The following is a 132,752-nucleotide window of genomic DNA, read 5'->3' as shown; positions in this document are numbered from 1 at the left end:
AAGAAATAGGAATAGGATTTTCCATATTAAATATGATCGAAGTCGAGTTAGAGGTGGAGGATTTTTCTGATGGACTCTAACTCTGATATCATTAACTATATAATTATTTTATATAGTAATCATATTTGTATAGATATAGCATATACTTATATTGAAGTCTATAACTTTGTTTTTTTAGAGAAGAAGATAGTACTCCAATTTTATTAATTGCCCTTACTTATAGCTGATAAATACCGCAGTAACAAGCAGAACACTTGAGATTTACAAATAATCAGGAAAAAAAAAACAAAAACAAAAACAAAAACCCATCTCAGGCATCAAAAAAACAATCTATAATAAATCTACCTATACATTGAACTAAGCAAATAAACCGTGGAAACAAAACTAAACAAATACCACATAAACGGCGAAATAAAAATCATAAGCAGCAAATCAATAAACACATAAATGACCAACAAAACAACTACTTAGCTCAAATTGTAGGAAGCCCCAACTTATCCAATCTGACGAGGCCTCTCAATAATCTTGGTAAAGTATCATCCATTCCATAATTGCAAACATAGCTAGCTTCACCTCATCTTGCAAGAAAGTCCACTGCCTGGTTGCCTTCCCGGAATTGATGAACTACTTGACAAGTCAAACCTTCAAGCTCTTGAATAAGGTCATCCCAAAAATTCCATAAATACCATAAATAAATTACAACACCAAAGACTGAGCCAGTCCACTATCACATTTGAATCACATTCCAAAATAACTTTTCGACCACCCATTCTCTTGCAAAGCTTCACCCCTATAATAAAGCACGTAGCTTTGCCTCAGTATTGGTGTCGGTGCCAAACTGCTCTAAAAATGCACCAAAGAGCAAGCCTTTATGGTCACGCACCACTCCACCACCACAATTACGCAAGTTCTCCCTACAGTTGTCGTCAACATTGAGTTTCCACCAACTAATAGGTGGCTTCGTCCATGCAATTAATCGAACCCGCTTGACAGGATGACGATGAAACAAATATCCATAGCACTCAGAATATGTTCGTCAATAGGGGCCAGAGAATTTTTTTTCTTCAATGTCATTGACTATTGCACCAAGCCAAGTTCGGATAACTCTCCAAACTCCGACCGCAGTCTCGTGAATCCCTTCCATCCGAGCTTTGCATCTTATTCTCTAGAGACACCAAGTTAGAACACTTGGTAGCAAACCAATGAGCAACCCCTTCTTTGTGGATTTCTTAGCACACATCAACCAAGTTATCACTCTGTGCCACCATGACCCAACATGCATACACGAGACACTCAGGGCCACAACTACCATTCTCCACACCTGTTGTGCCACCTCGCCAATCACAAGAACATGATCCAGAGACTCTGTACTCGACAAACTGCAACAATCACACTTAAAGGCCATCAAGACTCCACGGGATTGTATGTGATCATCAACAGATAAATAGCAGAACTGCGCTCTCCACATGCACACCGAAATTTTACTTGGCAGATGAGTGTCCCAAATCTAGTCCATTCATGGAAAACGCTCACCCTTAACACGTATCAATTCCCACGCACTAGTAGAACTGAAACATCCTTCTGGTGCCGGCTTCTAGAGCAGGATATCGTTGCTTGTTCTACCAGCGCAAATGTTCCTGCAAACCTCAGTAGCAAGCTCCTCTCCCAACAATTGCACAAGCATATCAAGATTCCATTGATCACCTATCCAGACCTCACTGAGCTATGCCACTGTATGAACCATATCACACAAAGGTCCATCCATAAACCATCTATCAAACCAAAAGATGTCCAACCCTCCCTCACATTTACTTTTGAAAACTCACAAACTTCTGGGACAATAGCGACCAACGATCTCCAGAGCCGAGAGCTAGACCTCCGAGAAACCATCAAAGATAAGTGACATCCTCTCCCATATTTGGACAACAAAAATCGTGACCACAAAGATTCCTTGGACAAAAGATGCCATGCCAATTTCATATGCACTACGCGTTGAATTTCCACGAAATTCCTCAAACCCAATGCTCCTTCATTAGTTGGCTTACTAATCCTAGACCATGCACACCATTTAGTCTTAGCTTTACCACCATGCTCCCCCCAGAAAAATGTTGACAAAATGACATTAAGTTTCTTGATAACCACCTTAGCACATCCATAATAGCAAGCAAGTGTGAGGCCATGCTAGTGAGAACATGCTTTAACAAAATAAGTATCCCCCCTTGCGACAATAGTTTAGCCTTCAAACTTGCTACTCTAGCTCTAACTTTAGCAACGAACGACTCCAAACGACAAACTTTCAACCTCCCAAAAACCAACGAAACCCCCAAATAAGTCACTAGGAAATGACCTTCCATAAAACCAGTAATTCTAACTAAACCACGACGGCGTACTGCACTAATATAGGAAGATGTAAAAATCACTGATTCAGCTTTACTAATCCGTTACCGAGACCACTTTTCATAAATAAAAAGAGTGTTTACAAGTCTTTGCATGGATCTCTTCGTACCATTCAAAAAAATCAAAATATCATCCGCGTATAACAAATGCAAAACTAGTGGAGTCCCCATAGGATGATAAAATTTTCCAATATGACCAGTTTCAAATTGGTGACGAAGGAGTTGAGATAAAACTTCTTGCATCAAAATAAACAAATATGGAGAGAAATGATGACCTTGTTGAAGTCCTCTACTAGGCTGGAAAAAACCTTTATAAAAGTTGTTTATCATCACCGAATACCAAGGAGAGGTCACACACATGTTAATCAGCTTGCAAAATTTGTTTGAAAAACCATTCCCATCAAGAACTTGGAATAAAATTTCCCAATTTATTTTGTCGTACGCTTTAGCCATGTCAAGTTTTATCATAGCATTTCCTCTTTGGATTTTCTTTTTTAGGCCATGCACCATCTCTTGGGCGAGAGAGATATTCTAAAAAATATTGCACCCTGGAATGAATGCCCCTTTTTCTGGTGAAATCAACCTCGACAAAAGACTAGTCAAATGAGATACAATGATCTTCGAAAACATCTTGTATGCAACCAAACAAAGGCTGATAGGCCAAAATTTCTCAAATTTTTTTGGATTTGAAACCTTAGGAATAAGAACAATATAAGATGAAGCATAAAAAATTGGTAATTCGGCTCCACCAAAAAACTCCCTTGCCGCCTCCACAACATCGTCTTTTAAAATAATCCAACAAGAAATATAAAAAGACGAACCAAAACCATCTGATCCTAAACCACTTTGCTGTGGAATAGAAAACATCACTGCCTTTACTTCCTCTTCTGTTGGCGATCGACAAAACTCAGAATTATCATCCATCGACACCTTCGCACTTGAGTTGTCAAGTCCACGTGCTCAATATCCGGCTCTTCAGTTAGGAAATTCGGAAAGAAATCCATAGCTCCCGAGTGGATCAACTCTGGCGAATTCAACAAAGTCACATCCTCAAGTCTCATTTGAGTAATAACCGAGCTATTCCTTCTCTGATTAACTACCGCATGAAAAAATTTCAAGTTCTTATCCCCCTCATTTAACCACTTTTTCTTGGCTATTTGTGCAAGTCTGGTCTCTTCTCTCTTTTTTCAAATATCAAGCTCCAACTTAGTAACAAGATAATCGATTTCAATATCTTCAGAATATTCACTTGAAGATGAGACTCTAAGAGTTCAAGCCTATCTTCCAACTCTTTGATATTCTGATCATCCCATCCGAACACAGATTTGTTCTAGGCTCTGAGTTCAATCTTAGTAAACTTCAATTTCGCTGCCAACTTAATTAAACCCAAGCCATACACAAGTCTTTCCCAAACCTCCTTAACAAAACTTTGAAAAGAGTCATGCATACACCACATCTTTTGGAACCCGAAAGGAAAGGGACCATATCTGGGAGCAAGTTGAGAAAAATTCACCACCAAGAGGCTATGATCTGAGGTCTTGCGCTTAAGACACTCCAACTTTGCAAACGGGAAACTTGCCAAGAAAGCCATGTTAATGAGAGCCTTATCCAACCGAGCTCATTTCTTGGCAATGCCCTCTTGACCATTACACCATGACAAGTGATTACCATGATAATTCAATTCAACAAGGTCACAAGCATCTATACACATCTTAAAATCATCCATTGCTTGACCAGCTCAAGGACACCCTCCAACCCCTTCCCTATCCTCCCTGATGATATTAAAATCTCCCAGGAGAGGCCATGGATGATCCACTAGACGAATATCTACCAATTTCTCTCATAAATCTCAACGCTCGGCCTGAGTACATTTAGTGTAAACAAAAGTCACCAACATCTTTTTGGCCTCCAACACAAACCATCCCGTCACCATCTGATTGAAAACACAGACCACTTCAAACTCATTTGGTTGTTTCCATAAAATCCAAAATTTTCCCCCAAATCCTCATTACAGTAATACCCATCAAAACCCAAATAACGAGTAAGCTACTGCAATTTATCTTGTCTGACAAAAGGTATAAAGTGAAACAATGGAACCATTATAATTCCAAATTAAATGTTGTAAAGTACGTCTAGAACTACCTAACCCCCTGATATTCTATGCAATGATGGATTCCGTCATAAATTTAATTTCACAGTGTGGGTAGACACCAGCTGTGAGTAACGCACTAGCAAATTTTTTAATTTTGAATTACTGACAAAACCTTGCAATGTAACAGATTCATACCCCTTTTGCTTAGCCAACCCTATAACATGTTCTTCATCCTCTGCATCTGAGCCATAAAAAGCAAAAGCACTAGGCTCAGCCACAGGGCAAGATTGAAATACAGCACGACTTTCCATTTTGAGCACTTCCGTCACCACTGTTGTAATGCCATAGTTCCCACCAGGAGATGGACGCAGTTCCTCGACAATAAGATCTTTCGCGGGGTCCACCTAAACAACCCGTAGCTCTTGTAACGAATCATCTCCTTGTGCATTGATGTCCCCTTTTTGGATTGAAGACAGCTCTTTAATATTTTCCTTACAGTCTGGCTCTTCTACTATCGACAAAGTCACACCCTCCTGCTCACCACAAACAACACACATCATCAATTGGCACCAACTCCACAACATTTTCATCCCCAGTCACAACATTTGCAACCTGAAGATTCTATTGTTCTTTCAACCTGCTAGATCATGCATGATCACCTTGAACATTATTAGGCTTTCGTTTTTCTTGCCAGACTTTCTTGGCCCTCCCTTGACCTCATCCTTTTTTTTTTTTCAAAAAACCTTCCCCTACCCTGCAAACAACTGTCGTATAGCCTTGCCTACAATATTTCACACAATAAAAACCCTCTCTTTCATACCTTGCCTCTTACCAAAACTTTTTGTTGGCCACAATAATAGGGAAACCCTGCACCGGCTCATCTGTGAGATCAATCTCCATGCACATACGTGCACCCGAAGCCCGGGTTCTATGAAGAGTTGCGTTATCCGTTCCCAGAAAAGACCTGGTAAAAAAATCCACTACGAGGCCAACATGGATTCCTTACGTGAATCGAACTCCTTGGTCTATCAGAACAATCTAAAGACGCATCCAAAAATCTATCGCCCTTCACGAGCCCATCCATGTACGAAATCCCTCTCAGACTGCATTTTAACCAAAACATGATGATCATCCATAACACTAACAATAGGAACATCCAGTAGACCCCATGACTTGACAATGGCTTTGCGAATATCATCAATGGTTGGCCTGATATGTATGAACTTCAAAACAAGCGCAAAATGAAAATCTTTAGCTGCGTTCGACGTTTCTAGTACCGTGAAGATGAAATCAGGTTCACCATCCACACCAACTGGGCAGCACATCTGCATCTTGCAGTAGCCCCCTTCGAAGAACGGGGGAGCAAGGGGTGCTGCCATGGGCTAACCGTAGGCTCAGAAACTCACAAAAATTTAAAAAAAAAAAAGGTTTCAAGATATGCAGACCGTAGCTAAGTGAAAACAAAACCACTATATTGAAGTCTATAACTTATATTCAATACCATACTAGTAGAAATGTTAATAATTATGTCATTATATATGTATAGTATGACACATGCATGTATATATTCTCTATTAAATACTAGTTAGTTTATGTATTAATACATATCTAGGGGTAGCAACTGCTAAATATGAGTCGTACTATTACTAATATATACCACTATGTGTACTACTAGGTTAATATTAAATGTATGCTATATAATTTATATTAATGTATTATATTATATTATACATATATATAGTACTGTTAGGGAAACCACCACTTTTTCCTACCCCCACAACTGAAAAAACATTTTTAAAACCCAAATCATTTCTGATAGCTTCTAACTTATTCTTATGCATCATGGTTCCGATGAGAAACAATATGCTTGGCTTATGGGCCTTAACCAAAAGACTAAGGTCCCTAACTGTCCGAGGGTTGCCAAGCCCTTAGCAATTCCAACTTAGAAGCCTCATTTCTCCAGGCGAGACTAATTAATAGCCTTCGCCGATTCATTCACTACAGTTGCCATTGTTGGTTTTTTGCCCCTAGCATCCTGATTGTTTTCCAAGGCAAACAAAGTGTTCTCATCTTCTGTTTTTCTTTTCCCTGTAGCATAAGTAGTCGTAAGCCCCATCTCACTATTAATTTATCCCCTTGCCCTCCTCTTCCATTTATGAACATTTACCTAACCAACTTATTTAAATTACTAGCTAAAAAGTTGTATTCCTCTAAATGATGATCAGGCTCTTTGTTCCATCTATCAAATAGAAGAGGAAATAACTTCACATCTTTTTCTAATTGTCCTTATACTCCAATCTTGTGGAGACAATCACTCTGGCCATTATTATTATTTTTTTTTTTTTTAAAAAAAAGAGGACGTTACCTCAATTTTATTAAAAGCCCTCACTTGTGACGGGGGAAAACCGTGGTTACAAACCAGAAGCCTGAGAGTTACAAATATTCAAAAAAGACCAAAATCCAGGCATAAAAAATCCCTAGACATCAAACTAAATTTCAAGCTGAAAAGAAAAAACATAAGACTCAGGACAACCAACCTAAAAAACCACCCGCAAGAAAAAGTCAACTCAAACAAATAATAGAATAGTAAGGAAAAAAACAGCTGCAAGAAGAAAATACCTCACTACGATATACGCAAGTAGGAAAGGCCAATTTTATCCATGCACAGAAGACCTCTTAACTTTCCATGCAAAGTACCTCGATCCTCAAACCAATCCATATTCAAACCCTCAACTCCAATTTTAGCAAGGAAATCAGCAACAGCATTACCTTCACGAAATACATGACTCACTCTATAATCCAGGCAATCAAGACAAACTTGAAGCTCTTCCCAATAATCCTTAAGATACCAAAGGTTACAATTTCCCTTTTTAATCCAGTTAACCAGAATTTGAGAATCTATCTCTATATCCACCCGAAAGAAGCCAAGTTGACAACACCACCTGACACCTTCCAGCAAACTTCTAAGTTCAGCAAAATTATTAGAGCCCTAACCTAAGGAAACGGAAAAACCTACACACATCTTACCACTGGCATCACGAATGATACCCCCAGCCCCAGCTAGACCACAAGTAAGCGTATGAAAGCTTACTTGCGTGACGAAGGCAACCGATGACGGCGACGATGCACGATGGGGAGAAGGGGATTGAGCGATCTGCGAGAGAAAATCCTTGAGGGAGTTGAAAAATCAAAGTGGCACTGGGAGATAATAACTTTGGGAGAAACTTAAAAGGAAACCGTTGTTGCTGCTTGAGGGAGTCGTTTCTGCTAGCTTCCCTCTCAGTGGCCCCAACCCCACAGCGAGGAGCTCCTTCTTGCCATGGAGTAGTCCAATTTTGATGAAAATGTACATTTCAACTAACCCCTTTTTACTTAGATTCCATCTAAAGCTTGATTTCCAACAAAAGTTTTAATCTTTCAATCTCTTTGTGAGGTTGTAGTTAAAATCCAATGAGTTTTATTTTTGTTTTTTAGTAGAATTGATGTGGACTTGTATTTAACATCATTATCATTTGTTCAGGTGTTGTGTTTGGTTTTGGGAAAGTCATTGTTGTCTCTTATTTAGCTTGTTTGCAATTAGCCAAGTAATTTTCTCCTATCTGCTGTAGGATCATGAATATTATGTTCTTAAAAAAGATGCCTCCCCATGCATTTTTGGTTCTATTGAGAAACAGGGATGGTCCTATGCATTTTAGGACTTCTCAAGTTATATTACATCTTTTAACATGATTCGATTTTACTATCACAATCCATGTAACATGCAATTGTTTATAATCTTTTAAGTTATTATATTCGACAATGTAACAGTTGACACATCTATAAAACTAGGTGGGAAAACACTGTAGAAAGTAGTTTTTAAATGAAAACAACCTAACAAAGGATTCTCTATTACCCTCTCGCTGAGCACATAACGATATTTGTGAAGAAAAAGCAACAAGAAATTAGATTCTTTTTGGGTATGAACCTTGCTTACATTTCTTATTTTTAGTGAATGTTACTGCCAAACTTTAGGGCCTTTTCAATTGATTTTGTAGTTGGCTTCAGTGTTTGTGCTTCTTTGTTGGTGTAAGTTTAGTAATTTGTTGTTCTAAATATGTGGTGTATGTTGCTGTATGAATGAAACGTTGGGAAATTTTATTTTCAGAACAATTTCAAAAGTATTATTTACATGAACTAAACCAACATTTAGTAGAAGGCCAGAGCATGTGAAAACCATATTATTCAATCAGGTAAATTGAGGAAAAATAAAAAAGTTCACATGTATAGAAGAGATTCAAAAGTATACTAAGTTTAAGTACTACAATAATCCAATGAAAATTTCATCCTTCTTCTCATATATACCTAACGAAAATTTATATGAGCACACATTCATCTATTTCAGACTAGGAATAATCTCTATAGATGCATACCAAATTATTCACTCATAGCACATTGTTTTATAGGTATTCACTCATGGCAAATTTTAGAATCTTCTGTCAAAGATATGGCTGCAACTAAATTCTCCAGGAAAATTAATAGTTAAAAAATATGGCTTGGAAGCTATTTACCTGAAAATCTTGAACAGCTCATCTATCTCAAAGTCCCCAGGAAATAATGCCCGTTGATTAACCATCTCAACAAATATACAACCAACTGACCGCACATCAACAGGAGTAGAGTAATTGCAGGATCCAAGCAATATTTCTAGAGCTCTGTGGACTGTACCAGAGAGTCATCACCTAAAATGAGCAACCAGAAATCATCAACCAGGTACTGAATTCTAAGAATGTATGATACACTACCAGATTCCCTGTATTATTTTGACTCTAAATTGATAAAATCCAACAACAGATTAAATTTAAGATCGTTTCTGCACCATATATTTTCCAAAGATTCTACTGTCCATCAAGCCGCTAACCATTTGAAAAATCAAGAATAATTACTCATAAAGAAAATTAAAGACAAATTATGAATAAAAGATTTTTATTGATTAGTTTCAACAGATGCCTCAGATAGTTTTCATGAAACAGTCCATTCATTTTCAAGCCCCTTTGAAAATTGAAGCCTAGCATGGTGGTTGATTTGCTACAAACCAGTTTAATTTGTACACCTTACAAACCAGCAAACCATTTAACTGCAAAGGGTCAAGCGGTGCATATATACCAAAGTTTCAAACCGTTTATTTGCAAAGAGTGAAGAGGTGTAACTATTCTGGATATTTTTTATTTGAGTGGAATATTGTCAAACGCATTTTACTTCTTATTATTTATTCTATAATTGTTTTACTTATAAAATTGGTGGGTTGCAAGAACTCATATTTAATTATATTTGTTGACATATACTGAACAATATATGCAATAAATTGTACATTACTGTCTTATACTTAATAACAGTACTTTCCAATCTCTTTCCGTTCTATTTAATCCATTTTTTCCCTTTTGATATTTTCTACTTATTGGCTGTTGATATGCATTAGCTTTTGTTGATTAGGAAAATGCGAGTTTGAGAGTCTGGTGAGTAAATTATACTCTATGGCATATAATATAATTTGTTTTTTAGTAGAATTGATGTGGACTTATATTTAACATCATTTATCATTTCTTAAGATGTTCAATCATTTATCATTTGTTGAACGGTAGATTGCTATATTATACTTAATTTACTTGAAATATAATGATTAAAATGTTTTATATATAGACATTTATTAACGATATTAACTTTATTTCAGGAAACTACTATAGACATCAATCTCGACATCAACTCAAATACAAAAGAAGATGATCATAGGCTACATCATCCAAGAGGAGAAAAATTCAGAAAAATATTAATTGAACAATCGTGTCTCATACTAATTGTATCTATTTTACATTGTTTTAAATTGAACAACCATATATATATAATAATAATGATGATAAAAACAGTATGGTTTGATGAATAAAAATCCTATAATAAAAATATGATTGAAATTGATTATAATTTTTAGGAAAAAATCTCATTACTTAAGTCTTGTTGTTAATTCTTTACTTGATCTTACTTAATTTGATATTTTCTATGTTTAATGAATGTTTCTTATGATCATTAATCATTTTGAGTACCTAGAGAAATTTTATTTGAATTTTGTGAATTTTTATGGTTTCAACTTACTCTAAAACTTGTTTGATTACACTTGGAGCGAAATCCTAGACATAATATTATTGGAGAAATGATTAAGGCATTCTTTGGACCAAATGAGTCTTTCAAGCTTACCCATTTATTATCTTTATCCCTAACCACCCCTTTGAACTTTATTGAATTATATTTTGACCTTATATTTTTTTTTTTCTTATAAACCTCATATTCCCTGCCTTATTTGAGCTTAAACACTGATTTCCTTACCTTTCAAGAGAACTAAGTTTACACAGTCACAGACTCACAAGAGCATGAAAGGCAAGAAAGGTACACAATCTACAAGTAAAGTTAATTATAACAATATTATCAAAGTCATAAGTTTGGGGGTGTGAAAAGTCAACTCGTCTACTGTGTGGCTAACAAGAAAAGACCGACGAGAGTCATACACAAAGGCAGTCGAAAATGTATGAAATATTTTCATAATTAAAAAAAAAATATCCAACCTGCGGAATAGAGGGATAAAAAGATAGATACTTGAAAGAACAATAAAGAGATGTATGTTGAAAGATTTACAAGGATTGAGAATAGATGTTTGTGTTAGGAGTGAGAATGCTCTATTTATTTTGTTGGTGTTAAAACTTAAGTTCTCTTACTTTATTTGAGTTCTACATTTTCATTGTAGCCCTCACCCTAGCCTTACATTACAAGTTTAATAAAGACATATTGATCTCTGGTGATAGTTTCTGTTCTACATTAGTAGAGAGTAATTTGAAAAGCAAGCCTATAGAATGTTTAGAGATCTATTATTTATTTACTTGTTTGCATAAAACTATCCGGGGAGCTAATGATGAAGTGAAAATGATGGGTATGCATGAATGTGGGATGGATAATGCGGTAAAACTGAGTTTTGAATTAACATTTTGGACTTAATTGATCTTGAATGATTCATTTGAATTATAGACTTTAGATCATCTTTGAGGCAATAAATTTTATGAATCAAACCAATACTTGTTTTAATTGTCTTTCTTTTCTTCTTTACTCGAGGGCGAGCAAGGTTTAAGTTTAGGGTTATTTAATAAGTATTACTTTTAATTCTATTGATTTTGTTTTATTTCTATATATTTTTCTTTATTTTCTTATATTTAAAGGAATGAGAAGATTTAGTGCAAAATGAGAACATTTTGGTACAAAAGAATATACTATGGAGCCAGATTGACGAAAGGCGACGAGATCTGAAGAGGCAAGAAGACTTACCCCTCAATAAACGAATAGTATTTCCTCTCGGTAGGCGAGAAGACCCAGGCGCAACTAGAAGGCGACCAGAATTTTCGACAAGAGTTAGGCGATAAGCGAGATATTTTATCTTCTGGGCGACAAGATTTGGCACAAGGCTTCGAGCAATTAGATTGGACGGCTAGTCTAAACGGACCAACCTAAACGACATTGTGGGTGACAACTAGCAAATGCGAGCAGTTTTACCGTTCGATAGGTTGGGGAGAAGGTTCTATCATCCCAATCGGGAGTCTTTCCTCTCGGTAGGCGAGGAGACTAGTTATATTCAGCACACATGGCATCCCGGTCGGGAGTCTTTACCACAATCAATTTGCTGACCACCAAATCCTCCCGAACTCCGTAAATCAAGCCGCATATCACTAAATCTTCCATTTTAGATAATCTCGTTATTCTTGGGATAATTCCTTTCATGTTAACATTTATTTTTAAAAACTATTTACCAGATTTTCAGGCTAGATTGTAGTCGTATTTATCTTGTTTTCAGATTTGAGTTTTGACATCTATTTAATCTCGTCTTGTGGAATGAATAGGAAGTCTTTGAGTTTTTAGAGTTTGAGTTTTAAAGTAAAAATATTCTAGAGTTTATTATTTTACGTTTCTTTCAAGGAGGCAGATCTCGGGGAACAGAGGCGAGAGCTGCATGCTTCATCAACTGATTCCAACAAAGAACACCAGTTTTATTGTTTTTCTTTTTAATTTCATTTGGGGAAAAATAACTAATACCCCATATCAATTTAAATTTACACCATTCTCACCGGGTTGGAGAGAATTCATCCTTGAATTTTAACTTTCTTACCTCGATCTTTTGGATGTCCAATTAAACCAATCTTTCTTTTCTTTTGTTATATCGTCCAGATGATCATGAAAAAACTAAAATTGATTTGATCTAGTCGAAATAAAATAATATTGAACATCTTATACTCCAAAATTAAGTTTATTTCCCACATCTCAAATAAAAATATATATATATTTTTTGCATAGGATTTTTAAAAAATCCTCAACTCCAAGAAAATCAACATAGTTAATTGTCTTAAAAGTTTTTCATGATCTTCAAACTTCAAAACTTCACCACCATTTTCTTTTTCTAAATTTTCTATGTTTTCAATAAAAGTAATTACCTCATCCACTTGGTTATCTTCACCAAGATAGGTATCGTAGATTGGTATAGGGTTCTATCCTATGGAAAAATGTCCATTCTTAAACTCTTCTTTCTCAGAATAGTAAATCCACTCAACCTCATGCAATAAATCAACGAAACATTCAGCCTGAAGAGTACCTGGAAGTTCTGGTAAACCCACTATGAAACCGAGGTCCTCATTACACTCATCTCTAGTTCTCTCAGAATAAAGCACGATTGTGGTACGGGTTCTCAAAATTGGAATCGAAATCATGATCTTCTATCTCATAATCACCGATATCTTGTGCCGCTAGACATCGGGTTAACTATGCAACCTGTCTCTGCAAATCCTAAAGCATCACATCCTGAACGCTACGATCACGGTGCGGGACTTCCTCGTTCGGAACTTGCCCACGACCACCAGCCATGGAAGCTGATACGATATCACCCCAGGAAAGATGCTTAATCTCTGATGCCAACTGATGCCAAACAGAATTTAGATTAATTGTGACGGCTAATTTCAACAGATGATTAACACAAAGAAGGCAAGAGATTCATTCAAAAACATAGAGAAAACTCTGAAAGTTATTGATTAATAGTAAAATTCAAAATTATTTTATGAAGCCCACGAGCTCATGGACTTAAATAGCTGCAAAATTCGAAATTATGATAATTTTTGGAAAAATCTAAATTATTGTAAGAAAATTAAATACATAAATAAACAAGAATCGTACAAGAAATTTGGCCAAAATCAAAATCACTTTCAAAACTTGAAACCAAATATTTACTAATAAGGTAAGAATAAACGTAAATATATGATTTGGAGGAAAAATCATTGATATTTTTCTAAAGTGAATTGAGGGTAAATAACTGATACCCCATATCAATTTGGATTTGCACCATCTAGGGAGAATGAAACTCTGTTAAAGTGGCCTTGTGATGTCGATTTCTATCTTAATTTTGATAGATTTCTATCTTAATTCTGATAAATTTCCTGCACTCTATTCCAAACCGCATGTCTTCTTCAACTTCCAATAGGTTGCCCATTGTTTTACCAACATTTATAGCATTTTCATAGGTCATGTGATCCAGAGGGAGATCAGACTTGCATGTATTTGCATATATATATATATATATATATATATAAAATAAAAATAAAAAAGCTGAGTGATTCAATTGTATTTCTTGCAGTGTTGATCCTGGAGGCCAGGCCACAGCTTGAGGATGAGCAGTGTCCTTTGAAATTCCATGGAGCTTGATTAAGGACTCATATTTGTCATGTGGAGTCTGGAAAGTAAATAGGAACAGGTTGGCTTCCAAATCTTCTATGAGAGATTTTTTTATGAAATTTCATGCTGCTTTGATACTTGCATTATTGCAAATTTATTCAAAGGACGAGCAGTAATAAGATGTCCCACTAGTGCAAGCTTTGGTGTTTTTTTTGCTGCTTCCACTACAGGTTCTAAATTGAGATCTTGCCATGAAAGAGCTTTTGTTTGTGAGATCAGGGAATCGATCGACGAAGGCTAGGCTGGGATGGAATTTTGTTTAGGAAGATATGTGAGAGTGAATGAAGAGTACTAGAAATTCATTGAGGAGTGAGGGGAGACTCTAGAGAGAGAGGACCCGCAAAAGTTAATATTTAATATCACAATCTACCATATAAATTAATACAACATCTTCACATACAAGAGAAAAGGCCGGAACATTAATTGGGAAAGTATAGAGAATTGAGTTAATTAAAGACGCCTATAGGTAGGCATGGTTAAAACTGATACATGATCTTGAGCATTCTTGAGGCCTGCAGGATTAAGACGCCCATAGCTGTACGCATGAGTACCACTGGTATCCTTGTTTTCACAATAAATCGGACGCCGAGCTGGACTGCAAAGTATAAATGTACCATAAACCTTGGAAATTAGGTTTTCAGCAGGACTAAAAATCTGATCATCCCGCCTGCTGTACTTCATCTCCGCCAACACTTTATAGAATAATTCAACTTCACATGGAAGCAATATAGGACCTTCACTATTATACCCATATTCCAATTCAGCCTCATCCAGCAGCATCTTGAACAATGGATGATTAACAAGCTCCGTCTTGACAACAAATCGTTGCTTTTGGGCTCCAACGTAAACCGCGAAGCAACCTTCCGGATCAGCTTTGGACTTTTTTTTTCTGCTTTCGTACTGATCCTTGGAGTTAGGCTTCAAGATGCAGTCCCGTGATATGCTCCTTGTCAATGATGAGACGTCGTTTCTGTGGCTTGGCGAGGAGGACTGCTTGATCTTGTTGAGAGCTCCAAATGATTGGCAGCGTTCCCATGTCTTAACAATCAGATTTTTCTTCCCCCTCTTTTTCACAACATCCATTACTACGTAGCTAACTAGCTAGCTAGGATCAGGATTCAGTACTAGTACTTATTAATTACAAGAGATTTGATGTTAAATACAGCTAGCTAGCATGCATGCAGTACATACAAAAGGCCGTCTACGCCAAGTTGAGCACGGCCGATCTCATTCTTGGCCTCTTTTGTAACTAATTAACCAACCCTGAAAAGAAAATTAGCAAGGGGGGATCATCGGAGAGATACGTGCAACAAAAGTGTATTGTCATTCAAAGAAGTTAGCTATATAGCTAGCTTAAGAGAACCTGAAGTACCATGCTCTATATATAATCGAAACAGGAGGAGTTAGAAGACAACCTCACAAGTTACATATGCATGCATGCGTGTCAGAGAGAGAGAGAGAGACAGAGAGATTATAATTTATCCCTAGCTATATATCTTTGCTAGAAATTAAAATACTTCTATATAATAAATATATATACAGAGAAGCGTGAAAATTAAGCGATGCAGAAGAGCACTCCACGAGGTACGTACATATGAGATAGGAGTTAGCGTCCACAACTGGATAGTTTCGGATTAGGAGTGGCTGCAGTACATACCCATATATATATATATATATATTTATATAACATGGCATGGCATGGCATTTCGTCAACGCACTATGGCTGGATCGATCGAGCTGCAAGACTTTGAAATTTTTGTCCAAAATAGTCATCTAGTGCAACAGAGAGCCAGTAATTCTGTGTGTGATCTTGATCTACTCCTGGTGTGCGCACCTTGGACAGAAAGATGAGACTTTATTATGTATTATAAACGATTATCGTCAATAATTAATGAAACATGTACTCTTAGCATCATTTATATATGACAAATATCACTGTATGAGTTAAGTTGAAGGCCGTAGGCCAGAAAAAACAAAAAACTTGGCAATCATGAAGACCATATAGGGCACAGAAGATAAGTATAGGCTTAATTGGTATTAGCATGGAGACTATGATATTGCAAGTGGCCGGAGTAGCTCGATCGTAGGTGCATGCACATGACAAACTATCTTCTTGTTTAATTTCTAATTCCTTTCTTTTTCTTTTCTCTCTCTTTAATTTGATTCTTAGTTTTAAACCAAAACTCCAAATTAGCCACCGCTGAAGGAAAACCAAAATTTTACTCCACCACATATATATATATATATATATATATATATATATATATATACATTAATGGCTGTTATGCGTGCGTACGTGCGTATGTGCATGCATCTTGGCCTTATAAACTATTTTATTTATGTAATAATTTTTAATATGCGTTGTACGTCGATGTTTTGATCATCACGATCTCGGATGAGATTAGTTAGGCGTTATTAATGGACATTATAAGATCAGATTCCGCCCTCCCCTCCTTGCAAGATGAACCTTGAATATTATATATAGATGACGCGGATGGGCTTCAATTTCATATATACCGTAAGTTTAATTTCCTTCGGGAACTAAGCTGATGAAAATTCATTCATATAAATAGAGGATATATGGACATCCCTTAATTTCATCTTTCATTTCTAAATAAAACTGTTATGATATGACAATTATTTCAATTCAGGCCCCATATTTTTCCCAATCTTAGATAGGAGCACTCCATACATACCCAAGCAATTAATTAATCACCACACTCTATCTTATTTTTTTCCTAAGCAGGTCAATAATATTTATAAGAGGAATAAAAAGTCTTTTACCAAAGTCAGAAACAAAGCAATTAAGAAACCATTAGTATATATGGAAGTTGAGGAGGGATGAAGGTAGTTTGTTTAGGGGTAAGATACCAAATTGGAGTTTAGAAGTGTTACAGCCACACAAAAATCACACAAAAGTAAACTTACAAAAGGTCATAACTCCATATGATAGATTAGATCTATTTTACAACAAAAGTAGTTTTATAATATTCTAACATGCCACATCAATTTATGAATTTATTTTTTAAGATCTCTTTGCATGTAGCTAAAACATTTCTCATTGAAATTTGGTGGCTGCTTAGTGTGCCACAGAGTGCACCATATATAGGGTTGCTACCCGCACCATACAATGCGGGGTAGCCCCCTCCCCGCCCCCCGCCCTGCATGGGTTGGAGGTGGGGTTTTCACCCATGCCCACTTCAATGATGGACTACAGTCCATTACTAGATCCAAAAAATTATTCCTAAGTTCAAAAGTGATCAAAAATATATTTTTTGACCAAAATTATAAATTTAAATTTGTAAATATGACTATAATTTAAAAATTATGTAGTTTTTAAATTTGTTAGTACATATTTTGCGTAAATTGTAGTGTATTAGGGTGACCTTTTTATATATTACTTTTACAATATAAATCTCACACTTAAGCGTTAATGTGGGACTCTTGTATTGCATTGGCAATCTATAAAAAAATCATCATACTACACAACAACTTACACAAAATATTAAGTAAAAGTTCTAATTAACACATATTACTATATTTATATAGTACAAATGATAAATATTTTATAAATTTGTATAGTATAAATATATATAATAAAATATATTATGCGGGACAGGATTGGGCCCTCCACAGCCACCGCCTCCACTAGGGGGCCAGATGTGGGGTGGGGCAAACAAGAGCGGCCCTGCTGCCCACCCCTAGTGCACCAATAGATTCTGGACCTAATTTATTCTGATCGAGCAAAAAAGAAAGAAATTCAATTAGATGTACTCGTGCGCCTAATTATGTATTACCATTTATACTAATTTTTCTCCACTTCGATTATGTACGTATTACCATATATACTGCTAGAAGAAGTACTGGTGGAGCGAGAACCAAACCGCGAAAATGATCAGGATTTAAGGGGTGCATGGTCGGTGATGATAATGGGAAATTTGTAGTGCTGCATGTCGAGGTCGGCTGCTTCAGAAACACGTACAGGCCACATACAGTATTTATAATAATGATATTGGTACGTACTTGGTAACGAAAGTGATAATATATATGGTAACGAAACTGATCAGGCGGCCTCGACTCGATCGAGATATAGATATATATGGTAATTTTGATGGTCGATGTAACTCTTAAGAGTTACTGCATGCTGCAGGCAGAGATCAAATATTATAAGATCAGCAGATATACAATTAAAAGGAAAAGAAAAATTATCTTAATATGCATGTATATATGTAGCATATGCAGCTAATTATCTTAATTACTTCGAGTTGCAAGCTCTTAAGTTTGATCGATATATATTTATAATTAATTAATAGGGACTTCGATATTCTAAGTAATTAGTGATATGATATAGTAGAAGGTTTTTCAAACTAGTAATTGATGATTGATGAAATATTATATATGTAAAATTAAAGTACGTACATTGCAAAATTAAAGAAATTTATGGACCTAACTCATCTCATAAAATCGGTTTTACAAGAGAGGATTATCAGTTCTTATAAACATATCCAAGGCCTTGTCCACGGGCAATATAGGATTATTCCGCAACACCCTCCCTCACGTGTAAGTCAATATTTTTCTTGGTCCTTGTCACAGGGTAAGTAGTGTGACCCCTCATTCGTCCTGTGGCAGACTCTGATACTATGAAGAAATTCATGAGCCTAACTCATCTCATAAAACCGATTCTACAAGAAATAATTGTTCATTCCTTATAAACATGTCTAAAACCTTATCCACAAACAATATAGAATTATTCCTCAACAAAAATAAACATTCTTCATTTATATTGATTTAATCATCATGGAGATCATAGGAGTGATTAAAAAAATATGGGGACAATAATATAGCTAGCTATCTAGCTCTTGATAGCTTCTGCATGCATATATAGCAATTAGCTATATAAGTTTGTACTCAATCAACTTGTTCCATGTGTATGTACGTTCTTCTAGCTAGTTAGTCTAGCTTCATGATCATGATCATGAACATGAATTTGTTTGAGTTGCCGTTCATGCATGTGCTTGATCTCATCCGCTAGATTCAAATTTCCTTAATTAAAATATATTTCTTATATCCAGATGATCTATGATCTTATAAAATCTAAAATATAATGATCAACGACATGATACCTTATATTTTGGATTAATTAAATAAAGACTTCATGTCATATTTGTCTTTCATGCGTCCTGATAGAATATATATAATTGAAGGAATCTCTAAGGGTTGACTCAAATTGTAAAAATCTTGATTTTGATGGTATACTCCTTCTAATGTCTAAGGTTCGAATCATTTTGAGTGCAAATAATTTTTAGAGGCTATCAGACAAAGGAATTTTCCTTTTAAATTATTTGAGCTGCACTTACATGAGACCCGTGAGTTTAATCAGGACGTTATTCTCGAACATCCAATATCAATAAATAAAAGTATATATATAATTGAAGGTAAAAAGAAAATAATTTAAGGAAATTTGAACAGTAGCAAGAGAGGGGTACTGCTAACTAGTAACTAACAATGCACGGAAAGGTTCAAGTATGGATTCTTTATTAGCTACTTTAATTTATCTGTAAATAATGTCGTTGCATTATTAATTTTGCACGTGAATAGCTTTGAGCACGAGGAATTTACAGGTTAATTGCAATATATATATTCAGACATATAATATATATATATATATATATATATATAATTGGAGCAACCAATATCATGGTATAATATTATTGATCTCACATTATATATTCCTAATTATTGGCTGGTGAAGACAAGCAAACAATGCGACGGGCCGGGAAGATAAATAAAAAATTGATATAATTTAGGGATTTAATATAAACGATATATACATATACATGTACATATATCTCGTTTCAATTAGCACACATTTTATGTGTACTCTTCCTGCAAGAATTTATGCTTGCTAGCATATATATATACCAAATATATATAACGATATATAGATTTTCATACCTCTTTGAAGAATATTTCACGCTAAAATAATTAAACTTGGAAATTAATATTAATAGATCAGCATAATTAATAACGACATATAGATCACTTTCATATATACCTCTTTGAAGAATTATATTTCACGGCTTTCATGTATGGATGCTCTCTCAATCATTCCGCATTTTCCGGCCCATCTTAGTCAGTATCATTAATTAATTAATGCACGTACGTAGTGGCTATTAATTAGTACTAATCAACTCATGTATATCCAAGGCGCGCATGATATATATATATATATATATATATATATGCTTATGCTAATAAAAGTTGTCATTTTTGCTTGTAAATCATGACTTCTTAGCATTAATCAAATTAGATTTTCTTAAAGTCCTTCGAAAGTGACAATTAATTTTGGCTTTCATGCATACTGCTACGTACAATATTAATTCCTAGCTAGGAACGATATATACTAAGTTTGATTTATGGTTGATAATCATAGATTTGAGTACTAATATTGACTGTGACATCTAGACTATTAATATCGAGTACTAGTACTCATGTTGCTTATTACATATCATCATCATGTAAATGCTAATGCTACTGATCGGAGGATGATCAACAGGCCAGCCGGCCGACTGCCTGGACGGATTAAGGAACCACATAATTAACCTTTAAAGCTGCAGCTAGCCATGGTTAGTAATATCCTCGCTGCTCTCCATTGATCTCCGCCACCACTTGGTTGAATGTATCAACTTCACAAGGGAGCAAGATAGGGCCTTCGCTATTGTACCCGTATTCCAATTCAGCCTCCTCTAGTAGCATCACGAACAATGGATGATTAGCAAACTTCGTCTTCACCACGAATCTTTGTCTTTGAGGTCCAACGTAGACTGAGAAACAACCTTCCGGAGCTACTTGACATGTCTTTTTGCTGATCTTCTTGTTGTCCTCCTCGAAACGGCCGTACTTCCATGATTTGCTTGTCAATGAGTTGAAATTTGTCGTCTTGCTGCCAGTTCCTAGTGATTGGCATCGCTCCCATGCCTTGCGAATTATCGGATTTTTCTTCCACTTACTCTTTACGACATCCATTCTAATTACTTCTGAACAATTAAGAGGTAAAGAGATCAAAGAAGCGATACGGAAGGCAAAGAGAGAATCTGAGCGGGTATCCCAAATTGCTCGTGACTCTTTCTTCTTGACCTATTTGGATTGCCAAAAGCTCATCTTTAGAAATCTAATTTGAAAATCTAATTGGTACGTACAGTGTAAGAAGAGCGCCTACAAAATGCAGTACTGCGTACGTCAAGTGAGAGATCGAGGTTGATCTTCTCGTGTACTAAAGAAGTTTAGCTAGCTCAAGAATCAAAAGCCTGATGAAAATTACAAGGATAGTGGAAGAGAAATAAATAGAGACAGAAAAACTCACGTGGTATGCATGTTTAGAAGATGCTTACTCGTATTGATAACTGCTGATCAAACCTTTTAAAATTAAGGAGATATATATAGCTAGGTCCATATACATACCGGCCGGTCTAATTGCTCACTACTCGTAATTCTGGCATTTTGTGAAGTCAACGCGCGAAAAAAAGCTGCAGGATTTTGAATATAAATTGCCCAAATATTAAGTTCTGTATAGCAACAAAGAGAGGAGAGGACCACGACTTGTATTTATTCGACTTTCAACGCCTGGTGGGTGGTGCGCATGCATGGACAAAGAAGATAAGATAGATTATATAAATATATATATATATATATATATATATACACATGTTATTGATAAATCGATCTCACTATACATGCATGTGCTCCAAAAATAAAATTGTTAAAAGACAAAAGAATACAGAGATAAGAAACATATATATATATGAGTAATGCTATAGACCACACTCTCATCCTATTTTGATCATATTAAATAATATGTGACACATTCATCATCATTAGATGATAAAGAAGTATGTAATAAATGATCATTTAATGATGATATATAAATGTGTCATATTATATTTAATGGGATGAAAGTAAGATAGAAGTATAATATATAGAATTTTCCTATATATATATATAGTTCAAAACAATGATTTGGTACGACCAAGAATAACACTACAAGGTATTAATTAAGACTTATTAATTAGCTAGTGGCATAGAAAATTGGAACCAAGTGGGAGTTGAGTGCTAGAAGGTTGAGTGAACTTGTGGAAGTTTTTTGATCTCCACCAATCTCGTTTTTACTAAATTGAAGTTGACCAGAAATGATGATCAGTTAATATAATTTTTGGTTGGACAGAGTTATATGCATGGAGGCCGATCGAATGGCTGAAGAAGTAGTTTTAATTTCTAATTATATCCTAGCTAGGAATAGGATGACGAAATCCGACATGCTTGAATCTAAGCCATTCACGTTGCCGACTGCATTTTTTAGTAATTATCAACGGACTGACGCTAGCTGTTAGCCATTCACGTAGCTAGCTTATTACCATCTGGCCTGTACGTGCAGGCACACATATTATATATATATATATATATATTGATTACTTGCATGTTCATCAATTGACCGTCGACTTTGCAAAGACATGCAGAGCATGTTGTAAATGTGGTCATAATCTAGCTGGCTAGCTAGTTTCCTTTGGCTAACGCCTCGCTATATATAATATATAAATTGTTATGATCAGAATTAATTCTCTGCTCCATCCTTGTAAAATCAATCACACATGCAGCTGCATGTTATGTTGGGACCGATTCTCAAGGAAATTAAAGCGACGACCTTAAGAGACTAGTGCTACTACTGTGGTAATTTCTATGCAAAAAAAATGCAAAGATATATATGTATCGAGCGAGCCGAGATATATGACCAATGTAATATATATTGCTTTGGTCAGATATCTCGGCATGTTAAATACACGTTCGCCACGCAGCAGCAAGCCACACGAAGTCAAACTAATTAGACTTATTCTCCCAATCAACTCACTGAAATAAAGAAAATTCCATTAGCACAGCACCAATTCAATAACATCAGAGGTAAGGTCAAATAGATCCACCACTCCACTGGGAAGTTTTCTGTTAAGTCTACATATGTGACCCTAACAAATCATTCCATTAATACACCATCCTCAACAACTTGGAAGAAAATTTGGTCCGTGAAAATTCAATATAGGCTAAAACTTTTCCTATGGAAAATCCTCAGCAATATCCTTCCCTCTGCATCTCTGCTCAAGGCCAGCATCAACCTCAATGAGGATCAAATTCTTTGTCCTCTCTGCAACTCTGATGAAGAAACAATTTCCCACCTATTCCTTAACTGCCCATGTTCTAGAATCGGAGACAGTCACCATGGCCTTTAGACATTTCTATTGCAGGCGACAATGATATCTCAAGCTGAATATTGTCAATTCTAGACCCTATAAACAGCTTGAATATCACACTGGAAGATTCACATAACTTCCAACTGTTTGCAATCATTGCAATGGATACTTTGTGGTATTGTAGAAACAGGATCATCCACGAGTCCAAAATACTCCCATTGATCAATTTGTGAGCCAAGTATTCAAGACTTATAAAGATCATAGCAAGACATGGGAATGGAAAATATTGCCCAATCTACCTGAAAGATCTCTTCCATCACAAGATCACTTCTCAATTGCATTTGATGTAGCAATAAGGTCAGGTGGCAGCACCTCAACAGCAGTTGGTAGAGCATACAACGACTCAGTTCAGTTTGTAGTAACAGCATTCTCAACTAGTTGTAATCCACATCAAGGAGAAGCTAAAGTAGCACTTATAGGAGTTTAGGAAGCACATTCACGGCAGCTAAAAAAGATCATCATAGAAGGTGACTCATAAAAAGTCATAGCAGCCCTACAACAGGCAAACCAGAACACTGATTGGATAATTGAGGGCATCATCAGTGACAAACATTTCCTTCTACAAAGCTTTGAGGACTGGGTAACAGTAAAATTACATCTATCTCAAAATCAATGCGCGCAGTCCATTGTGCAATGGGCAGGAACCAATAACATGTTAGATAGCATACCCCTGAATAAGATCCCCCAATATCTGTTAAAATTCCATAGTGGGAAGGATCCACCCTTGTGCTTCTATTATTTGTACTTGTTTTTATTTCTATTTCTAGAACAATTGTCCTTAATATTTCTAATGAAGACTGCCTGTTGAGAGAGAAAAAAAAAAAAATTAGACTTAACTTGCTTCAAGATTGTGCTCTCTCCTTAGAATCTCTGTATAAAACAGTCCATGCATGATTTATAGTTTTATATATACACAATTAGGTATAATTATATCTTCTATAATAAAAAGAGTTTATTATACGTACATAAACAGTGATTTTTCTCCAAATTTTGTTTTTTTTTTTCCTTCTTTGATCTTGCTTTTTCTCCAAAATAATTTCCCATTTTGTCCCTCTTTATTCTTACTTTTTCCTTTTATCCTTGTCATTGTATTTCCTCTATTTAAGAAAATTACATTTTTATCCTTTTATTGTATTACCTTCTAACGAGTTTATCTTTTTTACATTCACTCATTCCCTTCAAATCGTTTAAAATTTTATTTTATAATTTTCTTAATAGAAATTATGAAACAACTTATTTGAATTAATGATCTATTATTTTTACAATCGACCCCAATAAATGTAAATAATTTGAAATCATTTTTATTACGATCTTCTATTATTTTATTCAAATTTTATTTACTTATCTCATTCTCTTTGGGGACAAAAGGAACATCCTAGCTAATTTTTTTTATTATTATGACAATACGTTTTGGTTTGTAGGAAATGGAATAAGTATTTCAAATTGTATAATCTTTTTTTGAATGAATCATTCTTCCTATTTTTTATACTTATCTTATTTTATTTCTATATTGATGATTCAAATGCTCTAAATTCATTCCATACAAGAGTATCTGCCTTATTTGCAACACATGGCAGATCAAACTTGTAAAAAAGAATGGATCATTCAACTCACTGCAGATATAAATCAATTGAAGCAACAAAGTCACAAAAAATTTATCTTCGTTTCCATTCTTGCCGTAGAAGAAACAGCAACATAGCTCTTGAATGAATGCATCCTCCAAACTAAACAACAGCCACTTTGATAGTCCTATAAAACATTTACATCTTATGCACAACTTAAGATAAAAACTATAATTTCACTTCCTATATGTTGCTTATTTTGCTAAACTTATGTTCATTTATAATCTATTTTGAATTATTAGTCTTGTGCTTAGTACTCCATAAATAGAATGTAATTAATATTATGCATCTTCATACAATAATCACTTATTACTTAAACATAATATTCTCATAATATTTTTTTCTCAACTGAAAAAACGTGCGTTGCACCATAACTAGTATATATATATATATATATATATATATATACACGTATGTATATGTACATATATATATATATACACACACATATATGCATGTATATATCCTAGCTAGCCAAGAGTACTATAACTTTTTAATTTCTTAATTTGTTCTTCTTTTGTTTGTGTCGTCTACTGATGATGCGCTCTCAAGTACTATATATATACAGAGACATGACTGTCCATGCATCACTGTCTTATATATATATATATATATATATATATATATGCAAAACAGCATATATATAATCCAGTAATTAAATGAGAAAATAGATCAAAGCATAAGCAAACTGATCAGCAAAGCAATGAAAATGGGTCTATATTAATATCATTTTATCCAATTTGACTTGCATGCAAGTCCCCCCCTCCCCCGAAAAAAAAAGTAGAAAAAAAAGGTGGACAACACATGTTAAATCATGTGGTGGCGTAATTAATTAACAAGAGGATATCGACTTTGCTTCGTCTTTGTGTTTGAAGTTCTATATATCAACAATAAATTATATGCCTTGTTATAAATTATATGTCATATATTCATATATATATTCAGTTTAATTCCTGTACGTAAAAGAAGTAAGTCACTAAAACTAAACAAAAGATTATAAAATATGAGAAATGATTTGAATAAACTTCAAATAGATAAGCATTATGCAAGTCCTTACAAAAAAGTGAATTCCACTTTAAAAACGTATAATAAAAATATTATTTTTTATTAATAAAACTTATTTTTTTATAAAAAATTTATATACAACTTATCTATTTAGAGTTTGCATCTAAGGTTAATATTTGAATAGATCGTTTATAAGCAAATTCAATAGATATTTTAATTAGTTTTAATGTATATAGTGCACGGGTGTACAACTCTTATACTCTAGCTAGCTACAATTACTAGCTAGCTATCATTGGTTTTTTAAAAAATAAAAGTTATATATATAGCAATGCATGGGCCCGGGGCGGCTGCAACTGGTTGATATATATATCAACTCATATGAGACACGTACCAATTTTTTATAATTATATATTATGTACATCAATATACATGGATGTATGTTCCCAGCATGCAGAGGTCGAGGCAATCGAGGGTGCATGGAAGAACACACCAAAATTTTGCTTAATTACAACAACGATCGATCGAGAAGGTGCATGGATTTGATGCATGCCATGCCACCGTATATAAAATTCTATTTGCAGCTTTTAAATGAAGATCGTATGTATATGTCATTTATTAAATGAGAAAAAATATCATTTTAAGAGAGATAATTTTATAATTTTAAAAAATTTTAAAGATAAAATTGTTTAGACTTACATTGTAGTCTCCAAATGGAGAATGTACCTAGTATTGCTCATTATAAATAGAGTAATATTACATATAATCATAGAGTGTGTAAGTGTCGTACAGTCACTTCTAAAAATAGTAGAGTTCATTATTAAAAAAATCAATTTTTTTTCATATAGATTCTGTATTTATTTATTTTTATTAAAGTGACTATACGGTACTTGTACACTCACGACTGCAATTATCATTTCTCTTATATATATGCACATATTATTGTCTCGTAATTCACAAGTACATATATAACAATGATCACATTGTATATATCTATGGTCTTGTGGAGGGCGTTACCATACAGTTGAATTACTCAAACCATGACAAATTTTTACCATTTTCCTTCAATTTTCATTGATATCTCATTTGATCATGATAGGATAATATTGTGGGCCACTACCACTAGAGGCCCACAAGGTCGCTCCAGCCAACCAACCACCCACCCACCCACATGGGGTCACCCGGCCTAGCTAGCTAATTGGGCCCTCCATATATATAAAGGTCGTCACAGAGGAAACACATGCATAATGGTTGAATATAAGTTGGTAAAGGAAAGGCATGTACATGTAATTGTATACTGTTTCATGAGCTACAATTTCATAGTTTAGGATACCAGATTGTTGATTTTAGGGTTACTACATGTAATTGTATATTGTTTCATGAGCTACAAACGGAGTGCTCGTTTCCGACCTCCGACTCCGACAAGAGTCGGAGCCAAATTGGAGCTCCGACTCCGACTCCGACTCCGAATTGGAGTCGGAGTCCGACCTCGATCGGAGGTCGGAGCTCCGACCTCCTATAGGAGCTCCGACATAAGATCAGAGCTCGACGTGGCGCTCGAGCGGAACTCTTTCAGAGAGGTTCGCTCGACTTCCGCTCGACATGTCGATCGAGCCAATGTTCAATACAACGTGTGCTCGACTTGCGCTCGATACCTCGCTCGAGCGCAAGTGTACAGCAAAAAAAATTTCGGAGTCGGAATCGGAGCTTCTTGGAGCTCCGACTCCGACTCCGACTCCGACTCCGAATAGATATTCGGAACTACTCCGAATTCTGATGACTCCGACGAAGTCGGAGTCTGAGTCGGAGCGAAAGTAGGATGGAGTCGGAATTTTCAAAATTTTGCACATCCCTAATACTTAGTACCATGAAAGTATAAAATGAAGTTTCTTTTTAATTTATCGTCTTACTTTTCAATACATCAAAACAATAATCCCAATACAACATAATATTCTTAAATCCAAGATTTTTATTCAAAGTTTTTATTTCGCTTTGTGTTTTTTTTTTTTTCCAATTTTATGTAATTTTTCTTAATTAAGAGTAAATTAATATAACGAATTGTAGTTTAATCTCATCATGTTTAGACATGCAAGGATAGAATAACTTAAAGATGCTAAAATATGATTTATATCCCTGCTAGTTTAATTAAAAATATATTAGCATGGGCACGTTTTTCTTTTTATCAAGACTTCTACGTTTGGGTACCAAGAGTACCTCAAGTACTCTCACTATTATTCCTTAATTTATTATTACTTTTCACCTACTTTTTTACTATTCATTACTTTTTACCTACTATTCATTATTCTATTATCACTTTTTCACTACTTTTTTACTACTATTCACAAACATTCTCAACACTTCTCAGGTATTCTCACTACCCAAACGTAGCTTTGTTAAAGCACTAAAGTTTTTTTTACCAATATTTGAGTAATATAATATAAATAATTAAATATATTTCTTCTTATCAACTTGAGCTTATGAGATAAATGATAATTTTCACGTGGTATCGGAGTAAAGATACTAAGTTTGAATTATTACTCTACACTTGACCCAATTAATCAAATATTCTACATATTAGATCTACTTATTGGAGAATAATCTGACCCATATATGAAAGCGAATGTTAAAAATATAATACAAATAATTAAATTTACTTCTTGTTCATTGTGATTTGAAACTTTTAAGTTTTAAGATACTTTTTAAAAAGTGATGCTTTGAGGCTCTATTTCTTTTTTTAAAGAAAAATCTATCTTAAAAGTCCTTCGGTAATTTTTTGAATAGAAAATAACTCAAAATAGTTTTTGAAGATTGTGTTTGGGTAGCCACTATTATTTAATATTTTATCATTATTTTTTTACTATTTTTTTATTATTATTCATAAAATATCTGAGATCACCCCATTATCCAAACATAACTAAGCCTTCAATCTTAAGAAAAAAATGGCTAACATCTCACAATTCACCAACTCAATCAACAAATTGATTAGTCGTTCGTTATGTAATAATTTGATAAATAATCAAATACATAAAATAATAGAAATGCGTAATACCAATTTTGGTTACGAATGGAAACCCTTTGAAGAACTCTTCAAATGTAAAACTTTACAGGGTAGCCAAACTCAGGAAATTCAATTTTATTATTTGAAAATCAATTACAAGTAATTCTCAATTATAAAACCTTTGTAAATTGACTCTCTTACTTGACTAGATAAACGACTCATTTATCTTCTACTTCAATAGTAGCTAGAACCTCTAGCAATCTTCAAACTATTGATTTTTTTCTTGGAACTTCAGTAGTTGAACTCGATCACTTCAACTCCGACACGGAGTAAGTACACACTCAAATAGAGAATTGAAAAATTCTAGAAGTTTCTCACGCTCATGCAATTGAATCACTCTCCAATATTTTCAAATTATGAAAAATAATGATCAAGAGATTAATCACCCAGCCAAGATCTCCGTCTTAAATATTTTGATCAGTATTTGATCTGTAATAGGACTCTGCTAATGGATTGAGTCTGTTAGGAATTTAAGGTATAGTATGAATTTGTTGACAGAGGGACTCTACTAAGAACGAGTCTAGTGACGCGTCTGTTGCCACTTGACGCTAAGTTTTCTTAGCAGATATAGTTTCTATTCAACTGGATAATTCTGGACTCTTTGAACTTCGGATACACACACTCTTGACTTATCTAAAACATTATCTAATAATTTCTAGGTACACTTCAAATGTTTATAGATAAAATCAAAATGATTTACATTCATCAAACTTACAAAGCATCAAATAATCTTATCCATCTAGTCACCTAGTCCTAACCAAAATATTGTATTTTCAATCTTCCCCTTTGGTGTATTGTTGACAAAAATCAATTTGATGAATGTAGTATCTACCCAAAACAAAAGCAACCAGTAGACCAAGATCTTGCAAAGAAAATTTCAATCAAGTCATGAGACAAAATGACATAGAACATTAATTGAAATTAATCTCAACAAAATCAAAGGTTAGACGTAATCTAATCCTAACTCCCCTTCACTTTTTACTCACCCTTAAGAAGAAACATTCAACTCTCCCTCAACAACACACTTAAATATCTCACTTTTTGTCACAAATCTGTCAAGACTTAAAGCTTTTTTTTATCAAAATCAAAAGAATAAATACCAAGCCTAAGTGTGCCAAGATGAGGACACAAATCTATTTCATTTCATCTCATCTATCTCATCATTACAACTTTCTCAAATTTTTATACAAAAATATAATAAATAATTCAATATTTTCAAATCTCAAATTAAAAATAATACTAAAAAATTATATTTAATAATATTTTATTTAACTTTTAACAAAATATCTCATCTCATCTGAACTCTCTATCCAAACTCACTCAAAAGATCTTGATTTGACACTACAAAAACTCCATTTGATCTTAACTCAACCATATATTTTGATGAACCTAATGTATGCGTATAAATGCATGTTAAACAATGAGCAAATGACTAAGACAACTTGATTAAAACAAAAATCCAAATACTTGGCGGGCATTATTTAAAAATCAAGGTGAACAATGTCGTCACCCATACAAAAACTAATAGATGAAAATCAGGATATACCCATTACTAGATTAAAAAGTTAAATTTTAGGGGTCTTTGGAAAAAAACACTAACGAAAGGATGATAATTAAAAATTTAAACGGATAAAAATAAAGAATTCTTAAAATTTTTGTAAAAACTTTATGACTTAAAAAGTGAAACAAACAAATGAAAAAATTTATTTATTATCTTTTTTTCTCATTATCTTATAATGTGGTATTAGATGATAGGTTTACAAGTAAAATATAATAAATAATTTCTAATCATCTAATACCACATTATGATGTTTAAATTTTTATTAAATATTTAATATTATTTAAAAAGTTTAGAAATTTTGTTTCAAGGCGTTCAAAAATTGTTTTATATTAGTCTATTTTATTATTTAAACTCTTTTCATTACAAATAGAAAAAGAAAATACTAATTAGTCCTCTCAAGTGTACTGTTTAAAATTATCGTTAAGGCTTCGTTTAGTTACTCAACTCACTTCAACTCATCTCAACTCATCATTACAACTTTTTCAAATTCCAATATAAAATATAATAAACAATTCAACTTTTTCAAATCTCAAAATAATAATAATATTAAAAAATAATATTCTAATAATATTTTATCATTTCAATTCAACTTAACTCAATTCAGTTTAATATCTAAACGTAATCTCAATATATTTTATTTTTTTAATATTTAAATAAATTATCACCAGTTTGGCAGTTTTTTATACGTATTTTTTTAAAATTTTAAAAAATAAAAACAAATCCCGAAATGGGGTAAGTGAAAAGGTTCCGGTTCTGTTCAAAAGAAAAGGTACCGGTTTATTTGCGATTTGAATTTGGCTTGTGAAGGTTGCTGAATCTCTCTGACTCTCTGTCTCTGCCTGTAAATTTAGGTATCTTGTTCAAGAATTATTATTTTATTTCTTTGCACAGAACAACTCTATACGAAAAGTGCCGGTTTATGTGCGATTTGAATTTGGCGTATAAAGGTAGCTGGATCTCCATCCTGTCTGGCTTTCTGTTTTGTTTTTCGTACTTCTTTCTTTCTCCGAAAAGCTATGGATACTCGTGTAAAGCAAGAGTTACTGGAGACTTCTAGTGCGGGGCAGAGGAGCGCAAGAGAAGGCGACGTTCCGAGGAAACCTTTCACGGTGATCGAACTCAGTAGCAGTAGCGATGGCTCGGACTCCGACGACGACGACGCCGTTTCGAGGAAGAGAGCAAGGGCTGAGGAGAAGGAGAAGGAGATGAAGACGAAGAAGCTGGACGAGTTGGGGGTGGTTTTGCCGCCCAGATTTCTCCAATCGCTTCCGCCTGCGGATGCGGGGTTGGCGCTGACGCTTCCAGAAACGAACGAATTCGTCGGAGTTAGCGCCTGGAGCGGGCAGAGCTCCTGCAAGCAGTTCTGGAAAGCTGGAGACTATGAGGGCGCTCCGTCTAGTGAGTGGGGTTTGTCTTCGGGTAATCTCTCCCTTCCTCTCTATATGTATGTATCATGTATCATGTATGTATGTATATATATATATATATATATATATATATATATATATATATATATATATAGTAATATTCTATGTTTTTATTATAGTTCCCTTAAGTTGCTGAGAAATTTAACGAAAAGGAAGAATGCGGTTTTATTATACCGAAGTAGGCTTAATTCGGTAACTCTTGTTGGTTTATATCACTGCATTGATTTCTTTTCTTTTATTGACAGAGAGATTATAAATGGAAAAATAATGTGCATTTATCTAGTGCTTTTGAGTTTCACCTATGGATTACGCTATTTGATTTTGAGCTCTCTTCCTAGTTTGCTACATCCTGTTCTTTTGATAAGTAATATGCTACATTCTGTTAAACTCAAATGGAGGAAATTGTTTGAGAAGTGAGAGGTCTACACATGGATCTTACAAATATAAGTTTACAAACTGCTGTGGCTTCTTGTAATATGTCAAATCATTTTATGCTAAAAGTACCATGTCCAGCCACATTAGTTTGTAAACTTCATTTCTCAAACCATTTACCGGCATTGTTGTGTGGAATTAAATTTTATTTAAAGGGGAGTTCTGGGGGGGGGGGGGGGGGGGGGGAGATCTAAGATGGTTTTCTACGTACAAATCCATTGGGATCTAAGTTAAATTCTATTTTTTCAAAGACATAGGGTATAAAAATGTGAGAAGGCAATTGATATCCCGGTTGAGGCTTAAAGCAACAACGTGTGGAAAACATGGTTTATTATAATTTCGTTTGCTGTTTCACCTTACTGTGATTATTAAAAGCATAGAGTGAATGGATTGCAAGTAGCACAATAATGCCTTTGTTTAAGAGGACACCAGCAAATTTTTGACATCAAATATGGCCTGGACAATAACATACCTGCTGTTGAATCTGTGATGGGGCCTTTAAAACGTTATATGGTTAATCTTTTAAAGACCTGAAATTACATTTAATCACTTACTTTCTGGCCATGGATGACAAAATCTTGAGTTTCCAGTTGGAACTTATTATAGGTCAACATTGATTGCCTTTCTTTTTTGTTTTCTGTTGGTCTTTGGTCACGAATGATTGAGGCTACTTTGACTTCTCATAAGTTCGTTTGAATTATTTAATTATATTACTCACCAATGTGTGAATCCTCTTTATCAAATCCCTTGGTCCCTTCCCCCATCCCCCACTACCACTACACAAATAAAAAAATAACAATAAAATAGAGAAGTTTTGTAAGAGAAACAATTGTTCTTGAGCTCATTAATCCTGTCTGCTGATCACTCTGTACTATGAATGAATAGCTGCAAATCTTAGTTGTTAGTTTTTGTGTCATAATTGGCAATGTAACCACTATCTAATATTTCTTTCAAAATATTCAGTTGGCATTGATCATGTCAGGGTGCATCCGAGATTTCTACATTCCAATGCGACCAGTCATAAGTGGGCTCTTGGAGGTAAAGTTATTCAAACAGTTTTGCAAGTAGGATGTTTCTCCACAGTAATTGATGATAATGTGAGTCTATTTTTTGGCTAGGAGTTTCTACTTCTTTAAGTTGCTTATTGAAATTCTGTCTGCAGCTTTTGCAGAGCTTCTGGACAATTCGTTGGATGAGGTATCTTGCATCCGATATATTCTAAATTATGCAACATCAACATTTGCATGCATTTCTCACTTCTGCTCACTTCATCATTTTGATGTCAGGTCTGCAATGGTGCTACATATGTTAATGTAGATATGGTTTTAAATAAGAAAGATGGGAGCAGGATGTTGCTGATTGAAGGTCTGTTGTTTTCATCTTTTTTTTTTCAGTGTTATTTTTCTGTGGGATTAAGGATTTTCTCTCTGGATCTTGTATGGAAAGATCTGGAATCTGTATCGTGTTCAATTTAGTCATGTTTTTTGGATTTTGAGTAAAGTTTAAACCATCTTAATTGATTATTGTGATTGGTGATAATTTGTTAGTGAAATAGAGGAATCCTCAGAGAAAAGAGATTAGTAATCTCCTTAACCTAAATGAAAAGGCAGAAGAAAATACAATAGCTGGTACAGTACAATTTTATTACTGTACCTGAAACTTGTGCAAATTCTGTCCTAAGAAGGAAATGAATAGAACTTATGTGTACTGAATCAAACATGAATGCTTGGGTTGTATGGAATCTTTAGGGTGTGGCTATATAGAAAACCATTATAGGTGAAGAGAACTGAGCAGCAATCAAGAAGGTCCAGTGTGTGTGCAACATTTTACAAAATGGTAAGAGTTTGCATCACGAGCAAGATTGATAATCTCGTTAGCCTAACAGAAAAATGTGTCTATATAAATTTATGTTTAATTTTTCTCCTTGCTTTAAAAGTTCAAAAATGTTTTTTAGAGCAAGATAGTAATGTTACTAAGACTAAAGATAGAAAAGGAAGGGCTAGGGACCCTGTAATAGTTGTTAGAACACAAATACAAAGAAAAATAAATTGCTCAAAGCACTCCAGTTTTCTGCTGCTGTAAGGAAACACATCAAAAGGGTGCACACTGTTACGGGCTGTTTTGGGACGGTAATTGAAGAACTCCACTTTCTCATCCTTGAACTGAGGAGCATGCCAACTCTTAACAAAAGGGGAAATGGATAAGAGTGCCACCTCTAAAAAAAGATGAAAGAAGCCTATCTACTGCAATATGGTTCACTTGCTGGCTCTCGGTTTGAGAGAGTGAACTATTTTTTCATTTCCATACAATTTGTCAGTAGAAAAGCTCAGAGATGATTGATCTTCAGCATGAGGCTTTGTTTGCAATTGGTTTAATATAGTCTGAATCTCCTCCTTTCGTAAATGCTAGATGTGTCTTTTTATGTTTCTTTTTACTTGTAATCTCAATTTATTTAAATTCTCTTGCAGATAATGGTGGTGGGATGGATCCAGATAAAATGCGACAATGCATGTCGTTGGGATATTCTGCTAAAAGCAAAGTTCCAAATTCCATCGGACAATGTAAACTGCTAGTTCTGGAAGTAAACAAATATTTATATTGGCTGCATATCACTCCGCTTTAGAAAGCATATTAAATTTCTTTATGTTTGATCTATTAGATGGAAATGGTTTTAAGACGAGTACTATGAGGCTTGGAGCAGACGTGATTGTCTTCTCGCGTTGCAGTGGGAAAGATGGAAAACGGTTAATTCTTGTTCTATTGCTTATTGTGCTTTCTTGTTGCTTTTCCAAGTATGGATGCAGTTATTGGGCCTTTTTTGCTTATTTAGAAAATGAGGATGACTGACTTAGTCTGTTGCTTGTAAGTGGCTTGGAAGGTTGATGAAATTGTGGTTGTCTTTGTTATTTTATCCTTTGGTCCAGTGCATAATTATTCAATAGTTTTATATTTGATTCACTTGTAGTCTTTTTGTAGTGTTATAACTAATTTAGTAATCTTGGTCTTGCTTTTAGGCCTACGCAGAGCATTGGGTTACTGTCCTACACGTTCTTGAGGAGCACAGGGAAGGAAGATATTGTAGTTCCCATGGTAATTGCTTTCATTTTGTCTGCTTATTTAATGAATTTATATATTTATTGTCATATAAATATGGTTTACATTATATCAACATGGAATAATGAGGCAAAGTGATGTGCCATCTAATTCAATTTTTGCAAATACCATGTATATCATGATTGTAGGGGTGACAATATATGACATGACCCGTGAACCTAACATGAACATGATACGAAATTAGCGGGTTTAGGTTTGATATAAATAGGTTAGTGTAAAAACGGGTTGACGACACAATTAATAAACGGGTCAACCCACTTAACCTGGAATCAATTCGCAGTGACCTGTTTAAATTTTATTTCAAAATAATTTTATTATTGTTGGGTTGTAATATTGGTATTTCTTAATATACTTATGTTTTTATTGTTGAGATTGTAATTTTGGACTTATACTCCTATTTATTATTGTTTGGAATATTGGTTTTATTATAGGTTAAAATCTGAAAACTATTAATATTTTTTGTTAGTAGGTAGTTTTATTGTTATTTTTTGGAGATATTGTGGATATTGATAAATATAAATTTTAACCTTTACGTGAATTATGTTAATTAGGTCAAATTAGTTATGTGGGTTTGTTTAACCCATTTATATGAAAAAGATTGAAATGAGTCGTATCGTGTTGACCCATTTTTAATTAATTATTAAACAGGTCATAATGGGTGATATGATACGACCCGTTATTTAAGTGGGTCATGTTAGGGTTTGAATGTTTGACCTATTTAGCTTAATGGGTCGTGTTTGGGTTGATCCATATAGTTGAATTTCCATGACTTGAGATGAAACACGATCCGCGAACACGAATTGCCACCCAATTAATGAGTTGCCAAAAACAATTGTTCTTTAAATGAATTTATCTTGTGCTAGAGAGGGATCACTGGGACACCACAGATCGAGGCCGTGTGGAAGATGGCTCCCATATGTATTTTTTGGTGTATCTGGTGTGAAAGAAACGAGAGGCTTTTTGAGGATCACGAGCGCTCCTTGGAAGAGTTTAGAAGTTTTTTCTGGAAGACTTTGTTTTTGTGGGCCATTGCTTTAGATTTGAATAATCTCAGCTTTCATGATTTCCTTGTAACTGTTTCTAGTTCTTAAATAGGTGTATTCACTTGTATACTTCCAGTGTACCTGGGCTATGCCTATCTTCTTATCAGTGAAATAATTTATTACTCATAAAAAAAAAAAAAAAAAAAAATTATCTTGTGCTGACTGTATATGGTTCATAGGTTTTTTCATTACTGCTGACTATTTGCACTTCTGATCACAATTGTTTTGTGGATTGGAATATGAAGCTTGACTATGAAAGAGGAGAACAAAACTGCAACAAGATTATACGATCTTCTCATGCGGATTGGAGTAAAAATGTAGAAACAATAGTTCAATGGTCCCCGTTTTCTAGTGAAGCAGACCTTCAATGTCAGGTGACTCTTATACTTGTGCAGGAATGGAAAGGCCCGGCATGTTATCCATTATTCTGCATTTTTTCTCCTGCACACGTTCCATTTTTTCCCTCATGAATGTGAAATAGTTCATAAGCCAACAGCAAGAGAATTCACTGTCATGTTTCTACGAAGCATTAAAAGTCTAAGCAATATATATTTACACAGGAGTTATCATTGACAGATTATTCTTAGGTTCCTATTTCAAAATATGCTGCATTCATGGCTCATCCCGCATCTAAAGAAATTACCAAAGTTTAGTTGCGGAATTTTCTTGTACATAAAGAGAAATCATAAGTTACCAGCAGGTTGCAGATAAATTATACATTTATTTTGAAGGTGCGAGGCTTTTGTTTTTTTTTTATTTGGGGGGGGGGGGGGGGTCTTCAATTTTATTGTTTGCAGTAATTTGCTAGTTTGTATTCTTTCCATTTACCATGGCTTAGGCCATTGGTAGCAATGTTTTGGTTGTATCATAGTATACCATTGATTTGAATTCAGTTGATGCAGACCACTGTTTAATATTTCCCTTTTATTTTAATATGCTCTGTCAAGCTTTTATTAAGGATTCTTATACTGCAATTAGCTATGCTTTTATCTGTGATTGACTGATTTCTCTTAATAGTTTGACCTGATGAGTGATTGTGGCACACGGATAATTATCTACAATCTCTGGGAAGATGACCAAGGACTGTTGGAGCTCGATTTTGATGCTGATCCTCATGTATGTATCTTTTTATCTCCTGCATCTATTTGTGGATTTTTTTTTTTATTTGGATTGTGTTGTTTGAGCATGATTCTTTTCTAGGGTTTATGACATTTGTTGGCATATCAATTGTTTGCAGGACATTCAAATCAGAGGCGTCAACCGAGATGAGAAGAAAATACAAATGGCTCGAGAGTATCCAAATTCTAGGCATTTCCTGACTTATCGACATTCATTAAAGGTAATGCTAGACTTTCTAATGATATCATCATTTCTTTATATGACTTTAAAATTTTTTATGACTTTTTAACCTTGATGAAGATCTCACAATAGCAATTCACAATGATTTCACTGTTCGTTAATTGCATTTGTAAGGCCTGTCTACTTTTAGCTTATGCCGACAAAATTGTTCATGTGTAGTATTAAAGGTTCAATTCACAATGATTTCACTGTTCATACTGACCAAGTTTCTACTGGAAGGTTCAATTTTCTAGTGTTAAAGAAATGTGTTTATTCTATATTTGAATTAGAATAATATGCTAACATCGTATATTTTACTTTTACCTTGATTATTGGAATATAGATTATTGTTGGGTCATTCATAGGAAAAGGGAAAAAATATTTTTGATGAAGAGGAATCCCGGAGACTGTGCAAACACGTATTTTACCCAGTTAAACCCCAGACCCATGTAAGGGAGAAGGGAAAAAAATTAAAATTCCTCCATGCCAAAGTACCAAGAAAATTTGAGTAGTACAAAAGATGGATTAGTCCAGATGTAGGGAAATCCAGAGGGAGAATGAGATTGATTAGTTCTGTGTAATATTATGGGACTTGTTTCTTGTTATAAGGAAAAGTAGGACTTGTTATATGCGCCAAGGTGTGCTTTGGGTATTGGCTTTGGCGTTGCTAACCTGAGAGGGAAGCCTTGTGTAAAGGCGTAGTGGCTTCTAAATTTGGTTCTGCTTGGGTTGGGTGTGTTCAAATGTGTTACAGGGACCATGAGTTACGATTGAAGAAAAATATTAACGAGAGAATGGAAGGTTTTTTCTAGTCATACTGACATGAGGTGAGTGATGGTTACGTGACTAAATTTTGGCATGACTTATGGTGTGGTGACAAGATCCTCAAAGAAGCTTTCCTATTGCTATATAGTATTGCGTGTGTGCATAAGGCTTCTTTGGCTAATCTATTGCAGTTATCTGGTGGCTCCACTTAGTGTAATGTTAGTTTCTTCAGAGTGGCTTGTTACTTGGAGGTTGATTTCTGCACTAAGTTTTTCAATCTCTTGTACTCCACTAGATTATGCTCAGAAGAGTAGATAAGACACCTTGGGTCCCTTGCATGAAATGGAAGTTCATTGTTCAATCTTTCTACAGGTTCAGTGTGAGTTCTTTTTTTTTTTTTTGTTTCGGCGGACAGCCTCCGTTGAGATAATCCTCACTATGGATAATGTAAGTAAATGACATTCATTGCGACCGATAAAAAAAATGGCATTCATTGTGACAGATTGATGCTGTATGTACAGAAGAGCGGGGAATTGGTAGCTCACCTTTTACCTTTTGTGAGACTACCTGTACTGTGGAATGACATTTTCGGTTGAGCTGGGTAGTCGTAGGTCATGCTCAAAGGATGGACCTCCTCCTGTCAATCGGGGAGGATTATATGGCAGCCCACAAATTGAAGCACTGGGGAAAATGGCCCCTATCTTTGGAGGGAAATGAATGATAGAAACTTTGAGGATTGTGAGCAAACAATGGAGGAGCTTAAAAGTGTATTTTTTAATGCTCTATTCCTTTGCCTAGATTTTATCATCTTTTTGTCTCTTTTTCTATTTCTAGTTAGGCATTACTCTTGTATACTTTCTATGTACTTGGGCTATGCATTTCGTGTTTCTTTAATAAATCTTTGATTGCTTATTGAGAAAATAACAAAAGAAAATTTGAAAACGACAATAAGAAAGGCAAAAAAGGATTGTAGGGAGATATCATGGCAAGCTTGAAGGGGGTAGCATTTATCCTTATTTCTCTCTTGCTCTCTTCTTTCTTCTTTTTCCATATCTGTTTTTAACTATTTTATCCCACTTAAATTTCCAGAGTTATGCTTCGATTCTCTACTTGAGGCTTCCTCCAGGCTTTCGAGTTATTCTTCGTGGGAAAGATGTGGAGCACCACAGTATAGTGAATGATATGATGCTGTCTCAGGAGGTTATATACAGGCCGAATCCTGGTGCTGATGTGGTCTCAAAGAATTTGAATGTAATACTTAATTCTTCTATTACATATTCTTGTCTGCTGTTGAACATTTATTCATATTGTGTGCAACAATTGCCATCAGATGGTTGCTGTTGTGACTATTGGATTTGTTAAGGATGCAAAACATCATATTGATGTTCAAGGATTCAATGTCTACCACAAGAATCGACTTATAAAGGTATGATTTGCTCTGAATTGCAGTGCGGAATTTTAATTTCATAATCCTGCTATCACATTGTTCTCTGGCTCCACCCCCTCTTCCCGTCTCAATTTTATAATGCTATTCCGGTGCAGCAAGGAAAAGATTTTGGAAAACAAAATTAAAGATGAGAATATTTTAAAAATGTGGTCTAGTTATGATGTGGCGCCTAATTGAAACTAAGTGTGAGATTGAAGAGGTGGAGCCTGGAATTGTAGGGGGCCCTGCTACCAATTTGATGCAGGATCTTTTCCTTACGCTTAAGGGAAGAAGTGTTCTTGTTGGATGTATGACTCGGGAAATTCAGCCCTAGATAAGATCTCTTGATAAGTTATTGAAGGATTCTCCAGTGGAGTTGATATTTGAAGGCTTGGGGATGGTTAGCTTAGAAAAAGACTATTAAAAATTGTAAGGATTTTGATGGCCGTTTCGTAATATGCATCAATTTGACCCAGGACAAAAGTTGTAGGGGGCCCTGCTTCCAATTTGATGCAGGATCTTTTTCCTTAAGCTTTAGGGAAGAAGTGTTCTTGTTGGATTCAGGACTCGGGAAATTCAGCTCTGGATTAGATCTCTTGATAAGTTATTGACGGTTTCTCGAGTGGCATTGATATTTGAAGTTTGGGAATGGTTAGCGTAGAAAAAAAGACCATCGACTATGGAAAGGTTTCGATGCTCGTTTGGTAGTAAAATGAATTGAAGGAGAAAAGGAAAAATAAACCATAGGGAATCACACTTAGGAAAGAGACGGCAATCACATCTTCAAACCTTTAAGAAAGTTTCACAAAAGTTAATTAGATATAATATTTCTCTGAATTTTCGCTGAATGCATAAAAGATTTTGTATAGGGCCATAGGCTTCTCAACCAATTTTTTGTTTTTACATAAGATTACCAAGTAAAACAGAAAATTAATTAAAAGGATGCAAAACCTAGCCTGAAACTTAAAACATTAAGAAGAAAGGTGTAACACCCAAATGGAAGGCCCAAACCACATGATTTATACTCCAAAAGAACTAGTCAATGATACAATTGGAGCCCCATTGGAACATTATAAAGAACTTCTCATTTCCAAGCAATGTGGGATCCCATTCACTACCTACTCTTATTTTTATTATATGGGGTATCACCATCTCCCCCCCCCCCCCCTTCTAAATTCCCAACGTTCGTCCTTCGTAGGTGGCACGGCTCAAGTCCCACATTTCTAGTTGGGACTGGCTCTAATATCATTTGTAAAGCCCCAATGGAAGATCCAAACCACATGAGCTATACTCCAAAAGAACTAATCAATGATACAATTGGAATTATAAAGAGCAAAAACTTCTCCTTCCCAAACAGCAATGTGGAATCTCATACACCACCTACCCTTATTTTTATCATATAGGGTATCACAAGAGGGTGACTGCAAAAGACTGCAAAAGATAAAGTAAGGCTTATAACACTCTGGTACATCCCATTCAGCAAATCTGAAAATCGCTAGATTGCCCGACATAAAAAGCCAAAGAACACCATTAAATCTGACTTGCAACATTCAAAGCTGAATATTGAATACTAGGACTCAATGGAAAAGCAGATCTTATTTTTGAAGATTCTCATACTCGTTCTTATTGTTCCAAGATATTTTTGCTGGCTGCCGAACAAATGGAATGCTATTGCTGTTTTTATTTTTTATTTTTGGGTTGTGTCCTTCTACTACTTCGTTGTTTGAAATAACCATACGATATAGTGTAATGACTGAAATATCTGCCAATTGGTTAATATGTGCACAGCACAAATAGGAATTCTTTTACATGATTAATATATGAGCCTCATGGTCGTTTTTGTTCGGAAAAAGAAAACAGTCCTGCTAACCACCTCTTTTCTTATTACTACTGATTTGAATATATCAGGTTTCATCAAGTTTTCTTCTTGTTTTTCCTTTTGTCTTTTGAATTCTGGGAGTTGATGTCATAACATCATCCATGAGTCTGACAGATGATCTTCTTTGAATTCATTCTTTAACAAGTGTTTGTTGTTTTTGTCAGCCATTCTGGAGGCTTTGGAATGCTGCAGGAAGTGGTGGTCGTGGAGTTATAGGTATTGTCTTATTGTTGCAGTTCCAGAATTTTCTCATACCAAGTTCACTTGAGCTCATTTCAGATCAACTTCATTTCTGTTTGCAGGCGTATTGGAAGCTAATTTTGTTGAACCGGCTCATGATAAGCAGGGATTTGAGCGCACAACAGTTCTTGCAAGACTTGAGGCACGATTAATACAGATGCAAAAGAGTTACTGGTTTGTCATTCTTACCTTTTGGTTATGCATTACTAAATTTTACTTGGATAGATGATTTCCTCTAGTCGATACTGATTGCTTATTCTAATTCATTTAGGTCCGCTAACTCTCACAAAATTGGTTACATTCCATGGAAAAATAACAAACCTGGAAATAAAGCTGAACAGAGAGGTATTTATGGGATTCTTGTTCTATTAGTCATCTTTTTTTTAATTGATTTATGCATCAAATGTGCTGCTTGCTTTACTCTTTTTTATTGAATTTTTGGTAAGTAAGAATTATTAATAAGACACTCGGTAAAGTCCAAGTGCACAAGTCATATACAATACTAAGAGAAGAAAACTAGTTAAGTAGAATGGGAGGAAATAGACCCAGGGATTTAATTATTTTGGACAGCCTTGTCATCTCTCCCAAATTTGGCTGGTTTTGTAGAAACTTCTCACCCAAATAAGTCTGCTGCTGCTGCTGCCTCAGGCAGCAAGACCCCGCTTTCAGTATCAGAGAAATATTCTTCAAGGTCAACTCAGAAGCATGGAGGAAAAGACTCGGAAAGATTTCAGGGATATGGTAATGGGCATTGGTCAGGTGAAGAGAAAAGTAGAACGACGACACACCCAAAATCTAAAAAAAGACGGTTTTCTTCGGAGCCATTGTCATCACCTTCTGCAGAAAATGTAAGTGATGAGGACATTCATATAGACCTACCCGAGAAACAAGAAACTGGCAGTGGTCATAAGACATCAATTGCTACGAAATCTTTCAGCAAAGATGGCTTGCATATGACTAGGTCATCTTCATGCATGGACGAGATGGAATCCCAGCAAGACTGTGCATCAGGTGGAAGAAAGCTTCGTACCTCCACACAATCCCCATCAAGTGTAATTTTCTAGCCATTTTTTGTTCTACTAATTGTTTTCTGTTTTCATGCTAATTATTCTAGTGATGGGTTGGTTAAAGAAAGTGCACTAGTGCTTGAAAAATTGGGAATGTTTTTGGATTTCTTCAGCTTTCTTAAAGGTAGAAGATACCTTTGTATCCATTGCTGCTTCCCTTCTATAATTTTCACTTTTTGTTAAGATTTGATCAGTATTTGGTATCCAGACCGGGAAAAGAGTCCTCAAGTTCTTCAACACACTAACCAACTGCTTTAAAAGGAGAGCCTGTAAACTAGGGTTTGCTTTGAGTTGCTCCTTGCTTCATGTTGAAGTTTGAAGTTTTTTCCCACACTGTTGCATCTGAGCATAATTGGTGGGGCATCGTTGTCTCTATTTGATAGAATTAGAGATTTAGGTTTTAGTCATTTAATTGGTCATATTTAGTATAGGTTTGTTAATAAGTTCTGCAACTGTCAAAGATCTATCATATACTATTAGTAAAACTAAACGATTAGACAGTCTCTGGTTGTATAACTTCAGTATTGGTCCTACAGTTGGTGAGGCCCCATATTTGCTCAATTTCTCAATGTTTTAAATTGTTCTTATTTATATTCAGCATTGCTGCTCAAATGATTCTAAGGTTTGTCTAGTTGAGCATTACTAATGGCTTTGTTGAACTGGCAGGGTGGTGATATTAAATGTTGTCCACATTCGCTTTCAGACTCTGATTTACGCACTCTGGAGCTGTTGAAAGAAGAGAATCGTGAGTTGAGGAAAAGGTATTTGTTCTGTCTCTGTGAAAACAAGGTAGTAATAAAATTTTCTGCCCTACCTGCTGCCTTACAAATTAACTTCATTATTTTCCCCTTTCTTCTTACTCTGTAGATTAGAGAAAAAGAATGGAGAGGTTTTGGGGGAATTGCTGGATGACTTGCAACGGGAAAGAGACAAGTGTAAATCTCTTGAAACTCAGGTGTGCAACTTAGCCATCTATCTCTGATTCTCTGGTATCGATGCTGAAAGATAGAAAACATCTTTTTAAAATGATGATGTTTAATGCTTTCTTCAGATGCCGAATATTTTTTTTTTATGCACATTTATTTAATAAGGCTCACTGCTTTATATGTGCCCGTTACAAATGAATGGGAGGGGAAACTAGAAGTGAATTTTTAAGTCATGGAAAATAGTTGTGGAAGATTTTGTAGGTACCATGCGGGATCCATACCCAACACCATTTAATTGGTTAAAGCTGTTATTAGTGAACTTATTACTTCTCATTTAAGTAACTCCCTGAACTATGATCAGCTCCAAGCGGCGCAGCAAAAGATTGAGGAATTGAACAATGAACAAGAAAGTCTAATAGACATATTTGCAGAGGAGAGAGATCGGAGGGATAACGAGGAGAAAAATATGAAAAAGAAGTTACAGGTTCAAGCTCCCCGCACCCCCTTTCCTTTCTTCACGGCTACTTAGTTTGATAGCATTCCCTTTCCTGCATGTATGTGCTTCTTTCTCAGTGTTTGGAACTTTGTCTTCTTTAATTGTTTTTTTTTTTTGGTAGGATGCAAATAATACCGTCCAAGAGTTGTTTGATAGGATAACGCAGCTTGAAAAAATGTAGTCTTCTGAGAGCAAACCGGAAGGTTGAGAGCACTAACGCCACCATGTTTGCACAGGAAGGTTACATGAGTGTATTGAACGTGATGATCCCACTTCATTTTAGGGTTATAACAGCATTTAAAGTTTTTGTTAGATTTAGTCATTATTTTGTAAAGTTGGCTGACGCTGGCTGGCCTTTTGTAGTGTGGACAGATATGTAAAGAAAAGGGAGGAAATGAGTTTCTGGGGTTTTTTTTCATTTTGGAGATGCAGCCATCAATGTTGGTTGAGTCTGAAGCAGAATGGGCATGACATGTGCATGTAATTATGTGAGTTCCAGATGAAATGAGTATTATATATATATATGCTTAAGAAGTAATTGGTGTAAAGCTTTCGTCACTGCTCCGACAGCATATGCATTCCTTGCAACATTCGTCTCCAGTCCTGTGACATTCTCTTCAAAGCCTACCCTCTAGCACCAACATCCTTTAATCCCTCTGATCATGAACATATATAATTTTTTTGGTCCTAGAAAACAAGGCCGGAAAAAATGAACAAAACACCTCGGAACATCCCATCAATGTCGTAAAAAATATTAAAAAATATTTAAATTTAAATTTCGAATTTTGTAAAAATTGCCTAATTAATGTAGATATAGAAAATATTTAACATCTTATGGAGATAATATGACAAGAAAGCGTGAGGCTCCTTCCCACACGCCCGGAAATGGGAAGACAGGTAATCATTACCCAATTAAACCCATTATTCCCACGTGTGCTCATTGTGCTCAGCCAAATAAAATTGTTCCTTGTCATTTCAATTATCTTATAATATGATATTAGATAATTAGAGATAATTTATTATATTTTATTTATAAATTTATTATCTAATATCACATCATGAGATAATGAGAGGATGATATAAATTAAGATGATGAATAGATTTTTTCTTTTTATGAAGTAGTATTACTTTTATATGATATTTTATAATAATATCTCTCATTTTAAAATATGATTATGAAAAATATTGTATGGTAATCATTTTTCAATAAAAAGGCCCCGCTATTCATGATGAATGATAACATTTTTCTTTTTTTGAGTGAATGATTTCTTTCTTTCTTTTTTTCTTTTTCAATTTCCAAAAATTTCTTTTACAATACATTATGGGAGATGCCACGTAGGATTCTCACCGAGACGTGCAATTCTCTCTCTCTTTTCATATATTTTTTTAATTTGCTTAAATATTTTTTTAAAAAAAATTTATATAATTATTAAAAAAATATTTTCTTAATCATTAAATAAAAAGAAAATAATCGAGACCCACTCTTGAAACCCGTTATCAATTTATCGGTAAGAATAGCTTTTTTCATACATGAATGAGTTCGTACAAACCAGCCATCTTACTATGGGAGTTTAAAGACTATGCTAATCAGCCCACTATTTGATCACTAATTTTTATTCGCCAACAACTTGAGGGATTTTAGGGATTTGGAAGAAGGGATTTTTCAGACTGTACAATTTGTAAGAAGGGATTCAGGGAATGATTTTTATTTTTTTTAAAAAAATAAAAATATAAAAAAGGAAAGAATTTAATGCATTATATCAAATAGGGTAACATATTCTTAATATCATAATGGGTATAGTAATAAAATTTATCCATGAACATATTTAACTTACTGTGTATATTAATTAGTATATTGATTTATCGGCAAAATCTCTCACCTTTCCCTCTTCTCTATCTTTATTTTTATTTATTTTCTACACCAACCATCATTTTTCTTAGGGGTGTAAATTTTAACTGAAAAATCGGTCTGGTTTTGGACCGGAACCGTTTTCTAAAATGTCAAACCAGCCGGAATCGGTCCTATTCCAATTCTATGATTTTTAGGATCGGATCGGACAAATTCATTATAATATATATTTAAATTAATTTTTAAAATATTATATATAATATTGTTTACATTATATATAATTTTTATATATTTGTTGGACTTTTGAACTTGTAATTTAGACTTTTAAACTTATTTTATTTCATAGCATAAATTTCTTTTTATTTTAGACTTTGATAGTCCCTGTGTTTTGGGAAATGGTTTTTGTGAAACAATAAGTTTAATGTTTTAAATATTCCGTTTAAAAATTATCGCTCTTGTAATATATACTTTAAAAATATATGTATATAGTTGTAACTTGGTTCTTGTAAGTCGTTGTATTATAGTTATAAATATTGTGCATATTGTGTATATGATATGTGTTGTAAGAAAGAAAAAAATTGTAAAAATATAGACAATATTATGTCCGTTTATAGTTAAAAATTTGAAACATAACAAAATTGGTCAACAGGGCAAACGTGCAGTTACTAGTATATATATATAGGTGGGTAAACCAGTTTTTCATAATAAGTTGAATGTTTCAAATATTCTGTTTAAAACTTATCGTTCTTATAATATATATTTTAAAAATATCTGTATATAGTTGTTACTTGATTATTGTAAGTCGTTGTATTATAATTATAAGTATTATACAAATCGTGTGTATAATATGTGTTGTAAACAAAAAAAAAATCTAAAAAATATAGATAGAATTCTATTTGTTTATAGTTTAGAATTTGAAACATAACAGAATTAGTCAACAGGACAAACGTGCAGTTATTAGTGTATATATATAGGTGGGTAAACTTTTTTTTCAAAGTAAGTTGAATGGTTCAAATATTCCATTTAAAACTTATCGCTTCTGTAATATATATTTAAAAATATCTGTACATAATTATCACTTGGTTCTTATAAATGGTTATATTATAATTATAAATATTATGTAAATTGTGTGTATAATATGTTGTAAACAAGAAAAAAAATTCTAAAAATATAGATAGAATTTTATCCATTTATAGTTAAAAATTTAAAACATGATAGAATTGGGCAACGGGCAAACGTGCAGTTACTAGTACATATACATAGAGGTGGGTATACCATTTTTCCTCCACCGCTCCAGCCTCCCACATCCCTAATCCCAAAGGTAATTCTCTCCTCTCAAAAGTATTAAAAAATAAATTATAAAAGATAAGCAAATGGAGATAGGTTATGGTGGTGGTACTGCTGTTTTGTCATTTCTGGCTTTTAGGCCGATCCCCCGCCAACCCTCTCTGCCTCTTTTTTTTATTTTTTGTCCCTTTGGAGTGGGAGAGCTAAGCTTCTGCCTGCGGCTCCCTGCTACCTGTCCCCTGTTCCCCTTTTGTTTTTCGTTTTTTTAGCTTTTGCATGCACAACTACTACTACATCCGCTGCTGTTACTACAGCAGCAGCAGCAGCAGCGCCTCCTTCTCTGCTGCGCTCTCTGCTCTTTGTTCGCTGTCTCCCCCGCTCGCCCCCTTCCGCTTGCTTAAACTTTACCATTTCCAAAAGTACGTATTTTGTATCAGCTCGCTTTTCCGTGTATGTATATCTGTCTGTCTGTCTGTCTGTCTGTGTGTCCACGTGTCTTCTTCTTCCCCAACTTTATCGAGTCTGCTTTTTACGTGATTCGGGTTCAAATCACCGTCGTTTCCATTTTTTTATTTTTTTGATTGAGATTTTTTGGTTCTAGGGTGAGTGTACATGTCTAGTTTTATAGCCCGTGAGTGTTAGCTTCGAGGTACTAATCCCGACCGCTCCTTCTTTTTCATCGACGGCTTGACTTTTCTCTTTTTGATTGATTAATTTCTTTGATTTGATACAGTGCACACATATATATACATATATATTAATTAGTTTCTGGGACCAGGTTTCAGTATCCGAGCTCCTCTACAATCATGGCGGTTTATTAGAGGCTAATTTTGGATCTTCGTCTTGTCCGTCTTAACTGCTCCACCACCAAGTCTCCTCCCATTTCCTTTTTCTGCTTTTATCGAGGCATCTTTCAAGGATGACACACTCCTCCTTCTCCAGGCTCCAAATAATCACGGTGGCTTTAGCAGCGTCGACGATATTGTTCTTCTTTGGTGTCGTTTCGATGCCTGTGCTTCTCTCAGGTTCTCAAGATATATATATTATATATTATATATATATATATATATATGATTCATTCCTGGTCACGTATAGATATTTTTTTGAACTGAATTATTTTGTATCGGGAAAATATACATGATATTCCTCCGCCATTATACTAAAGCAGTAAGCTGATCTTTCTTTCACATAATTCTTTGTTGGTGCGAATATTTTATTGGTTCAATTATTGCTGTGCTCCTTTAATTACTCTTCTCTTTGGCTTCGCTTTCAGCAACACGAGGGACATCTATATTCGCTAACATATACATATATGTGTATATTCCATATTCCATTGCGTCTTCTAACTGTCTTTCTGTTTCTTAGAGTTAAATAAAACAAAACGAATTGATTTAGTTAGTTTACTGATTTTCATCTCATTTCTGTTTTTCGCAGGCATGAGGATCAGGAGCTCCGACGGTAACAACGCCACGCTCACTGTACCGCATCGCAAGCTTCTTCTTCATCGTGGTAAGATTCATTCACACATCTTATTAAATTGAATTGGTGAACCTGGGGGGGTCCGTCTTGAAGGAAGATCAAACTGTTTAGAGGATCTCCTTGATAAGATCTGAAATATCCCATCACGTTTATTTATTTATACCCATTCATGATGCCGTTTTTTAGGCACCTATGTTGTGTAGCAGCATGTAGGTCTTTGTTCGTGGGCAAATGAGCCACCCTCGTTTCCACTGGCTGTCGATTTTGTGGCATTGTTAATATTTGCTTTTAAAGCTTTTTGTTTTTAATTGCAATTTATTCGATTTTGTCAAGTTTTCAATGAACAGCGACACGAGGCTTTTGTTCATTGAAAAATTAAAAGCAAGCGAGCACGGTGACCCTACACCCTTACTTAAAACTAGCCTTTTGGGCTCCTTTTGTCTGTACCCTCAGTTGTATTTCAGGCTCTATTCCCTGTGAATCATTTCCAAAAAGTGTATTTTGTCTGTAGAAGATATACCCCATTGGCTGGTTTTTTAGGTGTTGGCCTTTTTAATGTTTTTGACTTTTATGTTATATAATGCAAAGTAAAATTATATATGGCCTGATTTTGAAGACCCTTTTTACTTCCTTCCACACCTTGCTTTTGCACAGGAATGGTGAAACCGAACCGAATAAGGGGAGAAAAGTGTAGCAGGTCGGACATTGTGGTGAATCAAGGCCCCACACCCCCACTCCCAAGTGGTATTCCCACCTATACTGTTGAGATCATGAACGTCTGCGTCAGTGGTTGTGACATCTCCAGCATTCATTTGAGCTGTGGCTGGTTTAGCTCTGCCCACCTTATCAACCCCAAGATCTTCAGGAGGCTTCGCTACAACGAATGCCTCGTCAATGACGGCAAGCCCTTGGCTAATGGTCGAACCCTTTCTTTCCAGTATGCCAATACATTCCCCTATCCTCTCTCTGTCTCCTCCGTCGTCTGCGTTTGAGTGACAATACGCATGGTTTTTCCTTACCAACTCACTACTACGTACGTACGTATAGCAGCGCACTCATAAACACTCGTGCAATGCCCACCCCCCAAAGCAGGACTTAAAATCGGTGATTAATACAAAAAATACTAGGATAAGATACCCATTTTCGTTTCTGCCGTTCTGCTTTGGCTTTAGAAGTTTCCCTTTTTTTGTTGTTGGTTTGAGTCTATTTTCCGGGGACTTTGAACGATTGAGGGTATTGTGTTCACTGTAAAGGGTGTCTTCTGAATTGGGGTTGGAGGGAGAAAGAGAGGAAGGAAAATTGGTTGGATATGACTGATATTTTTTCGGGTTGGATAGTTGTCTTGTCTGTATATATAATAAAAGTGATATACAATATGGTAGTTACATTCGTGAATATTGGAATTATGATTTGAGGAATGTGTTATTTTCTTGGGAACAATTGATTTAACTGCCTTCACCATATCATCGTTAATTATAAGGTTGCTTGCAAAAGTCGAGCCATGACCAAAATCAATCGTCTATGAACCCAAATTAATCTCCCTCCTTTTTCTTCATTCATCGATCAACGAACAACTCCAGCGCGCGGGTCACAATGCAATAGGTCGATTCCCAGCAATGAACCTTTGAGAAGTGTAAGAGAAATAACATTGGACTGTTATGTCATAGACCAGCTCATGTTTGGGCTGGTTTTGGGTTCGGTCGACCGCAAAATATGTTATGGCAAATTAAACAAATCCAATCCAATCAACGCTTGGGTCAACAGCTCTCCAACTCCGAGGCCTTCTGCTGAAACCTACTCAAAGATCGACCCCAACTCTGTCCAAGCCTTTAATCTTTTGAAGGAAGAAAAAAGAATTCGACAAGTTACTTTTTTTAATTTTGGGAGCCCAAGGAATAAACCAATTATAGTGAATCATAAATTCGTATTTTGTTGTCGAGGTTGTTTTTATTATGTATGCTTACGATTGCTACGTATGTTGTCTAGGATGTGTGGTCGGAGTAGCCCTAGCTCATATTTTTTCTTAATAAAAATAATGATGGACTATTCCTTTTAATGCACCATCAATATTTAATTTGAGCTTACTAATGAGATGAAGGATGCTACTTTGACCAAGAAAAAATGGTGTAACAAATTTAAGCATGTATTATTATTATTATTTTTTTATAACCATGAGTGTTCGGGCCAGCTTACGTGCACCTTGACTAATCCCATAGGGTCTTAAAGTTAATGACCAGGTAAACCTCCAGTTGTCCTAAGGGGCCTCGAACTAGTGACTATTGGAGAGCAAACCCAATGCCGGACCAGCTGAGCTACTCCTTAGGGTTAAATTTAGGCATGTATTATCTTGATGAGCATTCTCATTGGATTATGCAAATGCAAATCCAATGAGTAGTTTGACTAATAGACCCCAAAAATAGTCTATATTAAATTATGCAACTTTAAAATGATACGAGTTTTAGCTTCATTAATATGAGATTGGTGGTTATATTTGGTGGTCACTGTAACTAGACCAAATTGATTAAAGAATATTTTTAGGTATTTGTTATTTCCTTTGCTTTTCTTATGCACCATTTCTCAATTTCTTATTTCGTTCTTTTGCTTTTCTTCTGTATCATTTATTTTGTTTCAAAGTTTTTTTTTTTTTGCCTGCTACTGCTGGGTTCAATTTTTCAGATTTAGGGTTTTTTTTTGGGAGAGGGGGGGGGGGGGGTGCTTTGTTTTAGTGCTCCCAGAGTTGGGATTTGAGTTGGAAACAAAAAGAAAATTAATGGGTGTTTTATTTAGGTAAAAATGTAATAGACATATTTTTTTTTTCAGTGGTGCTGTATTAAATATTTAGAATATATTTGCTGCACTCCAGAAATATTGTTTTGCACTTGTATTAATGTATTTCCATATAGCTCTTAATTTAGAAAAAAAATTAATAAAAAAAACTTGAAAAAGAATATTATTAAATTTATAATATTTTATTATTATTTTGACTAATAGATGGATAATTCAACGTGAGAATAAGTTTTGAATAGAATAACCAAATATAAAATTAGGTCATATTATAAAAATTTTGCATTTACATTTGTATAATTCAATACTAATGCTCATTAAGGGAAATGTTAGACACACAATGCTATTTACAATCATTTATAGAGTTATGTTTTAAATAAGAGGCTTTTTTAAAAAATAATTTATAAAATAATATTACTTTACATAAATATCTTCATTTTAAAATAATATAATTATATTTTAAAATATAAAATATAAAATATAATTATATAAAATATCTTCGTTTGACTGCCAGTGCAATTCACCAGCGGCTGTATACAAATTTAATGCTCCTGAAAATAAGCATTTTGCCTTTATTTGATAAAATTTCAAAGCTAAAAATATTATGTTATTCTCTAGTCTCTACCTAACGCTACAAAATGCAAGGAAAGTATTTTTTGTTGGGTTGAGCGGAGCCACCAAAAGCGACCATTACATATCGGGTTACACCTGGTTGATGCTATTATTTTACGTCTATGTAACACGACGTCGTCTAGGTCCCTTCCTTTATACTCCCGAGTAGTCTCGCTTCTCTCTTCTCTGTACCTCCTCTTATCTTGTAGACCCCCATCAGAGAGCACCAGAGCGAGAGCCAGAGCGAGCGACAATGGCTGGTGCTATTACCGGATCAAGAGTCAGCCTGGGGCTGTCGTGCTCTACGACTAGGCTTTCTCGGAGGCCGATAGACTCTTCTTCCCGATCGACTCGTCGCTATTGCGTGAAAATGGCCGTCTCGCTCGACGAGAAGAAGAAGAATTTCACTCTTCAAAAATCCGAAGAAGCTTTCAATGCCGCCAAGGTACAATTCCTTTCCTTACCCTCTAATTTGAGATTGGGCTGGACTCAGAATTCTTGGAATGTTTTTGTACATGTGTTTTGTTGGTATTCCAGCCTGCTAATTTTGTGTTCGTTTCTTAATGTCTTTGTTGGTTAAACGAATATATTGGATGGTGGTTACTGAATATGGGTTTCCCAATTTCCAGTTTTTGCTTTCAAAATCTCACGTTTAGGTCGCAGTGTTATTTTCTCAACTGAGTTTCTGTGCGACCTAAGAGTGAAATTTGAGAATTGTACTCTAGAAAGAGCTCTCTTGAAATGAGTTTACTAGGTTGGTTTTGAGATTATATTTACAAGCTGGTGTAAGGACACATTTTTCACACTATTGACATGACATTATTTGATTTGTAAAAGAAAATTAAAATTTTGATTGTCAGGTAAGTGGTGTGGAGGTGTGTTCACAACACGGGCTTGCATGTAGAAGTACTCGCTAACTTGCCAATGATTTTTCATGTATAGTAAAAGAACTTCAAGATTGTGTTTTTGATGTTGCATAGCGAATTTTATTTCCAATTTCTTGATTACTGACTCATGTTAAGGGTTTTGGTAGAATTTGATGCCTGGAGGTGTAAATTCCCCTGTCCGTGCATTTAAATCGGTTGGTGGACAACCTATTCTGATAGACTCCGTCAAGGGCTCTCATATGTGGGACATAGATGGCAACGAGTACATTGACTATGTGGGTTCTTGGGGACCTGCTATAATTGGCCATGCAGATGACGAGGTTCTATTCCTTTTCCCTGTCCTGTAATCCTTATCTAATCCTAAGAACTCAATATCATTCTACCTGTTAACAAGCTTCAATGTTGATTCTCAGAGCAAAGCTCAAAGGATGTTGTGTGGTGGAAGCAAAATTTGTTTATATAACACTTGTCAAGCCTCTAAATCATTTTGCGATAACAATATTCGCAGTCTTTGTAGTATTGATTGAAAATCGGAAAATAAAAACAGATATTTGGTAATGTGATACTCTAGTTAGATGAAAAAAGTTATAGTACTTTATTGAGAAGTGATCCCTCTGTTAAACGTAGATTTTCCACATCGCAGTCCTCTCGATGATGGAAAGTCAAGAGAGCCGGAGAATTATGATTGTTATGCTTTGACTTGCCATTACACTAAGCTGGACCCTTCTAATCCTCTCTATGTTTTTGAGTTGTCATGGTAGTCTTTCTGATATTGCTGTGGATTATGTCCCAAGCTATTGTTCACCTGCAGGTACTTGCTGCCCTGGCTGAAACAATGAAGAAAGGAACCAGTTTTGGTGCTCCTTGCCTGCTAGAAAATATTTTGGCTGAGATGGTCATCTCAGCTGTTCCAAGCATCGAAATGGTCCGATTTGTTAATTCAGGCACGGAAGCATGCATGGGTGTGCTCCGCCTGGCCCGTGCTTTCACCGGAAAAGAGAAGATTATAAAGTTTGAAGGCTGTTACCATGGCCATGCTGATCCATTCCTTGTCAAGGCAGGAAGTGGGGTTGCCACCTTAGGGCTTCCTGACTTGCCTGGTGTCCCAAAAGCAGCCACATTTGAAACTCTAACCGCCCCTTTCAATGACATATCAGCTGTGGAAAAACTCTTTCAGACCAACAAAGAAGAGATTTGTGCAATCATCCTTGAACCTGTTGTTGGGAACTCTGGTTTCATTGCTCCTAAACCTGCTTTCCTTGATGCTATACGCAAAATCACGAAAGAAAATGGTGCTCTTCTCATCTTTGACGAAGTTATGACTGGGTTCCGTCTGTCTTATGGTGGAGCTCAGGAATATTTTGGTATTACTCCTGATTTGACAACTCTCGGGAAGATCATTGGTGGTGGTCTGCCGGTTGGTGCATATGGAGGAAGAAGGGAGATTATGGAGATGGTAGCACCTGCAGGACCGATGTACCAGGCTGGGACCCTGAGCGGAAACCCATTGGCAATGACAGCTGGCATACACACTCTTAAGCGGTTACAGCAGCCAGGAAGTTACAAACACTTGGATAAGATCACTGGCGAATTGGTTCAAGGTATACTTGATGCTGGAAAAAAAACTGGCCATGCTATATGTGGTGGGTATATAAGTGGGATGTTTGGGTTTTTCTTCACAGAAGGGCCTGTTTACAACTATGAGGATGCGAAGAAGAGTGATACGGCCAAGTTTGCAAGGTTTTTTAGGGGAATGCTGGAGGAAGGAGTATACTTTGCTCCTTCACAGTTTGAGGCTGGGTTTACAAGCCTGGCACATACTTCCGAAGATATCCAAAAAACAATAGCAGCTGCTGAGAAGGTTTTACGGCAGATTTAATTTGTGTGATCCTGGATCTATAGTCTTTGAGTTCTTCTCTCCTTGGTTTTTTTGTTTTTGTAGTGGTCGTCTCTGTAGCATAGTTGGTGTTTTATTGGTGGATGGATAGAGGATCGTTTTCAGACGATTACCTCTGTGAGAAGTTGAGAACTTGCACGTCTTACTTCCTGTAAACCTTTTGTACTTTGTAACTGTTTTGAGTGTATTGCAGGTAAAAGCTTGTTTCCCAATATCGTATCTTTTGTTGGGTTACAGTAATTCTATGAATTGGCATTTTACGGCATGATCAAAAGCCGAATGAATTTTTATCATGGTTTCACAAGTTAGTATATACTGGTCTACCGTGCGATTCGTTAGAATGAAACACATTTGTTCCCACCATTTCATACCTCTCCCATAAAGATAAGAATTCCTTGAATGTCTTAAAATCTTAAATTATTCTCGGAACAAAACCGACCATAAAAAGAATCGATGCTTGAACAGACGTGCGTTTCTGTCTGAAATTTCATTTCAGACGTTGTCGTTACGTAGACAGATATATCAAGCTTTGCGGTACCATGACAATCTTTCAGACAGACTTAAGAAAGGATTTGAAATAACACGGGAAAAGGCCAGAGGAAATATTAAAAAGAAAACAAAAGAAAGTGCTTAATCCATAGTAGTAGAAACCAGAGGCGGCCACTTCATGATGCCAACCCTTTAAAGCCTTGTGCTGGAAAAAGACAACTTTAGGATCATCAACAACACAGATTTTTTATAAACGCATCATCAACAACATAAACTCGTAATCGATGAAGGCTGCAACAGACACAGTATGCTTCTGCAGCTAAAGTTTGGAAACCAGGGTAAACTGTTCACCAATTCTATGACAGTTTCCTTTCACAATATGGAACACGAGCAGACAATCTTATGTGATGCATTGTCGATCTTCTTTCCCGGCCTACTATGATGATTTAGGCCTCATGTCGGTGCGTACATCTATAACGATGTGTAGAAAATAAATGCAAGGAAAGTAAAGAGATTGAGGCACAAAGATTTATGTAGTTCAGCATAATGCGTACGTCCATGAGTGTTTGGTGAGGAGAAATCTACTATAATATACTTTATTTACAATCTCTCATAACCTTTCATTTCTCACTGTACAATGGAGATCTTGAATATGTTTGCTGGAGAAGACCCCTCGTTGGAGCTCCCCTTCGAGAGGTTGAAGAAGAAGTTGAAGTTGAACCCCCTTTCGTCGTCTGGCCGCTTGTTTTTTATCTGATTCTCTTCTCGCGTGCACCTCGATAGCAGTGAGGGAAATCTGCTTTGCATGTCTGACCACCTCTTCCTTTCCCATTTTCTCCTGACATTGCCCACCTGCCTCCTGACACTGTCCCCCTTGCCTCCTAACACACTCTTCTCCCTTACATTCCTACTTTTCCTCTTGTTTTCTAGTGGTGGCCTAGCCTAGTGGGCTGGTCCTCGTCTTGAGCCTAGATATTTTAACCTTTTCAGTTGCCCACGATTCTTAAGAGCAATTTGTCCTAATAAAGATCTTGAGAATTGGTGTGCTGTCGCAAGCAACCAAAAATAAAACCTATACTCCTAAAAATACATGTAGTGGTGCAAGTAAGAATCGTTCCCACGGAGAGTATTTAGCCTAGTTTTATGCTATGTGAACAAGGTTGGGGGGTTTGAGTATAACGAACACAATTTTAAGAAGAACAATTAAAGAACAATTCAAATTAAAGTATTAAAATCAATTAAAAGAACAAACCTTGGTCTAAGTCAACATCCACCATCGAAATTTTACAATTGATCATCAATGCAAGTATATATTAATTTATACTTTGAATATTCATCGTTGAAATTATTTTCGTATCTCTCCTTAGTTGGAGTTAATTAGAAAACAAGCAATTTAATCAATCTTAACAACTAAACAACCCAAGACAAGCACTAAAGGTCTAATCTAGTAGCAACCCTAAGAATTAGAGAGATCAATGAAGCTAATCAACACAAGCACAAGCACAAGCGTTTGCATTTAATTTCGTCGAGCGTTCTCCCTAAGATCTAATAATTTCTGACACAGCAAATAATCAAATCTTAGTTGCTTCACAAATAAAAGGATTAAACAATTACGAATTTGATATCTAATCTAGCAACAGATTGCAACGAATAATAAACTAGTAGGCCTCCTAGTAATTAAACGAGACAATCATGAAAATAGGTATAAAAGAACATCCGATACTTAAAGCATAAATTGAACACTAAAAATAAATTAGATCTCACAGTTTTATTGATTCTGAGGTTTTCATTTCCTTCGATTAATTATGAAAATTTAGCCACACAAGGCTATCATGAAAATTGGAAGAAAAAAATTAGAGAATAGGGGAGAAAGACGCCCTAGCATGATGATTTCCCCCCTCTTTTACAAGTCCATACCCCTTATTAGTTCTTTTCCTATCTCTCCTTAATCGCAGTTAATTAGAAAACAAGATCTAATTAACATTAACTACTAAAAAACCCAAGACAAGCACTAAAGGTTTAATCTAGTAGCAGTTTTAAGAATTAGAGAGATCGATGAAGCTAAACAACACAAGCACAAGCGGTTGCATTTAATTTCGTCGAGCGTTCTTCTTAAGATCTAATAATTTCTGACGCAGCAAATCATCAAATCTTAGTTGCTTCACAAATTAGAGGGATCAAGCAACTATGGATTTGATATCTAATCTAGCAATAGATATTAGATTACAACAAATAATAAACTAGTAGGCCTCCTAGTAATTAAACAAGACAGTCATGAAAATAGGCACAGAAGAACATCCGATACTCAAAGCATAAATTGAACACTAAAAACAAATTAGATCTCACAGTTTTATTGATTCCGAGATTTTTGTTTCCTTCGACCAATTATGAAAGTTTAGCCACACAAGGCCATCATGAAAACTGGAAGGAAAAATTAGAGAAGAAGGGAGAGAGATGCCCTAGTATGATGATTTCCCCCCTCTTTTACACGTCTATGCCCCTTATTAGAATCTTACACAATCTCTTAAAATATTCGAATATTATTCTCAAATAACCATATCCAAATTTGACTTAATTAAGGAAAATATTAAAAATAAAATAGAGTCCTAATATAACTAGGAAAGTGGTATTTTCCAGCTGTAACTTTCGTGCACCAAATCTCCAAAATGTCTACAATTAAATCGCATATTTGAATTGCACGATAAGGAACATTCTGGAACGTCAACAGTGCAGGTGCGTCAACTTCAAACCCGATTTTGACCTTTATGAAGCTAGTATATTTCAAAACTCAAACATGAAAGTTATAGAGCTTTGTCTTGGTGTTCCATATCATTTTCAATCATCTCAATCGGATCTCGAATGAGAGAGTTATGCCCAGATTATGAAGTGATGTCGAAATTATCCAAAATTGCCCAATTAGCTTCGTTTTACATTAAACGACTCCATTTGCATCCTAAATAAAAATATAAGAATAATTAGTACATTTAGGCACCAAATAACTATAAAAGACTAAACATTAAGAGAAAAAAATATGGCACTTTGCATTCTCATCAAGAATCTTTAAGATAAAATATGCAAATTAGATTGCCCATAGAAGTTGGTCCCTGGTTGGTCGCTTCACTTGTGTTAAGCTATAAAGAACCTTAGGTGGGGAGTTAGGCGGAATGTGTACTTGATTATACAAGATGCGAGTGTGGAGCTCGGATGTGATGGGAGGTGTATTTGACTGCGTATGATGAGGGCGTGGAGCTCTATGTGGTGGGAGGTGTACTCGACCGCATAAGATGCTAGCGCAGAGCTCTATGTGGCGGGAGGTGTACTTGACTGCGTAAGTTGCGTAGTCCGGCGGTGCGTCTGTATGTATGTTTGTCGTTATTGAAAAGTGTATGCGATATTTTTGTTTTCGATTTACTGTTAGTGTCAAAGTTTGTGTGAAGTAACCCACGCAAAGTGTCAGAAGGCTTGTCGTCCCTTTAGGTCCACCTTACGTAGTTGCTGAGCTTTTCGACTCGTTCCCAAAGGCAACCCACCCAAGACGGTTGTGGAGCTCGGAGGCTTGTTAACTCTGAAGGCTCGTTCTCAAAGGTAACCTGCTGACAACTGTTATGGTTTGAGTGTGACACTTGGCAAGAATCTAGGGACTCGTATCATCACGAAGGTCGGTAAGTCAAATTTTGTCTGAATGGCCGTCTGGGCAAGTCTTAGGCTAGTGCCCAACCTAAACTTCGTAGCAAATCAAGGGACTCGGCTTGTAGCACAAATGTCGGCAAGTCAAGGGATTTGTATCCGAGGGGCCGTCTGGGCAAGTCCTAGGATTGGTGCCCAGCTCGACTTTGTGGCGAACCAAGGGACTTAGTTTGTAGCACAAAGGTTGGCAAGTCAAGGGACTTGTGTCCAAGGGGCCATTTGGGCAAGTCTTGGGACTAGTGCCTGACCTAAACTTCGTGGTGAGTCTAGGGACTTGGTTTGGCGGCAGGAAGGTCAGAAAGTCAAAGGACTTGTGTCCGACTGGTCGTGTGGGCTAGCCTTGGGGTTCTAACTCGACCAATGCATTGTGACAAGTCAAGGGATTCGACTTGGTGACAAGAAGGTCGGCAAGTCAAAAGATTTGTGTTCAATTGGTCTATGGGTGAGCCTTAGAGCTCTAGCCCGACCAATGCATCATGGCGAGGTGGCATGAAAGTCAGCAAGTCAAGAGACTTGTGTCTGACTGGTAGTGTGGGCAAGCCCTGTGGCTCTAGCCCGACTAATGCATTGTGGCAAGTTATGGGACTCAGCTTGGCTAATGTGAGGGTTGATAAGTCAAGAGACTTATATCCGACCGTTGCATCGTAGCTGGTCAAGGGACTCGGCTTGGCCGAAGGAGATGCTTGTTCGTGCTGAATTGCTCTGCCGGATCACAACGAAGGTTAGAGATGTACCGATGAGGCCTATGGGTTGCCATGTTTCAGTGATGAAGAAGATTCAGGTGCTTGTGATGCCAAGCAATTTATTCGAAGAGTTTTGGTTGCGATAGTCGATTTTTGCTTGATTGAAATCAGTCGAGCAGATTTGGGTGAGCAAGTTAGTGGATCACGTTGAGTGAGCAAGTTGGTAGAGCACGTTGCATGGGCCATGCAAAGTGCGTTGGAGGCAGGGTTATTCCTTGTTTTCCATCATGTGTATCGTGCATGGCTTATGCATAGTGCACGTTCTGCATATGTAGCACACACTTAAATACTGGTTGTTAGTTATCGAGAAGTTGCCAGCCAAGTGAGGTGACCGTGTCCGCATGCACATTAGTGCCAAACAATTTGTCCCGACGGATTTATATTGGGACGTCTTGGTCATGCCCGAGCGGAGCTACGTGGCTGGTGTTACACACCACAAAAAACAGTTTTGTCATTATAAATAAATTCACACAAATATTGAGAGAGACAAACTAGGAAGTTTTAGTTGTTGTAATCAATTTTTGCTTGACTGAAAATTGCCTGCAGCTGGTTGCAATTTTTTTGCCTTCCTCTCTCTATTCTTCTTTTTTTTAGAGCAGTGATACACTAACAACTCATCTACAATTGATCTACTACTTCCTTATAAAATATAATTTTTTCAAATTTTAGGTACATCAAATCAAAACCAAAAAGCAAAATCAAATTTCAAAAAAATATTATTTTATTCAATAGTAGTTGAAGAGTAGTAAATTAGTCGGTATTTTATCACTTCTCTTTTTTTTAATCACCGAGTGAATTTTGCTATGATGAACACGGTCGACTAACTTTTTTTTTGGGCGGGGGCTTTGCGGCTTGTGGTCTATTGCTTGAGCAGTTGGGGCGAGGGGCCTCATGCCCGAGCAAACTTTGGCGAGTAGACTTGGGCGAGCTCATTGCACGAGTATGTTGGCGAGCAGACTTTGGACGAGCAACTTTGGGCGAACAACTTCTGTCCGAGGAGGGGCTGGTGAAGCACTTGGCATGGGCCATGCAAAGTGCTAGGTTGAGTAGGGGTCGGGATGTTCTAGTGCATCCATGAGGCTTGTGGCCGAGGTGCTTCTAGGCAATTCAGCTATGCGTGTGGGCGAGCAGTTGCTCAGGCCTAGCGTTTACCTTTAATTGAAAAATTTTATAAGCTAAAAATATTTTGTTAGTCTTTACCTAACACAGCAAAATGCAAGGAAAGCTTTTTGTTTAGGTTGAGCGGAGCCACCAAAAGTGACCATTACAAACACTTGGAGAAGATCACTGGCGATGACAGTGAAACCTTGGCAATGACAGCAGGCATACACACTCTTAAGAGGTTACAGCAGCCAGGAAGTTACAAACACTTGGAGAAGATCACTGGCGAATTGGTTCAAGGTATCCTTGATGCTGGAATAAAAAAACTGGCCATGCTATATGTGGTGGGTATATAAGTAGGATGTTTGGGTTTTTCTTTACAGAAGGGCCTGTTTACAACTATGAGGATGCGAAGAATAGTGATACCGCAAGGTTTGCAAGGTTTTATAGGGGAATGCTGGAGGAAGGAGTATATTTTGCTCCTTCACAGTTTGAGGCTGGGTTAACAAGCCTGGCACATACTTCCGACGATATCCAAAAAACAATTGCAGCTGCCGAGAAGGTTTTACGGCAGATTTAATGTGTGAAATCCTGGATCTATTGTCTTTGAGTTCTTTTCTCCTTGTATTTTTGTTTTTGTAGTTGTCGTCTCTGTAGCCATAGTTGGTGTTTTATTGGTGGATGGATAGAGGATCGTTTTCAGACGATTAGCTCAGTGAGAGCCTGCATGTCTTACCTCCTGTAAACCTTTTGTACCTTGTACCTGTTTTGGGTGCATTACTCGTAAAACCTTGTTTCCCAATCTCGTATCTTTTCTTGGGTGTCAGTGATTCTATGAAGTGCCATTTTATGGCATGATCAAAAGCCGAATGAATTTTTATCATGGTTTCACAAGTTAGTTAATGACTGGTCTAAGGTGCGATTCGTTAGAATGAAACGCATTTGTTCCTGCTATTGCATACCCCATAAGGAAAAAGAAATCCTTGATCTTGATCATCAATCTTAAATCATTCTTGGAACAAAACCGACCATAAAAAGAATCGAAGCTTAAACAGAAGGACGTTTCTCATTTAAATTTCATTTCAGACGTCGTCGTTACATAGACAGATGTATACTGCTTTGCGGTACTATGACAATCTTTCAGACAGATTCAAGAAAGGATTTGAAATGACACGGGGAAAGGCCGGAGGAAATATTAAAAAGAAAACAAAAGAAAGTGCTTACTCCATAGTAGTAGAAATCAGAGGCCGCCAGTGGATGCTGCCAACCCTTTCAAACCTTCAGCTGGAAAGACAACTTTAGGGTCATCAACAACACAGCTTTTTTATGAACACATCATCAACAACATAAACTTGTAATCGATGAAGGCCGCAACAGACACAGTATGCTTCTTCTGCAGCTAAAGTTTGGATACAAGGGTAAACTGTTCACCAACCCCTCACAGTTTGCTTTCACAGTATGGAACACGAGCAGACAATCTTCCGAGATGAATCTTCAATCTTCTTTTCTGTTCAGACAAAGCATTATGATTGTTATACTATGCAGCTTTCAACAACCACAAGCTTGAATGAAATTGATACGGCAAGAAACTCATGGGTGCCATTAAAATTGACTTGATCAATATCCACACGATCGTAACCTAGTCAGTCCTAGTTGATGAATTTGGGACCTAATCCTTTTTGCATAAACAAACCTCTCCAGGTGAGTCTTGTGTTTTGATAGACTGACCAAAACTAAGGGATAGAGTTATCTAAAATATTGGAGAGATGCATAAAAATAGAAGAGCAATTTGTTAATTAAATGTAAAAAAGGAAGCATCTTGGGGTTGGTTATTTGACCTCAGTTTCTGTTCCAATTCATATCTTCCGTATTTAAGAATAGACTACTCTAACAAGGTTCGTAATATTCTTCCCCACGATTAAAGGAAGTAAGCATACCTGGATAACCAAATCATTCTGCAAGCATAAAACCTCGGCGTATCGCAGTTGCCTCAAATGTGAGTTCAATTCAATACTTAAGTATAAATCCAATCTAATTCAATTACGCCTTTATGCACTTTTTATCAAAATTCTTGTTACTTACAAAAAAAGAAGTCAGTACTTAAGAAATTATTCACTCCCAGAATCAAGTTCAAACTTCACACACTGGTATCAAGCTAAATTCAAAGCCAATGGAATGGGGAAAAAAGAGTCTTTATTTGGAACTAAAACATTCATAAATTTAATTCCTGATGGAAATCACCTGTTTTAGTCTTTGCCAAAGAAGGCTGTACGACAACGTGCATTATAACAACAACCCCGCCATTATCAGCAAAAGGCATTCTACACTGACCGACGGTCTTGTTGTTTTCCAAGATTTTACCGGAAGTAATCAGTTTCACCTCATTCGCTGCCTTTGGCATGATTGTTTTACCTACGAATAATAAGAGAAGTCAAAACATGATCCTGGATGAAAGAAATTCTGCGGAGTCCCCTGATTCAATCTAGCTTTTATCATACCTCTGAAACATTGAATTTCAGACAAAAAACAAAGAATTAACGGAAGGAACATTGGTCCAGAAAGAGTGATCAAAATTTCAAATGCTTCGGAAAATCCAAGGAAATGAAAATGTTAAATTATGTAAATTCCCCGATCCCTGTTAACCTGTTTAAGGTTCAGTTGCACAAAACGCATACCAATAAAAATCAAACGTAGCCAAACGACACAACATAACTAAAAATATGATGCCCAATATGCAGCTTCAAACGCTTGTAATGAATTTCCGCCATTTTTTAGCAAAATTGGGTTCCTCTTCGACGTTCAAAATGCTCATCGACAAAAATTTGCTAAATCGATGAGAAAAAATCCAATGAAAAGGAAAAAAACCTGGAAAATTTCTATGCTTGCTGAATTTATAAGAGGGGAAAAAGGTAAATACAATCAAAGGTTAAGAGAAACCTAATTCTGAGCAATATCTTATACAGGTGGGTCTCGGTGAGCAGAGCTGACCAACCTTTGGGCCAATCGGAGACAACCCTTTGCTTAAGCATATCGACGGTGGATGCAGAAGAGTACCGAAACGGGCCCATATCGGTGCCATCGTACAGCCTGAACTTTATGTCCACCAAGTCCTCCTCCGGCATCTATGGTAGGTGGGGGACAAGTTTGACTTATCCCTAAAGCTCCTCCGACCGATCGCTTCCACACGTCTCCCAGCCCCGGTGCCGGAAACGGGCTTATCAAATCAAACCTCCTAAATTCGTTAGGAAAAATCCAATCAAACTTAGTTCGACCGAGAAAAAAATAAAAAAGCAAAACAGACAAAGGAGCAATATACATAGGTAAAGTTCGATACGAAATTAAATAATAAATAAATCAAATGAAAAACCTTTTATATGTCTGAAGATCAGGCAGCCGATTCGGAGTTTTCTTAATTCTTCTGAAAGATGCCTTTTTCCCCAATCAGGATGGCTGTTGGGTGGGCAGAAAGAAGACAATTTTCAAGTGTGTCGAGCCAAACCGAACCGAACAAAAATTAAAACGACGCTGTTTTCATTTTCTCTCGTGGAAGCAAGCGTGTGAAAACAACAACGTCAGCTTTACTACAACGACGTTTATTTACGAAAAGAAACGACACCGTTGGCACAGCATGTTTAGATAATATATAGGTCGAGAAAGCAATCCGAGTCTCGAGAGAGAGGGTAAATGAAGAAGAGGAAGACGAGGGAAGGAGAGGAGGAGGGCATGGAGATCGTGTGGCAAACACCAGCCAATCCACCTGAGCCACACGATTACATCTTTCGCAACGGTACCCATACCAATTTCTTCCATTTTTCTTCTCTTTCTAAAAAGAAAAAAGAACGAACTTCTTCAGTTTGCTGAGCAATTTTCTGGCGGGGGATTTATTGCGCAGGGAGGCGCCATGTCCTACCGTACTACTTCGAGTTCATCTCTCATGTCAGCTGCTTTCAGTGACTCTCTTGAATTTCTTCATGTTTGGGTCCAATCCTAATTTTTCGAAGAATTAATATGTTTGTGTGGCGGCGCAGGTTAAGAATCGTTGGGCGGGCAAAACCATCGTCGATTTGTTCTCCGAGGAGTTCAAAGGCCGACCTTATGATTACTATGTATCTATATTTTCCTGTTTCTTTTATTAGTACGTGTTTGATAATCTTAATTGCATAAACCAAGTTTAGCAAGTGCTCTTGGAAATATGTGTGATTTTTGCCCCTGTATAGTAGAATGTTAGTGTCCTCGTTTTGTGTTATGGGACGTATTGAGCTTTTGAATCATGTGCTCAAGTTGTTGTAGGTTAGTGCGGTCAAATGCGGACGGATACAGGTTGATGGAGAGATAGTGCCGGTTTCGTACATAGTAAAACGGTCGCAAAAGATAAGCCACTTTGTGCACAGGTTTTGTTATTGTGCTTTATGCTGTTCTTGTAGCGTATTCATTTTTATATCTATGAGAACAAGTTTCACTCTTATAGTTAATTTCCTCGTCGTTCCATCCTGTATTGAATTGATATTTTCTATTATGGTTCAGAATGGTATTTTAAAGTTATAGAAACTGGTAATTGATATCACAAAGATTGCAGACATGAACCACCGGTGATGGCTTGGGATGTGTCTATTCTTCAGAAAGAACCAGATGTGCTGACTGTTTGTAAGCCAGCATCAGTACCGGTAAGACAGCAGTGATTCTTGCTGCGTGCCTCTTATTATGTCCTCTGTTTATGTGACAGTAGGAAAGTATATGGGTCTTTTAGGTAGTCTCTATTAATCTAGAGAAATTAAGCTTGGGTACGGCTATTCATAGTAGACTGTCCTGTTTCCGGTGCGGACTTTGGGCATGACGGGATATCGGACAGGATGTGGTAGACCCCTATATGCGAATGACCCCCACACATGCTATCCTAAACTCAACAGTGGCTCCACACCCAAGGACCTTCGGGATCAGTATGAGAGGCACGTTGGAGTGGATCTTCGGCCACCACGGGGGCGTCTTGTCTTGCAGATGAAGCCGGCTGGGAATGAAAAAAGATTTTTTTCTTTTTTGTCTATTCTCGATGTATGCCTCCCAATCCAAGGAAAGACGAAGTAAGCTCAACCAGCACTAGAAGGAATCCTTCTCCTCATCGAACAAGGAGAAGGCGGGTCACTTATCTATCTTACCAATAGAAGGCCGGATTCTTGGACCAGATGAGGAGGGTTACGAGACAGCTAGGGCAGGCCAGCTGCAGCGGATCAATTCCAACAAGCCTTTCAAACTAGTACTTTTTGTAATCGACTCTATAGCTCCTTCAATAAACGCTGGTTCTTCGATCAAGTTTTTTGAATGACTTTCTAGTCAGATTGTTCCTGCATTTTGGATATGAAGTCAAGTTTTTTCAAGATCCAGCATTTGTGCCGTATTCATAATTTTGGGAAGAGATGGGAACTTATGAATTGGGGTTCAAATCCCACTCTCCACAATTCTTTATTTACATTTTTACTTATAGAAAAAATTACTTGATACTGGTTTTGAGTTCATATCTTTTGACTTTATGGTGTTATATGTGTATGTAGGTACATCCCTGCGGCCAATATCGTAAAAACACCGTTGTTGGCATCCTTCAAGCAGAGCATGGCTTGGCACCTCTGTTTCGTATCCAAAATTAAATAGGAACCAAATATTGTATCTATGAATGAATGGTTCTAAATCTGAATCGTTTCTATTTTCTAAGTCATTAAATTAGCTGATTCAAGTCATTAAATTAGCTGATTCTTCTGGTTGAATTATTTCCTCTTCATTTCTGGTCTAGATTTGTTTTCCTTGACGTGATTGCGGTCAGCGATTCATCGATTAGATCGTCTTGTTTCAGGACTCCTTATTTTGGCCAGAAATGCTTCAAAGGCTGATCTTTTTAGGCAAGAAGTAAGCCTCATCATGCTATTTTGGCTATATATTACTTCTAGTGAGCTACAAACTAAACATCTTCTGCCTGGAAGCATAAGATTCTATGACTTAACTGATCTTGATTAGTATCACATGATTGTCATAGAAGTTTCCATCAAGTATTCTTACATTACATGTGAGTCTTATTGTTGCATGTTCTCTTTGGCTGCTTCTTAATATCCTGAAATAGAATGTGATTATCGCAGATTGAAGCTGGGTTGGTCCGGAAACAATATATTGCGAAAGTCATTGGGGAATTTCCAGTAGATGAGGTATGCTTTAGTTTAAGCCATTAATAGGTATTAGGTAGTGCACCTTAGATTGAGTGCAAAAGAGACACACGGTAAAGGATATTGCCATGTATGCTTGGTTTTCTTTTTCCAGGGATGTCATCACAACCCCTCCTCCCCTCCTCCCCATCTCTCTCTCTCTCTTTCTTGTCACTATAGAATTTTGATTTTTCTTGAAAAATGTTCTTTACTGTTATGATATTTGAGTAGTTTTGGGCCTTTGGCATTGTGTTGTAGAACTGTCCAAGTGGTTGTGGATTTTTGGGAGGGATTTATGTATGCCACTTGCCAGAGTACTATGTGCACCATATTCTGAAGGATGTTCTACTTAATCTTGGTTGACTTTATGGTCCTTTGTTTTGATAAGTAACTTGATGGTCATTTGTATGCCTGACAGATGGGAAAAAAGAGAAACTTTATAATAGGTGAGATTATTTTTTGTTAGTTTATCAAAGATTATTTAAAAGCTCAAAAGACGTAGCCAAGTACATAGGTAGAATACAAGAGAAATTTATAAGCGAGACATAGCATTATATGAAGCATGAGGCGAAGTTGAACACAATAATTGCTGTTTGATTATAGAAATTGATACATTCAATTTCTTTCTGCTTTAGTTTTGAAAGATGGGGTTCAGTGAAGCCACCAACATTTGCTTTCAATTATACGATTATGATTCAGTGATGTTTCATTTGCAAATCTAATGATATTAGTGATGGATGTTATAATTGTTGTTCTGTGATAATCTTAAATGCTATTTTGCATCATTTCACAATTATTATGAAAATTATTTTCAGCAAACTGTTGATGCTAACATAGATTATAATGCTCGAGAAGGAAGGAGCACGGCAGAGGTGAGTCATTTGATTCAACCCTTAGATTTAACTGTAACTCCTTGCCATGGTTCTTACTATTTACTCAATTGTCTATTAAAGGAGTTTTTAATTGAGAATATTAATGAAGCACCTCCACTGAACCCGTAAGCATCTTGGGTTTATCCAGGAAAAAGATACTAGCAGTGATACTCCTGTGAAGGGGAAGGCTGCTTGTACAAAATTTACTCGGATTAGTACAGATGGAACCACCAGCATTGTTTTGTGTGAACCAATCACGGGTCGAACTCATCAAGTAAGAAAAATTTGATAGGTTTAATAGGGAATATTTCATTTCTGTAGCAATATTTAGGAGTGCTCTCTGCTGCTTCCATGAAACAAAAAAACCCTTTTTGCTGGTTTTTGTTTTGCCTTCTTGATTTTGCTGTCTGTGTGAGTATTTGTATGCTCTGATATTTTGTTCATCTCCCATTTTTTCATTCTCAGCTGACTCTGAACTTTTTACTGCACTTTTCAATTTTCTTTACAAAGCCCTTTCACGTTTCATTGTTTTTGTGAATATTCCTTTTCATGCTAATGCTTGTGCTACCTAACTTTATTATTTTCTGGGCTGAATTATATCAAGTTCTAATCTCTCTCTCTCTCTCTCTCTCTCTCTCTCTCTTGTAGATACGTGTTCATTTACAGTATATGGGGCATCCAATAGCCAACGATATGCTTTACCTTTCCAAACATGTAACTGATAGGTCTGCTGGAGGAACGAGTGCCGATAGAGCAGCTATTGAATCACATGATTTTTTGATGTCCAGTTTTCATGACAAGTGTCATGAAGAATGTGAAGAGAACCCTAGACATGAGTTTAGTATTGATCCTATGTGTACAAATTGCCCTTACCTGGCTCCAAAAGGGTAAGGGACTCTAAAATTTCCACACTTGTACGTTCTTGTAACAAGAAATTCTCTCTGCATGAATATTGCAATTTTCTAGTGGAATGGTGGCTGTCCATTCAGGTTAATATTGTGGATTGATTTGGCTGAGACTGCACTTACTCTCAAGATTAAGAATCTATGCTTGTTTTGATAGTTTTTCATGTTGAGACCCACACTTCCAAGTGTTTCATATATATAATCTCTTTGTTTAGTATGGCTTCATAGTTTTCCCCACAGAAAGGGGGTCTGCTTTGTTTATGATTAAACTTGATTACCTTTTAAATTGCAGATACGACGCACATGAGGAGGGTTTGTGGCTACATTGTGTTAGATACTCTGGACCTGGATGGACCTATGAATGCCCATATCCAGATTGGGCATCACTTAGCTAAACATTGTACTTTGTGTTAGATACCCTGAAGATTTTGTTGCTCTCCTGTTCCCAAAGTATTTGGATAGCTTCTTAAACATGGTCACTGTTTCTTACTCCAGATTCGTTGAATACGCTGCTCGACAGCGATGAACTGTTTGCAGACAAAGGAGAAACAAGTCCTACTTTGATTTTGTTTCATTTTTAATGAAAAGATTAGCAGATGTACTCTATAGTTTATAATGGTGGAAGAGGGTTCAACTGTATTGAGCTGCATTTAATTTTCAGTTGTATATATACTGCTAATTCGATTTGTCTGAGGGGATCCCATGTATCTATTTTTTATATTTATTCATGGACTTGTAATGGTTTTGGGATCTTCGTAGGGTCGAGGCGTCGAGCCCTTTTTTGTACGAAATCTGAAATATCATCCACTCTCTATGCACCGTTTCTCATTTCCTGGGGACTTCTGTTTTCAAGCCCGACAAAACAGCAGCAGTGCTGTACTTTTTGGCGGCTCTTGGTTATAACCATTGTCTGTTTTGCTAATGAGAAGCGGTTGGATCCACAAAAATATCTTATATAAGTAAATCTATAAATTACTTAGCTTGATGAATTTGTATATTTCGTATTAATTTGTGAGTTTGTTTTTCTGAAATTGATTCGTGGAATTTCTCTTTGCTCATTAATTTAATGAAATCTCTACCGAAAAGTTAAAAGATCTAATACAATTTGAAAAATGACACTTTTCAATCTTTTAAACATTAATTAACTTCTATAAGGTATCATGTTTCCAAAGTCCACGGAGAATTAATTCTTAACTCAATAATGTTTGGAACGGGATAAATTGGACTATAAAACAATGAGAAATAACTTCTCAGAAAGTAGACGTATTTTGAAGGCACAAAGGAGAGAAGCTGCTTGCTTCTGCTTGGAGGAAACGGAAGAAAGAAGCCCATAGCAGCAATGAAAATGTGATAAATTATTTGAGAGGATCGGATGATGAAGAAATAAGAAAAAAATGACTGTTTTGAGTTTGTTGAGTGTACAACACTCAACATTATGTTTTTCTATACAAGAAAGAAACGACTTTGGTCATCATCATGAGTAGTGGCAATTTGCAAAAAGCTCTCTCCAAGTTGCAGAATATGATGCAACTTCTTATTTGGTGATTTTCTGCCATTGGGCTACACAAGTTAGCTAAAAAGCTCAACTTGGATAGCCTTTTGTGAATGGGAACTTTGAGTTTCGAAAAAGATGTTATCTGAATGTAGAAAAAAGAAAAAGAAAAAACTGTGACTGAGGGAGGGTCCATAAGTTATAAATAATTGTATTAAGCCCACAAAAAGAAACAAATGTTATCTCCATTTCATGCTATATATAATACCAATTTTTTTATTGGTAAATTAATCAGTAGATGTGTACTGCGATCTCACTTTCTGTCCTATTCTTTTGGGCGTAAGTGTTAATCAGTAAGTACTGTTAAATAGAGTTTATGAAGAAAAAGATCAATCTCAAAGTAAAACACATATAATGCTTACCAGTTTGGTTTTTTCTGCCCTAGCTACCAGGACTTTAGCCACTAAAACCTTGATATGGTGGAGCCATTCATATCTGATTGATCTGCCCAACTTGCAAGTGATTAATTTGACACTACAGACAGAATCTGTAATTATCCACTATTGGGTTTTCTGGGAGCTGTTTTTTTTTTTCCTATCTATATGTTTTTTTGTTTATTTCCACCCAGAAAACAAAGAGAGCATTCATTCACAATATATGTGGAGAAATTATTTCTAAAAGGACTACCTGCTTGAGATTGTAAAGCGTACAAGTGGGTTGGCTTAAAACATGAAAATGTCAAGCTACTTTTTATGTTGCTTTGGCAACTGTTATGTTTCTTTTGACCTAGCTATTGTAATATTGGAGTTGATGCTATGGAGGGGGAAAGGAAAGAAAGAAACATCTCAAGTGCTTTAGCAATTCAAGTATAATGTGTGAATACAAGTATTGGCATTAGTCAACAACTTGATATATATTGCGTATTAATATACATAAATATAAAAGCGCAGAGCAGAGGCCACATTATCCAGCCGATCCTGTGGGGGAATTTCTGCCAAGCATATATAATATTGCAAGTGAATGATAACCAGCTTGCTTTTGCGACAAAGTGATAACAGATCGGATGTATATACTATCCATATGTCAACTAGTGAAATAAATTAAACATCATGATCTGAAAAACACAAACTAAGATATTTTAATATATAATATTCCAATCTCGCAGACATGCAGGGCCATACATCAGGTCAGGATATATATATATATATATATATATATATATATATATGTATAGATAGAATGCATGACACGATTTATTATATATTATAAATTACCGAGAGATGTTTAGACAGAGAGACCCTTGCTTAATTTGAGGCAAGTCTTCGAGTACATTGATTGGACTAGGAGGATCTTCGAGGGAGACTACGTAGGTAGTACAGGAGATCTAGACACAACATGCAACATGCAAATTAACCAAATTTCACATAAAAGACGCTAATCAACTAGCTAGGACAGATTAATTAATATAAAACTACACATTCTGATCATGATCTTGAATGCATGCTTAAATTACTTTGATCGAGTCATAATTCATATTGTCTTTCTGGCCGGTTTCTTGTCATGCCTTTTCCTTCTCATCATGAATTTGATCTCCAATTGCGTAATTATCGTCAACAATATTTGAAAGCGGAACTGCAGGATTCAGTTCCGAACACACAATTGTGGTAAGTTTAACTGCATCAATGATGTGTTCAGGTACATGATGCAGCTTCGGCTCCTCCAGAATCTTGTTGGTGTTCTTGTAAACTAAGTAGAGCGCCATCTGAACAATGCCGAAGATAAAGCCCACTGTATTTGGAAGCTGTATTACGTCGATCGATATACAAAAAGACTAGTATTTATAAGTAACGTCGTCAATGAAAACATAGAATTAATAAAAACATGCATGCATTCACGAGTAGTTGGAGGTAGTACTGTACAATATTGCACTTACAGCAATGTAGTAGTCCTTGAGAAAAAGGCCATAGAAGAACCAGGTCACTGCACCTAAGGTTAGGAAGAAAGACAAAGGGAATGGCATGTACTCGACGCTCTTGGTTCTTACAACTTGTCTCTGTACGTATAAGTTCATGGTTGTATGGATATTAATTAGTCATGACTAGGACCGATATGAAACTAAGATAATTAAAGATGACATTTATAAGGAACATACATACATCAAACTCAAAGGGAACATGATTTTCTCAAAAGTAGCCATGAAATTAAACTTCTTTTACATTAACTTCTCACCATAATACAGAGAGGTGCAGCAAATACAATAAGGTTGAATACCAGACAAATCCATCCAAGAACCAAGATACGTTTTGAGCCGTTTGCTAGGAAGAGAGTGAGGAGAAGCATCAGGCTGAACCCAGAAACATTTAACAGGAGAAGAAGCTTCACAGTCTGTATCTGCAAGTTTTAGTCCATTATTCAATTACAATTCTATATTATATGGATATATTTGGTAATCAAATAAAAAATTTGAAAACGGAGGATCGATAAGGTCTCCGGCCAGATACATACCCTCGTCTTTTTGGTTGCATAAAATATGAACAGCATGATGTAGATGGACTCGATTATGCAGCCAACCGAGTTTATGGTAATCAGAAGATTTGCATCCTTCTTAAGCATCGCGTAGTAGATCCACAGCTTTGAACTGAAGAGTGCAACCACATAAGGAACTGATTGAAAACCTTCACTGGATTTCTTTTTGTATATCTGATAGAATGTTGGCCTACCATAAACCCCAAAAAAGAAAAAAATAGTAACCGTGAGATGGAGAAAGAGATTAAGCAATCAGAAACAGAAAAAGATCAGCAGTACTTACAGTGGAGAAAGGTAAACCATAAATGAAATGATGTTGCCTGCAACAATAAAATCAAAAAAAAATAAAAAAAAACACGTGAATTAATAAAAGAGTATGTCAGTTAATTCCTTGAAGAATTATATACAGCTATGATCTCCTTCCTACAACCTTATATATGTTAATATCAAATAAATCGTAGTAGGCCAGAGAGAAGTTTCGAATGTCATTACTAGCATTGGTATTTTTTCTTTTCCAGCTGATAAATTTTATACAACCATGCATACGTCATGAAAAGATACTAGCTAGTTTCAAAATTGTGTATATATAGCTGCATGTGCATTAAGTTGCATTGGGTACAAGAAAACAGTATAGAAGGTAAGGTAAGTTGTTGAATAATGGCATTTATATATCATGTGTTCATCAATTCAAGATAGGGAATGGGGAGGAATAGGTTGAAGAACACTAGCTAGTAAAGGTACGTTAATTAAAGTAACTATATACTGATTATATATAGCACTTTGTGTCTGTACCTAGAAGGCCAAAGGCAAAAGCCCATGACTGGTGAATGGCCATTTCTGCAAACAGAATTAAACCCTCTCCAACTAAAAACCTAAAGTCTTCGTGCTGATCTCTCTCTCTCTCTCTCTATCTCTCTCTAGCTAAAGCTGGGTTTTCAAGTGAACACCTTGGCTAGCTATCTCATATCTCTCAAAGGCACAGGCATAGAAGCAAAGGGCGTGAGCAATATTTATATATGGTGATCAGGAGGGAGACTCGAGTGAAAGAATAAGTCTCGTTACATCCAAGCATAATAATATTGTCATGTGAAGCATCAAGTAACAGCTTTCGGTTCTTTATCCACTCGTTTGGCGTAAAATGCTGCTCCTAACCTTATTTAGTTTGTTTTCATCGTATAAAACAACCCTTCTCACCAAGTAATAACCCTACTTCCTACTATTCCTAGTATGCACACAAATACTAGGGGTCCCACCGGGGTCCTTTCTGAGGTGTCACCCACTGAATGGCTTTAAGGTTTACAACTAGGAAACTCGATACTTCCTAGCTCTTTCGCATGGTGCCGTTCGAGCCGCTATATATCATCATCAAAAGTCCGATACTAGAGCTAGCGTAACATTAATATCGCGCGTTACAATGGCGAATATCCGCATTTTAATCTGCATGTTGCCATCAATATCACGATCCAAGACTTCAATATAGCTAAACTCATTTTGGAAATTAACCAAATGTACAATTTACCCCATGTGATCTAGTGGATGATCAGTTTTTATCCATTCGATCTCATATTTTTCAGTAAGAGTCCAGTATCAGTTCCAAGGAAAATCATGACCTATGTCTAAAATTTTCTAAGAACTTCCATGACAAAAGATCAATAATGTATTACATATTTGGAATACACCATTATAGCCCGACGAATTAGGAGGAAAAGCAAAACGCACCACAAAATGCTCAGAGATAGTTAAGGAAAAAAAAAAAAAAAAGGTCAAAAGCCCCCACAAAACAATTAATGGATGATCGATGTATGAGATATGAAGGGAACCAGGCCACTTGCGCTCTTGAAGGGAACCAGACGGGTTTGAGATTTCCAGCTGGTTCGGCCATGGTGATGAGAAACCCACTAAAAAGAAGCCTTTTGATGTGTAATCGCACTTGCATGAGAGGGGCGAGCTCGATCTGCCGAATCTTTGCTCATCAGTTGGCAGAAAGGTCACGGTGGATATTATTAATTAATAGGCTTACGAATGATGATATCTATATATATGTGCTAACTTGCCCAACCAAGAAACACCTTAAGTATATAAATATATACATGGGATCAAACATCGATATTCCCTCTAGTCCAGCTTTCCTCCTATATATAGCCTAGTACCATTCTAATGAGAGTGAGCTGAAAATGGCTATCTATCTATCTATCTATCTATCTATCTATATGTGTGTGTGAGAGATACAAAACTAGCTAGCTAGGAGTACACAGAAATACATATTGTACAGTGCCTAGGATACAATTAATAGTATGGCGGCCACTGATTAATATCATAGAGAAGTGCTATTTGAAATAGGCATTTAACACCTCACGTAATTTAATTTGATTTATAAGATTTAATTTTTAAAATTTATCTTATAAGTCAAATTATGCTATATATACATGTGGTGTAAAGGTCTTTAATAGTATTTCATACGTATATGCACTAAGCCTAATAATCCCATTCAAAACCACTTATTCTCTCTCTCTCCGAGCTTAATCGAATACAGCTAGGTACTCATGGTTTTCTTTCTTTTTTTGGTTAGGAGAATTACAAGAATCATGGGAATCACATGCGCGGGGATCATGAGATGTAATGTGTGGAGATCAATATATATTCTGGCCATGCATCCTATTAGAGCAAGCTTCGTGAAAGAGGTTGAGGGTACGTGAGGACACTTTGCCTAACTATATTCAACCTATATATAGCTTAATTGCCAAAAGATGTTTTGGACAAGTTATATATGCAATTTTTACTCTCCAATGAAATTCTTTTATAGATGTAGCAGTACTATTGATCTTACAAATATTGTATCTTCTTTGTTGACATTGTACGTTTTCGGATAATTCGACTAAATATTAATTAAATTAATCGTTGGATCCAAAGTGATCTATATTGCATCATCAACATTATATATAAATTACTTAGGTTTAAGTTATTTTGTTTTTCTTTTTCAAGTTAAATCTTGAGAGTTTTGTAAAATAGGTCTGTATGATCAATGATCTTAACATATATATATGGTCAAATTGATCAGTAAGTTAGACCAATTAAAAAATTAAATTAAAAATTAATAAAAGAAAGCTGATCAAGATATATGATCCATGCATTAATAATTAATTAATTAGAAAAAGTTAAAAACTTTTAAAGCATGCATGTAACACGCATGAGGTGGGAGAGATCACCTTGCCGATCTCTATCTATGAAGATCAATGATGGTCATCTTTTTAGACCCCATGAATCCATGCATGATCCAACCATTTTGGATTTGATAAACTGATTAATTAAATAATCAATATTAATGTGGAATTTTGCAGATATATACACACACACAGACATCAAATGTATAAAATAATAATATGTATGCTGGCAACTTAATTATATATCATGTAACTAGCTAGTACGTACAAAGCTATATATAAGGGGTTCGAAACCCGGCCTACAATTTCATCAATTACCCACATACACGTACGCGTCCTAGCTAGCTATATCTTCTTACGAAATAGGCCAGAGATCTCTTAATCAAGATTATCAGTTTGATTCATAATAATCAAGCAATTAAAAACTGCATTATTATTATTATTGGGGGGGGGGGGGGGGGTTGGTGTTTTGGAGTGATATTAATAAATTAATTTGAACGGTGGGATCGACGCTATTGCTGGGCATCATGTTGGAACGAAATTATAAAGGCGGGAATTAAGTAGGTGTACTAGCTAGGATTAATTCCATATTATTATTATTATTATTATTACTACTAAAAGTATTTCCCGAAGCTTTTTCAACGTAGGGTTCTATGGTGTAGTGGTTAGCACTCTGGACTTTGAATCCAGCGACCTGGGTTCGACTCCCGGTAGGACCTGTTTCGCTTTTACTATTTTAATTTTTTTTTTATTGTTCGTTCTGAAATGCCTGGATCGAGTTTGACCGCTCAACCGTCCAATCTCGACTTTGAAACTAATCCTTAATATCCTCACACGTGCTAGTACTGTTTCCAATGCCAAAAAATACCACCGGACTATATATATTATTTAATATTATATACCAATTAAGATATCCCATGGAAGGACCTTCTTCTTAAACCAGCGTGAAAAATACCACTTGACTATATATTACCATTGTTAATTCTTGTTAAAATTATCCTTAGGAACATTGAGATTCTTTTTCTCGCATTTTCTTTGTTTGGATTTCATTGCATGTTTTTAACGTAACAGAAGTATGATACTCTCATTATATCATAGGATATAACATGTCAATTAAAATTGATGTTGCATAAACAATTTTAATTATGTGACATGTTGTGATAAGTTGAGAATATCATATCACATCATTCGAAGTACCTAACAATTTTCCATGATCTGCTCCACAAACCAAAAATCATTCCTAATTCTTTTATGAATAACTCCAACATCCATAAGCAAAATGAGCACACAATTTTTGATAGAGTTTCGCTTTTGAGCGGTCCATTCGTTGTTGAGGCATAAACAACCAACAATAAATGTGCCATATCAACAATTTCAGAAAAACTACAATAAGCTCATTACACTGAATTTCTTCTTAAATTTTTTACTCACCCCTTCATAAATTGTTTTTGAGCCCGAATGAAAGATTTCGAACAACATCTTCTCCTCACTGCCGCAGTGAACCCAATGCCAGTTTGGACAAAGTGAGCCCATCTCCCTATCGTTCTCGTCGCCCATCTCCCTGTGGTCTTTTTCCATGTCACCCATCTTCCATTTGGAGTCACCCATATCCTGTTGCTTATCTCCCATTTGGAGTCACCCATATCCTATTGCCCATCTCCCCGTTTCAAACACCATGGGCGTCTTGCCTAGTGGTAATTTGCAAGCCACGCTGATTCAATCTAGACTCGCAAACAGAAGTCAATCTAAAGCTCACTTTTTTCTATTGATAAACTTGATCTGTTTATTCAATTTTAATACTTTAGGTAATCTCACTTGTAGGCTTGTAGCATCTAGGAAAATCCTGTCTATATGCATGAGATTTTACATACTATGAGAAATCAAACCCACATTTTAAGAAACTCCAAGGTACGAAATAAAGCCAACTCCTCAAATTCAGAGAATTTAATAGGAAAAAGAAGAAAGAAAAACTGGACAAATGAAAGCTACATGAGAACCACTTAAAAATAAAAATTTGAATTATGCTCTAACTGATTTATTAAAGCACGAAGATCAGAACCTGGAGATCCGATTTGCTGATTCGGCGGTTTTGTATTAGCGAAACGGAGTTGAAGAGTCTGTGAGGTAAAAAGAAGGCAAAGATGCACCCAAAAATAACTCTAATCGAAATGACTACGGCAATTCGAGATCTACGAAATGATTGGGGGTGGATTTCATGCGAGAGGATGGGAGATGGAGGAGAGCCTCGGGGAGTGGGGGAGAGGATTTCGGCGAGTTCTGTGAATTTTGACATAGGGTCGACGGTGGTGACGATGGCTTTCATACAAGAGGATGAGACGGGGGGAAGGGCAGAGGATGAGTTCCTTGGGTTCAAGTTTTCATGTGGGGTGCAGGAACATAAAAATTAGAATGGAGAGTCTACTTGTCGGCAACCCATTGGAGGGCTGTTATTTGAGGATTATTAGACTGACCGGTCTAAAGTTATTCTCTTTCTGATATGTTGTTATCACCTGAAGCCTTTCTTCAGTCACAAAGTGATTATACAAAAGTAATCTTACAAACTAATATGACTTGACGTGATTCGTCATATTGTAAATTTACTTTTATTATAAAATAAATCTAACAGATCGAATGAAACCACATCAGTTTGTAGGATTGTTTTTGTGTAATTCTTTTGTAGATATAACAGTTCTCTTTTATATTGCCACTAGGTGTCCAGGAACAGTGTCCTAACTCATTTGAAAGTACATAAGCCATTTGCAAAAAGTTTCCCACACCTTAGATAATTCAAAGAGAAAATCCTTCAGTCCGATTGGCCCCGAAAGATTCTTTGCACTCAAGGGGATTTAAACCTTAAACCTGGTAAGCATACCTCCAAACTCAAAGCCTTTACCACTTTGAACCAACCCCTAGGGGTTAACTAACTACAACATGCTACCGTTTGCAACTACACATGCAATTTTTGCAGCACGAAATTCTCAGGGTATATGTTCTAGAGTGCAATAAAATTAAAAGACACCTTAATTTATATTTTCAACAAATTTGAAAGAGATCTATCCAACAATTCAAAGCATCTTCAACCAACAATTTAACCAAAAAAGACAGGCAAAAAGACCAGTTCTTGTAACAGAGATAATGCCAATCCTCCTAGACCTTCACTGCATGTTCTGGAAGCGTTTCACAATAATGATGCTCATATCCATATAACGCCGCGCACAGTTTGAAAGGCAACTAGACTCACTGGAACTAAACTTGCTTCCGGGTGTACCAGTGATGCATTTGTCCCAGCAGACATTTGTGAGCTTTGCCACCATCTCATTAACCATTGCTCTTTCCTTCTCTTGCTGCATAATGAGCATCAACTTATTCAAAAGGAAGTAAAATAAATCGTAAATGCAACTTGGTAATGATAAGAGTTACTATTGATAATAGCAATCATAATAACCATCACCACCACAATATATCATGATATCATGCATATATTCCTAGAAGGGTTGAGTCTATGACAGCTAAATCAGTATGCAATAGTCTCTCTCTCTCTTTTTTTGTTATGACAGGGAACCACCCCAAGGCAGAGCCCTTAGGACTCACCCATGGAACCTAAACCCCAGGAGAGACTAGCACAACAACCCACCACCATGGCCTCCTACTTAAATCGCATTTTCATCCCGGGGGGGATCAAACCTATGACATGGGGCTCAAGCACACAAGTTCGCCCTTACCACTAGGCTACCCATGGGTGGGTGCAATAGTCATACAAACTATAGTGAGTCCCACCATGAATTCAGTCGAAATAGAATAATATAAACAGCAACTTGGTATGAGTACAACTTATTACTATTGACAATGACAATAGTAATAACGAATCACCACCCTAACAAATGTTCTCTGCTCTCTCTTTTTCCAGCTTTCTCCAGCATGGAACCTCGCCAAGTCATGGCCCTTTGGAGCCACCCTTGGGAATAAAACCTGGATACATTACCCCACCCACCAAAAACCATGTACTAGCTAATCCAGGGAAAACCCTAGTGCAGAACCGAATCTATAATATCTGAGTCTATAGCTAATCCCAAACCCTACCTGAATACCTTTGACCATTAGGCTACATCCTGGCAGGTATGACCGCTAATGTTTTTGACCTCATAATATATGTTTTATTTTAGGTAATCTCATACTCCAAGAAGATTCCTAGCTTGTGTGATGGACTGAATTAGTCTCCACAGTTTAGACAGAGTTGCTCTTAAAACCATACCTATATCTTACATAAGAAGCAGGAATGAGAAGAAGACATTATAAATCACTGCTTAATGTTTTGTATGCTACTATTAGTAGCACGTAGTTTGTAATTAGGCTTTTTCTTGTATACTTCCTGTGTACTTGGGCTTTGCCTATTTACGTGGATCAATAAAACTTCTTTTTACCTATAAAAAAAAAAAAATCACTGCTTAAACTAAAAGCTTAAGCTAATAGAAGAAACAATTTCCTTTCGATAAGTAACCTACGCTTTATCAATAATAAAAAGAAAAAAAGATGTTATCCAGGCACACGTGCAGAATACAGGATATACTTCTAATCAGAAAAGGAGAAAAGCAATAAAAAATCCCGATAACTAGAAATAGAAAATCAAGACTTGCCAGACATCTCAAAGTGAAGAGTCCTAAAGAAAACATCCTTGACTTCGACAACTATCTTCTCACAATCCACAAAAGTCTGATCATTCCTTTGGCTGCATGTGCACCACATAATACAAGATGGGATCCATAGAGCAGCCCAGTCAGAGCTATCAAACCTATCTTTCCAACATGCCAAGAGGTCTAACACTCTATACGGCATGACCCAATTGAGCCCAAACAACCCAAAAATAGTGTTCCACAAAGCATTGGCTACCTTGCAGTGAAGCATGAGATGATCGACCATTTTCTCACTTCCCTTATACACGCAACACCAATAAACCACAATAATACTTAACTGGGAAATTACAAAGTGGAGACAAAACACGAATTTAGGATTCTGATACCACAATAAATTATAAGCAGCATTAAAACAGCGATAAATGATCAGTTCCATCAAACCTAATCAAAATTCTAACAATGCATTAAGCAATCAAACCTTAAATAACACAACCGAATAACAACCTAAAAAAAAATGAAGGGCAACCAGCAATCATTCTACACTTCAAACTATTTTTTTTATAGGTAATTCTACTCTTCAAACTATTTAAATGTATCAACCATTGCATATGATACATCGTAGAGGATACTGTCTTTCAAGTCCTGGAATAGGAGCGACCAAATACACTCAAAATCATAGGATAATATCACCCAACAACAAGCTCGTGCATCAATAAGAAAGGGCCTTTTCGATTTCACCAAGTACGCTTGCCTAAGTAATGAAAAAGAATAATCTCTCATTCTAGCATTCAATGAAGTAGAACAGCGCAATCTTTTAGAGTTTCTCTGTTCTTTGCCTCAGGTTTCTTGGGAAACCAGCCAAAGGAAAAACAGATTTCAAGAAAACTTACGGCGATAAATTGCGCAAGTTCATTGGATTGGAGTTGCGAAGGATCCATTGAGAGAGTGAGAGTTTTCAGCGGCTAGACGGAGGAATTTGTAGACTGCCCTAAAAACCCTTTGAATTTGTAGACGGAGGAATTACAGCGGCTAGAGTTTTCACTTTTCAGCGCTTCGAAGTTCGAAGTTCTAAAACCCTAAAAACAAAACGGGGTCTCTAGACGGAGGAAGACGGCATACGGGGCCCGACAGAACTGGGCTTGCATCATGAGATTTGTAGACTGCCCGTTTCCATTAGATGCGTGACGATTTAAACGAGCCGGTTCTTAGGCCCAATACGTCCCATCACCTTGCCAGATTGAGCCTAAAAACAGTTTAAAGTGTGCAAGTCTAATACATAAATTTCTTTTTGAAAAAATAGAGTCCAGCACTAAAATTTTATTTTTGAAAAATGATTTATACAGTAGTGTATAAGTCTCGCGTATATTTTTTTAAAAAAAGTAGACAAATATAAGGTATACATGAAAAAAATTCACTTTATAATGATGGGTCTTCCTTTTTTCAAAAGTAGTACATGAGGCTTACATTCCTTAAAACTGTATCTAGTTTTATTTTATTTTTTTACCACGCGAGTTTCAAATTTGTCAATTTTTTTGAATGGATTATGTGAGCTTGTACACCTAACTCTATACAAATAATATTCCTTTAAAATATAATACATGAGCATCAAACAATTTCTAATTAAGATTGGATTCAAAGCGTGCTTATCATAATATTAGAACTTTAAATCGGGAGAAATAGGGTGCCACAACTAATGGTGGCAAGATGTATCATCATGTCATTCACTTTCGTGTCGGACTAATGTGTTCTTTTATCAATCTTCATGAGTACCATACATACATTTTGCAACGAATCTATTTAAAACATGATTTATCATATCCTTTTAAGTTTTTATTGAACATTAAGGTCCTGTTTAGAAATTGGACTGAACTAAAATCAACTCAATTCAGTCTAATTTTAAACTGAGTCTAATATCTAAACACCCAACTCTCAAATCACTAAACTTATCTTAACTCAAAAAATTTTTATACATATGATTCACAACCTTTTTCAATTCAACACATTTTTACACGTAGGACTCACAACATTTTTTAATTTTTTATAAATATATATAAACTCATCTTAACATCTAAATATATTTTAGATAGATCTCATAATACTCACTTCATCATCTCAACTTGGCCCGACATCCAAATATGCTAATCATGTAGGGAAAGAGGCCATGCAATAAAGATGAACATCTGCCAAAAAGACTTTTTTCATGATTAATGAAGTTTAGTTTGATTGTTTAAAAAAAATTGCTTTTTACGCTAGCAGTTGTTTTTTTCAAACTTTATAGTCTCATAGTATGAGTTATTATATTTTCAACTTATATAATTTAAATAATAAGATTTAATTTGTAATATTAAATTTTAAAATTTTTCTTTTGAATTAAATTATATAAATGTAAGCACTTTACTAAATGTATTATTCACACCCACTATAACAAATACTACTTTTTTTAAGAGTGAGTGTGGTCGAAAAAAGTATAATCTTAGTGGAAAAAATTTTTTTGCCACCAATTTGCTCTATAGGAGACTTGTGGCATATAACAAGTGAAGAAAGAGTCTTTTTCTACAAAAATAATATTCTTAGGAAAGAAATGGTTTTGCCCACGACAATATTGGCGGATAAAACATCCAAAATTTCATGACAAATAGATATAAATATTGCCTTCTATCGTGGAAAAGACCATTATTTTCCACGATCTAAAGTGGTGGAATATAGCTCTACCCATGATTGGTGTCGCAGAAAATGCTTGCAGACTATCATTTGGCCCATGAATAATAATCGTGGCAATTATACTTGTTTCCATGTCTAAATTTCGTGGGAATTAACCAAAAGTCACTAAATAAGTATTTCCCACCAACTTCATTTTTCTTAAAAAGTATTTTTCCCACAAAACCTACTTCTAGAAATTGCTAGTCTTCCCACAAAGTTTTACAATCAAACTACTATAATTTCACTGTATTGAAGGTACAAAATACCAATTGACCGTCGGAAAAATATCATATATACAACATGCTCAACTAAACAGCAAAATCCTATTCAGTTAATAAAACCAACAACTGAAGAACTTTAACAAAAAAATCAGAAATGTAAATTATATATATCAAAACCGTTTTACACATCTTCTACTGGCTAGTCAATCAAGGCCTTATTGCAATGTTTGCAAATAGGGGAGTATAAGAGGGAAGCCAACACGGTCAATAATATTTATAACAAAATCCTTGTGCCTAACTATTGTATACATATTTCCGATTCTAGACACATCACTTAAAACAAATTACTGCTACTCTTGTGTGCTCCAATTTATGTAGTGATCCATGAATTGATTGTTGGTCATTTTCAGTCATACTTGATTGCAAAGCCTTTTAATTATGCAAATATTAGGGGCTTATTGGTATGTCTTTCAGTCCCCAATTAGGCTAGAAACCAATTCCTAGATATTAATCCAATTCTCATTTCCTTTGCAACAACTTTAAACTATTAAGTGCTGCACTTGAAGACAACTGATAAGTTCAAAAAGCATATAATAGATGATTTTTATGAGATATCCCCAAAAAAGCAAAAGTGCCCATAAGTTCTATTTATCTCAAAGTAAATTTTAAAAAATTACACAACATACTTCAACCTAATTTAAAATGAAGCATATATTATATTTCTTTCATTTTCTTAATTTTCAACAAAGTAGACACAATTTAACTACCAATTTAAGAAAAATTACAAACATATGAATATTTATATCATCCAAAACCTATCCAAAAAAAAAAAAATACATAAAGCAATAAATATTGTAGTGTCTCTTTGATCTTCTTCCTTCTTCGCGCACAACTCTAATCCTCTCTATGTATATGTAACTAAGAATATAGAACAAGTTAAGAATATATAAGAGCTTCTGGCCTCTTATGTATCATCATTTGCTTTCTAATTTGAATATGAAAAGGAGAATTCATAGAAACAAAGGTATGTAAGTTGGTTTACACTTCCTATAAAGATTGATAAAGGGTATAAGGAAGAAATGCTAGAAAATAAAATAGGACTGACCTTCCCTGGTATGTGATAAATGATCTTTGATATGCAAGGAAAACATATATTCTAGCAAGTTCCAACATGCATTTACAAACTGAAAAGGCTTAAGAGGTCAAAGACGAGGAGGAAGAGTCTTGGCAAGACATTTCATCAATCAACTTCCAAGAATATATCCAGATGATCCATTTTTACCAGTACAATTCTAAGATGATAGTGAATGAACATGAAAACATGGGAATGAATAGCCATGAAAACAAACTTCACACTTAAATCAATTCTGACACTTAAAACATGAAAATATGGGAAGGAATAGCCATTCTTACCTATTTATCCAAAGCATAAACATTATAAAAGCTTATACTAACTCTATTCAAAAGAAAGAAATATACCTGGATGATTTGGAGCAAACAAATGCTATTTCAACAAACTTGACTACAATACTATTAGCAACAACCTCGAGAGTTTGATGATAATAATATACTAATAGCAGCAACTACAAGAATTTATAAAGGATTACACATAATATATGAATTCATTATGGCAGCAACTAAACTTAGTATAAGATTACACATAATGTGATGATAATACATCACTAATAGTAGCAACTACAAGAAATTATAAAGGAATTCACACAATATATGAATTTATTATCAATTAAAGAGAAAATAAAGTATCAATCCACAAATACAGCATCAGTCCTTTACCCCCTATTTGGTTACCAAGAAAACTAAGCAATAATATTAAATGCTCCTCTTAACTATAGCATAAGTGATAGTCACTTCACTTATGCTATGGTTAAGCTTGGTATCTTATTCTTACATTGTGCATGTCACTGTACAGCTCAACAGTATATAAAGCATCACTAACTACTAAATAGTAGTGTCTAAATTGAAGCAATTCTTGAAAATTAAAGATATTAAGCATCACATTTTAAATGAAATTAAGAGCAAGGCACCCTTGCCTTGACACCTCATTTACCGAGGTAGAAATTAAGCTAGTTACATGCTCAAAACCTTTTTGCACATCTACTGGTGTGCCCATGAAATTCCATAGCTCTACCACTGTCCTCCCAAGATTATGCAACTTCAGTAAAACAAAATGCAGAAGAGAAAGAACCCTTGGATAAATTTATGGGTATAATACTGCTGTTAAGTCACCTTTTGTAGCCTTTATTGTTTCTCCTACCTTAGTGAGTGGATCAACCCCGTTAGTCTAGCAAGTGTGTTGTTGGTTGAGAGGGGTGGTTTTGGAGGGAGAAACTGAGAAAGAAGGGGGGGGGGGGAGCTAATAAGGGTGGTCGTGGTGGTTGCTTGTCATAGAGTGGTGGCTCGAGAGGAGCACGGCAGCGCTAGGGAGAACTGGTGGCCGTGGGTTGCGAACAAAGCAAAGGAGAAATGGAGGGTCTCGGGCTGTTGGGCTAGGCATGGAGGAGAAGGGGGCTCCGACGAAGGATTGGAGACAGCATCGAGGTGTAGGTGGTGGAGCATGGCGCCCCTAGCAGCAGAGATATGGATTTGTGAGAGAGAGAGAGCGGTGAGGCCAGATTTGGAAAAAATGAAAGAGATTGGCGTGGGGGCTAGAGGAGAAGGAGGGGGTGGCCGTCGAGGTGAGGTGGCGGTGGCGTGGGCAATAGCGGAGACGGCGCCAGGCAACGACAACCATGGGAAACCCGAGAGAGAAGAAGCTACTGGGAGGAAAAGGGAGGGAGAGATCAGCATCCACCGGAGGGGAGGATGAGGAGGTGGTCGATGAAGTGGGGTCGTTGGCGACGGGCTGTGCTCGGTGGCTTGAGTTGTGGGTGGCAGATGCTTGAGGGAGAAGAGGGATTAGGGAGAGAGAGGGGGGACGGCTGGAGGGAAAAAAATAAAGGGAAAATGAAGGTTTAAATTTTATTAGCTTTTGCGGTTGGTTATTATCGCCGCAAAAGTTGAAAACATTGCCGCAAAAGCTGAAAATGTCACCACAAAAACAAATAACCCGGAATAGAAAAAATAATTCAGGTAAGTTTATTTGCGGTGAGAAAAAAGTTGCCTCAAAAGCTAATAATGTCGTCGCTAAAACTAAAAACAAACGAGGAATTATTATTTCTGATAAGACTATTTGTGGCGAGAAAAAGTAGCCACATAAAACCTTTTTGTCGCTGCAAAAATATTTTTTCCCACAAAGTTTTACTTGCCAACGTGATCTCATGGTAAAAGGCTAGTTTTTTTTCCACGAACAATTTTCGTATCATCAGCTAATTATTTACCACGAATGTATATCTTGAGAAGAAAATTTGTAAGAAAAGACCATATATATTTGTTGTAGTGACCTTCTTATAGTACTATTTGATTGCTTTATATATATTTTTATCGATCTGACTTATAAAAAGTGGTTCTAGATCACTAAGATTTCTCGTGTGAGATATATATTTATATATATATATAATGATATTTTATCTTTTACATTTTTCTCCTAATTGAGTATCGTTTGTTTCTCCTTGCTAAATGTGAAAGGTTATGCTAGAGAGCTAAAATGAATGGTCATTTATATATAATAAACTGCGACGAACTTGAATAATGCGAGAAGTAGTAAAATCGACGTAGTCTTTTATCAAAGCATCCAATCACAAAGGCATTAACAATACATAGTAAAAAAAAACTATACTAAGAATATCTAAGTTGCATCCATTATGAAATTAAGTAGAACGCTAAGTTACACATTCAACAAATAATAGTAGAATATGATTCAAATGAATAGTACTTTAGGCTAAGGAAATTGATTTCCTTTCCAAAATATATGAATGCCCAACTTTACACACTTCTCCAATACCATACGTACGTTCATCCAAATATATCTCTTTATATATATATATAAAAAGCCTATGAAACGGAATTTTCTTATTTTAACGGTTTTTATTGTTTTTTTGTTAAAATTTAACGCCGTACGTTCGTCTAAATCTTCCGAGAAAAAAATTTTGCTTCTTAATTTTATTTTTCATTTCTTCTTTTCCCATTTATTTGTTTTAAGTATAGTATTTTCTACCTTTCTTTTTTTTTTTTTGTTACTGCAGTGCTTATTATTGTTATTTTTTATGATTAGCTTTCAGATCTCGTCAGTTAAAAGACTTTCAGAACTGAAGATTTCTGTTTCATCTTTACAAGTGTACGGTAATATTGATTTTGAAACTTTTTCTAAATAAAATATTTTCTAGATTTTTTTATTTATTGTCATTTATTTCAGTCCGTCAGGTAATCCCAACAATTATATTCACCCAACACATTTTATAACATATTTCAAAAGTAAAAAATTTCAATTGCTTTGTATAGTCTTTTATGGCTTCAAGTCTTTTATTAAATTTCTTAAGTTCTTTTTTTGTCGTTTGTCTTCAGGTCTTTGGTTGAGTCTGAATATTTCTATTTATAATCTTTGTAAGTGTATGTTGTTATTTTTTTTGTATAGTCATTTGTTATATAATTCTTTCACTATTTTATGAAATTGTGAGTGTGTTGGAGAAGTTTTTGTCACAAACCAAGCAAATCATACAATTTATACAACCTAACATAAATTGTGAGTGTATTATAAAAATCATCTAAAAAACAAATGTCGTGTGGAATTTTCTCTTTTTGAGTTATTATTTTTCTGTTTAATATTGTGTTTGTGGCTTCGTTGGTGTTGTGTATAAGGATGGTATTGTCTTCGAACAGAATTATTAAATTATGTCTATGAATTAAATTATTAATTGATTTTTTTTTTTTTATAAAAACCATATTATTTCTTAAAAATAATCATTTCACTAAACTAGACAAATGTGCTTAGCACGTTGCTCCTGCACTAGTATATAATATATATATATATATATATATATAATGTATAACAATACAATTAGAATCCTATTGGAATCATTATAAATAATAATAATTTCTTGTTTTTAAGCAATGTAGAATCTCATATACCACCTTCTATAAAAAAAAAAAAAAAAAAAAAAAAAAAAAAAAAGAAAAAGAAAAAGAAAAAGAAAAAAGAATCTCATATATCACCTACTCTTATTATTCAATATGGGATATCACAAAGGAAGTGAGCAATGATTCGACAATTCTTCAAAATATGAAAATAAAAATACTTGTGTTTGACGTGGTTTGACTTTTTCAATTGAGAAATACTAGGTGATTTACAAATAAATCCTAAAAAAGTAAATTTACAAATTGATTTGGTTTGACGTGATACGTAATATTGTAAAACTCTTTTTAGTACAAAGTAGATATGATGTCTCGCATCAAATTTTATTTGTTTCTAAGTTTTTTTATCGCTTAACGCAAGTGAAGTGGACAAGCAAGGACCAACGCCCGAAATTTATTTTCTCATAGATTTCTATGGAAAACCTTGGTCTCATATTTTATCTTAAAGATTCTCAAGGTCTTTGTTGGGACAAATTGCCCTAAAGAATCATGGGCAATTGAAGAGAATAAAATATCCAGATCCAAGACTAGACTCAGCCCACCAGGCCACCACTAAGAAATATGAGGAAAAGCGGGAAGGGTAAGGGAGAAGAGTGTGTCAAGACGCAAGGGGCAATGTCAGGAGAAAGTGGAAAAAGAAGAGGTGGTCAGACATGCAAAGCGGACTTCACTCACTACTATAGAGGCGCACATGAGAAAATGATCAGATAAAAAGCAAAGGGCCAAATGACATGGGGGTCTTTTTCGACTTCGACTTCGACTTCTTCTTCAACCTCTGGAAATGGAGCTTCAGTGAAGGGGTCTTCTCTAGCAAATACATTCATGATTTCCATTGTACAGTGAGCAATGAGAGGCTATGAGAGACTGTAAACAAGCATATTATAGTGAATTTATCATCCCTAGATGCTCGTGAACGTAGGCATTATACCGAATTACGTAAATATCTGTGTCTCAATCTCTTACTTTCCCTGCATTTGTTTTCTATACACCGCCATGATTGTATGCCCCGACACCATACGATTGCACCAAACCACTATCGGGGGTACCAGACCACACTAATCGAGGGCCGAATCAACACAGCAGGTTGGGAATGACTCTTTCTTCCCTTTCGGCTTGTTGTGCGATTTTTTATGCATCAACAATGATACTTTGAGTATTGGAGAGTTTTATTTAGTAAATTTGTTTTGTTTTGTTGAGTACTTGGTATTTTGGAATGTTGACCTTTATTATGGAATCGTAAATTAATTATATTGGAGCAATGGGTTTGACCCAATGAGTTTTATGTGACATTGAGTGTTTGGAGTTTATGACTGTATTGTTGAGGTGTAATTTTAGGTGACAGAAACTCCTTGATCCTTTGGAGATGGGGCGTTACAATTTAATTCGGCGTGGATATATTTTTTTACTCTTAAATAATCTGAAATAGAAAACTAATGTGTAAACTTTCATTAATAGAATATGTTTGGAAGTTTGTGGAGTATGTTCGAATATTTGTGGAGTATATACATTCGAAGGTATATATCGCACGCCTGTGTAATTATGTTTGAACATTAATTCGAATGTAAAACCATATTTGAATATTCTTTGGTTACATTTAAACGTACTGATCAGAACTAATAATTTCATAAAATTAGAAAGTACAAATTATATCATATTACACCACAAATAGTATCATCTCATGAAAATGTTTTAAAGAGTTACAAAATTAGACGACAAAAGTTTTGAACAATGATAGGGTTTATTTCTTCTTCTTTCCCCGCCCGCCGTGATCTTGTTGCAGTGACATAACACGTTCCATCTGGACCAGCATCTCCCTCTGTACTTGTTCTTGAGCTTCAATACGTATTCTTTATTCCTACTCTCTTTGTCGCTCCTGCAAAAGCGTCTCTAAATCAGACTGTCGTGATAAGAGAGCCTCCAACTCCTGCTGTCTCGACTTCATATGCTCAATCTCTTGGCGTGCGGCGTCCAAATCCTTGGTAAGATTATTAACTCTGAAGTCGAGGTCATGGAGGAAGAATCAATATGACTTAGTTCTAAACATCCTAATCCTCTTACCAAACTAGACTTAGTTCCTAGGACCTGCGTAAATATATTCATGTCACTAGAAGAAGATTCCTCAGAGGCTAACTACATCTCAATTATTTTTTCCCACAATTAAGAAGAAAATCACACAATAAGTAAGAATTAGTAACAAAACATAATATTCATTCACATGTTGGCATAATTTATTCACATAAAATAATCTCACTTACATAATTATCTTTAACGATAGGATCAATCTACTCGATGTACACATCGGTACGAGTAGCAGCATAGAAATATACTATTGGTAACCATGTAAAAAAACTGCATGGCAACTTTTGAAAAGGTTATGATCAGGAATATCTGATCGATCTAGTCATGCATGCATGCATGCATGCACGTATAAAAGCAATATTAATATTAACATGATCTTCACAACGAAGGAAAGTACCAAGCAATCATCGAAGTTGACAGATCAATGTTGCTTGTTATGGCAGCTTGCTGTTGTCTAAGCTAGCTGCCTTTTGCTTTTTCCCAAAAGCATTTGCTTTTATGATCATGCATGCGTTTTAGTCATTCGAAACTCTAACTCGATCTTTTAAAATCAACCCAACAAATTAAATTGATAAATTTATATGAAAAAACAGTAATTATAAGAAAGAAAGCTAGCTCGTCGATCGCTCGCTGATCTTTATAAAAATGCTAATTGCCCGCGGTGGGGTTGAAGTGCGGCACCTACGTCAACTACCTTTCTGACTCATCCCTCCATGTTTAATTCATAGTTTAAAGCTAAAGCTTACTTTTAAAAAAGAAAAAAGAAAAAAGAGAAAGCAAAATTGAAGGAGTAAAACATATATAAATCTAATATTGATCATCAAATATATAAGAAGTTGGTCTGTGGATGATCATTTTGAGATTCAAAGAAAAACTTAGTCGAGTTGCTTTAGATGGAAGATCATGCATATATGGCTTCTCTTACTCTTGAAGTTAATGGCCAATATTTAAGCATGCAGAGGCCAGCAATCCACATTAATATATAATATGATATATCTATGGGTGAATATTAATGTGATATATATATGATCAAATTATATATATATATAAGTTATTTTTATATATTATGTTGCTCATGTCGTACGCACATGCATAAACTCTTAAATTGGATCATGCACATAGATCATACATACATACCCTTATTCTTGGATAAAAGATAATTAAGATTCTTGATCGGTAAAAAGGACCCTTAGTTTTTCAAGAAACTTAATGGATTAGCCACCGATATTCGTATAATTAATTAGTGATCACGACTTTGGACTTTTTATTTGATGTTGTTCTAATCAAGTCTGATCATTTGATCATCAATTCCTTAATCATGTACTAATTAGAAGAATTAATGGGCTATATATATAAGCGAGTAGATCAGTGAAACTATACATACATACATATATATATATACATACATACATATATATATATATATATGTAAGACCCCCCCCTTATAATAATTTCAACAAGCTCCAATTATAATATGGACCAATCTTTTTGAACTATTATAAGCTAGCACAAATTAATATTGTGGCTAGCTAGCTAACACCTTTCTGTCTTGCTTATAATTATTACAGTAATAGATCATGGATTAGAGTAGTTAGCCAATCTCCACAAAAACCATGGGGCTAGCTGATATATATATATATACTAATTCATGCCATAATTGATAATAGAATAATCATGACCCAATTAATGAGGAGGTCAAGAAATATTTTATGGGTATAAATTAACTCGATCGTAGAAAAATTAAAGGAAAGGAAATGAAATATAAAGTGCACTTTAATTGTTTAATTAATTTCAAAAATCAAATTGAATCTGCAGGCCGTTATAATATAGTGATCACATTGTCTTGATCTATCTCTAGCTACTTTCTGATCTGGCCCGCTCGTTCTGAACACCACTACCATCCATACACGACCAATATCTCTTTTTCTTCTTCTACAACGCATGCAGCAGCCAGCTAGCTGCCATGCATGCATAACTCATCATGATCTGATCTCTTAATTTCTATATATACTCTCATGCTACTATAAAAGCCCAAAATGGGGTTGCTTTGACTTCCACTGATTTTTGTTGACAGATCAGGTGGCAAAGTTACAGGGAGATCATCGAGGTTTCAATTTCCATGGACAAGTTCAGGTTTGCTCAAAATGGTGCAGTAGTGACCAGATTGCCTCCCGGTTTCCGTTTCCAGCCAACAGATGAAGAGATCGTCTTCCAGTACTTAAAGTGCAAGGTCTTCTCCTGCCCGTTGCCTGCCTCAATAATCATTATTCCTGAGATCAATGTCTGCGATTACGATCCTTGGGATTTGCCAGGTACTTGATTATTATTATTATTATTGAAAAACGGAACTGCATGCATCATGATGTTCTAATTAGTATCATGAGTTTTAATCGGTACTCTTTATTTTTTCAGCATTAATGAAAATGCAGCATGCATGTAAACTAGCTTACACGTAATCTATATATATATATATATATATATATATATAATTAATGCTTCTTCTACATATATACAGGTGATTTGGAGCAAGAGATGTATTTTTTCAGCCATAAGGAAGCAAGATATCGGAATGGGAACCGAACCAAACGAACAACTAATTCTGGTTACTGGAAGGCAGCTGGCTCAGACAAAAAGATCCTATCTTCTACAAAGAATCATGTGGTGGGAATGAAAAAGACACTGGTTTTCTACAGAGGGAAGCCCTCCCTAGGATTGAGAACTGATTGGATTATGCATGAATACCGTCTTGTCGATGCAGGAACTGCAGCTTGCATTTTCTCACAGGTACATAACTCAACCCAGGTGAATTTCCACCCAATGTCGTTGCATATATATATATATATATGTATGTATGTATATATGTATGTATGTATGTATGTATGTATGTATATTATATGTACTTTTTTATTTCAAGAATGTAGCAGTACGCGACTTATTTCTGAAACACTTAATGCATGGGTTTTATATATTTTTTCTTGCAGAATTCTTTGGATCAATTGGACAATTGGGTTCTCTGTCGCATATTTTCGAAAAAAGGAAGTACTGAAAACAATGATGTTATTATTCATGAGACGAGTTCAGAGAACAAAATAATTAAGAATGTCGTGGACGTAATGGCTCAGCCGCCTAGATTATTTGATTTTATGACGGAATACAAGACTGATGATTTGGGTCCTGTTTCTTCGAGTTCTTCGTCATCTTCAAGTTCCAGTACAAGTAGTATCACTCAGGTGTCTTCGAGTGGAGCAAATCACGAAGAAGGCAGTGCCTGCAACATTAGTACTTAGCTAGCTTGCTTATCATTTTATGGAAAAAACAAGCAATATTTATGACTATTTTTACCTCTATTTTCATTTCTCTATATATGTTATATTAATTAACTAAAAGAAGTCGATTTTGTTGAAGGAAAACAGATCCTCAAAAACTAGTAGTACGTACGTACGTACTTTTAAGCTGCAGGGATCATCAGAATCTTGGACTTCATAATTAAAAAATATTAATTGGCCTTTCGCGGCCATTAAACTTATAAAAATGAATACTAATTTTTAGCTAATTGGTGCAATTAAACAAGTGTGTTAATGTAATTAATGGAAGATATTGCTGATAATAAAAATGACTTTATTATCGGAAGTTAAAAAAGATACTGCTGAATGCTGATAATAAAGATATGGGAAAAGAAGCTTATATAAACAAATTTGATAATTCCTTTAAATGGAAGATCAGAGCGCGCGTAATTAGGTCCAGAACAAGATTAATACGTACAATCCCTCCTGCACATGATCGTTGCAGGGGTTCACTTCAACTTGTCAGTTCTGGAGAAAAGAAAGAAAGCATATATACCTTTCAAAATCAAGATAACCCTTAAATATTTGGCATCTTTATCTCTTGCTTCATCCGTACGTAAAATTGCACTCCCCCTTCAAATAAATATCGTACTATTAGTAAAATTAGAGCTGTGCAACCGGATCTAGATTTAGATTCTAAAAATTAGATGGTTATCTATCTAGTTTAAACTGCAAATAATTCAGACAAATAACTAAATTCAATCTAGATATCTAGATATTTTTTTCATTTTTTGGCTATAAATCCGAATATCTGAATTGTAACCGCATTTATTAATACTTTTAAAAAAAAAACTGTTTAAACTTTAAAAATTATTTTTATAGCACTTTTTTTCTAAAAAAAAATTATGATATCATGCTTAAATTGCCCAAATTGTTTTTAAAAAATAATAATTTAAACACTTTTTAAAATCTTTAAAAAAATAACAAAATAAATAACAATGCAAAATATTAATTTAGAAAGAACAAAACAAATAATAATACATCATAGCTAATTAAACTAATACAATGCTACTATTCTTCACATCTTGAATCTGAAATTGGGGAGAAAATTGATTTCTTTCATCTGCAACACAAGTTGAAGCAATATCAAATCAAGTGTACAATGCCAACACTAAAAATTTACAATCACAAACTGAATCCAGAGGTAAGCATTGGTGAAGTATAAAAATGCCAACCTAACATGAATTCTGTGGACATCTATTTTCCTTATTTAATGCTACTCATTATTAGTTTCCCCCAAAGTCTTATGCATACCTAGTATAGGGATGGTGATCTTCTTTCAGGGCCCACAACTTATGAGAAAGAATGGTAATTCGATAACTACATTTCAGCTTCTTGGGGCAAATGCAGCTAGTGCATTAGCATGTGTGGGAGAGAGGTTGCTCAAAAGGGGTTGCATTTGCTGACCATATAGTGAAATCAAGTGAGAGAAAGCTCTACCTACTTCGGCCTTAGCTTCAAAAGTTTCTTCAGGGGAAACCACTACTTGAGCAAAAAGATTAATCGGCTCCGAAACATATCGTAGGTTTCGGAGTTGAAAGAGAGAGATGGGGCAAACAACGACGGACTCGCAGTCGCAAATTCGTAGTGACGACTAGGGTTTTGGATTTGAAAGACTTGAGAGATCGTTTTGGAAGTAGGATTTTTTTTTTTTTTAAAAAAAAAAAAGGGAATTAGTTATGGATAACCGGGTCATAAAAATAGATTCGTAACCAGATATGGGTTTCTTTCAACCGCCTGAGTATAATCCAAGCGCATAACCGCTCGGATACACTCGGATCCCGGGTTTCAGATCGGACTGGAAAAAAATCCGGCCTGGTTCTACACCCCTAAGTAAAATACTAATTAAGAAATTAAACAATCTCCAAATTATACACCATTTCTTAGATTTGCTTTTTTTTTTTTTTTTTTGTCTAAAAGAATTTTGAAGTAATCTTTTAGCCCTTCAAAAAGCTAAAACAAAATTCCCTCTCCAAGAAAAAAGATGCAATTTTCTAAATTAAAAAACGTATCAATTCCCTTTCCCTTTAGTCTCATCAACCATTTTTTCGCTCTCCTCTACTTTTTCTATCTATTCTCCATAATTCTAGTTTTGAATGGAAATGTTGAGTTATGAATTGAAGAGATAAAATAATTTTTTTATAGGTCATGATTTGCTACCATTGTCATACCCTGTCCATTCAGAAGCTAGGCCTAATCAGTTCTAAGCTCATCCAATTAAAGAAAACACTATGTACCCTAAATCCCGAAGTTATTTTTCATCCCCTCCCCCCCCCCCCCCCCGACACCTCCTGCATAGACACCCCAGCGTCTCTCTTCTCCAACCCCCCAACTAGGCATGTTCATCCGGGTCGGATTTTGTTTTTTGCCCAGTCTGGAACCCGGGTTCCTCTGGTGCCAATAAGCCTATCTCTTCTATTTATCTATTCTCTCTCTCTCTCTCTCTCTCTCTCTCTCTCTCCATTGTTTTGTGTCACAGTCGTCGTGCGCTATCACACCTAGTGCCTCGTCGACACCATGAAACCTCATCACACGCTGCCATCCACATCATTTCCAACCCTCAATCTCTGCCCTACAGTTGCCACCATTCATGCTTTGTACTCCATCCAGCAAAAGCATTTTGTCATCATTAGCGCGCCATACCCCAGTGTCGATAAGTATCTGTCCATGTCTCCAATCCATTAACTCTCCGTCCATGTACTCAAGGTTGAACCATTTTAACTTGAAATCCAAAAAATATAAAACTTAATTACAATAATCCTCCTAAATCAAATACCTAAAAATTCATTCCAAAGAAATTAAACTCAACACCACTAAATATTCCCTAAAATCTCCCAAATTCACTATTGTCACCCGACACTTATCTTACCTCCCTCTTCTAATCCTATTATGTGCCATTCATTCAAACTTTCATAACCAACATAGTCATATGAAAAACAATGGTGGAGTTAAATAGGTGAGTCCATTGACTCAGTAAGAAGTGAGTCTATATTAGTGTGTAAACATTAATTGCTTACAAAATGCAGAAATAGACAGTTTTAAAAAATGATAGTGGCATTTTCAAAAGCATTTTGTTACAATAATAATATATACAAAAGGGCTTAGGCACAAGAAAAATTGAAACAACATCTGAATTAGAAACAGATGCCATGTTTACCCATGGCCGAGACATTGTGTGTGTATGGCATATGCAGTTAGCTAAGCAGAACATAAATCAATTTCTCACTAAAGTGTGTGCACTCAAAACAGAGGCCATGTTTACTTACACCTGAAGTAGAGTTGTGCATTCTGCGAATAGCCAAATAGAACAAAAATCACATTGTCACTAAAGTGATTCTATTAGAAACAGAGACTACCATTTTACACCCACGGTAAGGTTAGAAATCAGAGGCCACAATTTTGCATCTGTGGCAAGATCGAAATCATAGGCCATAGTCTTACACCCGTGGCAAGGTCAGAAATCATATGTCACTATCGTAACCTATGGCAGGGTCCATAATCAAAGCAGATCAGAATCTAATGCCTCGGGATTTTTAAATACAATGCAATAACTAAAAGTATATTGATATGATAATATCATATAATCAAATAAAATATTTCAGACTTCATGTTCACATTTTATGCAGTAGAGAAATAATAAGTACAGAGAGAGAGAGAGAGAGAGAGAGATCGGTGGTGCACGACGATTGTGAACAAGTGGGGAGATGAGAGAGGGGCCAAGATAGAGATAGAGAATGAAAGTGAGAAACTGAGAAGGGAGAGGATGGCTTACCGGTGCAGTGAAGCACAGTGGCAGTGTGACGAAGGGGCTAGACAATGTGACTTGCAAGTACGGAGAGGGAGAGGGGAATGAAATGAGAGAGAGAGACAAAGAGAAAAGAGGAGAGAGAGAGAGAGAGAGAGAGAGACATACGATGGGAGGGTGATGAAGATGAGCTAGAGAGAGATGTGTAAGAAAGAAATAGAGAGGAAAGAGACTGAGGGAGAGGAAAGTGGGACATCGGTTGGGGGGGGTTGGGGGGTTACTGCACAGAGGTGTCAGACTATGGGAAGAAGAAGATGAAGAAAAAGAAAAATAGGGTTTCAAAGGGCTTGGGCCTGGGCTTGAGATCATTACACTCTCTATCTCTCTCTCTCTCTCTCTAACCCTAATGGTTTTCCCCTCTCTCGTTCATGTTGCACCTTGGCTATGAGTTCACGATTTCACAACAACGGGTAGCCGCCTGGTGCATCACCTCAATGCTTAGCCGATGCCTCATCACACAAACCCAAGGTGTGAGTCTTATATATCTCGCAACATGCTAGTTTTTCCAAAATTTTGGGATTATATCAATTAAGGTATGGCTTGGTTTGACTAGAAGTGTTTTTGGTGTTAGAAAGATTGGAAAATCTATATAGCTTATTGGTTTCGTAATATTGCTCAACTGAATTGAAGTGGAGGTTGCTTGGATGTTAAAGTTAGGTTGGAATTTGGTATTTTGGTTGGATTGCAAATCTGGCTTGGGACGGAACATGGTGTTACTCTATTAGTTAAAGTTAAGACTTCAAGGTTTGGAAAGGAGAAGTTGGGTGTGAATGTCTCGGATAGGCAGAAAACATTGGGTGTGACAATGATGGTTTTTGGAGCTTGGAATTTTTTATAAGCTTTGTCTAGCAGACAATGTATAAACGTAGAATAAATAGGAGGTTCAAAGAGTTGGCTGATGGGTGGAAATGGGTTTTTTGCTTGGAAAACTTGATACCAGGTCATTATTATAATTGAGATTTGTTTGGGGTGTTGCTTGCAGTTTTACATAACGTGTAGAACAAGATTTGTGGAGTAAACCATTAATGACATGGTTAAACATGGTTAAACAGTTGACACGTTAGGCATTTAGTATTTATGAAATATTGTAACAACTGTATTCATGACTAGAGTGGGGTATATTAGGTTTAATTGTGGTTGTTGTCAGCTTGAGGTTATAGACGCATAGGTATGATATGGTATTGCATTTGAAGATCCTATGGCATAACTTGTTGGTTCTGCTTCTATTTGACCTTACCACGGGTGTAAAATTGTAACCTTTGTTATTATGTTGGTACCAACATCTTTGTTTTATAGTGCACTCTTTTTGGATACAAAGTGACTTTTTGTATAGGTATTTTCTGTGTGCACACGAAGTGCGATGAGTTTAAGAGGGGGAGATTTCACTTTTTATTTGTGCCCGGTTGGCCATCAGGGTTTGTAAAACCCTACCACAGGCTAAACATGACCTCTGTTTTGTTATGAAGTTCTTTCAATTATACTTGTGCCAAAGGTCTTTTGTCTATATTATTATTGTAAAATGTTTCTGAAATATCGCCCTATTATTTTAAGAATCTGTTTTGTTCTGCATTTTGAACTGACGCATATTTACACATTAGTATAGGTTCACTACTTAGGAATTGTTTATAACTCACTCGCTTATCTCTACTATTTTTCAAATGACTTGAGTTTTGTCAGTTGAAAAAGATGACACGTGAAAGGATTAAAAAAGTGAGATAAGCCCAGGTAAGAGGATTTGTGAGAGTTTAGATAGTATGTATTAGTATTGTGTTTATTTTCTTTGGAAGAAGTTTTGATACATTTTGATGTAGGGGGTCTGGGTCTGATAATGCTAAGATGACATATTCTATGTTGATAGCGCTAGACTATTTTGAGAAGGCAGATCATCGCAAATATGGTAAAAAATGTGAAGGTTCCAGGAATTGGGACAATATTGCGCATGCGTCAGTATTTTGGCCATGACTTTGGTTGCGGGTATCGGAATCGCACATATGACCCCAATTTGAAAAACTCTTTTTGGCTTCACCCAGTGGTCCTCGTTTTGACTCCGAAATCAGCTGTTTTCCCCCACCAAATCATCTCACAAAAGTTAAATGCAATAATAAAGTCATATTATTGATGCCATGTATAAGCCAATCAAAGACCGATAATGAGGGCAACATAGTAAGACTCACAAACAATGGTTCATGTCTCACAAGAAGTCCCGAGAATGAAGCTTATATACGTACACGATGTTCTGCAAGAGTGGCGATGGAACCATTGGTATATATAATTAAGTGTGCGGCCTGCAAACTTTCATGACTAAGGATTTGCTCATTTCAAGAGCTATATATAAAACATATCTAGATGTGATGTGGATTTTATGCTGTGATCACCGGTCAAGGACGAATAATATTGTACAGCTAGGGGACCAGCTCGCTGGGTGTGCCATCCATCAGCAATTTCCCTGCTCATGAGAGTCTCAAAAATAGATGGAATCCAGATCAAGTTGAAGGTCCAATATGTACTTGGGTCCTCCGCCATTTGGGGTTCTAGAATTTAGCCGAATATATAGTGTTCTAGACTTGGTTCCCCCCAAAAAGAATAAAAATAAGAAATAAAATAAAAATAAAAATAAAAACTTGAGGCTCCTGAGGTATTGTTAAAGATGAGCATGTCCTGATGATCAGCAGATGCAGGGGTGGCATTTTCTATCTTTTGAGGATTATGAGTTAGCAAATATTTGACTCTTTCCACAAGCTAGGTAATTAAGCCAGGCGGGCATGCTTGCATGCAGGAGATTTCTTGTCTTCGATCTGTTATAGCTGAGTTCGTATTCTCATCACTTTTCCTATTATTAACCCCCCACAACACCTGTACCATTATAACCATCTGTGCACCAATTTTTCCTGTGCTTCTATTTATTGCAAACCCGTCTTTGATCCCCGATTTCAAGTTCCCAGACTCTAACCCTTACTTTTCTAAAATCTCCCCCCTGTTTCCCTTCTCCAATGGGGTCTGGGAACTCGAAGCTCACCCCAGAAGGAGAGACAATGCCCGCCAGAATTCGTCCCGTTATACACCGTTGGTTTGAGGAGATAAAAAGACGTAGAAATGCTAACATGTCCAAGAAAGGACTACTTAAAGATGCTGTGGAAGGGGAAGAAAGTTCAGGCCGGCCTCGTTCTCTACATGACAGAGAGAGCGAGAGCACATCTTCATTGCATAAAAATACAGCACCTTCAAAGGCAGCTTTGCCGGTCGTGGAAGAGAAGTCTGATGCGGCAGTAGTACCCAGGCCTTCGGTGTCCGACAAAACAAATAAAGAATCCAAGGAGCATAAACATGATCCGGAGATATGTGGGAAACGGGACGTAAAAGGTGGCCGTGGAGAAGAAGATGAAGAAGAAAAAGAAAACAGGGTGGTTGAGAAGGCCGTGGTTGTAGAGGAAGTGGTTGCGGTTCATAAGGAGGATCATCATGATCAGGAAACAACAGAGGAGGAGGAGGAGGAAGATGATGAACTAGACACGTACATTTGCCCCGGATCATCGCCAAGTTTCAGAGTATATTGCGTCCACTCAACAGATGATGATGAGGAGGAGGAGGAGGAGGAGATCAGTAAGTGTTGTTGAATCTCGAGTGGATAACTCTTCAAATATAGATGAAATCTTGGGCAGGGAATTATAAATATATAAATATATAACAATGTACTCATGCATGTTACAGGCAAGAAAGGCAGCAGGCACAAAAATTCACCCAGCACCGGTGATAGTGTCGAGAGCAATTTTAGCGAGGTACGCACGCCTGAATCAAATTAATGAGTTTAATGTCTCCCAAAATTATATATAAATAGTCTCAAGATATATTTATTTTTTATGAGGTGGTTCAGGACCAGGAGATCACGAGGACAAAGAAGATCAAAGGAAACAAAGGAAGAAGATTGAAGAGAGCAATCCGTAAGAGCGGACCAGCTGTAAAGAATCTATTGCATGTGGCGACATGTTACCACCCAGCGTGCTCTGGCCAGGATAGAGCCCATCTTCTTGAAGAAAAAGCACAAGCTGCTTGATTATCCTATTCCTAGCAATGCACAAGCTTTTTCAAATTTCCTCCAGCTTCTTAATTTGTAGTTTCAATGGCCTTTTTTAATCTACTTTTCGTCTCAATTATTGTCATGATCTTCATTCAATCATACTCGTCGAAAGTAGTAAGTATATTTGATAGTTTGATGTGTCAACTATTTGAATGGCAGCCACTTAACATATGCCTGTCACATAATTAATATGTATAATTAGAGATGACAAATTAATCTTAGCCTTCTTAACCTCCTACTTCAATGTACTTTTAGTGATAGGTTGTAACCTCATCAATATATTTCTTCTGCATCTATTAATATCACTCTTTTTTTCCAGTACAAGTACTGCATTTACCTGCATATTACTCTATGCATTTTATTTTTTTTTTTTAAGAACGACGACGATATCCCAATTTTATTGATAGCCCTCACTTATGGCATATTCCTCTACGCATGGTTCTTTTTTCTCCTCCATTATTTAGAGAGAATAAAAGAGAACAATACCCTTGACCCCAAGCCAAGCCTGCTATGTAGATACCAGACCATGAAAGTGCACAACCCAGCTCACAACTAGCATAGATTTATAAAACATGGTGAACTACATCAGAATTTTTACTCTGGTTTTCAAAATGCCATCTAATTACAAATCATCACCCCATTCAGAATGAGTAAAACTGAAAATTTTCTTTGTAAAACTAATATGAAAAGTTGTCCCAATTAGTCAATCAGAGAATCTATAAAATAAAAAAAAAAAAAAAAAAAAAAAAAAAAAAAACCATTTTATTCATCCTTCAATAGATAGTAACTAACCTTTTACTTATAGTAGTCATACTAAAAGTGATAGAGGAATATACATGGTAAAAGCATATAATATGTGCTTATATATCCAAGTACATACATTACATAGGGCTATTCATCCAACCACTTCCCCGAGTCAGAAGAAGAACATCCGAGGTCCTTAGTTCTCCAGCACTCCTATGTGCCCACCGGAAAGTCTTTTGTAAATCGTAATTGGAAGCTCACGGGGTACCAGATTGAGTTCCTGTCTGTACCAACAGTAGATTGTGAGTGAGAGGATGTAATTTGAAACCATCTATTTGATTTTGATTTGCTTAATTAAACTTTTTGTTTCAAGCACTGCATTTGCCACCATATTCCTTTACTCTTAATAGAAAAGGAACTAACAATCGTAAAATCAAGATGGTAGTATCCATTGGGTCAAGAAGTAGATATGAATGAGTCCAATTTCAAACCAAAATGAACAAAGACATTATACACTCTAAACAAATATATTTCTACCTCACATTTGCATTGGTTCCTTTCTGGTTTTTTTTTTTTTTTTCCCTTCTACCTAGTTTTTTATGTTCAATGCCAATTTGGATTTCACAAAGACAGACACAGATTAGACCATTAGAATTAGCAAATATGTAGAACACTCATCTATTCTAAAATATAAACAGGCCAATAACACACATGATCATTTTACGAGAGAAGCACCATGCCAACATTAAAATGAAAAGAAAGAAAAGCACACCAAAACAACATGAGGTTTACACCATATGACAGAGCATTAGAATCAGCACTGCATCAAACTGATTCATGCTAGAGATTTATGCCAAAAATACACTCAGAAACGTCCAGAAATTTAAAGAAAACATGTAGCACTTACAGACAATACATATTCATGGCAGATTGTCTAGTCAGAAGGAAAGGCAGAAGCAAGGAATTCCTCGTCCTCCTCGAAAATTTGCAAGTTCTTGGACCTCATTAAAAACTCGACTGATTCCTCCTCAAATTCCAGCACAAATCCCAACTTGATAAGCTCTGAGAGGGCACCAATTCGATCGGTGTTATTCCACATCAAACCCTCGGATATTGATTCAGCAAAATATGTAGCATACTTGAGGATGTTCTTTTTTCCAGAGGACCTGTCCAACTTCTGTGCGAAAAACTTTGAATCTGCTCTATCCCAACGTATCATTCGGCTTTCCGTCACTTGCACAATTTTCCCAGAAGAAAACGATAAACTGTAGTTTACAGTGATAGGTTCTACTGTCTCCAGGAAAGTCGCATTCAGAAGCCCTTGGATAGCTTCATGCCGGCTTCCCACATCCATATTCAACGCAAGATCCGCCAGAAAACAAAAGATGAGCCTAATCAGACCTTTCTTAATTAAAGCTTCCTTTGGGTTCACCTGATTGAGTTGAGTAACATCCACCAAGGATGCTTCTTCCTTTTGCACTGATTCAGATATAGTGCGAACCCCGATCTTCTTGTAAATTTCAAGCAACTTTGTCCGAGGTAACGAAGGCAAGCTTCGCTGAGGGTACCAAACAAATATTGGTTGAGGAAAAAACCGTTCAAAAAGATCCTTCAGCTGAAGATCATCGGCAATGAAAACATCATGCTTGTCGGACAGCAATATTCCATCTGAGTCTATACCAACAGGTAATTTCACCAATCTTTCAGAAAGAGCTTTCTCGATCGTTTCATTCCAGTGCTTAGAAACATACGCCCAGAACTTGCAACAGTCAGCTTGTGACATTCGATGTCCTGAAATTTTCCAAACCTTCCAAAGCTTGCAGTAATCATCAACTGAAGGATTGCCTTTAACATGGAAAGCCCTGGAGAAAAAGATAAGTAACTCATGATCATAGTAGTTCTTCAAAACATACAGCCGCGAACTGAAGAGATCATCCTTGTCATGCAAAACACATTCTTGAGGACTCACCCACTTTCCGTTCTCACTTCCATTTGGGATCCAAATCCTTTTGACAGCTTCACTGTCTGGCGCAGCTTCACTGTCTGGCGCCCAAGTAAAGGCATTCAAGTAGTTATATATTCGAACGATAGTAGAAAATTCTTGATGGAAATCAAGGTGGCTGGCAATCAAAGGGCAACCCTTATCTACATGGACTGTAACGCCTATTGCATCGAGCTCTTTCTTATATGATGTAATATTAGAACCATAAAAGCCTTGATCAACAAAAGGTCCATCTGTATGCTTCAAGTAAGAGCCCCAACTGGAATCAAACAAGCAGCACTCATCTGGAGGCCTATAACCATCATGTGTCTTCAACCATTTTTGAGAAATTCTTTTCATGAAAGTATCTGGGAAGTAATAATTGTTTTCGTTCAATAAAATGGAGATGCATTCGAGCAAGGCAAGCACATTTGCAGGAGTGATGCGAGAGGGATCCCGAGGAAAATAAAGACTAGCAGCAACAAACTTCACACCATCTTTGACTTCAGTAACAACCCCCATTTTCTTCAGCTCTTTCTTGTATTCGTGAATGCCCATGCCATAATAGTTCTCGCTATCATCTATGAAAGGGAGGAGAGTAATTGAAGCAATTGATTTCCAATTTGTCCCATATAGAATGCAATCGCTCGGACTTCTGCATACACCACCAAGTCTAGTCCGCAACCACTTCTCCTCACGGAGGAATTTCCTGAGATCTGGAGGAAACTTATGTGGAGTACCCTCTAGCTGTCTATAACATGACAAAAAAGACAAAACATTTTCCTTTGTCATGGAAGATGCTTGCTGTCTGAAACTGTGAGCAAATACTTTGACTGCCTCCTCAAAATCCACCTTCACTCCTATTTGCCTCAACTGATTTATATAGATGAATATGATGCTTCCATGGAAGTCATGATCAATCAGTGGGAATCCGTTGAAAACCTGTAGCATGCAAGCCCATTGAGAGTTAAACAGGAAACATTCTCCTGGAGACTTATAACCAATATTTGTCTTGAAGCATTTCACACCTCTCAGTGTCTCAACGAGTTTGGTAGGTGATCCTAAATGATGCATACATTCCAGGATTAAAAGAACAGCCTCAGCTGTCAAAGCAGTCAAGCGTGAAGATGATTTTAAGTTGTCTCCAACGAGCTTGAAACTTCCATTGAAACCAATCAACACACCCAGGGACTTGAGTTCCTCTTTGAAAGAAAGTATTTCCTCCCCAAAGTAATCTGTATCGATGAAGGGGATGTCACTGATTTGAGAAGCAATTCTCCATTCAGGATCATACAAAACAGATTCTACTGGAGACCTGTCACCGCAGGTTGTCCTCAGCCATCTTCTTTCTTTGATCCTATTGATGAAGTTATCCAAAGGAAGAATGTTTTCCCTCAAAAATCTGATGAAATTCAGAACAGATAGCACCTGGCTTCTAGTTAAAGTGGAGTTTTCTGCAACAGACATAAGATGGTTCCCAATATATTCACATGCTTCTCCATACTCAAACATGACTCCAATTATCGTTAGTTCGTCCTTATAGTCATTTATTCTATCGCCATAAAAATTTTGATCAAGCAACGGTATATCAACAAGCACCGATCCGTTTTGCAAAATGGTTCCCAGTGAAGAGGTAAGCATGAATGACAGAGATGGTGGCCGGTAACCAGGGCAGCCAATAGTAGTAATTTTCAGCCAGTTACCATCCTTTATGCTTTTCAGGAACCTGTTTGGAATTCTACTTCCCCTATATTTCAAGTTTCGAATCCAATCCAAAAGCAAGAATACATTTTGAATGGTGAGTGGGGCAGCAACTGCAGGAATTTCAGCATCGGGAGGAGATATATCAGGGATATCAGAAGCTCCAACATGAGTTTTAAGGAACTCTAGGAGCTGCTCTCCTGAGGTAAACTCACCTGCAAAATAACCTGGAAGCAAGTATTCTTCTCCCAACTCAATGTAGTCTACAGCTCTCCATGGATTCGAAACAATCAATTCCACCCATTTGCTTCCATTAGCAGGGACAAGAACCCCTTGCCTCTTGGTGGTTAGATCCCCATAGTTGTCTATGAGTGGCATAATACCACATAAATAATCAATTTCCCCTCTTGACAAATGCTCTTTCAACAGAGAGTGGTATAAGAAGCGAGCAAATGCAACAACAAGCTTTCGATAATTATTGAGGGAATTCCTAAGATTAATTGCATACTCATAGACATTCATAACAACCACCTTTACTTGCACTTGAAGCCAATCCCAAATCGCCACCTTCTTAGAGGAGCAGAACAGAGCCTCTTGTGTGCTTGTCGGCATGAAAAATCGGTTACCAGCACATCTGAATTCCCTATTTGAATCACTCAACCATGACACGTAACGATAGTCACGTGACAGTACCACAGTATAACAGTTCATGCATTCATATATGCTGCACAAAGACTGATCCCCATCCACGCCCACATATTTTATAAGTCGGACATTCTTGATATTGGTGCACTCAAATTTGGAGCGCCAATTACTAGCAAAAAATAGTAAAATCTCCAAATACAAGTCCTCTGACACTCCTGCAACAAGATTACTACTCTGGATGCACTTTGCATACCATTCATTGTTGACTGGCTCCACTCCCAAGATCAAATGAAGAACTCAGAATGTACATTCCATGGGATGAGAGATTATGCAAGTTCACCTTTTGCTCCCTTGCCTGGTCCAAGATTCTCCAGAAATCAGGCATAAGCCTACCTACTTCGCAAGGTTTATGAAAGAACTTCTGCTGCGAGTAAGACTCACTTGGAACAATATTTTCTTCAACAAGCTTCGCTTTGATTGACTGCCTTACGGTATTTAACACCTGATAAGAAGAGTGGTCCACGGGAATGAATCTGAACATGGGAACCAAACTAGATACTGGAGCATTCACTGAATTTCTAACGAGTGAGACGAAAGCATTGAAAAAGGCGGAGGGCACACAGTCCAGAATCCCTTGGTTCCACTTGCTATCCAAGAGAATTGTTTCCCTTGATGATGCAAGAAGAAAATCTGCTTGAATTATGAACGGAAAGTTAGTAACCATCTCTGTGGGAAGAAATGCATAGATTCCAGGTGAAGTCATCCCCATGTGGAGACGTGCTCCAACAGGAAAAGCCAACGTGATCACCAACTCTTCTACTTCCATTCTCCTTTCCACTCTATTCTCTTGCCTGACAGGAAACTTTTGCTTCCACATATAGTAGCTGCATTCTCTGTCGGATGCCTGATCTTTTTCCTCAGCCGAGAGATGGAGTGTGTAGGAATCAGCATCCATGTTCTTCCTTGTCACAAGGTCAGTTTCACTTGTAATGGCTATTGCACTTACGGTATTGAGCCTAGGATCCTCATTATGTTCGCGGACTGAAAGCCGCTTTATTTTTGAAAGGAACAACAAAACTTCAGGATGAATGCTTGAGAGTTGCTGCTTCACAGCTTTGACCTTGTCTGGCTTCAGAGGTATGACAATTGTTGTCATTGGAAGAGTAGTTGTAGAACCATATATTTGTTGTATATCGGAAAAAGTTGGGTTCTCCTCCACCCATTCAGGAACTATGTAACCAAGATTACAATGTGGGCAAGGCTCTTCGTTGAAACGTATCTGGTACCCATTGCTGAATATGTACGGCCGGGAAGTAACCAAAAAGACACTCTTGAATCCAATTCCTGCATACAAGTAAGTTTGAGGAAAAAGAATATACATAAATATCTTTCCCCAATCCACCAAAAAAAAAAAAAAAAAAGGATTGGGTCTAGGCTTATCTCAATTTTAGCAAATCCATTCTTGCAACAGCTTACATGAGCATTCATCACCAGTTAACAGCTACTTTTTATCTTTCCTTTCTTTTGATCATTAAAATTAAGCATATGACTCGAAAGTAATCTGGATTATCAGCCATAACAAGTCATTTCACAAGCATTATGAAATGCGTGTGTTTGTGAGAGAGTGAGAGAGAGCTCTTAAGTACCATCCATCCTATTTTCATTTTGAAATTTTAAGGAAGCAGATTCAATTTTAATTAAAAGACATTTATCCACAGTTCCAAGCTTTCCAAACAGAGCAAACTCTTGGGACGAAAATATTACAATTGAGAACCATAAACAAGGCTTTCTCAAACGAAGGCACAACGATAAAAAATAAAAGCCCCTTTCCAGTTCGTTCAAATCATGCTAGTAATCCTCAATTTCAAGAGCTTTGTTATCACTTGCGTATCGGAAAGGTAAAGCGTAGACAATTTTGAGCAATAATTTGTATTTAAGAATTTACAGGCAAATTCTAGCACTCCCTCAACCTCAACTTTTTTGTTCATGTTCTCTTCCCTTAATACCCTGACCTTTGTGGATTTCATTCTATGATGCTAATTGGTATCAAGAATTTACACTTTGAACCCTCTTTCCATGGCAATGAGCTTTCCTACTTCACTCAAGCAACGTCTGTTGCTGTAATCAATATTTCATATGACTTTCAAGTAAATGTTACTAACTTTCAAAAGATAAAAACTTTCAAGTAAGCATTTTTCACTTGGAGAAGAACACGTCAAAGTTGTTTCTTTTGCGCATCAAAAGGATTAGAGGCAAGTCCAACATGAACATGTGCACACGGAAGGGAGGGGGGGGAGAGAGAGAGGGAGGGGGGGACTGTCCAAATAAAAGAAGTCGAGAGTTAATGACAATCGCACTTCCATAAAAGGTCTTTCACAAGTTTTAGGAATTTAAAAGGTGAAGTTTCAAAAAGAGCTAATAGAAAAGGAAAATGATAGTTTTTTTTTTTTTTCACATCATTTTTTTAACACTTTTAAAATGTTTAAAAAAAAATAAAAATTTCATAATATTATTAAACAACATTTTTTTAACCACTAAGTAAAAAGAACCTTAAAAAAAAAAAAGGAGTGGGACATCAGCAGGATCCCAGCGGAATCCTAGCATTGTCCAATAGAAAAAAAAACCAAGAACACTGTTTCTTAAAATAATTTATGACATTAGAAGGAGGTTTAGAGAACCTTTTTGGCCATGTCATGGTTTATTTAATAGTATTCCATGGATTTATGATTGTATAAATTTTTTGTGCAGTAAATTATTTAATTATTTTTTAAATTGTAAGGATCAAGTTATTGGTTACTTAATTAAGATTGTTGCAACTAATATAATCACATTTACAATAGGCTGTAATTGTTTAGTCATGCTAAATATCATATCTAAGTTGTTGAATTATACTTTATATGTCTTGGTTGTCGTCAATAGAGTGAAAGAACTTGTATATGTTCGTTGCTTGACAAAGAACCCAAGGTCAATATATAATCCGTATAGCCAACGAGCACCAACAAACTTGGAAACAGATTTTTTCTTTTTACCATTATTTTTTCTTTTATTTATTATCCCATGTTTGATTATCTACGAATTTTTCATTGAGTTTTGCAATAAATCAGCAACTATTCACATCACACACCCCACACATGACGTTGATTTTTTTTTTTTTTTATAAGATATGGGGGTATTTTTCATAAGGTATGGAGTGTAGAGTGATGAATAATAGTTGATGAAAAGAATTTTTCTTTTTCAATATCTCGGAGCTTTATGTTTTTTTCTCTCTTTTGGCTTCTCACTATTTTTATTGTTATGTTTTCACGATATTTTAATTGTTATTTTTAAAATTATTAGAGGAGAATCCGCTTCCCCTTGTTGTGACCAAGAATATAGTTGATTCTCTATGATTCTAGCTCCTATCACTTATACACCTTAATTCTAGGATATTGCCTTTAATTGTGTATATTCAAATTATTTCCTTGTTTATAGTTGTTTAGATTTATTGTATAAATGAATATCACTTCACAGCATTCACAGTAATTTTACATACAATCGTAAAATGTGTAAACGCCGCGTAATCGCTTTGAAAAAGAGTAGGGTCTACTATTAAAAAATTAATTTTTTTTCATGTATGTCTCATGTTTTATTTATTTTTTTTCAAAGCGATTATACGGCAGTTGCATAATTCACGGTTATAAATATCTTTTCTCAATCACAAAACCAAAAGTACATGATTCAATTAAGTTTTAATTAAAAGAAAATCTAACAAAAAATCAGTTTTTTGCAAACCTTCATTGTTAGTTTATTTTAGTTTTTAAAATGGTTTTACGTTTTTCATGTGTTTATTATTATTATTATTAAGCGTGTGATATGCAGCGTCAATTTTCTATTAGATTGTTTAACAAAACTGGGACGACAATCTTGAACTATTTTAAACAAATCTGGATTTCATCAGTCCTAGAGCATGGAGTTTAGCAGGCAATAATAAGTAATTATTATTAGGTAAAGTACCTTTCTCTCCAATATAACCACGTTTTCTGTAGCCTTTCTTGGTGGACCGACCAACACTGCAAATGGAGTCTATGTTCTTAGAAGAGAAACCCTTCTCATTGTTGAAAATCAGCAATGTTGCAGGCGCTCCCGTGGCTGTAATGTCCTCAGAAACGATTATGAACTCAAGCGACGGATCCACCGATTCCGCGTAATCATTATCTTCCGCATTCTGGCAAACAAAACTCACCATTTCTAATATCAAACTAAAATATCAGGAATTAAAATAAAATCAAAATCATGTCCTTCAAATGGTCATGGGAAATCAAAAACAAAATCAAACTAATGCAATTTCAAGAAACAGAATCAACACACTACACGATCCCATAATCGCATAGTTCCCTCATTTTTCTCAGCAAACAAACAAAAGTTTACTACAAGTCAACAGAGTATCGATTAATAAAGAGCCGGCGAATGGTATTACGTACGGATAATCACCATCAAGAAGCCAAAAACAAAATAACACGCAACTCATGATATAGAGAATGAGTGAGGGAATTACCTGAATGAGTTCCATGAGAAAGTGGACATCCTTGGCGTAAAGTTCTGCAGAAAGGTTCTTTACAGCCTGGTGAAGATCCTCCGTTAAAGGGTTCAGTGTCCCTCCGATAGAAAACTTGGTTCTACGTATATCTTTGATGTGTTCTCTGGCCTCCTCCATATCCGTACCTTCCGAAACACACGCACGATGACACCAATACCAGACCTTAGCTTAGCCAGAGAGTGAGAGTAGAGTGAGAGTGAAAAACATATGCATGGGCTGAGGAAGCTTATAAAAAGATGAGAATATTTTCCCGTAATTGGTTTTGTTATTATTCCCTTTATTTAGGAATGAGTTAAATCACTCTCTCTTGTTTTTTCTTTTCTTTTTTTATTATGTTTTAAATTAATTAAACAGCATTACTATCTATGCTAAATTTTATTAAATTTTAAATGATATTGTCGATTAGAATTCTGATTGGCACGGCAGTTCTCGGGTCGGTTAAGATGTTAAGATGATCTCATCGATCTCATTCTATTTTATCTTTTTTTAACATATCTATTCAAATATTTTTTAAAATCATTTAAATAGAAATATTTTTCAATTTTAAATTTTAAATTTTAAATTTTAAAATTTTAAACTCTTTTATCGAACTTTGTTACTCATCATCCTCACACATCATATACCACACTTATTTTTATTATTATTTTTTATTTTATTCTTTCTAAACTAATTGAGTTATTCTACTCATTATCCATACACTATATATTTAGTAAGAAAAAAATTAAAAAATTATGTGTAATATGTAGTGTGAAGATGATTAGAATTTTTCTTTCAAATTACAAAACACAATTAATATAAAAAAATTATATTTTAATAATATTATAATTTTATAATTTTTTTATTCAAATTTTTTCTTCTTATGTCTGAAACTCTATAAAATATCATAACTCAAAGTAGAGCCGCACTAAGCCACCAATAATTGGGTCCCAATAAGTGTATTTTATCTTTTTATTTTTATTTTTTATTTTTTGTGTTTTTTTTCATGTATTTTTTTAACATTTTTAAATATTTTTATTTTTTAAAAAAGTTACAACATTATTAAAAAAAATAATCACTAAATAAAGAAACAAAAGCTAACGAGACTTATTGTTGGGTTTAGCATTTCTCCTCAAATTATTTCGATATTATTTATAAATTTTTCGTCTCATCGATAATAATAAAAAAAAAAAATTATATGACAGTATACTTAGCAAGGAAGTTTTTATTTTTTATTTTTATGGAAAACTTGGCAAGGAAGTTAAGGAAAGGTTAGAGGGAGAATAGGAAATGAATAATGGTACGAAAAGTTGGATTCTGCATGAGCATAGAGGCTGATTCGACCACTGAGTCTTGGCCTTTGGTGCCTTTCGTAGCCTTTTCTTTTTCCAAAGGTGCCCTGGTGGGAATCTTGGAAAGGACACTTAACGCCGCGACAAAATTGCTTTTTCTTTTTCTTTTTTTTTTTCTTTTTTTAATTTTTTATCCGACTCACCCGTCGACGAATTGTGTAGTAATTATATAAAATTTATATCTCCATAATTAATCATATGAATTCACAGTTTGAAACACTACAATGTCAGAAAGGTAAAAATAATCAATGGTGATTCAATATTGACCAATTTGTAAAGTTAATTTACTGCGATTATGGTAACTTGAAGCTTTTTATCTCTAAAATTAATCATTTTCCTTCACGACCGACACTCCATAAAACCTCCTCAACTTCCACATATTATATTTTTTAAAATTTTTAATATTTTTTTAAAATTTTCTTTTGAGTTTTTTATTTTTAAATTAATTCAATTCTTCTATTTATTATTCATATATTAAATATTTTATAAAAGAAAAAAAATAAAAATTAAAAAAAGTGTGGTGTGTAGAGATTGTGTGAATAGTAAAAAATTGTGTAGATTTTTTCAAATATCCATGGTACATCATATGCTTTTTCTTTCTTTATTAAGTATGGCACAACGTATGATAATTATCTATAGATTTATAACACAACGTATGATAATTATCTATAGATCTATAGATTTATTTGCAATGGGGCTCTTGTTTTAGCTCAACGAGAAATGGATGAAAAAGAAAAAGAAAATGAAAATGAAAAAATCAACAAATAAACAACATAAATTGACAAAATTGAAAACATATATATGTAGGAAGGTTTACACAAAAAGATGAAAACAATATTTTAGTATTTAACCCATGCATGCACTCTTATAGTCTCTTATTACTCTTGTAACAGAAATATGAAAGCATTTGGTATTAGAGATCATTTAGCTTTTTTGCTTTGAAAATATGGGGTCAATCAAGGAATGGTCTATTCTCAGTTAAGACCCAAGTATCTTCAGTGCAGGTTAAAGGAGGCTCAGTTGGGTGAAGGATCTGGAAAAGGGTCGAAATCTAATGGGTGGAAGAGGCTGTGGGATCTGAAAGTTCCTAATATAGTCGAAGTTTTTATGTGGAAGGGATTAAGTGAAGCATTACCAACCAGAAGAAAAAATATGTTCAAGAAGAAAATTATCGATTCTGAGCTATGTTCACTCTGCCTGCAACATGTAGAAACAAGTTGTCATATTCTTTGGAATTTGTGTGGAAGTTAAAGATGTGTGGTCAGATTTAGATAGTCCTTTTCAGAAAGAAAATTGCTGGAATTTGGAGTTTATGGAAATATGGGAGTAGTTGATTCAAAAGCACACTAAGTCTGAGTTGGAATTGGCTATCTATGTGTTGAGGAAAATTTGGCTTAGAAGGAATAAATTTGTTTTTGAAGGCATGTGTGACAGTCCTCAAAAGATGTGGCAGATTGCAAGGGTGGAATTGGATTGTTTTCAGCAAGCTCAAGGTTCAAGCTTGGTTGTCTGTTGATGGGAGGGACAAGGGAAGCACTGTGGTCTGGCGCAAACCAAGTATTGATCGGTATAAGGTAAACTATGATGCAGCTTATGATGCACAAAGAATGACTATGGGGGGTGGGATAGTGATAAGGGACAGCCAAGGTGATCTCATTGCAGCCACTGGATGGTCAAGGGGTTATATAAGAAGTTCTATTCACGCTGAGATTTAAGTGTTGGAGAGGGCTACTGAGTTGGTTGCTAAGATGGGTTTGCGGAAAGCTGTTTTCGAAGGTGATGCTCAAGTGGTGGTCAACGATGTCGAATGCAAAGAGCAGAACTACTCGTGGTATGGACAGATCATTGAAGACCGTAAATGTTTTTTCTGTGATGAGGAGAGGTGGCAGATCCAATTCATCTCAAGAAAAGGGAACCAAGCTGCTCATATTTTAGCTAATTAAATTAGCATTAAATTATATTGAGGAAGTGGTTTGGTTAGACGAGGGTCCTAGTGAGCTGTTGAATTGTATTGAGTATGAGAAGTCTGTATTGGCTATTTGAGTTTAATGAAATGAAAGTGATGATTGTTGACTAAAAAAAAAAACAGATAATTTTAATAATAATGCTACATATAGTCAATCACTTTAAAAAAAAATAGAGTCTACTATTAAAAAATTAAATTTTTTTATATAGATCCCATGTTTATTCATTTTTTTCAAAGCGATTATACGACTTTTGTGCGCTCCACGATTACAAATATAATTTCTCTAAAAATTATATTATAATAATATTTTATTCAATTTTTAATTTTTTTTCTCGTCTCGATATGTTTAATCAAACGATGGATGCCTAAATACATATGCAATAGATGAATTAATGGAGGGAATGGCATGCAAATAGCTATATATATCTATCTCTATTATATAAGAGCCTATCTCAAATGAACAGTAATGAACAGTACTTTTCTTGTTTCTCCGTGTGACATCCGTATAGCACGTATACTGCTTTTTATATTTTGTGTCCGTAAATGTCTTTTTATTATTCTAATATCTTTTTATATCTCTATTATATAAGAGCCTATCTCAAATGAACAGTAATGAACAGTACTTTTCTTGTTTCTCCGTGTGACATCCGTGTAGCACGTATACTGCTTTTTATATTTTGTGTCCGTAAACGTCTTTTTATTATTTTAATATCTTTTTATATATAGATGTACCAGTATATATTATTTTAATTATGAAAAAGGATGAATTATGTCAGTAAATGCTTGTATCAGCATAAAATGTCAGTAATTTTATATTCCCGGTATAAATTTTTTTATTATCTTCTTTAGTCAGTATATCATTTTAATTATGAAGAAAATTACTTGTGTCAGAATATATTTTAATTATGAGAAAAAAATTAATTTTATTAGAAATCTCTACACGCTTGTGTTAGTAGAAAGAAATTGCTTGTGTCAGTAGGAGAAAGAAATTACTTGTGTCAGTGGGAAAAAGAAATTACTTGTGTCAGTAGGTTGAATCAATACATGAATATAGATAATTATACTGATTTACATATTTAAATAATTAAAAATGATAATAAAAAAGAAAAAATCGGCACAGAAGAAGGAAACATTAAAAAAAATATTGTAAAACAATCGGTCAAAATCTTCTGCCAAGACAAATATATTTGTCTCATACTCCAAATTAAGCTTCCCTACAAAATAAAATAAAATAAAATATATGTCAAATTTTTAATTTAAAAAAATACAACTGAGTGAATAAAAAAAACTGTAAAAAAAACATGTGCCGAACAAAAAATCCATATGCATACTTCATTTCAAGACTTTTTCTCCCTATTTGATTTGGAAGATTTTCTTTTTATCTCTGATTTGATGTCTGATTTGATTGGTTTTTACAGCTTTTACTTACTTTATGTAGTCTGATGGGTGATATGGGTGGATAGATAAGAGGTCTGGAAAGAGGATGCCTAGAAAGAGAGGGAACATATTTTAAAAGATGATGTTGTGTTGAGAGTTCCTATTTTCGTAGTGTTCTTTGTTTGGTTCCAGATATTGTTCCTCACTACAGGTAATTTTCTAAAAAATCCTGTATTTTTTACTTCTTCTCTAATACTCCATTTTTTTCTTTTACGTACTGATCATCTTTTCAGCTTCTTTACCATCTCTTCTCTTATTCTCTATTTTTTCCCTTTCACTGATTTTTAATATTTACTGCTGATTTTTACTGATGATTTCTTCTACTGATGATTTCTTTTCAGCTTCTTCTAAGGTGTTTTTACCAGCAGATTTCAAAAACTAAAATTTTCTGGTGTTTGATCATTGTAAGTGCATGATTGTTTAGTGTAATATTTTCTGTTAGTTATTTTAGAGTAAATATTTTTTTACTTCCATATTTTTTGTTCATTGGTTACTGCCATGGTTAGTATTTTCTGGTTACAGATTTATTTTCAGGTCTTGTTGATTGAAAACTTTTAGTACTGGACATTTCTGATTCTTATCTTTGTAAGTGTATAATATTTTTATTTTGTATTTATTTTTCTCCTTTTTCATTTATTGTTTTTCTCTTTCTCGCTTTGTTGATATTTTGTTAAGAGAAAACTATTGTATTCAAATAGAATATACAATAATAGAGATATAGAAAAGCCTTCAAAAAATCATATGTTGTATATTTTTATTCTATTTTTAATTTATTATTTTTCTATTTGATACTGTGTTTCTAGCTTCGTTAGTCTTGTGTTTAAAGACACTATACCATGTTCAAAAAACCAAACACAATATTAAATATACAACATAACCGAAAAGAAACTGAATGCACTTCAAAAAAAATTGGCAGACAAGTAAAAATAAAAGAAATGCTTCTGAAAGCCCTATCTACAAAAGTGGTTATGTAATAATCTTACTTACAAGAGATAACCTTACTTACAATATATAGTGAGAAATCAAACAAAAATTACTACAAAAATACAAAAAAAAAAAAAAAAAAATACTTTAGAGCAAACTGGTTTGGTTCAAACCCAACACTTAACAGAAGAAAAAAATCCACACAGTAACCAAACTACAGAAACCAACACCATAAACAGCTACGCATGAGAGAAGAAAAAAAACATCCGTTCAGCATCCAATAAACGTGATCTGGAAAGAACAGCTTAAACAAGTTATTTCCTTGTTTAATACAGAATACAGAATTGTCAAGCTATCTACATTTAGGGGAATTAAGACTACAAAATCGTCAAGCTATTTACATTTAGGAGAATTAAGATTTCAACAGGTTTGTTTAAACGTACTTTCAAATAGATTTTCAGTAATTTAACCTAAATGAAGTGACGGCTAAACAAGTACAAAAAAGATGAAGATTCCCAAAAGGCAATCTTGTTCCAAAGTGTATATTCAAGAAATAAGATAGCAAATTGTATAAAATGGAAAAAATTAAATACAAAACTAATAATGTAGTACTTTACCTCATCTCTGGGGGAACAAACTGCAAGCAAAGGCTTGATGAATACTCTACTTGGCCCCGTTGCTAACCAAAACCTGATCAGGCGTGTAAGAGAACACACTCTCCTCTGCACAAACACAATTATCCGTTAGACTACCCCAACTCAGAAATTGAACCCAATCCTATCAACGTGACCAATTACAACAACAACAACAAAAAAAAGTTAAAAAATTCTTTCAGATCTACTCAAATATATAAGGAATGAAAATGGTTTCTTCATTCTCTAATACCGAAAAAAAAAATAATCTCCACATATGAAAAACAAAATAACCCTATAGGAAAGCACAACAAAATTAGTGAACGAAAAAAAATAAAGATCAAGCGAAAAAAAAAAAATAACGCTAAGATCTGAACAAGATCTCTTCAAATATATGAAGATCTGTTCAGATTACAACAAAAAAAGTTAGAAAAAAAATTCTTTCAGATCTACTGAAGAAAAAAAATCTTTCAAGTAGATCTGTAAGTAAAGGGTTTCTTCATTTGCCTACACCAAAAAAAAATAATCTCCACATATATGAAAAACAAAATAACCCGATAGTAAAGCACAAAAAAATAAGTGAAAGAGAAAAAAAAATAAAGATCAAGAGAAAAAAAATAATAAGAACACTAAGATATGAAAATAGATCTATAGAAAATATGAACAGCTTGAACAGCTTTAAAGATGTTCGGATCTATAGAAAATATATCAATAAAACGAGTTCAAAAAATCCACTTGATCTTTAGAACACTTATGATCTGAAAATAATAAGAACACTTGATCTTTCACATCTTTAAAGCTATTCAGATCTATAGAAAAAGAAATAGAAATAAAACATGTTAAAAAAATCCAGATCAACTTAGATCTGTAGGAAATATCTCTTTATTTACCTACATATCCACGACGGAAACAAAAATATAGACAGCTGCAAATAGCAAATGTGGCCAAAATTATGAGAAGTGAGAGTGGGCTTACGGGAGGTAGATAGAGAGATAGAGACGGGAAGATGAAAAAAAGTAAGAAAAAGAAAAAAAGAAGAAAGAGTGAGCGAGAGTGAGGAAGATGAGAAGATTATTTAATAGAAATCGAGAGAGATATCAGACAGCAAGAAATATATGAGAGAAAGAGACGAATAAAAGTGAAAAAAAGAAATAAAAGAATGCGAGTGAGAGTGAGAGAGAGAGAGAGAGAGGGAAAACGATGTAGAAGATATGCTTAATGCCTGAATATGTTATAAACGCTTTTTATGAATTGTACTTGTTAAAGTCATTTCCCACTCAAACATTATGTCAGCCATTACTTCTTGTTCGTCACGTGATATGTACTTAAAGTCATTTCCCGCCTAAATAATATGTCGGTCATTACTTCTTGTGAATATATACTTGTTTGATTTCTCTTTCACTAATAATACTTGTCATTTTATGTCAGTCATTGCTTGTCACGTGATTTTATTTATTTAACTGGTATAATTATCGTCTAACTTGTTAATTGTAATTCTCATGATAATAATATTATATTATTATTAATTAATTTAAAAATTAGAGTGTGTCTTCAGTCAATCTCATCTAACTGATACCATTAATAAAAACAGCAATAGTGACAACTCCAAATCATTATAATTGAATGGTGGGAAGTAATTTGTGTTAGAATCAAATCAACGGCTTGAAAAATAAATATTATAGTGTTTAAATAATGCCTTATTTGAATTTAAAACTCACCTTAACTCATCTCAATTAATTTTATTTCATCGATATAAATTTATATATAAAATATAATAAACAATTCAATTTTTTTAAATCTTAAAATAATTTTTTATAAAATATATTAAAAAATAGATAAATATGAAATTTACATAAACAAAATTATTTTTTAATTATAAACTCCTTTTTCAGTGAGTTAAGAAGCATCATGATTATGCTTGCCACTTGATTTTATTTATTTAACCGGTATAGTTAATCTTAAATCTATTATGGTTTTTAAAAATATATATATAGTTACAATGTATTTTAAATTATTTAGTTTGAATAATATTATATATATATCAGATTGACACATAAACCCAAGTCCAACGATGAAGATTTAAAATTCTAAAATTATTTATATATATCATTCTCTATTATATAAGTGGCTATAAAACGGCTAAAACGGAAATTCGCGTTTTCCGTTTACTCTCTGTTAAATAACCGTTAACTTCCTACAACAAAGCCTTGAAGACCGAGATTCTTTATCCTTCAGTTACTTTTAACGTTTTCACATCTTTATCCTACAGCAGCGCCTTGAAAACAGAGATTGTTTTATCCTTTAGTCACTTTTAACAGTTTCAGATCTTTATGGGTTGACTGTTAAGATGTTTTAAGTTTATTACTTTTATCTTTTATGTCTTACAGGTTATGTCTATACCATTTTTATACTTTTTTCCCTGCATGCTTTTTCTCTTTACAGATTGTCAGATTTGTGTCTGAATGCTTTTTCATCGTCAGATTGTGATATTTTGAGATTTCTTGTGAGCTGATGGCATATATCTTCGCCATTTTTATGCTTTCTCACTGCTGTCTATGAATGGTTTCTATCTTCTGCAAGTTGTCAGATTTCTGCATGCAACTTGCATGCGAATGATGCGTTTTCCCTTCTGCAGGTTGCATGTTCTGCAGGTTGCATGTGTATGAAACATGTAAAACATTGAAAAAGTTGTGAAAAAAAAACAATCAAAGTCTAAAAACATTATAGCAGAACACGGGAAAAAATAAAAAAAAAAATTTCATTTGTTCTATGAGTGCAGGTTGTAAAAAAAACAATCAAAATCTAAAAACATTATAACAAAATACAGGAAAAAAAAATTTCGTCTATTCTGCCAGTTCATACAGTTTCCTACAAAATATTCTTAATCAGTGTATGAAAAAACTGTCGTTATTGAAAAAAAAAATCGAATCCATCTATTCTGCCAGTACATGCATTTTCTTACAAAATAAAATAAAATACATCTCAGAGATATTTTTAAGCAAAATGCATCTAGGTGGATAAAAAAAAACAGTACGAAAAGGCCTTAATGAACACAAAAAAAACATATGCATGCATGGTCTCAGGAGTTTTTTTTCCATATTTGGTTTAGGAGTTTTTGAGTTTTTCTTTTCTGATGTCTGGGTTGGTTGGTTTTGCTGTTTTTAATATGTGAGATGGGTCGCCTGGGAGGAGAGGGGACATTGCCCTTTAAAAGATAATGGGTTTTGACAGGAGAAACCAAGCCACCAGACATCTATACAGCCTGATATTTTCATAGGTGAAACCAAACCACCTGATATTCAGAAATTGAGGATCAAACAATTGTCTAAGGTATTCATCTTTGACAGTGTTCAACCTTTTTTGTGTTTTTGACTTCTCATCTATTGTCTTCTCTTCTATTTTTTTCTTTTACTGGTTTTAATGTTTACTGTTGATTACTTTTCAGCTGCTTTCCCAGTTGTCTAAGGTGTTCTTGGCTGGAGCTGGAGATTTCTAAAGCAGAACTTTGTGGCCTTTGATCATTGTGAGTGCATAGTTATTTAGTGTAGTGTTTTCTGATGGTAAATGTAGTGTTTTTTCTGTTTTCTATTTCCTATAAACCTCAACATATGTTTATATCTGTGAAGATAAAATCCTCAGCAGATGTTCATACCTATTTCCTTTTCTTTGTTTACTGTGTCTCCAGATTTTTTTTTTCTTTTTTTTTTATCTGTTTCATCTTGACTTTGTTTTTTCTTTTGTGAGGGTATACTAACAGTCAAACATGTGAGAATCCTAGAAACACCAACTTCATTTTATGAAATGAAAGTTCCACACCCTCAACCATTCTGCTATTCTTTTCCTTCCAAAGCAAAAATAAATATCATTGGGTATCTATTTGCCATTCTACTCAATTGATAAAACAAATATTAGTAAATACCACTCTCAATCTACATTAAAACCAAAGTGCTAATCTGAAACTAAAAAAGAAGAAAAAAAGTTGAAAAACTCATAAGAACAGAAAATAGAACACATATTTTCCCCAACTATTCAACATCCAGCCGAAAGGTCAAATCTTGTTCATGAACAAAATCTGAACTATTAAAAGAATCCAAACAATGGATCAAAGAATCCATTTAAAAACATAAAAAAAAAATTTAATTTTAATACAAGAAAATATAATTTCGAAACCACAAAAAACCTAAAAAAATTAAAAAGAATGAGAAATACAGGGCAGATTGAATCATTTAGAAGCAATATTTCGCGAACTGAAATCCATGACAGAGATAAAGTAATGTCCAGAAGGAGAAAATAAGAGCAATACAGAGAAGAAAACGCATAAACTTTCGGAACAACTATTATTCCCACTAAAGTTACCTGTTTCAATTCCATTAATCAACTCGGCTATTGGTTCATTTAATTCTTGAGAACCAAGAAATAACTGTTATTAGCAAGCTACAGCTGTTTGAAGACCCTATTTGGTTGCAGAGAAAATCGGGAACACAGATAATAGAAACAAGAAATAGAAATGCCCGAGAACAAAGGAAATTAGAAAAATGTAATTTCTGTAAATACAGCAACAAGAAAAACTACAAAATAAAAATAAAAATAAAAACTTTAGATCTGAAATAATCTAACATTCAGATTTGAAGAAGAAAAAAAAAAAAAAACTGCACCTTTCCCATGAAGAACAACCGTGTTCTTCGTTGGCTGACCTAGGCTGCATTTTTCTTCATTTTCTTTGAAACCAAACATGGGAAACGTATGTAGAGAGGAGATTTGAGAGACACGGTTCAACAATCGTGAGAACAGACGTCTAAAAATCCTAATTTATTTCATGAACAAACGCTCGGATCTGTTTCATTACGCACTCAAATCGGAAAGAGAGGCAAAAGGAAAACCGATTAGATCCAAAACTCAAAACGGAAAAGTTTGGGAGAAGAAGGATGAAGAGATATTTTCGTACCTTATCTCAATCGGACTTTGCGGCAATGGCGACGGAGCGAGGCAGAGGCGTGAGAGTGAGGCGAGAGAGTTGAGGAATGGAGTGAAATGGGAAAGTGCGGCGAGGGGGGGAAGAGAGAAAACGATAGGGTTTTCTCTATTTTTAGCAAAACGACCGCGTTTTGCACTTTATTATTTTGACACACGGGCTGGTCCCTTCCCACACAGACCTCCGGCCCAACAATAATAAAAACTCACCCAAACATTACACAACCTCCCAACATAGAAAGCCCAATCCGAAAAACCAAGATAATATATAAGAAGAAAATATTTTGATACAAAATACACAACAATTTTTACAATAGTAAAATAAAATAATGAAAATGATCTTAATATAGGATACACAACAGCTTTTCCAATAATAAAATAAAATAATGAAAACAATCTTAATAATAAAAAAAAATTAAAATTAAATAGCCAATAATAATATAAAATATTATTAAAAAATTGAAATTTATATATTATTGTGATGCATGAGGCTCAATCTGAAAAATGAAAATAATGTATATAAGAATAAAATATTTTGATACAAAATACACAACAAGTTTTACAATAGTAAAATAAAATAATGAAAACGATCTTAATACAGGATACACAACAGCTTTTCTAATAATAAAATAAAATAATGAAAACAATCTTAATAATAAAAATAAATAAATAGCCAATAATAATATAAAATATTATTAAAAAATTGAAATTTATATATTATTGTGATGCAGGAGGCTCAATCTGAAAAATGAAAATAATGTATAAGAAAACATCTTAATATTAGATACACAACAGCTTTTGCAATAATAAAATAAAATAATGAAAGTGATCATTGTAATAATAAAAAAATGAAATTAAAAAGTCAATAATAATATAAAATATTATTAGAAAATTCAAGTTTAGCTAATGTAATCTTTGCAATAGTAATATAAAGTAATGAAAACGATCTTAATAATAATAAAAAAAATAAAATTTAAGAGTCAATAATAATATAAAATATTATTAGAAAATTGAAATTTATATCATATATTATTGTGAAGCAGGAGGTCCAATTTGAAAAATGAAAATAATATATAACAAAATACCTTAATATAGGATACACAACAGCTTTTGCAATAATAAAATAAAATAATGAAAGTGATCATAGTAATAATAAAAAAAATGAAATTAAAGAACCAATAATAATATAAAATATTATTAAAAAATTGAAGTTTATATTATTGTGACAAAACAGGATAAGTGTAAAAAAAATTATCTTGTCTTCATTGAGTTTAGGATTAATGAAAAAGTTTTGAATAAAATACTAGAAACAAAATTCAAAAGTGGTTTTAATTTTTTGGCATCATTCCAAAATGTTTGCAAAATACATATTTGGACAATCTTCTTGTGCTTATATGTGTGTGTATACAATACAATCAAAACTTACAATGTTTTTCCTATCTACACAGGAATTATCCTCCTTATCAAGAGATCTAACTATATAAAAGACTCTCCACTGTTGGTTTTGAGAACTGTAAGTCCTTTTTTTACATATTTTAGTGTGTACTTACTAATAGAAAATTAATTTTGAGAAATATTTTATTTTATGAATTTCGATGTGTGATATCAATCTATGCTTTTTATAGATTCTCTATTCATGGTATTTTCTTTATTTTATGTGTTATTTTGTTTATATAATTTAAAATACACCATGTAGATGTGTATTTCGCATTAAGCAGTTGTTAATTATTCATTTAGTCTTGGTTGTGTGGAACAGTATCCAACGTTTGGAAGAATTGTTCGCATCATTAATATAATGAGAAGTGGTAAGATTGTATTAATCAGTTATGTAGCATTTGTTTTTAAATAGAAGTATTAATTTTGTAAGAGTTAAGCTTGAAAACTATTTTTTGAAGATCATGGAAAACAACCAGCAAAGAAAATCTCGTATAAAGACTTACCAGAAGAGAAAAAGGAAGAACTCCGTAGAAAACAAAGAGAAAGATATGCTAAAAAAAAGCGTCTAGAAGCAATTCCATCCAGTTAAACGATTCAGCTTCATTTAGGAGTGATCAAATGATTACGTTAATTGATGAACCTTCAAATGATGATGTTGAACATATAGACATCATTCAGGATTTTACTGTTCTACAAAAAGTGTCAAAGAGACAACGAAATTTCCGCGTTGATGATGTTGACATCAATGAATTGGGTTCATCTCATGAAGTATGTGTTCCTCCTGGCGTCAATGTTTGTGTGGTTGATTCAGAGGCGACTTCATCATTAAACAATGTGACGAATCGTTCTGATTGTCCGAGCAATTCAGGAAACACATACATCGATGAAACAACTGTCTTAAATCAGCTCTTAATTCAACAGGTTTTCTTGAATTTATTTTTCTATCTTTCTTATTCAAGCAGCGTTTATTCCTTTCCATTGAAATTTGGGAACATCCTATTCAAATAAGTCCCATATGTTGTTCGGGAAGAGTCAAGTCTTGAAACAAGTATACCGCCACCTCGTAGGAGTAAGGAACAAGTATAATTATATTATTCATTCTTTTGATTCCAATGTCAACTCTTGGTATTCTTCCAATAGTGTCCTTAGTCTAATCATTCAAAGAATTTGATGGGTTTATGCCTATTGTCTTGTGTTCATTTTGAACTCAATAGGTGGGAGGCATCACCGTTCTGCTGGACTTAGACAATTATTACAAGTTGTGCCATCCGAAGCATATTCTTTGCCATGTATGCCTTGTTGCAGACATTGTAAAGCAAAGCGATTCTATCATGAAACAAACGGATTTTGTTGTGCTGATGGAACAATTTCTTTGGTCACAAATGATGTCCCTGATCAATTATATGATCTTTTTACCTCCAACACAGATGAAAGTGCGCATTTTAAGACCTATGTTCGGACTTATAATAACAAGTTCGCGTTTACATCTTTTGGAGTTAAATTCGATAGAGATCTTTGCAGACGGAATAGAGGGATTTATACCTTCCGAACTCAAGGACAGATCTATCACTATATCAATGATTTAGTCCCATTAAATGGTCGTCCTTCTTATCTCCAATTGTATTTTTATGATACTGAGCATGAATTGGAAAATCGCATTTCTGATTCAGATAGAATGAATCCATCAATTATAGCTCAACTCATCGATATTCTTTGCATCAATCCATATTCTATGTTTTTTCGGTGTCTTGGTGATTTGCCAAATTTGAAAAATCAAGTAATCCATATAAGATCAGATGCTGGCCTAGATCAGCGTGTATTCAATGCTCCGACATCATCACAAGTTGCAGCAATATGGGTTGAAAATGAAGATGCAGATCAGTTGGGAGGACGGAACATTTGTGTCTTTAGTCATTCTGGTGGAAGTCAAATAGTTCAGTATTATTTTGGCTGCTATGATCCACTTCAGTATCCGCTGTTGTTTCCTTTTAGAGATACTGGTTGGCATCAAGGCATTCGAAGGGTCAATAGAGAAAGAACATTAATGTGTAATGAAACAACTCAATCAATAGATCCTCACCAATCGATATCAGCAGAAGAATTACTTACAAGAGAACAACGAGGTGAGAGTGTAATCTTAATCTTCCCATTTTGTAATCAGTTTGTAGATGTCCAATTTTGTAATATTTCATTCTGCTTCAACTTTTGTAGCGTTGAACAGAAAAATGAAGGATCCAATTGTTTCGTGCCGTGAATATTATTGCTACAAATTACAAATCAGAGAAAATGTCAGATCAATTTTGTTGCTGTCAGGTCGTCTATTGCAACAATTTGTTGTTGATATGTATGTTAAGATCGAGACGTCAAGATTAGATTATTTTCGTAGCAAACAACAACATATTCGATCTGAGTTATATCAAGGTATTGTTGATACCATTACGCTTGGGGAAACTAATGCTTCTAAAGTTGGAAAACGAATTATTCTGCCTTCATCATTTATTGGGGGTCCAAGAGACATGCGAAAAAGATATATGGAAGCAATGGCTTTAGTTCAGCGTTATGGTAAGCCAGACATTTTTTTAACAATGACATGCAATCCAAACTGGCAAGAAATTTCAAATGAATTACGCATGTATGAGGAGATTCAAAATCGGCCTGATTTGGTTGCTCGGCTCTTTCGTGCAAAATTAGAAGAGTTAAAGGATCGATTATTCAAGCAGCAGATATTTGGAAAAGTCTCAGCGTATGTTTACGTCATTGAGCACCAGAAAAGAGGGCTTCCACATGCTCATTTTTTAATTATATTACAGAGGGATTGGAAACTTTATGCGCCTGAATCTTTTGATGAGATTGTATCAGCAGAAATACCTGATAAAAATGTGAATTTGCATTTGCATAACGCTGTTGTCAAGCATATGATACATGGACCATGTGGGGTGTTGAATCCTACAAATGTTTGCATGAAAAAAAATGGTTATTGCAAAAACTGTTATCCAAAAAATTTTACATCGGCTACGACTGTTGGAAATGATTGCTTCCCAATATATAGGCGTTCTGACAATGGAGTAACTGTCAATGTGAGAGGTCATAATTTGGATAATCGTTGGGTCGTTCCTTATAATCCATATTTGCTTGCAACATTTGACTGTCACATTAATGTCGAGATTTGTTCTACGGTAAAAGCAGTCAAATATCTTTATAAATACATTTACAAAGGGCATGATCGTGTTGCTTTCAATTTGATTTCTAAACAAAACAATCAACAAATTGATGAAATCCAACAATTCCAATCGGCTCGATGGATTGCTCCACCTGAAGCAATGTGGAGAATATATGGTTTTATTGTTAATGAAATGTACCCAGCAGTGTATAGCTTACATTTACATCTTGAGGATCAACACCAAGTAACTTTTCGATCAAATGAAGACTTAACCAATGTTCTCAGCTCTGATCGGTCTGCAAAATCGATGTTAACAGAATTCTTTGCACTAAACCGAGTGGATGAGAATGCCAGGACGTTGTTGTACAAAGAATTTCCAGAATTTTATGTTTGGAGCCAATAATACAAAGAGTGGACTTGTCGGAAGAAGAAAATTGTTATAGGTCGAATTGTTATAGCAAATCCATTTGAGGGTGAGAGGTATTATCTACGGATATTATTAAATCATGTCAGAGGACCTTTGTCATTTGAAGATCTTAGGACAGTTGATGGTGTTGTGGCTCCAACATTTCGTGACGCAGCAACTATGCACGATTTGTTACAGAGAGACAGCAGCTTAGAAGATTGTTTATATGAAGCATCTCTATATCAAATGCCGTCCAGTTTAAGAAGACTATTTGCCACTATATTGGTTTATTGTAATCCAACCAATCCGAGAGAACTTTGGGAACGTTTTGAACAAGATATGTCACTTGATTTTAGGTCAACTGAAGATTCTATGTTCAATGTAAGAATGCAAGTTTTACGTTCAATCTCATTTACACTTGAATCAATGGGAAAAGATATTAATTCGTTCCATCTTCTTGATGACAACATTTGTTTCGATGAAGATCAATTCGAATCTAGGGAAATTGATGATGAATTGGCTGTTGAAATTCCAACAGAAGATATTGTTGCATCAGAAGCCCTTAATAGTGAACAACGATATGTCTATAATTCAGTTTTGGGTGCTTTTTTTTCAAATAGAGCTGCTACATTCTTTGTTGATGGCCCAGGGGGTACAGGGAAGACATTCTTATACAAGACACTTCTCGCCGCAGTAAGATCAAGAAAATTAGTGGCACTTGCAACTGCTTCATCTGGTATTGCAGCATCTATCCTTCCTGGAGGTCGAACAGCACACTCGCGCTTTAAGATTCCACTGGATACTGATGAACATAGCATGTGTCGTGTCAGTAAACAAAGTGCCCTTGCAAAGCTACTACGTGTAACAAAGTTAATTATATGGGATGAGGCTCCCATGTCAAGAAAACAACACATCGAAGCATTAGATAAAATGTTACGAGACATTAATGACTCAGAGTTAACATTCGGTGGAAAAGTTGTCGTTTTTGGTGGAGATTTTCGCCAGGTTTTACCTGTGGTTCGTAAAGGAACAAGACAACAACAAGTTGACTCCAGTTTGGTTTCTTCCTATTTGTGGCCTACATTGATCAAACTTCATTTGACTGAAAATATGCGAGCAAGATTGGATCCAGTTTTTTCAGAATATGTGTTAGAATTAGGCAACGGAATGCCACCAATCACAGTTGATGAAACTATAAAAATTCCTGATGGCATGCTTGTTCCATATGAAGATGACTGCACTTCTTTGAATCATTTAATAGATGTTGTTTTCCATGATATTCATGGATATTCAATAAATATTTCAGCTATGATGAATCGGGCCATATTAACACCAAAGAACAGTTATGTTGATGAAATAAATGCATTACTAATTCATAGGTTTCCTGGTGAGCTTAGGCGATATTATAGCTTTGATGAAGCAATAGATGCATCTGAACAATCAGTCATGGAGGATTTTTTAAATACTCTAACCCCAAATGGACTTCCTCCTCATGAATTGTTACTGAAGATAAACTGTCCGATCATGCTGCTTAGAAACATTAATCCTTCAGAAGGACTATGCAACGGAACACGCCTAATTTGTCGGGCTTTTGATCGAAATGTGATTGATGCGGAAATCGCAGTTGGGCACCATAGAGGAAAAAGAGTATTTATTCCAAGAATCTCATTTTTGCCAAATGTTGATGAAAATAGTGGTTTTCCATTCAAACGAACCCAGTTTCCTATCAGATTAAGCTTTGCAATGACTATAAATAAGTCACAAGGGCAAACATTGGATTTTGTTGGGATATATTTACCTCAACCTGTTTTCTCACATGGTCAATTATATGTGGCTTTATCAAGGGCTAAGACTGCATCTACAATAAGGGTTTTAATACGACCAGTGTCGACTGAACTATCAGAAAAGAACTGCACAAAAAATATTGTGTATACAGAATTATTAAGATTAGCATGTTCAGATTAATGTTATATAGGTAATGATTCAATTGTATAATTTGAGTTTAACTACTTATGCAAAATTACATATTTAATTGAATTATCTGTTCTGTATGTTTAGTATTGTAGTCCTGAAATATTTATTGCATTTTTTAATTCTCTTTGCAATTTTCTTTTTAAATTTATTATTGGATTTATTATTCTTACACGTTTGATATTTTTGTATATGAACAGCTTTAAAGATGCGGACTATCTATACATCAATAAAAGATATAACTCCAAATACAAGGAATTGGAAAATGAAAATGATCGTGGCTGACAAGTCACCCAAACGAACAGGCCAACGCTCGCCAGTGAAGTACCAAAGTCTAACATTGATTGATCCTGAGGTATATTAATTACTTCTTTCTATTGTCTTTTGTTTTTTTGGTGTACTAAAAACTTGTGAATGATTTTGTTATTCTAAATCTTTTCATATTATATAAATATTGATGATGTTGCTTTCATTTAGTTCTCTTATTGTAACACATTTAAAAAATATTTTTTTTAAAACCCGAAAACAATTTAAAATAAAAAAAATTATTATACTCAATTATTCATTACAATTTTTTTTTTTTATAAATTGTTCATTTCAATTTCTTATACTGTACAGGGAAATCGAGTGCAAGCGACAATGTTCGATAAAGATATTGACTCACGAGATGATACCTTACATATTTTCCGGTCATATTACATTAGTAATGCATATGTGAGGCCGCTCGATCCAAGGTATAGAATTGAAACACATGAATATCAATGGATCCTAAATTCAAGAACGATAATTGAGGAAGTTCCGAAAGATGAAGAACAATTGGAGCTACCAAAGGACCAGCTCATTCCTTTCAATGAATTTGACGCTTACAAAAACTCAATTGCAGAAATAGGTAATTTACTCTTTATTTTAGAATCTTTAATTATCGATCTATTAAAAACTTAAATCTTATTTGTCAGATGTTTTGGCTGTTGCAATTCATATCAAACCATGTAGAGAGATAACTTTGGCACATGGACCGACAACTATTCAGGAAATCTATGTTATCGATCAAAGGTAAAAATATTTTTTAGATAGTTCACTCTTTTAGAATTATTTTTCATTCTTTATTTCTTACATATTCTGTTAATTCTTTTTTTATTCCAATTTTGTAGCTTAAACCCCATAAGTTTAACTATATGGGGTCAATTTGTGCAAGATGAATGCAAAAAAATCTCAGAAATAATTGGCTCAAAGCCAGTTATACTTGGAACAAGAATAAGAGTTGGTTCTTATAATGGTATTTTTAATAATTAACAATGTTATATTTTCTTTTATATTATATATGCTTACATTAATCATGATCTTTATTTCCAATGAAGGATTGTCTCTTTCATCACGTCCAAAAAGTAAATTTATGATCAATCCTGCTCTTCCTGAGGCAACTTCATTGCAAGAGTGGTAATTATCACAAATATAAATCATTATTTGTATCATGCCATTTGAATATTGAAATCTCCATATTTTTATTTTTTATGTTGCATTTGTTTTTATGAATTTTAAGGGCGGTGATTAATGACTTATTACTGGAGAGAATTATTGCAAAATGCTTGACATACCCATCAACATCTCTATCTTCTGTTGGTATTCGAGAAATCATCAAGAATTGTGATGTTGCTGAGTTCATTAAAAGTTTACAACCCATGCAGGTAAAATCATATTCTTTGTAACAGATTTAAATATTTATACAATCAATTCACCTAAAAAATTGTTTCTAATGTAATGTAGAAAGCAAAATTTTGGATAAAGGCGAAGATAATTGTAGTTGACTTGCGCCAGATATTTTTTTATGTCATGTATTGGCTGCAATAAAGGAACTGTGTATGATTACAATGATACATTCCTTTGTTACCATTGTAAACACCAAAGCATTTCTCAACCACGGTATGTATCTTTCAAATTTTTTGTTTTATTTGATAATTTATGTGATAGATTTAATGTATAGCTTTTGTTGATTCTAACTTAAAATGACATTTCTATCAAATTTATAGTTGTCGAGCATATGTTGAACTCGACGATGGTACAGGAAGAC

At 35.2% G+C, this 132,752-nt stretch overlaps 12 protein-coding genes, 3 long non-coding RNA genes and 1 other non-coding gene across 17 annotated transcripts; 8 read left to right on the top strand and 8 right to left on the bottom strand.

Annotated features, from left to right (window-relative positions):
- Positions 1–7,569: 7,569 nt before the first annotated feature.
- Positions 7,570–10,352, top strand: LOC121268874. The gene is made up of 3 exons (XR_005941273.1): positions 7,570–7,834; positions 8,931–9,237; positions 10,196–10,352. It is a non-coding gene; the product is annotated as an uncharacterized LOC121268874 (long non-coding RNA).
- Positions 10,353–20,901: 10,549 nt separating this feature from the next.
- Positions 20,902–21,300, bottom strand: LOC121234497 (auxin-responsive protein SAUR71). The gene has a single exon (XM_041130443.1). It carries the CDS (start codon positions 21,298–21,300, stop codon positions 20,902–20,904), a length of 399 nt encoding a protein of 132 aa, XP_040986377.1.
- Positions 21,301–31,550: 10,250 nt separating this feature from the next.
- On the top strand, positions 31,551–45,504 carry LOC121235713 (protein MICRORCHIDIA 7-like). The gene is made up of 20 exons (XM_041132086.1): positions 31,551–32,232; positions 33,636–33,710; positions 33,835–33,869; positions 33,959–34,037; positions 35,141–35,233; positions 35,332–35,416; positions 35,687–35,762; positions 37,075–37,203; positions 37,847–37,945; positions 38,067–38,168; positions 40,022–40,183; positions 40,263–40,358; positions 42,402–42,453; positions 42,540–42,651; positions 42,749–42,822; positions 43,084–43,529; positions 44,211–44,305; positions 44,412–44,499; positions 44,832–44,954; positions 45,088–45,504. The coding sequence occupies exons 1-20, from the start codon at positions 31,830–31,832 to the stop codon at positions 45,145–45,147; spliced, it is 2,484 nt and encodes an 827-aa protein (XP_040988020.1). The 5' UTR covers positions 31,551–31,829; the 3' UTR covers positions 45,148–45,504.
- A 3,054-nt stretch (positions 45,505–48,558) lies between these two features.
- Positions 48,559–50,976, top strand: LOC121234079 (protein TAPETUM DETERMINANT 1-like). The gene is made up of 3 exons (XM_041129880.1): positions 48,559–49,127; positions 49,537–49,611; positions 50,236–50,976. Exons 1-3 carry the CDS (start codon positions 49,022–49,024, stop codon positions 50,571–50,573), a joined length of 519 nt encoding a protein of 172 aa, XP_040985814.1. The 5' UTR covers positions 48,559–49,021; the 3' UTR covers positions 50,574–50,976.
- A 2,149-nt stretch (positions 50,977–53,125) lies between these two features.
- LOC121234636 (glutamate-1-semialdehyde 2,1-aminomutase 2, chloroplastic) lies at positions 53,126–55,973 on the top strand. Its single transcript, XM_041130650.1, has 3 exons — positions 53,126–53,422; positions 54,011–54,184; positions 54,676–55,973. Exons 1-3 carry the CDS (start codon positions 53,231–53,233, stop codon positions 55,741–55,743), a joined length of 1,434 nt encoding a protein of 477 aa, XP_040986584.1. The 5' UTR covers positions 53,126–53,230; the 3' UTR covers positions 55,744–55,973.
- Positions 55,974–62,812: 6,839 nt separating this feature from the next.
- On the bottom strand, positions 62,813–65,308 carry LOC121234203 (membrane-anchored ubiquitin-fold protein 3-like). Its single transcript, XM_041130047.1, has 4 exons — positions 65,149–65,308; positions 64,774–65,013; positions 64,023–64,193; positions 62,813–63,288 (listed from the first exon to the last, which is right to left on the bottom strand). Exons 2-4 carry the CDS (start codon positions 64,901–64,903, stop codon positions 63,233–63,235), a joined length of 357 nt encoding a protein of 118 aa, XP_040985981.1. The 5' UTR covers positions 64,904–65,013; positions 65,149–65,308; the 3' UTR covers positions 62,813–63,232.
- A 100-nt stretch (positions 65,309–65,408) lies between these two features.
- On the top strand, positions 65,409–70,467 carry LOC121234202 (RNA pseudouridine synthase 7). The gene is made up of 12 exons (XM_041130046.1): positions 65,409–65,568; positions 65,674–65,717; positions 65,810–65,887; positions 66,072–66,172; positions 66,358–66,445; positions 67,328–67,406; positions 67,594–67,676; positions 67,904–67,969; positions 68,782–68,838; positions 68,987–69,112; positions 69,487–69,725; positions 70,036–70,467. The coding sequence occupies exons 1-12, from the start codon at positions 65,466–65,468 to the stop codon at positions 70,136–70,138; spliced, it is 1,167 nt and encodes a 388-aa protein (XP_040985980.1). The 5' UTR covers positions 65,409–65,465; the 3' UTR covers positions 70,139–70,467.
- A 2,001-nt stretch (positions 70,468–72,468) lies between these two features.
- On the bottom strand, positions 72,469–74,765 carry LOC121234013 (bidirectional sugar transporter SWEET14-like). Its single transcript, XM_041129808.1, has 6 exons — positions 74,554–74,765; positions 74,045–74,081; positions 73,741–73,951; positions 73,465–73,626; positions 73,169–73,288; positions 72,469–73,036 (listed from the first exon to the last, which is right to left on the bottom strand). The coding sequence occupies exons 1-6, from the start codon at positions 74,594–74,596 to the stop codon at positions 72,794–72,796; spliced, it is 816 nt and encodes a 271-aa protein (XP_040985742.1). The 5' UTR covers positions 74,597–74,765; the 3' UTR covers positions 72,469–72,793.
- A 2,804-nt stretch (positions 74,766–77,569) lies between these two features.
- Positions 77,570–77,641, top strand: TRNAQ-UUG. The gene has a single exon. It is a non-coding gene; the product is annotated as a tRNA-Gln (tRNA).
- A 2,284-nt stretch (positions 77,642–79,925) lies between these two features.
- LOC121235898 (mitochondrial import inner membrane translocase subunit TIM8) lies at positions 79,926–82,694 on the bottom strand. Its single transcript, XM_041132329.1, has 2 exons — positions 82,444–82,694; positions 79,926–80,266 (listed from the first exon to the last, which is right to left on the bottom strand). The coding sequence occupies exons 1-2, from the start codon at positions 82,489–82,491 to the stop codon at positions 80,078–80,080; spliced, it is 237 nt and encodes a 78-aa protein (XP_040988263.1). The 5' UTR covers positions 82,492–82,694; the 3' UTR covers positions 79,926–80,077.
- Positions 82,695–93,495: 10,801 nt separating this feature from the next.
- LOC121234035 (NAC domain-containing protein 83-like) lies at positions 93,496–94,916 on the top strand. 2 transcript variants are annotated; one of them, XM_041129834.1, is made up of 3 exons: positions 93,496–93,893; positions 94,097–94,383; positions 94,563–94,916. In XM_041129834.1, the coding sequence occupies exons 1-3, from the start codon at positions 93,701–93,703 to the stop codon at positions 94,866–94,868; spliced, it is 786 nt and encodes a 261-aa protein (XP_040985768.1). In that variant the 5' UTR covers positions 93,496–93,700; the 3' UTR covers positions 94,869–94,916. The 2 variants fall into 2 exon arrangements, with proteins under 2 accessions (XP_040985768.1, XP_040985770.1); XM_041129836.1 differs by having other exon boundaries at positions 93,530–93,893; positions 94,097–94,365.
- Positions 94,917–101,549: 6,633 nt separating this feature from the next.
- On the top strand, positions 101,550–103,248 carry LOC121234792 (histone H3.v1). The gene is made up of 3 exons (XM_041130893.1): positions 101,550–102,330; positions 102,439–102,506; positions 102,602–103,248. The coding sequence occupies exons 1-3, from the start codon at positions 101,721–101,723 to the stop codon at positions 102,779–102,781; spliced, it is 858 nt and encodes a 285-aa protein (XP_040986827.1). The 5' UTR covers positions 101,550–101,720; the 3' UTR covers positions 102,782–103,248.
- Positions 103,249–103,556: 308 nt separating this feature from the next.
- On the bottom strand, positions 103,557–108,123 carry LOC121234788. The gene is made up of 2 exons (XM_041130890.1): positions 104,457–108,123; positions 103,557–103,833 (listed from the first exon to the last, which is right to left on the bottom strand). Exon 1 carries the CDS (start codon positions 107,940–107,942, stop codon positions 104,484–104,486), a length of 3,459 nt encoding a protein of 1,152 aa, XP_040986824.1. The 5' UTR covers positions 107,943–108,123; the 3' UTR covers positions 103,557–103,833; positions 104,457–104,483.
- LOC121234791 (protein NO VEIN-like) lies at positions 107,685–112,684 on the bottom strand. The gene is made up of 3 exons (XM_041130892.1): positions 112,411–112,684; positions 111,870–112,080; positions 107,685–109,220 (listed from the first exon to the last, which is right to left on the bottom strand). The coding sequence occupies exons 1-3, from the start codon at positions 112,567–112,569 to the stop codon at positions 108,133–108,135; spliced, it is 1,458 nt and encodes a 485-aa protein (XP_040986826.1). The 5' UTR covers positions 112,570–112,684; the 3' UTR covers positions 107,685–108,132.
- Positions 112,685–112,934: 250 nt separating this feature from the next.
- LOC121234796 lies at positions 112,935–123,529 on the bottom strand. Its single transcript, XR_005934450.1, has 3 exons — positions 123,395–123,529; positions 119,515–119,521; positions 112,935–112,947 (listed from the first exon to the last, which is right to left on the bottom strand). It is a non-coding gene; the product is annotated as an uncharacterized LOC121234796 (long non-coding RNA).
- LOC121234795 lies at positions 116,700–118,826 on the bottom strand. The gene is made up of 2 exons (XR_005934449.1): positions 118,725–118,826; positions 116,700–116,960 (listed from the first exon to the last, which is right to left on the bottom strand). It is a non-coding gene; the product is annotated as an uncharacterized LOC121234795 (long non-coding RNA).
- Positions 123,530–132,752: the final 9,223 nt, after the last annotated feature.

Source organism: Juglans microcarpa x Juglans regia, chromosome 6D, assembly GCF_004785595.1.
Source record: "Juglans microcarpa x Juglans regia isolate MS1-56 chromosome 6D, Jm3101_v1.0, whole genome shotgun sequence".
Taxonomy (NCBI): domain Eukaryota; kingdom Viridiplantae; phylum Streptophyta; class Magnoliopsida; order Fagales; family Juglandaceae; genus Juglans; species Juglans microcarpa x Juglans regia.
This window is presented reverse-complemented; position numbering and strand designations above follow the sequence as displayed.

Bases quoted from the DNA above. Each gene is read 5' to 3' on its own strand.
- LOC121234636 (XM_041130650.1), top strand. From the start codon at position 53,231: ATGGCTGGTGCTATTACCGGATCAAGAGTCAGCCTGGGGCTGTCGTGC. The intron at 53,423-54,010 runs GTACAATTCCTT...GGGTTTTGGTAG, and splicing joins AAGCTTTCAATGCCGCCAAG to AATTTGATGCCTGGAGGTGT. The intron at 54,185-54,675 runs GTTCTATTCCTT...GTTCACCTGCAG, and splicing joins TTGGCCATGCAGATGACGAG to GTACTTGCTGCCCTGGCTGA.
- LOC121234792 (XM_041130893.1), top strand. From the start codon at position 101,721: ATGGGGTCTGGGAACTCGAAGCTCACCCCAGAAGGAGAGACAATGCCC. The intron at 102,331-102,438 runs GTAAGTGTTGTT...TGCATGTTACAG, and splicing joins GGAGGAGGAGGAGGAGATCA to GCAAGAAAGGCAGCAGGCAC. The intron at 102,507-102,601 runs GTACGCACGCCT...GAGGTGGTTCAG, and splicing joins TCGAGAGCAATTTTAGCGAG to GACCAGGAGATCACGAGGAC.
- LOC121235898 (XM_041132329.1), bottom strand. From the start codon at position 82,491: ATGGATCCTTCGCAACTCCAATCCAATGAACTTGCGCAATTTATCGCC. The intron at 80,267-82,443 runs GTAAGTTTTCTT...CTCATTATGCAG, and splicing joins AACTTGCGCAATTTATCGCC to CAAGAGAAGGAAAGAGCAAT.
- LOC121234788 (XM_041130890.1), bottom strand. From the start codon at position 107,942: ATGAACTGTTATACTGTGGTACTGTCACGTGACTATCGTTACGTGTCA.
- LOC121234791 (XM_041130892.1), bottom strand. From the start codon at position 112,569: ATGGAGGAGGCCAGAGAACACATCAAAGATATACGTAGAACCAAGTTT. The intron at 112,081-112,410 runs GTAATTCCCTCA...TTTGTTTGCCAG, and splicing joins TTCTCATGGAACTCATTCAG to AATGCGGAAGATAATGATTA. The intron at 109,221-111,869 runs GTACTTTACCTA...ACTTGTATGCAG, and splicing joins TGGTTATATTGGAGAGAAAG to GAATTGGATTCAAGAGTGTC.
- LOC121234497 (XM_041130443.1), bottom strand. From the start codon at position 21,300: ATGGATGTCGTAAAGAGTAAGTGGAAGAAAAATCCGATAATTCGCAAG.
- LOC121235713 (XM_041132086.1), top strand. From the start codon at position 31,830: ATGGATACTCGTGTAAAGCAAGAGTTACTGGAGACTTCTAGTGCGGGG. The intron at 35,417-35,686 runs GTTAATTCTTGT...TCTTGCTTTTAG, and splicing joins AGTGGGAAAGATGGAAAACG to GCCTACGCAGAGCATTGGGT. The intron at 43,530-44,210 runs GTAATTTTCTAG...TTGAACTGGCAG, and splicing joins CCACACAATCCCCATCAAGT to GGTGGTGATATTAAATGTTG.
- LOC121234013 (XM_041129808.1), bottom strand. From the start codon at position 74,596: ATGGCCATTCACCAGTCATGGGCTTTTGCCTTTGGCCTTCTAG. The intron at 73,289-73,464 runs GTGAGAAGTTAA...TTATACGTACAG, and splicing joins CTGCACCTCTCTGTATTATG to AGACAAGTTGTAAGAACCAA. The intron at 73,037-73,168 runs GTAAGTGCAATA...GACGTAATACAG, and splicing joins TCAAGGACTACTACATTGCT to CTTCCAAATACAGTGGGCTT.
- LOC121234202 (XM_041130046.1), top strand. From the start codon at position 65,466: ATGAAGAAGAGGAAGACGAGGGAAGGAGAGGAGGAGGGCATGGAGATC. The intron at 66,173-66,357 runs GTTTTGTTATTG...CAAAGATTGCAG, and splicing joins ATAAGCCACTTTGTGCACAG to ACATGAACCACCGGTGATGG. The intron at 67,407-67,593 runs GTATCCAAAATT...GATTGCGGTCAG, and splicing joins TGGCTTGGCACCTCTGTTTC to CGATTCATCGATTAGATCGT.
- LOC121234035 (XM_041129834.1), top strand. From the start codon at position 93,701: ATGGACAAGTTCAGGTTTGCTCAAAATGGTGCAGTAGTGACCAGATTG. The intron at 93,894-94,096 runs GTACTTGATTAT...ACATATATACAG, and splicing joins CGATCCTTGGGATTTGCCAG to GTGATTTGGAGCAAGAGATG. The intron at 94,384-94,562 runs GTGAATTTCCAC...TTTTTCTTGCAG, and splicing joins AGGTACATAACTCAACCCAG to AATTCTTTGGATCAATTGGA.
- LOC121234079 (XM_041129880.1), top strand. From the start codon at position 49,022: ATGACACACTCCTCCTTCTCCAGGCTCCAAATAATCACGGTGGCTTTA. The intron at 49,128-49,536 runs GTTCTCAAGATA...TGTTTTTCGCAG, and splicing joins GATGCCTGTGCTTCTCTCAG to GCATGAGGATCAGGAGCTCC. The intron at 49,612-50,235 runs GTAAGATTCATT...GCTTTTGCACAG, and splicing joins CAAGCTTCTTCTTCATCGTG to GAATGGTGAAACCGAACCGA.
- LOC121234203 (XM_041130047.1), bottom strand. From the start codon at position 64,903: ATGCCGGAGGAGGACTTGGTGGACATAAAGTTCAGGCTGTACGATGGC. The intron at 64,194-64,773 runs GTTGGTCAGCTC...TATTATTCGTAG, and splicing joins TGTCTCCGATTGGCCCAAAG to GTAAAACAATCATGCCAAAG. The intron at 63,289-64,022 runs GTGATTTCCATC...TTGTCTGAACAG, and splicing joins TTTGGCAAAGACTAAAACAG to AAAAGAAGATTGAAGATTCA.